The sequence below is a fragment of the Heteronotia binoei genome, chromosome 5 (genome assembly GCF_032191835.1).
Source record: "Heteronotia binoei isolate CCM8104 ecotype False Entrance Well chromosome 5, APGP_CSIRO_Hbin_v1, whole genome shotgun sequence".
NCBI classification, from domain to species: Eukaryota; Metazoa; Chordata; class Lepidosauria; order Squamata; family Gekkonidae; genus Heteronotia; species Heteronotia binoei.
In genome coordinates this window covers 96,542-236,091 of record NC_083227.1, presented here as the reverse complement: position 1 = coordinate 236,091, position 139,550 = coordinate 96,542, and the positions used below count along the sequence as shown (strand labels likewise).

At 54.9% G+C, this 139,550-nt stretch overlaps 2 protein-coding genes across 7 annotated transcripts; both read left to right on the top strand.

The window, feature by feature from the left end:
- The first annotated feature begins 22,139 nt into the window (after positions 1–22,139).
- On the top strand, positions 22,140–120,286 carry SYNGAP1 (synaptic Ras GTPase activating protein 1). 6 transcript variants are annotated; one of them, XR_009555404.1, is made up of 20 exons: positions 22,140–22,167; positions 32,920–33,038; positions 58,966–59,071; positions 69,558–69,655; positions 73,759–73,880; positions 74,921–75,074; positions 75,247–75,345; positions 80,630–81,184; positions 81,277–81,421; positions 81,670–81,814; positions 81,987–82,223; positions 87,471–87,672; positions 87,759–87,940; positions 89,110–89,151; positions 91,273–92,137; positions 107,742–107,915; positions 108,314–108,525; positions 108,893–108,980; positions 111,656–111,738; positions 120,042–120,185. XR_009555404.1 is itself a non-coding variant. In XM_060238872.1 (20 exons), exons 1-20 carry the CDS (start codon positions 22,146–22,148, stop codon positions 120,195–120,197), a joined length of 3,822 nt encoding a protein of 1,273 aa, XP_060094855.1. In that variant the 5' UTR covers positions 22,140–22,145; the 3' UTR covers positions 120,198–120,286. The 6 variants fall into 6 exon arrangements, 5 of the variants coding, with proteins under 5 accessions (XP_060094855.1, XP_060094856.1, XP_060094857.1 ...); XM_060238872.1 differs by having other exon boundaries at positions 73,756–73,880; positions 108,880–108,980; positions 120,042–120,286; XM_060238873.1 differs by lacking the exon at positions 89,110–89,151 and having other exon boundaries at positions 108,880–108,980; positions 120,042–120,286.
- A 7,901-nt stretch (positions 120,287–128,187) lies between these two features.
- Positions 128,188–129,619, top strand: ZBTB9 (zinc finger and BTB domain containing 9). The gene has a single exon (XM_060238871.1). The coding sequence runs from the start codon at positions 128,229–128,231 to the stop codon at positions 129,606–129,608; it is 1,380 nt and encodes a 459-aa protein (XP_060094854.1). The 5' UTR covers positions 128,188–128,228; the 3' UTR covers positions 129,609–129,619.
- The last annotated feature ends 9,931 nt before the right edge of the window (positions 129,620–139,550 follow it).

Below are 139,550 nucleotides of genomic sequence, written 5' to 3'. Positions count from 1 at the left end.
GATGCAAAATGACTGGTCTTATTTGGTTTTCCTGCTGCAATTGCTGCCCGTCCCACTTTCGCATACTTATTCCTCATTTCATGGAAGGTGCCAAAATTACTTACGGACGAATTGGGCTGAGTCCTGTCTTTTTTTTTTCTCCTGAGATATACTGTACCACAATGGGAGTTAAGAACACCAGAAGAGCCCTGCTGGATCAGACCAGGGAAAGTCCATCTAGCCCAGCATCCTGTCTCACACAGTGGCCAGCCAGTTCCTCTGGAGGGACAACAACAGGGCAGAGAGGCCGAGGCCTTCCCCTGAGAAGAACATCAGAAGAGCCCTGCTGGGTCAGACCAAGGAGGGTCCATCTAGCCCAGCCTCCTGTCTCACACAATGGACAGCCAGTTCCTCTGGAGCGCCAACAACAAGGCAGGGAGGCTGAGGCCTTCCTCTCAGAGGAACATCAGAAGAGCCCTGCTGGGTCAGACCAAGGAGGGTCCATCTAGCCCAGCCTCCTGTCTCACACGGGGACCAGCCAGTTCCTCTGGAGGGACAACAACAAGGCAGAGAGGCTGAGGCCTTCCCCTGAGAAGAACATTAGAAGAGCCCTGCTGGGTCAGACCAGTGAAGGTCCATCTAGTCCAGCATCCTGTCTCACACAGTGGCCAGCCAGTTCCTCTGGAGGGCCAACAACAGGGCAGAGAGGCTGGGCCTTCCCCTGAGAAGAACATCAGGAGAGCCCTGCTGGATCAGACCAGTGAAGGTCCATCTAGTCCAGCCTCCTGTCTCACACAGTGGCCAGCCAGTTCCTCTGGAGGGCCAACAACAGGGCAGAGAGCTGAGACTTCTCTGTGAGAAGAGCATCCGAAGAGCCCTGCTGGGTCAGACCAAGGAGGGTCCATCTAGCCCTTCCTCCTGTCTCACACAGTGGCCACCCAGTTCCTCTGGAGGGCCAACAACAAGGCAGAGAGGCTGAGGCCTTCCCCTGAGAAGAACATCAGAAGAGCCCTGCTGGATCAGACCAGGGAGGGTCCATCTAGTCCAGCCTCCTGCCTCACACAGTGGCCAGCCAGTTCCTCTGGAGGGCCAACAACAGGGCAGAGAGACCGAGGCCTTCCCCCGAGAAGAACATCAGAAGAGCCCTGCTGGATCAGACCAGGGAGGTTCCATCTAGTCCAGTCTCCCCTCTCACATAGGGGCCAGCCAGTTCCTCTGGAGGGCCAACAACAAGGCAGAGAGTCTGAGGCTTTCCCCTTAGAAGAACATCAAAAGAGCCCTGCTGGGTCAGACCAGGGAGGGTCCATCTAGTCCAGCCTCCTGTCTCACACAGGGGCCAGCCAGTTCCTCTGGAGGGCCAACAACAGGGCAGAGAGGCTGAGGCCTTCCCCTGAGAAGGACATCAGAAGAGCCCTGCTGGGTCAGACCAGGGAGGGTCCATCTAGTCCAGCCTCCTGTCTCACACAGGGGCCACCCAGTTTCCCTGGAGGGCCAACAACAGGGCAGAGAGGCTGAGGCCTTCCCTGAGAAGAACCTCAGAAGAGCCCTGCTGGGTCAGACCAGGGAGGGTCCATCTAGTCCAGCCTCCAGCCTCACACAGTGGCCAACCAGTTCCTCTGGAGGGCCAACAACAGGGCAGAGAGGCTGAGGCCTTCCCTGAGAAGAACATCAGAAGAGCCCTGCTGGAGCCAAGTTTGCATCTGACAATGAAAATCCACAGGAGTCTTGGTGACACCTTGAAAGACCTTGGAGAGCCAGTTTTGTGTAGTGGTTAAGTGCGCGGACTCTTATCTGGTAGAACCGGGTTTGATTCCCCACTCCTCCACTTGCAGCTGCTGGTATGGCCTTGGGTCAGCCATAACTCTTGCAGAGTTCTCCTTGAAGGGGCAGCTTCTGTCAGAGCTCTCTCCGCCCCACCCACCTCATAGGGTGTTTGTTGTGAGGGATGGGAGGTAATGGAGATTGGGAGCCACTCTGAGATTCAGAGTGGAGGCTGGGAGATAAATCCAATACCCTCCTCTTCCTCCTCCTCCTCCTCTCTGAGTAGAAGCTGTTGTAGACATGAGCCTGTTTGGATCAGGCATGGCTCTGATCCAGGGAAGTTTATGGTGGAACAAAGTCTTGTTTGTCTGTAAGGTGCCCCCAGAGTCCTGTCTGTGTAGGAGGCAGAGCCTCTCCTGCAAATCCACATTCCAGGCAATCACCTCTGGGCCTGCATTCGCCCAGCCAATGGGGGGGGGAGAGCAAAGGAAGAGTCGCCCACTGCTTTCTCCTCTGGAGGCTGCTGCTGGCCACTCCTCCTCCACCCCAGGAAGCCAGCTGGGTGACCTTGGGCCCTTCCCAGTTCTCTCAGCACTCTCTCAGCTCCACTGGCCTCCCTCACAAGGGGCCTTTTGTGGAGAGAGGAAGGGAAAGGCAATTGAAAACCACTTTGAGAGTCCTTAAGGTAGAGGAAAGCAGGGTATTAAAAAAAAAACAGCACCAGCACCACCTCCTCCTCTTCCTAGAATCCTAGAGTTGGAAGGGACCTCCAGGGTCATCTAGTCCAACCCCTGCACAATGCAGGAAACTCACAAACCCCTCCCCCTAAATTCACAGGATGTTCATTGCTGTCAGATGGCCATCTAGCCTCTGTTGAAAAACCTCCAAGGAAGGAGAGCCCACCACCTCCCGAGGAGGAAGCCTGTTCCACTGAGGAACCGCTCTCACGGTCAGGAAGTTCTTCCTAATGTTGAGCCGGAAACTCTTGATTTAATTTCAACCCGTTGGTTCTGGTCCTACCTTCCAGGGCCACAGAAAATAATTTCACACCATCCTCCATATGACAGCCCTTCAAGGACTTGAAGATGGTGATCCTATCACCTCTCAGCCTCCTCCTCTCCAGGCTACACATCCCCAGCTCCTTCAACCTTTCCTCATAAGACTTGGTCTCCAGACCCCTCCCCATCTTCATCGCCCTCCTCTGGACCCCTTCCAGCTTCTCTAGATCCTTCTTAAAATGTGATGCCCAAAACTGAACACAAGACTCCAGGGGAGGTCTTAGCAGAGCAGAGAAAAGTGATACCATCACTTCCTCCTCCTCCTCCTCTTCTTCTTCTTCCTCCTCCTCCTCTGCCTTACCAGTGGGGAATGGTGGCCACAGTGCCTTGAAGGTTGGTGACTGGAAGGCGCCCTCCCCCCCCCCCGCCAGTCCAGTGGTTTCATGTGAGGCTTCTCCCACCCTCCCCAAAGAATAAAAGGGGTTGTGACGGCCGTTCCGTCACAGGGGTAGTCAAAAGATAGCTGGAAGAGAGGAATAAAGTGGGGGGAGGGATCGCTGCAAAAACCCACAATAGCAGAAGCTCGGAGGAGAGCCTGGGCCCCTCCAGGCAGGGAGCAAGAAGACCCCCAAGGCGAGGAGAGCAAAAAGCAGGAATGCATCAGGGGCGAATGGGGCGTGCTCTCTAAAGTGGAAGCCTTGCCTAAGTAAGGTTAGCCGGAAGAGGCAGCCGGGAAGAACAGCTTCAAAACCTCTCCCTGGAAAGCTTGGCTGGAAAGAGGTTTCTCTGGCTCCACCCCCAAGATATGTCTCAGCCCCGCCCCTTGTTGGCAGGGCCAGGGGACCAGACTTGCCTGCACTGGCCGGGGGTGGGGAGGGGATAGAAACCAGCCTTGTGGAGGGGGACCTGGGGCTGCTTCTGGAGGGGGGGGTCCCCCCATGGGCTGTTTCATCCACACAGACCGTCTTGCTGCATGGCTGTGTGGGGCGCCCTTTGCAGACGGTCTAGTCCAAAACGCAGAGGCCTCCCCCTGAGAAGAACATCAGAAGAGCCCTGCTGGGTCAGCCCAGGGCAGGATGCTGTTTCCACGGACTGCCCACTGGTCTCCAAGTGCAATTCAAAGTCCGGTCCTCCCCTTTCAGGTTCCAGGCAGGTTGGGGCCACTTCCTCCCCCCCTTCCCCCCACCTGCAGTGGCCGGAGACTGGACTCTGCCTGGAGATGGCCTTTCTCTCCTTTAGGTCGTTCCTTTCCCCCCCAGAGGGGTCTGATCTTGAGGAAGGCTTGTTGTCCTCTGCTTGTGGCCTGAGGGTGGTTTTGTGAGGAGCCAAGTGAAGAAGAGGTCAGAGCGGAAGTGAGCAGAGGTCACGGTTGCAAGAAGGCCGCCCGCATCCAGCCAGAGGCCAGGGAAGAGCAGCACTCAAGGCAAGGCAGCTGCTGGATGATGGGCAGCCCTTCTGGGGCCAGAGATCTTGACATCTAGCGCCTCAAACAAGCAAGCCAGGTATGATGAAGTTGGTGCGCCCCTGGGGGAAGAGGGCTGCCCAGCGTTTTGCCAGGAGTGCCACCTGTAGGATTGCCTGGGTGGGAATACAAAGACCAAAAAACGTAAAGACCAATAATAAAAATGTCTTCGAATATATTAAAACCAGGAAACCAGCCAGGGAGGCAGTGGGGCCCTTGGATGACCAAGGGGTCAAAGGATTACTGAAGGAGGACAGGGAAATGGCTGAGAAGCTGAATGCATTTTTTGCCTCCGTCTTCACTGTGGAAGACAAGAAGTGTTTGCCTGCTCCAGAACTGCTAATTTTGGAAGGGGTGTTGAAAGACCTGAGCCAGATTGAGGTGACAAGAGAGGAGGTCCTACAACTGATAGACAAATTAAAAACTAATAAGTCACCGGGTCCGGATGGCATACATCCGAGAGTTCTGAAAGAACTCAAAGTTGAACTTGTCATGTCACCCCCATCTTTAAAAAGGGTTCCAGAGGAGATCCGGGTAACTACAGGCCAGTCAGTCTGACTTCAATACCGGGAAAGTTGGTAGAAACCATTATCAAGGAGAGAATGAGTAGGCACATTGATGAACACAGGTTATTGAGGAAGACTCAGCATGGGTTCTGTAAGGGAAGATCTTGCCTCACTAACCTGTTACATTTCTTTGAGGGGGTGAACAAACATGTGGACAAAGGAGACCCGATAGATGTTGTTTACCTTGACTTCCAGAAAGCTTTTGATAAAGTTCCTCATCAAAGGCTCCTTAGTAAGCTCGAGAGTCAAGGATTAAAAGGACAGGTCCTCTTGTGGATCAAAAACTGGCTAATTAATAGGAAGCAGAGTATAAATGGGCAGTCTTTGCAGTGGAAGACGGTAAGCAGTGGGGTGCCGCAGGGCTCAGTACTGGGTCCCATGCTCTTTAACTTGTTCATTATTGATCTGGAGTTGGGGGTAAGCAGTGAAGTGGCCAAGTTTGCGGATGACGCTAAATTGCTCAGGGTGGTGAGAACCAGAGAGGATTGTGAGGAACTCCAAAGGGATCTGTTGAGGCTGGGTGAGTGGGCGTCAATGTGGCAAATGAGGTTCAATGTGGCCAAGTGCAAAGTAATGCCCATTGGGGCCAAGAATCCCAGCTACAAATACAAGCCGATGGGGTGTGAACTGGCAGAGATTGACCAAGAAAGAGATCTTGGGGTCGTGGTAGATAACTCACTGAAAATGTCAAGACAGTGTGCGATTGCAATAAAAAAGGCCAACGCCATGCTAGGAATTATTAGGAAGGGAACTGAAAACAAATCAGCCAGTATCATAATGCCCCTGTATAAATTGATGGTGTGGTCTCATTTGGAGTACTGTGTGCAATTCTGGTCACCGCACCTCAAAAAGGATATTATAGCAATGGGAAAAGTGCAGAAAAGGGCACTTTTCTGCACTTTTAAGGGTTGGAACACTTTCCCTATGAAGAAAGGTTAAAACGCTTAGGGCTCTTTAGCTTGGAGAAATGTCAACTGCGGGGTGACATGATAGAGGTTTACGAGATTATGCATGGGATGGAGAAGGTAGGGAAATAAGTACTTTTCTCCCTTTCTCACAATACAAGAAGTCATGGGCAGTCAATGAAATTGCTGAGCAGTCGGGTTAAAAGAGATAAAAGGAAGTACTTCTTCACCCAAAGGGTGATTAACATGTGGAATTCACTGCCACAGGAGGTGGTGGCAGCTACAAGCATAGCCAGCTTCAAGAGGGGATTGGATAAAAATATGGAGCAGAGGTCCATCAGTGGCTATTAGCCACAGTGTGTGTGTGTGTGTGTGTGTGTGTGTGTATATATATATTGGCCGCTGTGTGACACAGAGTGTTGTACTGGATGGGCCATTGGCCTAATGCAACATGGCTTCTCTTGTGTTCTTAATTGTGGGGGTGTGGTTGGTGCGTAGAACTCTCGGCTCTCAGAGAACAAGTTAGTTCCCTTGTGGTTAGGGCTGGGCTGTTGGCATGGAGAAGAAGAAGAAGACCACAGATTTATACCCTGCCTTTTTCTCTGAATCAGAGTCTCAGAGTGGCTCACAATCTCCTTTCCTTTCCTCCCCCACAACAGACATCCTGTGGGGTGGGTGGGGCTGAGAGAGCTCTGACAGAAGCTGTCTTTTCAAGGACAACCTCTCCCAGAGCTATGGCTGTCCCAAAGCCATCCCAGCAGCTGCAAGTGGAGGAGTGGGGAATCAAACCCGGTTCTCACAGATAAGAGTCCACACACTTAACCGCTATACCAAACTGGCTCTCTGGCCGAGACAGAGAGGTGTGTGGACAGGACACTCAGGGACCCTCTCGCAAGCAGGAGACTGGGAGGGTGTTCTACTGGCTGCCACCACTCTGGTATGGGTCAATCTGGATCGGCCCAGAGCACCCACCCACCCCTGTCTTCCTTCTCAGCAAGTACTTCTGTCTGTGACCAAAGAGCTGTGAGGACCCAGGCAGCATAACAACAATATTTTTATTGTAAGTGCTCAAGAATAAAGAGGTGAGTGTACCACAGTCAAAAGTAGAAACACATAAGAGATCCATTCTGGTGTAGTGGTTAAGTGTGTGGACTCTTATCAGGGAGAACTGGGTCTGATTCCCCCACTCCTCCCCTTGCACCTGCTGGAATGACCTTGGGTCAGCCATAGCTCTCTTAAATGGGAGAACCGGGTTGGATTCCCCACTCCTCCACTTGCAGCTGCTGGAATGGCCTTGGGTCAGCCATAGCTCTCTTAAATGGGAGAACCGGGTTGGATTCCCCACTCCTCCACTTGCAGCTGCTGGAATGGCCTTGGGTCAGCCATAGCTCTCTTATCTGGGAGAACGGGGTCTGATTCCCCCTCTCCTCCCCTTGCACCTGCTGGAATGACCTTGGGTCAGCCATAGCTCTCTTATCTGGGAGAACCGGGTTTGATTCCCCACTCCTCCACTTGCAGCTGCTGGAATGACCTTGTGTCAGCCAGAGCTCTCTTATCTGGGAGAACTGGGTTTGATTCCCCACTCCTCCACTTGCAGCTGCTGGAATGGCCTTGGGTCAGCCATAGCTCTCTTATCTGGGAGAACCGGGTTGGATTCCCCACTCCTCCACTTGCACCTGCTGGAATGGCCTTGGGTCAGCCAGAGCTCTCTTATCTGGGAGAACCGGGTTTGATTCCCCACTCCTCCACTTGCAGCTGCTGGAATGACCTTGTGTCAGCCATAGCTCTCTTATCTGGGAGAACGGGGTTGGATTCCCCACTCCTCCACTTGCAGCTGCTGGAATGGCCTTGGGTCAGCCATAGCTCTCTTATCTGGGAGAACGGGGTCTGATTCCCCCACTCCTCCCCTTGCACCTGCTGGAATGACCTTGGGTCAGCCATAGCTCTCTTATCTGGGAGAACCAGGTTTGATTCCCCACTCCTCCACTTGCAGCTGCTGGAATGGCCTTGGGTCAGCCATAGCTCTCTTATCTGGGAGAACCGGGTTTGATTCCCCACTCCTCCACTTGAAGCTGCTGGAATGGCCTTGGGTCAGCCATAGCTCTCCCAGGAGTTGTCCTTGAAAGGGTAGCTGCTGTGAGCTCTCTCAGCACCACCCACCTCACAGGGTGTCTGTTGTGAGGGGGGAAGATAAAGGAGATTGTGAGCTGCTCTGAAATTGTCATTCAGGGAGAAGGGCTGGGTATAAATCTGCAGTCATTTTCTTCTTCTTCTTAAATGTGATGCAAAGGAAAGAATAGGCCTGGCGTGACTAACAAAACCCGGGGCGTTGAACTCATCTGTTATGAGGGCTGGATCTGACATGAACGGGGCTTTGTGGGGCCAGGCCGTGTGTATCCTAGTATGGAATGTCAGGGCGTGGAGATATAGACTTTATAAAGGATACTGAGAAACGCTATTAGAGATATCATCATCAATTTTAATTATATCCCGCCCTCCCTGCCGAGGCAGGCTCAGGGCAGCTAACAACACAGGTCAATATATACATTGTAGAATGTTTAACAAAAGATATGTATGTTTTAATCTGTAAAATGTGCCTCACTGCCTATGCTGTATTTTATCTTATTGTTTCTGTTTTGATGTTGTTTTATTATTATTTTATTGCTGGATTTTAATTATCATTTATTCATGTCTGCAATCTGCCATGAGCCCTCCTATGGGAAAGGATGGCATATAAATATACTAAAATAAATAAAATAAATTCTTTTTACTTAAAATACAGACATGCTTAAAACTCTTACAATGTTTTGGTCAAAATGGAAAGGTAGGGGAATAGAGGGATCTGGCAATGCAATTTTTAAAATCTCTCGGCTTGACTTCGCGAACGAAGATTTAAGAAGGGTGCAGTAGTCCACGTCTGCTGCAGGCTCGCTGGTGGCTGACAAGACCAATGCGGGACAGGCAGATCCGGCCACAGTGGCTGCAGGGAAAAGTCTGATTTGGGGCTGGTGCTGTAGCAGTGCGATTCTTCCTCAATCTCCTTTTGTCCTCAAGACCAGCTATGCATGCGTTCTCAAAGGAAGAGACAGCCTGGTGGATGGTGTGCCTCCATGCTTTGCGATCTGAGGCTAGGTCAGACCACTGGTGATGGTTGATGCGACAGGTGCCAAGGGAGTTCTTCAAGGAGTCCTTGTACCTCTTCTTTGGTAACCCTCTATTTCGATGGCCGGTGGAAAGTTCGCCATACAGAGCAATCTTGGGAAGGCGGTGGTTTTCCATCCTAGAAATATGCCCTGCCCAGCGCAGCTGCGTCTTCAACAGCAGTGCCTCAATGCTGGTAACCTCTGCCCTCTTGAGGACTTCAGTGTTGGTCACAAAGTCACTCCAGTGGATGTTGAGGATGGTGCGAAGGCAGCACTGATGAAAGCGCTCAAGGAGTCGCAGGTGATGACGGTATAAAACCCACGATTCGGAGCCGTAGATGAGGGTTGCCATCACAACCGCTTTGTAAACATTGATCTTTGTGCCTTTTTTCAGATGCTTGTTGCTCCACACTCTTTTGTGCAGTCGGCCAAAGGCACGGTTTGCCTTTGCCAGCCTGTTGTCAATCTCCTTGTCGATCTTGGCATCTGAGGAGATGATGCACCCCAGGTAGCTGAACTGCTGGACTGTCTTCAGAACTGATTCACCCACAGTGATGCAGGGAGGGTGATAATCTTCCTGGGGTGCAGGCTGGTGGAGAACTTCTGTCTTCTTCAGACTAACTTCTAGGCCGAATAGCTTGGCAGCCTCTGCAAAGCAGGACGTCATATGCTGCAGAGCTGATACCGAGTGGGAGACGAGTGCAGCATCATCAGCAAACAGTAGCTCTCGGATGAGTTTTTCCATTGTCTTGGAGTGTGCCTTTAGTCGCCTCAGGTTGAACAGGCTGCCATCGGTGCGATAGCGGATGTAGACACCATCGTCCTCATCTAGATCTACTGCGGCTCTTTGAAGCATCATGCTAAAGAAGATCGTAAAGAGAGTTGGCGCGAGAACGCAGCCTTGCTTTACACCTGTGCCTATTGGGAAGGGCTCCGAGAGGTCGTTGCAGTGTCTGACTTGGCCTCGCTGGTCTTCGTGTAGCTGGATGATCATGCTGAGGAACCTTGGGGGACATCCTAATTTTTAAAATAAAACATCAAGAAAAAGCACAAGGATCACAGCAGAAACTAAACATCTAAACCAAAGCATGCTCTGGGCTTAGGGAAACATGAACTGGCTGGGCATTGCAAGGTCTACTCAGACTGGCAATGGCTCTCCAGGGTAATATCCCCCTTTGGCTGTGGGTTCCAGGTTAGAGTACTCACAAGGCACCAGTTCTCAGGTCCCTTCAGCAGAGACCCTTCATTTGCAAGGCCACACAACTCCAGAAAGGAACAGCTTCTGCAAGGAACTGGCCATATAAACTCTAAAAAGTGAAACTGAGCCCCACTCCATTAAAATACATTGCAGCACAGACAAAGTTGCAAGAAAAACACAGAATGGAAAATCCATTCTGCATTTTCTTTGCAGCTTTTCAAGCCCAAAATTGCATCCTACTTCAGACAAGAAAGAAAGAGCTTATATTTATGAATAAGGCACGTGGTGGAATGGAGTTCCAGAACCCTTTTTGTGGAAACAAAATTCTCAAAAAATGTTTCAAAGTTCCTGCAGGGCAGTCAAGTGTTTCTCCTCTTGAGAGTTCTGTCCCCTCTTTCTTCCAGAAAAAAAGCCCTGACTATAAGGGGGAGTGAAAAACCTTCTACAAACTAATTATTAAATGTCCTCCACAAACACAAGAGATATCAGATATGTAAGGAAGGTAACAACTGCACAGAATCCCAGTCTAATTAAATGTAAAAGTCCACGAGACCATCAAATGCCAGCATTGGACAAACATGTCAGTCTGGCCATGAGAGAATCAATGAGCACGTATCAGTCATAAGAAATCACAGCAAGCAGTAACCACTTTGGAAACATCTCAGTCTCCCTGGACATGGCATGGCATGGAATTCATTGTCTCTGCAGAAAAACCTCCAAGGGAATATTCAGCGTGAAAGGCTAGAATTTGAACTCATCAAGAAACACTGCATATCATCCTGGCTTAAAGGTTGATCAGGATTCTTTGTCCTGGCTTAAACAGAGATGTGGATTTCCTTATTCAATCTGTAATAGCTCTGAAGGGCCCACCTTTTACAGATTTAATTAACTCTTCTTAATATTTACCAGCTTTTGATCCTGATTTACAATGAGATCCACACCCAGCCTTTCTACCCTTCCGTCTCCCTTTCCCCCTGACCCTGAGAATTTGCACTTGAAAGATTCCTGGGGCAATTCCCTCCAAGCCGCACTGCCCATGACACCCCCCCACCCCCAATCCTCCCTGCAGGAAGGATTCCCAGCGTGGGTTTCCTCCAGGTAGCTCTCTGAAGAAGTCAGCGATGACTCACAAAAATCTCATCGTGAAATGAACGTTGCTAGTCTTGAAGGCACCACTGGGATTTTATTTTACTACTTAAAACGACACTTATCAGGTGTGAAGAGAGATCCGGGTGAGTAGCAACAGAACCAAGACAGAGTCCGGTCAGGCACCTTCAAGACCAACGAAGTCTTATTCAGGGAGTGAGCTTTTGTGCAGTCAGAAGGGAGAGGAGCGGGAAATTTGCACACACACAGCACACACACACACACACAGAGTGACCCCTGCTTTGTATGACAATCAAGCTGTCAGCTGCCACCTGGCATCTTCCTGCCATTGGGCTTGCTGGCACTGCTGGGTGTAGAGCACGGGTGGCCAGACTGTGGCTCAGGAGCCACATGTCGCTTTTTCACACGTATTGTGTGGCTCCCAGAGGTCAAGGAGGAACTTCATGCAGGATTACTCTCAAGTAAGCTTGCTTAGCATCATGACCTCAGTCAGCCTCTGAGTGCTGACCCACAGGCAGGTGACGATTTCCAATGTATGTGAAGTGGGGAAAGAGGGGAAATAGGCAAGCTCTTCTCCTCCACCCCAGAGGTTGCCCAGAGACAAAGTAATGCACATCGGGGCCAAGAATCCCAGCTACAAATACAGGTTGATGGAGTGTGAACTGGCAGAGACTGACCAAGAGAGAGATCTTGGGGTCGTGGTAGATAACTCACTGAAAATGTCAAGACAGTGTGCGTCTGCAATAAAAAAGGCCAACGCCATGCTGGGAATGATTAGGAAGGGAATTGAAAACAAATCAGCCAGTATCATAATGCCCCTGTATAAATCGATGGTGCGGTCTCATTTGGAATACTGTGTGCAATTCTGGTCACCGCACCTCAAAAAAATCTCAGAAGAGCATTGGAGAAAGTCCAGAAAAGGACAACTAGAATGATTAAAGAGCTGGAACACTTTCCCTATGAAGAAAGGTTGAAACGCTTGGGACTCTTTAGCTTGGAGAAACGTCAACTGTAGGGTGACATGATAGAGGTTTACAAGATTATGCATGGGATGGAGAAAGTAGAGAAAGAAGTACTTTTCTCCCTTTCTCACAATACAAGAACTCGTGGGCATTCGATGAAATTGCTGAGCAGACAGGTTAAAACGGATAAAAGGAAGTACTTCTTCACCCAAATGGTGATTAACATGTGGAATTCACTGCCTCAGGAGGTGGTAGCAGCTACAAGCATAGCCAGCTTCAAGAGGAGGTTAGATAAAAATATGGAGCAGAGGTCCATCAGTGGCTATTAGCTACAGTGTGTGTATATATAATTTTTTTGGCCACTGTGTGACACAGAGTGTTGGACTGGATGGGCCATTGGCCTTATCCAACATGGCTTCTCTTATGTTCTTATGTTATGACCTATGGTGGGGAGAGTGCAAGATCTGAGGGAGCCACTGGAAGGAGGGACGGAATTAAAGAGGGCTGTGCACGGTACCGCCGTAGCTTCATAGCTCTTGAAGGATCTGAATATACTAAGCTTGGTGTCAAGGCAAAGAGCGATGCATAATGATGCAAACAGTGGTCAGTGATTTATATGGTATATGTGTGTTTCCTTCTCTCACTGGCACAAAAAAAAAATAATTCCCTAAACTTCCCTATGCTGGTCTTATGGGGACTGTTATTCCCAGCATTTTTTTTAAAGTCTCCTTCTAATATGGTCATGTTGTAAAGTACATACATATGTATTCTACCTTTCTGTGCAAAGAAAGTATAAAGAGCTTTAACAAAGTCGTGTGTAATCTTTATTCATGTTTTGTGGCTCTCAGACTTCTGATGTTTATTCTATGTGGTAATTACAGTAAGTGAGCTTGGCCGCCCCTGGTGCAGGCCAAGTTGTCTTTCTCCTTAGCATCTGAGAGTCCCTTGTTACCTGAGTTCTCTGAGCAGAGCTTCTGCCCCATTGCCCCTGGACATATGGCAGGATGCGGTCCTGAGGGGAAGTCTTGGTGCTTCCTGGCTGCGCCTCCTTAGCCAGAGGCCACTGCATGGAAGACCCTCTTTCCCCTCATCTGTTTAAAGTCACCCCTTCATGAGTCGCCCTTTCCTGGGATCACTCTGATCTTCCTGCCTCAGGAGGAAGAAATTATTACCTAGCCATTTGAGTAGACATTACACACTTAAGAACATCAGGAGAGCCCTGCTGGGTCAGACCAGGGAGGGTCCATCCAGTCCATCCTCCTGTCTCACACAGGGGCCAGCCAGTTCCTCTGGAGGGCCAACAACAGGGCAGAGAGGCCGAGGCCTTCCCCTGAGAAGAACATCAGAAGAGCCCTGCTGGGTCAGACCAGGGAGGGTCCATCCAGTCCATCCTCCTGTCTCACACAGGGGCCAGCCAGTTCCTCTGGAGGGCCAACAACAGGGCAGAGAGGCTGAGGCCTTCCCTGAGAAGAACCTCAGAAGAACCCTGCTGGATCAGACCAGAGAGGGTCCATCTAGTCCAGCCTCCTGCCTCACACAGTGGCCAGCCAGTTCCTCTGGAGGGCCAACAACAGGGCAGAGAGGCTGAGGCCTTCCCTGAGAAGAACCTCAGAAGAACCCTGCTGGGTCAGACCAGAGAGGGTCCATCTAGTCCAGCCTCCTGTGTCACACAGTGGCCAGCCAGTTCCTCTGGAGGGCCAACAACAGGCAGAGAGGCTGAGGCCTTCCCTGAGAAAAACCTCAGAAAAACCCTGCTGGGTCAGACCAGAGAGGGTCCATCTAGTCCAGCCTCCAGCCTCACACAGTGGCCAACCAGTTCCTCTGGAGGGCCAACAACAGGCAGAGAGGCTGAGGCCTTCCCTGAGAAGAACCTCAGAAGAGCCCTGCTGGGTCAGACCAGGGAGGGTCCATCTAGTCCAGCCTCACACAGTGGCCAACCAGTTCCTCTGGAGGGCCAGCAACAGGGCAGAGAGGCTGAGGCCTTCCCTGAGAAGAACCTCAGAAGAACCCTGCTGGATCAGACCAGAGAGGGTCCATGTAGTCCAGCCTCCTGTGTCACACAGTGGCCAGCCAGTTCCTCTGGAGGGCCAACAACAGGGCAGAGAGGCTGAGGCCTTCCCCTGAGAAGAACCTCAGAAGAGCCCTGCTGGGTGAGACCAGGGAGGGTCCATCTAGTCCAGCCTCCTGTCTCACACAGGGGCCAGCCAGTTCCTCTGGAGGGCCAACAACAGGGCAGAGAGGCTGAGACCTTCCCTGAGAAGAACCTCAGAAAAGCCCTGCTGGGTCAGACCAGGGAGGGTCCATCTAGTCCAGCCTCCTGCCTCACACAGGGGCCAGCCAGTTCCTCTGGAGGGCCAACAACAGGGCAGATAGGCTGAGGCCTTCCCCTGAGAATAACCTCAGAAGAACCCTGCTGGATCAGACCAGAGAGGGTCCATCTAGTCCAGCCTCCTGTGTCACACAGTGGCCAGCCAGTTCCTCTGGAGGGCCAACAACAGGCAGAGAGGCTGAGGGCTTCCCCTGAGAAGAACATCAGAAGAGCCCAGCTGGGTCAGACCAGGGAGGGTCCATCTAGTCCAGCCTCCTGTGTCACACAGTGGCCAGCCAGTTCCTCTGGAGGGCCAACAACAGGGCAGATAGGCTGAGGCCTTCCCCTGAGAAGAACCTCAGAAGAACCCTGCTGGATCAGACCAGAGAGGGTCCATCTAGTCCATCCTCCTGTGTCACACAGTGGCCAGCCAGTTCCTCTGGAGGGCCAACAACAGGCAGAGAGGCTGAGGCCTTCCCTGAGAAGAACCTCAGAAGAACCCTGCTGGGTCAGACCAGAGAGGGTCCATCTAGTCCAGCCTCCAGCCTCACACAGTGGCCAACCAGTTCCTCTGGAGGGCCAACAACAGGCAGAGAGGCTGAGGCCTTTCCTGAGAAGAACCTCAGAAGAGCCCTTCTGGGTCAGACCAGGGAGGGTCCATCTAGTCCAGCCTCACACAGTGTCCAACCAGTTCCTCTGGAGGGCCAGCAACAGGGCAGAGAGGCTGAGGCCTTCCCTGAGAAGAACCTCAGAAGAACCCTGCTGGATCAGACCAGAGAGGGTCCATCTAGTCCAGCCTCCTGTGTCACACAGTGGCCAGCCAGTTCCTTTGGAGGGCCAACAACAGGCAGAGAGGCTGAGGCCTTCCCTGAGAAGAACCTCAGAAGAACCCTGCTGGGTCAGACCAGAGAGGGTCCATCTAGTCCAGCCTCCAGCCTCACACAGTGGCCAACCAGTTCCTCTGGAGGGCCAACAACAGGCAGAGAGGCTGAGGCCTTCCCTGAGAAGAACCTCAGAAGAGTCCTGCTGGGTCAGACCAGGGAGGGTCCATCTAATCCAGCCTCACACAGTGTCCAACCAGTTCCTCTGGAGGGCCAACAACAGGGCAGAGAGGCTGAGGCCTTCCTAAGAACATCAGAGGAGCTCTGCTGGATCAGACCAGGGAGGGTCCATCTAGTCCAGCCTCACACAGTGTCCAACCAGTTCCTCTGGAGGGCCAGCAACAGGGCAGAGAGGCTGAGGCCTTCCCTGAGAAGAACCTCAGAAGAACCCTGCTGGATCAGACCAGAGAGGGTCCATGTAGTCCAGCCTCCTGTGTCACACAGTGGCCAGCCAGTTCCTCTGGAGGGCCAACAACAGGGCAGAGAGGCTGAGGCCTTCCCTTGAGAAGAACCTCAGAAGAGCCCTGCTGGGTGAGACCAGGGAGGGTCCATCTAGTCCAGCCTCCTGTCTCACACAGGGGCCAGCCAGTTCCTCTGGAGGGCCAACAACAGGGCAGAGAGGCTGAGGCCTTCCCTGAGAAGAACCTCAGAAAAGCCCTGCTGGGTCAAACCAGGGAGGGTCCATCTAGTCCAGCCTCCTCTCTCACACAGTGGCCCCAACCAGTTCCTCTGGAGGGCCAACCTCAGGGCATTGTGGTGAGGGCTTCCCTCGATGCTGCCTTCTGGCCCTGGGATTCATAGGCCGTCTGCCTCTGAACATGCAGGTTCCTCTCAGTACCAAGGCTAGTAACCATTGATAGTCCCATCTTCCACATATCTATCTAAATCCCTTTCATAGGTGTCTATTTTTGTGACCCTCAGGGGAGGTGGAATTATCTTTTTCAGCTCTTTCCAAACCATGTACAAGTTTATAAGTCTCTATCATGTCTCCCCCTTGTTGTCTCTTTTCTGAACGGAGAAATCCCAGATTCTTCAGCCGTTCCTCATATTGCTCCACGCCCTTCATCATTTTGGTTGTCCTCTGTGCTCTTACTTCTCTGCAAGGCCCTTTTGGTGATATCAGGAGGACCGGAAGTGTCCACAAGATTCCAGATGAGTCCTCACCATCGCTCTACCCTGGGGCATTACAATATCAGCTGTTTTATTCTCAATCCCTTTCCTAATCATCCCTAACACAGAGTTTGCCTTTTTCACTGCTGCAGCACCCTGGGTTGGCCGTTCGTGGAGCTCTCTGTTGTGGCCCCAAGATCTTTCCCCTCTTTCAGTCCCAGCAAGTCCAGACCCTATCAGAGCAGGGGTGTCAAACTCATTTATGAGGGCTGAATCAGACATAAACGAGAAGCCCTTCCACTGTGCCCCCTTCCCAAGCACCAAGAATATAGAGCATCCCTGCCCCAGACGGAGAGTTCCACCAATGCACTGTGGCTAATAGCCACTGATGGACCTCTGCTCCATGTGTTTATCCAACCCCTCTTGAAGCTGGCTATGCTTGCAGCCGCCACCACCTCCTGCGGCAGTGAATGGGCAAAGGAAGCTCTGGCTCGTTCCTTCCTTCCCCTGGGGACCAGGAGGGGGAGTGGCCTCGGCCAATAGAAGGAAGAGAGGCTCTGCTGTGCAATTGGGAGAGTCTGGCAAAACAAGCTATCGCTCCTCCCCTTCCACTCAGCCAATGGAGAAAATAGAGGTTTTGCTCTGTAGTTCCTGTGCGATTGAGCAAGTCTTGCAAAGCAAAGTGTTATGCAGAAGGAAGTAGATGACAGCCAGTTGCTCGGGGGCCTGATAGGAGCACTCTGGGGGCCTGATTTGGCCCCTGAGCTGTGTGTTTGACAGAGTATCTTTACCAACACTGAACGTCCTTTGCCTCATGGTCACCCATTCACCCAGTTTATGGAGGTCCTCTTGGCGTTCTTCTCAGTACTCCTTGGTTTTCACCATCCTGAACAATTTTGTGTCAACTGCAAACTCGGCCAACACACCACTCCACCCCCACCCCATTCTTCCAGATCATTGAAGAATAAACTAAATAGAACCATCCCCAAGACCGACCCTTGTGGGACCCATCCTTGTGAGAACTGCCCACTGAGTCCTTCTCCTCACTTCCTGTCAAAGGCCTTTTGAAAGTCCAGGTATGGAATGTCTGCATGCTTGGGATCCTAGAGTGGGAAGGGACCTCCAGAGTCATCTAGTCCAACCCCCTGCACAATGCAGGGACTTCACAAAGACCTCCCCCTAAATTCACAGGACCCGCATTGCTGTCAGGTGGCTTATTCAGTTTCTCCAAGAACTCCAAAAGTGTAGCGAGGTAGGGAATTCTAGCAAGGTGTGAGACGGGAGCCCTGTGGATCAACAGAAGCTCTACAAGTACCCGGGGCTTGGAGACTGACGGCTCATTCTAGGGCCCCTCCCCCTTTCTGTGAGTGGAGTCCCAAGGACTGGGGGGGTCCTAAGGGGGGGAGGGCATTCCTCCACACTCCAGTGAGGGAGATGGGGCCTCTGGGCATGTGCTGAGTTCCCCTCCTCCACCATTTGCATCACCATCATCAGCCACCTTTCCGGCACCTGCCATTTTGAAGGATGAAAAAGCCCAGGCAGATTAAATGAAACAAAAGCTTCCCAGAAAGGTTTGGTTTCCATCACAAGGAAAACTGGCATCCCTTTAGATGAAGGCAAAGTGTGAACAGGAGGCAGGGACGTGAAGGCACTGGAGATCTGCAGAAGACTCCAGGTTGCCGGCAGGAAACAGTGAAGGCGAGTGAAGGACTCCTGAGGAAGGTTAAAGTGGAAAGTGCCAAAGCACTTAATGGATCCTGCAGCCCATTATTCCCAAGTCCCCAAGCTCAGCCCGTGTGGCTCCGATGAGCCAGGCAGGAACACCCAAAGTCTTCACTTGAGTCCACATATGTAACAGAAGCTAAGACGGGGAGGGGGAGGGGGGCAGCCACGAAGGAGTGTCTGGAGGTGTTGTGAGCGATCAAGAGCAAGTTAATTCAGCATTCCCTGTTATGATGCACAGAGAGAAAGAGCCAACATGAGATGGATTACTGCCTTGTTGGATCAGGGGAATGCTGTGGACGTAACTTAGCTTGATTTCAGTAAGGCTTTTGAGAAGGTCCCACATAGTATTCTCATTAACGTTGGTAAAATGTGGTTTGGATCCTATTACTGTTAGGCGGATCTGTAACTGGCTGACAGATCGCACCCAAAGCATGCTTGTGAGTGGTGACATGGAGTGCCTGAGGGGTTTCCCTGCAACTGGTTCTGTTCAACATCTGTATAAATGACTCTGAGGAAGGAATCGAGGGGATGCTCATTAAATTTGCAGAGGATACTAAACTGGGAGGGGTTGCAGCAAATACGGTAAAAGACAGAATCAAGATTCACAGTGTTCTTGACAGGCTGGGAAACTGGGCCAAAACTAATAAAATGAATTTCAGCAGAGATAAATGTAAAGTTCTGCATTTAGGAAGGAAAAGTCAAATGCATAATTATAGGGGGGGGGGGGGAGTTGCGTTGGCAGCAGTCTGTGCGAAAAGGATCTCGGGGTCTTGGAGGACCAGGAGTAAGCAGCAGGGTACAGTAGTTAAAATGCCATTTTGGGCTGTATCAAGAGAAGTCTAGTGTCCAGATCACGTGATGTGATGGTATCACTTTACTCTGCTCTGGTAAGACCTCCCCTGGAGTCTTGTGTTCACTTTTGGGCACCACATTTTAAGAAGGAGGTAGAGAATCTGGAAGGGGTCCAGAGGAGGGCGACGAAGATGGGGAGTGATCTGGAGACCAAGTCCTCTGAGGGATGTTTAGCCTGGAGAGGAGGCGGCTGAGAGGTGATAGGATCACCATCTTCAAGTCCTTGAAGGGCTGTCATAGAGAGGAGGGTGTGGAATTGTTTTCTGTGGTCCCAGAAGTCTGAACCAGAACCAAGGGGTTGAAATTAAATCTGAAGAGTTTTTGAGTAAAGCTTAGGAAGATCTTCCTGAGAGAGTGGTCTTAGTGGAACGGCTTCTGGGGGCGGGGTGGGGGCTCTCCTTTTCTAAAGCAGAGGCTAGATGGCCATCTGACAACAAGGCCAATTCTGTGAATTTAGGTAGATTGCGAGAGGAGGGGCCGTGCTGAGGAGTCGTGACCCAGAATGGGGCCCATCACCACCACCTGGGGGTCAGGAGGGAATTTCCCTCAAGGCCAGGTGGGCCAGGGATCCTGGAGGTATTTTACCTGCCTCTGGCCAGAGAGCAGGGGTCAGTGGGCAGTGGGGGGGGGGGAGGACGTTGTGCATTCCCCGTGTTGTGCAGGGGGTGAGCCTACATGAACTCTGAGGTTCCTTCCAGCTCTCTGTCACTATGTTTGACTGAAAAGAAGAAGACGGCGACTGCAGATTTATACCCTGCCCCTCTGTCTGAATCAGAGACTCAGAGCAGCTCACAGTCTCCTATATCTTCTCCCCCCACAACAGAAACCCTGTGAGGTGGGTGGGGCTGAGAGAGCTCTCACAGAAGCTGTCATGTGAGAGCTCTGGCTGACCCAAAGTCATTCCAGCAGCTGCAAGTGGAGGAGGGGGGAATCTGAGGCGGTTCTCCCAGATAAGAGTCCGCACTCTTAACCACTACACCAAACCACGACCCTCCGTTTGCAAGACCTGGGAAGGCTGTTGACAAGAGGCCAATGCGCAGGGGGGGGTCATTAATTCCTAGAGTCACCGTAATTTAAAATTGACTGGAAGTTCACACACACATGTTCATGTCCCCCCCACATATCTGATGAAGGGAGTTTTGAAGCCGTCATCCTTCCTCCTCCCCCAAATCTTGCCAGCCTCTAAGTAAACTTGAATCCAGGTGTTCCAGTGCCCTCCTGAAGCATATGAGCTGAATCAGACACCCCACCCCTCACACAGGCCCCTATCCAGAACAGGCCCCTGACAAGTCCAGCTGGTGGGGGGGCACGACTGCTTTTGCTGGTAGGATTCTCTGGGCTCAGTGAGAACTCATCATTATTGGACTGGAGGGGCCAGTGGCCTGATACAACAGGGCTTCTCTTAGGTTCTTATGATGCAGATGTATACATGTCAAATGTATTCATGGATACTAACAGAAGAGAACATAAGAACATAAGAGAAGCCCTGTTGGATCAGGCCAGTGGCCCCTTCCAGTCCAACACACTCTGTCACATAAGAACATAAGAGAAGCCCTGTTGGATCAGGCCAGTGGCCCCTCCAGTCCAACACTCTGTGTCACATAAGAACATAAGAAAAGCCCTGCTGGATCAGGCCAATGGCCCATCCAGTCCAACACTCTGTGTCACATAAGAGAAGCCATGTTGGATAAGGCCAGTGGCCCATCCAGTCCAACACTCTGAGTCACATAAGAATACAAGAGAAGCCCTGTTGGATCAGGCCAGTGGCCCCTCCAGTCCAACACTCTGTGCCACATAAGAATATAAGAAAAGCCCTGCTGGATCAGGCCAATGGCCCCTCCAGTCCAACACTCTGTGTCACATCAGAGAAGCCCTGTTGGATCAGGCCATTGGCCCCTCCAGTCCAACACTGTGTCACATAAGAACAGAAGAGAAGCCCTGTTGGATCAGGCCAGTGGCCCCTCCAGTCGAACACTCTGTGTCACATAAGAGAAGCCCTGTTGGATCAGGCCAGTGGCCCCTCCAGTCGAACACTCTGTATCATATAAGAGAAGCCCTGTTGGATCAGGCCAGTGGCCCCTCCAGTCGAACACTCTGTGTCATATAAGAGAAGCCATGTTGGATCAGGCCAGTGGCCCCTCTAGTCCAACACTCTGCGTCACGTAAGAACATCAGAGAAGCCATGTTGGATCAGGCCAGGGGCCCCTCCAGTCCAACACTCTGCGTCACATAAGAACATAAGAGCAGCCCTGTTGGATCAGGCCAATGGCCCCTCCAGTCCAACACTCTGCGTCACATAAGAACATAAGAGAAGCCATGTTGGATCAGGCCAGTGGCCCCTCCAGTCGAACACTCTGTGTCACATAAGAGAAGCCCCGTTGGATCAGGCCAGTGGCCCCTCCAGTCGAACACTCTGTGTCACATAAGAGAAGCCATGTTGGATCAGGCCAATGGCCCCTCCAGTCCAACACTCTGCGTCATGTAAGAACATCAGAGAAGCCCTGTTGGATCAGGCCAGTGGCCCCTCCAGTCCAACACTCTGTGTCACAGAAGAACATAAGAGAAGCCCTCCTGTCTGGCTGAGCCTCCGGTGTGCAAAAGCAGTCAGACGGGGGGGGCGGGAGGGAGGGCAGGGTCCGGGGGGGGGGGGGGGGACGTGCCGGACAGTCTCCCAGGGCGGACCCAGGAGAAGAGCCCTGCGGTAGCTGAGCCAGAGGAGGCCCGCTAGCCGGAGGGGGGGAGGGGGCCGGGCTGGTGGGGCTGGCTGGGCCTTGTAGGCGGCTGCATGGGGCGCCTTTAAGAGGGGGCGTCGCTCCTGCTCGGCTCCCGCCCCCCCTCGCCTTGCGCGTCGCTGCGCTGCCGCTGGAAGAGGAGGAGGCGGAGGAAGAGCCGGAGGCCGCGGGGACGAGGCCAGCCTCCCGCATCCAGCGCAGCCCGAGCAGGCGGGGCGGCGCTTCAGCACCGCGGACAGCGGCGGCGGCGGCGGCGGCAGGCGCAGCGGGAGGAGCAGCGGGAGGAGCGGCGGGAGGAGCGGCGGGCCGGACCCCCCTCCCCTCCGCTCCCCTCCCTCCCCCGCGCGCCCCGGCCCATGAGCGGCCCGCGCAGCCCCCCCGGCGGCAGCAGCAGCAGCAGCAGCTCCAGCTCCAGCGCCAGCAGCGGGAGGCGGCGGCGGCGGAGGAGGCCCCACCATGTCCTATGCCCCCTTCCGAGGTACCCGCGCGGGGGGAGGGAGGGAGGGAGCGGGGGGGGGCTCCAGCAGCTGGGGGGGGCTCAGCCCGGCCTGCCCCCCCTCCTCTGCACCGGCCATGTTGGAGGGACCCCCCCGCCCCCCAAGGCAGCAGCTCGTCTTCCCCGCAGGCAGGCGGGGCGGGAGGGGGCCCCAGCGCCGGTCTGCCCCCCCTTGTGCCCCCGCTGCAGATGGGGGGCCCGCTCGTCCGCCGCGACGCCCACCCCAGCCACGTCCCCCCGGCAGGGAAACAGGCCCCTTGAGACGCGCTGCCCCCCCCCCCCCCACGCACGCCAGCAATCCGCCGAGGGCGCCCTTCGTAGTTGCCAGCTCCCTCCCGGGACACGCCTGGAGAGGTCGGGGGAGGGCTTGGGAGGCGATGGGAGGCCATAGAGCCGCGGGCCCTGCGGAAGCTGCCGTCTCCTCTGTAGCCCGGAGGGAGGGAGGTCGCCTGCAATTCGGGGCGGCGGGGGGATCTCCAGGTCCCACCGGGAAGTTGGCTGCTCTGACAGGGACGGCGGCGTGGTGCTGCGTGCGGTGGTGTGTGTGTGTGGGGGGGGCTGAAGCACCGCTGCCTGGGGGGGCCGGAGCTGTTGCCAGGCAACTCTTTCTGGAGAGGATGGCCGAGGGAGGGGGCAGCCTGAAGACCCCCGCCCCGGCCCCCCAGGGAGGGGAGGGGAGGGGCTCCGGCCGCCTCTGAGCGGGCGGGGGAGAGTCTTGCCCGGGAAAGGCCCGGTGAGCCCCCCCTCCCGGGAGGCGGCCTTGCCTACTGCCGCCGTCTCTTCCTCCTCCTCCGCTGGGCGCCTTCCTGGCTGCCAGCACCAGCCCTGGTGTGTGGGTGCTGCTGCAGCTGCAGGAGACGCTTCCCTCGCCCTCGTGGGGCTGCGGGGAGGGGGCAGGCAGGCGTCCCTGGGGTGGGCCCAAGGGGAGCTGGGGGCTTTGCAGAGGCAGGCAGGGCACAGTATCCCCCCCCACCAGGCCCACCTCCGGGGCAGCAGGGCCCTTCTGGAGACAGGCCTGGGGCAGGTGAGGCAGGTTGTGGCTCAGGAGGGTGAGGTGGGGGGGCAGGAAGCAGAGATTGACTGGGAGCCATCTTGGCCCTGGGGGGTGAGGGGCAGCAGATTCGGGACAGCTGGGCGGAAGCAGGTCTGCCCACAGGGACCGGGGGAACTCCTTGCCACCAGATGCAGCGATGGCCCCCAACTGGCGGGCAGGAAGGCGCAGTCCACCCAGCGACCCTGGTGGGGTTTTCAAGGCAAGAGAGGAGCAGAGGTGGTTTGCGTTGAGAGCCTGGACTTTCCTGGTGGTCTCCCGTCTCCGAGGCCTAGCCAGGAGGCCCAATCCTGCTTAGCTTTGGGGAGATGATGAGGCTGGGCTACCAGGGTCAAGGGCAGCCCGCCCTCCCTCCCTCCCTCCCGGCTGTGGAGTCCTGTTAGCTGCTGCATGAATTCTTGTGCTCTGGGGCCGTTTCTCCTGAGCTGAGACAGAAATGTGTGAGCCGCAGGCGCTAGCTCACACTCACTCAGCTGAGAGGGAACTCTGGTCAGGGCAGCGGCTAATGGTGGCTTTCAAGGCAAGAGGGAAGCAGAGGCAGTCTGCTCAGCAACCGGCCTCTGCTGAGTCTCCCCTCCAAGGACTCAGCCAAGCTGACCTGCTTCCCTAGCAGAGGAGCCTTTGCATTGGTGGGAAGTCCGCAACAGCCACCACCCCGCTGCCGCCACAGCAGATTGTGAGAAAGGGGGCAGGGAGGGAGGGGGCAGGGCTTGGCTCTTGTGGCCCTTCCGTTTATGCTGAGGGGAAGGCTGCCCATCGCTTTGGGGGCAGAAAGGAACCTGGAGGGTTTGGATGTTTAGTTTTGCCGCCTTCTGGTTGTTGTGTTTAGTTTTGCCTTCTTCTGTGTTGAGTTTTGCCTACTTCTGTGTTTAGTTTTGCCTTCTTCTCTCTATCAGAGAATGAGGGAGCTGCAGCGGGCCACACCGACCATCTAGCCCAAACCCCAGCCCCCATGGAGGGTCCACCTAGAGCATCCCTGACAAGGGATTGTCTGGCCACTGCAGAAAGACTGCCACCTCATTCCACTGTCAAACAACTCTGACTGTAAAAAAGTGTTTCCTACTCTCCAGCTGGTCCCTTCCCACCCTTCATTTAAGCCCATGGTTAAAAGGGGCCCAGGCAAAACAGGCGTGAAAAGCCTCAGCTGGAGACCCTGGAGAAAGAGCCGCTGCCGGTCTAAGTAGACCAGACTGACTTTGATGGACCCAAGAGGGTCGGATTCAGTAGAAGGCAGCTTCAGAGATTCCTATGATTGCAAGTCCTCTCCTCTATTGCCAGCAGGAGCAGTTCCCTGCCCTCTTCCTCTAAGGGACAGCAGCCCTTCAGAGACTTCATGAGAGCAACCCTGCCCCCCCCCTCCACCTCCTCTTCTCCAGAGTGAAGTTTCCCAAGTCCGTCAGCCTTTCCTCCTTGCAGGGCTTCTTGGTCTCCAGGCCCCTGAGCATCCTTGGTCATCCTTCTGCTCTTCATTCTCTTATGTTCTTATGCTGTTGCTCTCCTCTGCATCTGCCCCATTCTGTCCACCTCCTCCTTGAAGGGAGGCCTCCAGAACTGCACACAAGACTCCAGGGGCCGCCTGGCCAATGCAGTGTACGGCAGGACTAGGACATCTTGCATTTGGAATTTGATGCCTCTGTTCATACACCCCAAGACTGCATTTGCCTTTTTTGTCACTGCATCACACAGCTGCTCATATTTAACTTCTGATCCACCCATACCCCACACCCTTTGCTATCCATACAGCAGCAGTCATGGGGAGAGTATTGTGGGGGGGAGATATGAATTTCCTGCCTGAGCAGGGGTTGGATTGGAGGACCCTTAGGGGGCTATATTTCTATGAATTCAGTCAGCACAGGAAGCCCTCCTGCTCTTCCTCCTCCTCTGCTTCTGACCTTCACTGTGGGCCCCAGAAACAGGCAAGATGAGAGAGTCTGCTGGGGAGACCCAGGTTCAAATTCCTGCTCAGCTGGCTGCTGGGTGATCCTGGGCCCGTCACCCAGTATGAGAAAGCCAGTTTGGTGTAGTGGGGGGCCAACCAGTTCCTCTGGAAGGCCAAAAACATAGCAGAGAGGCTGAGGCCTCCTGAGAAGAACAACAGAAGAGCCCTGCTGGATCAGACCAGGGAGGGTCCATCTAGTCCAGCCTCCTGTCTCACACAGTGGCCAGCCAGTTCCTCTGGAGAACCAACAACAGGGCAGAGAGGCCTTTCCCTGAGAAGAACAACATAAGGGCCCTGCTGGATCAGACCAGTGAGGGTCCACCCAGTCTCGTGCCTCATGCAGGGGCCACCCAGTTCCTCTGGAGGGCCAACAACAGGGCAGAGAGGCTGAGGCCTTCCCCTGAGAAGAACCTCAGAAGAGCCCTGGTGGATAAGATCCAGGGGAGATCCCTCTAGTCCAGCCTCCTGCCTCATGCAGGGACCAGCCAGTTCCTCTGGTGGGCCAACAACAGGGCAGAGAGGCCGAGGCCTTCCCCTGAGAAGAACCTCAGAAGAGCCCTGCTGGGTCAGGCCAGGGAGGGTCCATCTAGTCCAGCCTCCTGTCTCACACAGGGGCCAGCCAGTTCCTCTAGGGGGCCGACAACAGGTAAGAGAGGCCAAGGCCTTCCCCTGAGAAAAGCATCAGAAGAGCCCTGCTGGGTCAGACAAGTGAGGGTCCCTCTAGTCCAGCCTCCTGTCTCACACAGGGGTCAGCCAGTTCCTCTGGAGGGCCCACAACAGGACAGAGAAGTCGAGGCCTTCCCCTGAGAAGAGCATCAGAAGAGCCCTGCTGGGTCAGACCAGGAAGGGTCCATCTAGTCCAGCTTCCTGTCTCCCACAAGGGCCAATCAGTCCCTCTGGAGGGCCAACAACTGGCAAAGAAGGAGGCCCCTTGATGGGCTGGAGAGAGAACCTGCAGAAGGAGAGAGCAGCTGGGCCAACGCCGAGGACAGCCTCAGAAGGCCAAGGAAGCAGTGGGGAGTGTTGCCCTCCCCCTTCTAGGCTGGCCAGACCCAGGAGGGGAACTCCTGGGTATTAGGGGGTGGAGCTTGGGAAGATGGGGACTTCAGGGGGCTGCAAGGCCACCAAGCCCACCTTCCACAGCCTCCTCTCTGTCCGGGGGAACTGGTCTCTGTGGTATCCCGGGAGGAGGTCTCAGTCCAGGCAGGGGAGTCTACAGCAGAAATGCCACTGGGATGGGAATGCCAGGGAACGCAATGCACAAATCCATGGCCCTCTTTCGGTAGCAGGAGCTTCTTTGCATATTAAGCCACACCCCCTAGGTAGCCAGTCCTCCAAGAACATAAGAGAAGCCCTGTTGGATCAGGCCAGTGGCCCCTCCAGTCCATCACTCTGTGTCACAGAAGAACATAAGAGAAGCCATGTTGGATCAGGCCAATGGCCCATCCAGCCCAACACTCTGTGTCACATAAGAACATAAGAGAAGCCATGTTGGATCAGGCCAATGGCCCCTCCAGTCCAACACTCTGTGTCACATAAGAACATAAGAGAAGCCCTGTTGGATCAGGCCAATGGCCCCTCCAGTCCAACACTCTGTGTCACATAAGAACATAAGAGAAGCCCTGTTGGATCAGGCCAATGGCCCCTCCAGTCCAACACTCCTGAGTCACATAAGAGAAGCCCTGTTGGATCAGGCCAGTGGCCCCTCCAGTCCAACACTCTGTGTCACACAAGAACATAAGAGGAGCCATGTTGGATCAGGCCAGTGGCCCCTCCAGTCCAACACTCTGTGTCACACAAGAACGTAAGAGAAGCCCTGTCGGATCAGGCCAATGGCCCATCCAGTCCAACACTCTGTGTCACAGAGGAACATAAGAGAAGCCCTGTTGGATCAGGCCAATGGCCCCTCCAGTCCAACACTCTGTGTCATATAACATAAGAGAAGCCATGTTGGATTAGGCCAGTGACCCCTCCAGTCCAACACTCTGTGTCCCATAAGAACATAAGAGAAGCCATGTTGGATCAGGCCAGTGGCCCCTCCAGTCCAACACTCTGTGTCACATAAGAACATAAGAGAAGCCCTGTTGGATCAGGCCAGTGGCCCCTCCAGTCCAACACTCTGTGTCACATAAGGACATAAGAGAAGCCATGTTGGATCAGGCCAGTGGCCCATCCAGTCCAACACTCTGTGTCACATAAGAACATAAGAAAAGCCCTGTTGGATCAGGCCAGTGGCCCCCCCAGTCCAACACTCTGTGTCACAGAAGAACATAAGAGAAGCCATGTTGGATCAGGCCAGTGGCCCCTCCAGTCCAACACTCTGTGTCACATAAGACCATAAGAGAAGCCCTGTTGGATCAGGCCAGTGGCCCTTCCAGTCCAACACTCTGTGTCACATAAGAACATAAGAAAAGCCCTGTTGGATCAGGCCAATGGCCCCTCCAGTCCAACACTCTGGGTCACATAAGAGAAGCCCTGTTGGATCAGGCCAGTGGCCCCTCCAGTCCAACACTCTGTGTCACATAAGAACATAAGAGAAGCCATGTTGGATCAGGCCAATGGCCCCTCCAGTCCAACACTCTGGGTCACATAAGAGAAGCCCTGTTGGATCAGGCCAGTGGCCCCTCCAGTCCAACACTCTGTGTCACATAAGAACATAAGAGAAGCCATGTTGGATCAGGCCAATGGCCCCTCCAGTCCAACACTCTGTGTCACATAAGAACATAAGAGAAGCCATGTTGGATCAGGCCAGTGGCCCCTCCAGTCCAACACTCTGTGTCACATAAGAACATAACAGAAGCCCTGTTGGATCAGGCCAGTGGCCCCTCCAGTCCAACACTCTATGTCACATAAGGACATAAGAGAAGGCCTGTTGGATTAGGCCAACGGCCCCTCCAGTCCAAGACTCTGTGTCCCATAAGAACATAAGAGAAGCCATGTTGGATTAGGCCAATGGCCCCTCCAGTCCAACACTCTATGTCCCATAAGAACATAAGAGAAGCCCTGTTGGATCAGGCCAGTGGCCCATCCAGTCCAACACTCTGTGTCACATAAGAACATAAGAGAAGCCCTGTTGGACCAGGCCAATGGCCCATCCAGTCCAACACTCTGTGTCACAGAGGAACATAAGAGAAGCCCTGTTGGATCAGGCCAATGGCCCCTCCAGTCCAACACTCTGTGTCATATAACATAAGAGAAGCCATGTTGGATTAGGCTAGTGGCCCCTCCAGTCCAACACTCTGTGTCCCATAAGAACATAAGAGAAGCCCTGTTGGATCAGGCCAGTGGCCCCTCCAGTCCAACACTCTGTGTCACATAAGAACATAAGAGAAGCCCTGTTGGATCAGGTCAGTGGCCCCTCCAGTCCAACACTCTGTGTCACATAAGGACACAAGAGAAGCCATGTTGGATCAGGCCAATGGCCCATCCAGTCCAACACTCTGTGTCACATAAGAACATAAGAGAAGCCCTGTTGGATCAGGCCAGTGGCCCCTCCAGTCCAACACTCTGTGTCACATAAGGACATAAGAGAAGCCCTGTTGGATTAGGCCAATGGCCCATCCCGTCAAACACTCTTTGTCCCATAAGAACATAAGAGAAGCCATGTTGGATCAGGCCAATGGCCCATCCAGTCCAACACTCTGTGTCACATAACATAAGAGAAGGCATGTTGGATTAGGCCAGTGGCCCCTCCAGTCCAACACTCTGTGTCACATAACATAAGAGAAGCCATGTTGGATCAGGCCAGTGGTCCCTCCATTCCAACACTCTGTGTCACATAAGGACATAAGAGAAGCCATGTTGGATCAGACCAATGGCCCATCCAGTCCAACACTCTGTGTCACATAAGAACATAAGAGAAGCCCTGTTGGATCACGCCAGTGGCCCCTCCAGTCCAACACTCTGTGTTACCTAAGGACATAAGAGAAGCCCTGTTGGATTAGGCCAATGGCCCCTCCAGTCAAACACTCTGTGTCCCATAAGAACATAAGAGAAGCCCTGTTGGATTAGGCCAGTGGCCCCTCCAGTCCAACACTCTGTGTCACATAAGGACATAAGAGAAGCCCTGTTGGATTAGGCCAATGGCCCATCGTGTCCAACACTCTGTGTCCCATAAGAACATAAGAGAAGCCATGTTGGATCAGGCCAGTGGCCCCTCCAGTCCAACACTCTGTGTCACATAAGGACATAAGAGAAGCCATGTTGGATCAGGCCAGTGGCCCCTCCAGTCCAACACTCTGTGTCACATAAGGACATAAGAGAAGCCATGTTGGATCAGGCCAGTGGCTCATCCAGTCCAACACTCTGTGTCACATAAGAACATAAGAGAAGCCCTGTTGGATCAGGCCAGTGGCCCATCCAGTCCAACACTCTGTGTCACATAAGAACATAAGAGAAGCCCTGTTGGACCAGGCCAATGGCCCATCCAGTCCAACACTCTGTGTCACAGAGGAACATAAGAGAAGCCCTGTCGGATCAGGCCAGTGGCCCCTCCAGTCCAACACTCTGTGTCACATAAGGACATAAAGAGAAGCCCTGTTGGATCAGGCCAGTGGCTCATCCAGTCCAACACTCTGTGTCACATAAGAACATAAGAGAAGCCCTGTTGGATCAGGCCAGTGGCCCATCCAGTCCAACACTCTGTGTCACAGAAGAACATAAGAAAAGCCCTGTTGGATCAGGCCAATGGCCCATCCAGTCCAACACTCTGTGCCACATAAGAACATAAGAGAAGCCATGTTGGATGAGGCCAAGGGCCTATCCAGTCCAACACTCTGTGTCACAGAAGAACATAAGAGAAGCCATGCTGGATTAGGCCAATGGCCATCCTGTCCAACACTCTGTGTCACACAGGGGCCAAAAAACCCATGCGCCATCAGAAGGTCCATCAGTGGGGCTAGAAGCCCTCCCACTGCAGCCCCTCCCCCAGAAGCCTTCCCACTTTGGGGCCCCCCAAGCACCAAGAATACAGAGCATCCCTGCCCCAGACAGAGAGTTCCATCAATACCCTAAGAACATAAGAGAAGCCCTGTTGGATCAGGCCAGGTGCCATCAGGAGGTCCAACAGTGGGGCCAGAACTCCAGAAGTCCTCCCACTGTGCCCCCCTCCAAGCACCAAGAAGACAGAGCACCACTGCCCCAGACACAGCGTTTTGACAATATGCTGTGGCTAAGAGTCACTGATGTAGATTTAGTCCCGCACGAAGAGTCGACTCAGCCCTTGTTTCGTACATCTTCCCAGAGGGACCTTTTCACACTCCCTTGCTCGGCAACACTCGTAGACCGCTCTTCATTAACTGGCGTTTACCAAGTCTGCTCACTTCCAAGGCTCTAAGAACTGGGAGATGTTTAAAGACCTTTCAGCTTGTCCTGGAACTGACCAGAGTTGGTGAATGCTGTCTGTCCGTGGTTCCATGGTTCATAGAAAGGGCAGGGTGCCTGCTCCCCCCTAAAAGGCCTTTTAAGGTCAGGATTGCAGTGGCTGGGCAGGGGGCTGTACCAGAGAAGGCCCTGTCCATCAAGAAAGGTTGCAGGAGCTGGGGATGTTTAGCCTGGAGAGGAGGCGGCTGAGAGGTGATAGGATCACCATCTTCAAGTCCTTGAAGGGCTGTCATATAGAGGAGGGGTGAAATTGTTTTCTGTGGCCCTGGAAGGTAGGACCAGAACCAACGGGTTGAAATGAAAAGAGTTTCCAGCTCAACATTAGGAAGAACTTCCTGACCATTAGAGCAGTTCCTCAGTGGAACAGGCTTCCTCCCTGGGAGGTGGGGGGCTCTCCTTCCTTTGAGGTTTCTAAACAGAGGCTAGATGGCCATCTGACAGCAATGAAGAGGCTCTGAATTTAGGGGGAGGGGGTTGTGAGTTTCCTGCATTGTGCAGGGGGTTGGACTAGATGACCCTGGAGGTCCCTTCCAACTCTAGGATTCCAATGGGACTTTATGCCTGGCTCCATTTAGACACAAATGATTGGGGTGTGTGTATGTGTGAGTGTGTGGGGGGTGATGTGTGAAGTTGCAGGTGGAGATGCCATTTCCGCAGGTGCCTCCCCCGTGAGGTTTCTGGGGGTCGTGAAGGCACAGGAGCCCCTGCACCGGGTGAGGTGGGGGTGATGGTGGCTGCTCAGGGCTGTGGGTGCTCACTCCCCCCCCCGGCCTTTTGTGGGGGTCTCCAGTGCTGGCTTGGGTGGGTGTCCCTCCGGACTCCCCTCCCCTGAGCGCTCCTGGCCAGCAGCATCTCTGCTTCCCCCGAACTGGCTTCTCAATCAGCGTATTTGGGTTGTTGTTTCCCCAACATTCTGGATTAGGAAGGCTGCCATCTAGGCCTGGGGAGGGCTGACGCCGGCATGTTGAACTCTTGTGCTAGATTCCTCGTGGGGGGAGCCAGATGACCGCCGGCCTCTGGAGGGTGTGTTGTGTTGTCCCCGCACTTCCTGGCGGGGGGCGGGGGGACTTGTTGCAAGGAGACTCTGGGGCGGTGGAGCTGTTGCTGTTGAGGGACACTTGTCTGCCTCCCTGAGGGGCGCATCTCCTGGCCAGCAGAGCCGCCTCCCCCCCCCCCCCCCATGCAGGGCAGACGGCCCAGCCCCAAAGAATGCGGCGGTGGGCAAGGCCCCTTTCTGGCCTTGGGGCAGAGGGCCAAGGGGTCAGGCGAGAGCGAGCCCTCCTCCATCCCTGGGCGATGGTGGCATGAGGCGGGGCGGAGGTGCCCTCCCTCTCGGAGGCCTTTCCTTCCCCAGGCGGGGGGCTTCTCTGGCCTGCCTTCCGCGCCCCCAAAGCAGAGCTCGGGTGGGCCCCCGGGGGATTCTTCGGGCTCTCCCGCCGCGGTTGGCACCAGCCTCGTCCTGGAGGCGCGCGGTGGCCGCCAGAGGGCAGCACGCGCCCAGCAGCGGCCTCCTTACACAACGCGGCTCCTTCGCCGCCGCCGCCGCCACCCCCGCAGGCAGGCAGGCAGGCAGGCAGGCAGGCAGGCCGGCGGTTCGGAGGCTGAGCGAGAGATGCCGGGGGGAGGCAGGCCGGCCGGCCGCCTTCCGCCTCTCGCTCCGGCCTGAGCCAGCGGCACGATGCTCTTCCAGCTGCCCAGGAGCAGGGAGCGGCGCCAGAGACTGAAGCCTCCCTCGGGGGCACCTCCGTGGTGGCCCCCGGATGCCAGCCTCACGCCTGCCCAGTGGCGGCACCAGCAGCAGCAGCAGCAGCAGCAGCAGCACCTCCCAGGCTAGTGGCAGGCAGGAGGGAGGCCTCCGCCGGAGAAGGGGGCAGGATTCGGCCCCGGGCCCACGGGCCTGGCTCCTCCTCTGGCACACGGCGGGCGGGCGGGGGGGAGGTTCAGGGCAGGGAAGGGGCAGAGGGGGGAGGGCTAGACGTGCTTCTTTCCCGCCCCCTCCCAGCTGCACTTCAGTTCCCCCAAAGCAGGCGGGAGACCCCCTGCCCACCCCCGCGAGTGTCTGGCTTGGGACTTCTTTGGCTCTTTGGGTGCTTTCATGTGCATGCCTGCGTGAGTGTGTGTGCCCCCGGCAGCCCCTCCTGGGCCTCGGCCTGCCCCTGCCCTCCCGACTGCTGGTCTTCCCAGGAGGTCTCCCTCCCCAGCGCATGCCCCATGGGGGGACCTCAAGAGGCTGCGGGGCTTCCCAGGTCAGGGGGAGGGGGCAGCCAATTCCGTTCCCCCTTTGGGGCGGGGGGGGGGAGGCGGAGAGTGCTGGGAGGGGAGCGCCTGGGCCTCCTTAACCCTCCCCCCTTCCTCCCCCCAGATGTGCGAGGAGCCCCCCTGCACCGCGCCCAGTACATGCACTCCCCCTACGACCGGCCCTGGAACCCCCGCTTCTGCATCATCTCCGGCAACCAGCTGCTGATGCTGGACGAGGAAGAGGTGAGTGGGCTGGGGGGGGGGAGGGGCACGTGGGTCTTGGTGACATTCCTGCCCTGCACAGGGGGCTCGACTAGATGACCCTGGAGGTCCCTTCCCACTCTAGGATTCTGTGGCTGACCAGATGAGCTCTGAGGTCCAGATGGCCACGGCCACAGAGGGGGAGGGGGCTAGCCAGCGGGGGAGGCGGCAGGAGGGGGCCTCTGCCCTTTAAGTGTCCTTCTTCCCTGGACATCTGCTCTCCCTGAGCCGGGGGGGGGGGGGGGCTCCATGGGGCCTTTAGTGGGCCAGCCCCTGCCTTGGGGTTCCCTCCAGCCCTTCATTCACTCACTCACTCACTCACCCACTCATTCATTCATTTGTTCATTCATTCATTCCGTTAGATTTTAGTCCACCCTCCCCCCCGCTGCCAAGGCAGGACTCAAGACAGGGTGCAACACAGTAAATTCATAACATCTATAATTAGAAAACGGTTTGAAAGACAATTAAAAACACACTAAGGAACCTAAAAGATGGTGCTCGAAAATTCCAGTGCCGCATGGGGGGAGGGGGGGTGGGAGCACCAGAAGGAAGGAGGAGGCAGGCGCTGTCCTCAGCGGAATGGGTTCCATCTGGATGTCTGGGAGGCTCTGATGAGCTCAACTCAACGCCGCCCCTTCCCCCCTGGGTTGCCAGCCTCCTGGTGGGGGCTGGAGAGTCCCCTGGATTGACAACAGATGCCCAGCAGGGCCCTTGCTCCATGGCCAGCGGGGGGGGGGGGTCCCAGAAGCCAGGCCTGAAGCGGGCCAGGGAGGGGCAAATGCTGCCACGCTGTGTGGGGCTCTGCCCACCCATGGCCCCAGTCAAGGCAGCCTCTGGCCTTCGGTGCCCTCTCCTCCCTGCCGCAGGGGTGTGTGTCTGTGGCCGCACGTCAGGCCCTCTCTGAGTGAGAAATGTGCTGAGAAGCAGCGGAAGGGCAGAGGCCAGTCACGGCTGTCTGGTCTGAGTGGCACTGGATCTCGGAGGCTTTGCCCTTCGCCTCTGGCCTGGCCCCCTTTGCTGCAGAGGGGGGGGACCCAAGCAGCCACCTTCTGCATGCCAAGCAGCTGCCCTGCCACCACCCCTCCCCTCCCCTCCCTCCCAGCAATGACCTCTTGTCCAGCACGCCCCTCCATGCCCGACATCGAAAAGCTAGAGGCCCCTCTGAGAAATAGCTGCCGAGCCTCTGCTCAAAGGCTCCTGCCTTTCCCTCCTGCCTGGTAGTTCTCCTCTCAGCCTGCTCTCTCCATTCACATAAGAACAGAAGGGAAGCCCTGTTGGATCAGGCCAGTGGCCCCTCCAGTCCAACACTCTGTGTCACATAAGAACAGAAGGGAAGCCCTGTTGGATCAGGCCAGTGGCCCCTCCAGTCCAACACTCTGTGTCACATAAGAACAGAAGGGAAGTCCTGTTGGATCAGGCCAGTGGCCCCTCCAGTCCAACACTCTGTGTCACATAAGAACATAAGAGAAGCCATGTTGGATCAGGCCAGTGGCCCCTCCAGTCCAACACTCTGTGTCACACATGAGAGAAGCCCTGTTGGATCAGGCCAGTGGCCCCTCCAGTCCAACACTCTGTGTCACATAAGAACATAAGAGAAGCCCTGTTGGATCAGGCCAGTGGTCCCTCCAGTCCAGGGGTCCTCAACCTTTTTAAATAGGGGGCCAGTTCACTGTCCCTCAGACTGTTGGAGGGCCGGACTATAGTAAAAACAAAAACTATGAACAAATTCCTATGCATGCTGCGTATATCTTATTTTGAAGTGAAGAAACAAAACGGGAACAAATACAATATTTAAAATGAAGTAAAGTTAAATCAACAAACTTGCCAGTATTTCAATGGGAGTCACTTTGGAGAAGTCACTGTCTGTCAGCCAAGGGCTGGGGGAGGGGGAGGCGAGCTCCAGGCACGCCGCTTACTTTGACAGATGGGCACCGCCGATGCCACCAAAAGTCAGGAACACAGGCCAAGGTTTTTTTTTCCCCCAGGTGTTGTTCTCCTACACCTGTGCGTGCTTCCAGCCAGGCTGGGGGAGCCACAATAGGAGTATCCCTGTCTGCATGCCTGTTTTCTCAACAACTCTTCACCACACACAACTATATCCCCCCCACCCCGCAGAGCTTCCTCAGTGGCCCTTCCATGTGGCGCCACTCGTGCTCCGAAGGGGGCAGTGCCTGAGCACGCCCCCCTCCCACTTCGCCCGGGTGTGCGCCCGAGACGCTTGCCCCTCCCTGCGCACCCCCAGCCCCAGACTCCGCACAACTTCTCCCAAGTGAGGGAAAGAGAGCCGAGGCAGAACCCCTCCCCCTTTCCAGGTCAGTGCGGACGCGCCTGCTCGCGTCTCTCTCTCTGGAGCCTCTGACCTTGGGACTGCTCCGCTGCGCCGACCGCCACCTAACGCTGCGGGTCCGAAACAATACAGGGGCACGTGCGGCAGCTTCCTTCCTCCCTCTCTCCTTCCCTCGGCATCTGCAACTTCACTTCGCCCGTCAGCGCATGCCCTGCCCGCCTCCCTCACCCTCCTCCTCGCCCCAACGGCTCCTGCCTCGTGCGAGCCCTCCGCTCACCTCGCCTGCTGCTGCCGCCGCCTCTCTCCCCGCGCAGTTTCGTGCCCAGCTCTCGCGGCTCCCCAGAGGGGTAAGGAATGAGCATCCGCAAGGTTAAAAATAAAAGTTTGATTCAAGTTCCTGGGACTTGCCAGAGCAGGAGGGAGGCGCTGCCAAATCCAGGGGAGGGACCTGGCGGGCTGCATAACGTCCTCAGCGGGCCGCATCTGTCCCGCGGGCCGTAGGTTGAGGACCCCTGTTCCAGTCCAACACTCTGTGTCACATAAGAACATAAGAGAAGCCCTGTTGGATCAGGCCAATGGCCCCTCCAGTCCAACACTCTGTGTCACATAAGAACACAAGAGAAGCCCTGTTGGATCAGACCAGTGGGCCCCTCCAGTCCAACATTCTGTGTCACATAAGAGAAGCCCCTTTTGATCAGGCCAATGGCCCCTCCAGTCCAACACTCTGTGTCACATAAGAACACAAGAGAAGCCCTGTTGGATCAGGCCAGTGGGCCCCTCCAGTCCAACACTCTGTGTCACATAAGAGAAGCCCTGTTTGGATCAGGCAAGTGGCCCCTCCAGTCCAACACTCTGTGTCACATAAGAACATAAGAGAAGCCCTGTTGGGTCAGGCCAGTGGCCCCTCCAGTCCAACACTCTGTCACATAAGAACATAAGAGAAGCCCTGCTGGATCAGGCCAATGGCCCCTCCAGTCCAACACTCTGTGTCACATAAGAACATAAGAGAAGCCCTGTTGGATCAGGCCAGTGGCCCCTCCAGTCCAACACTCTGTGTCACATAAGAACATTAGAGAAGCCCTGTTGGATCAGGCCAGTGGCCCCTCCAGTCCAACACTCTGTGTCACACATGAGAGAAGCCCGTTGGATCAGGCCAATGACCCATCCAGTCCCAACACTCTGTGTCACATAAGAACATAAGAGAAGCCCTGTTGGATCAGGCCAGTGGCCCCCTCCAGTCCAACACTCTGTGTCACACATGAGAGAAGCCCTGTTGGATCAGGCCAATGGCCATCCACTCCAACACTCGGTGTCACATAAGAGCATAAGAGAAGCCCTTTAGGATCAGGCCAGTGGCCCATCCAGTCCAACACTCTGTGTCACATAGAGAAGCCCTGTTGGATCAGGCAAGTGGCCCCTCCAGTCCAACAACTCTGTGTCACATAAGAACATAAGAGAAGCCATGTTGGATCAGGCCAGTGGCCCATCCAGTCCAACACTCTGTGTCACATAAGAGAAGCCCCTGTTGGATCAGGCAAGTGGCCCCTCCAGTCCAACACTCTGTGTCACATAGAACATAAGAGAAGCCCTGTTTGATCAGGCAGTGGCCCATCCAGTCCAACACTCTGTGTCACATAAGAACATAAGAGAAGCCATGTTGGATCAGGCCAGTGGCCCCTCCAGTCCAACACTCTGTGTCACATAAGAACATAAGAGAAGCCATGTTGGATCAGGCCAATGGCCCATCGGTCCAGCACTCGGTGTCACATAAGAACATAAGAGAAGCCCTGTTGGATCAGGCCAATGGCCCATCCGGTCCAGCACTCGGTGTCACATAAGAACATAACAGAAGCCCTGTTGGATCAGGCCAATGGCCCATCCAGTCCAACACTCGGTGTCACATAAGAACATAAGAGAAGCCCTGTTGGATCAGGCCAATGGCCCTCCAGTCCAACACTCTGTGTCACACATGAGAGAAGCCCTGTTGGATCAGGCCAATGGCCCATCCAGTCCAACACTCGGTGTCACATAAGAACATAAGAGAAGCCCTGTTTGGATCAGGCCAATGGCCCATCCAGTCCAACACTCGGTGTCACATAAGAACATAAGAGAAGCCATGTTGGATCAGGCCAATGGCCCATCCGGTCCAGCACTCTGTGTCACATAAGAACATAAGAGAAGCCATGTTGGATCAGCCAATGGCCCATCCGGTCCAGCACTCGGTGTCACATAGGAACATAAGAGAAGCCCTGTTGGATCAGGCCAATGGCCCATCCGGTCCAACACTCGGTGTCACATAAGAACATAAGAGAAGCCAGTTGGATCAGGCCAATGGCCCATCCGGTCCAGCACTCGGTGTCACATAAGAACATAAGAGAAGCCCTGTTGGATCAGGCCAATGGCCCCTCCAGTCCAACACTCTGTGTCACACATGAGAGAAGCCCTGTTGGATCAGGCCAATGGCCCATCCAGTCCAACACTCGGGTGTCACATAAGAACATAAGAGAAGCCCTGTTGGATCAGGCCAATGGCCCACCAGTCCAACACTCGTGTCACATAAGAACATAAGAGAAGCCATGTTGGATCAGGCCAATGGCCCATCGGTCCAGCACTCGGTGTCACATAAGAACATAAGAGAAGCCATGTTGGATCAGGCCAGTGGCCCATCCGGTCCAACACTCGGTGTCACATAAGAACATAAGAGAAGCCCTGTTGGATCAGGCCAGTGGCCCATCCGGTCCAACACTCTGTGTCACATAAGACCATAAGAGAAGCCATGTTGGATCAGGCCAATGGCCCATCCAGTCCAACACTTGGTGTCATATAAGAACATAAGAGAAGCCCCGTTGGATCAGGCCAGTGCCCCTCCAGTCCAATACTCTGTGTCACATAAGAACATAAGAGAAGCCCTGTTGGATCAGGCCAGTGGCCCCTCCAGTCCAAACACACTGTGTCACATAAGAACATAAGAGAAGCCATGTTGGATCAGGCCAATGGCCCATTCATACTGTGGCTAATAGCCACTGATGGACCTCTGCTCCATATTTTTATCCAATCCCCTCTTGAAGCTGGCTATGCTTGTAGCTGCCACCACCCCTGTGGCAGTGAATTCCACATGTTAATCACCCATTGGGTGAAGAAGGACTTCTTTTATCTTTATCTTTTATCTGGAGAGCCAGTTCGGTGTAGTGGTTAAGTGTGCGAACTCTTATCTGGGAGAACCGGGTTTGATTCCCACTCCTCCACTTGCACCTGCTGGAATGGCGTTGGGTTAGCCATAGCTTTCCAGGAGTTTTCCTTGAAAGGGCAGCTGTTGTGAGAGCCTCTCAGCCCCACTCACCTCACAGGGTGTCTGTTGTGGGGGGAGAAGACATAGGAGATTGTAAGCCACTCTGAGTCTCTGATTCGGGGAGAAGGCGGGGTATAAATCTGCAATTCTTCTTCTTCTGTTTTAATCTGACTGCTCAGCAATTTCATCGAATGCCCACGAGTTCTTGTATTGTGAGAAAGGGAGAAAAGTACTCCTTTCTCTGCTTTCTCCATCCCATGCATTATCTTGTAAACCTCTATCATGTCACCCGCAGTCGATGTTTCTCCAAGCTAAAGAGACCCAAGCGTTTTAACCTTTCTTGATAGGGAAAGTGTTCGAAATCTTTACTCATTCTAGTTGCCCTTTTCTGGACTTTTTCCAATGCTATAATATCCTTTTTGAGGTGTGGTGACCAGAATTGCACACAATACTCCAAATGAGACCGCACCATTGATTTATACAGGGGCATTATGATACTGGCTGATTTGTTTCAATTCCCTTCCTAATAATTCCCAGCATGGCGTTGGCCTTTTTTATTGCAATCGCATACTGTCTTGACATTTTCTGTGAGTTATCTATCACGACCCCAAGATCTCTCTCTTGGTCAGTCTCTGCCAGTTCACACCCTATCAACTTGTATTTGTAGCTGGGATTCTTGGCCCCAATGTGCATTACTTTGCACTTGGCCACATTGAACCACATCTGCCACGTTGACGCCCACTCACCCAGCCTCAACAGATCCCTTTGCTCACAATCCTCTCTGGTTCTCACCACCCTGAACAATTTAGAGTGTCATCCGCAAACTTGGCCACTTCACTGCTCACTCCCAACTCTAAATCATTTATGAACAAGTTAAAGAGCATGGGACCCAGTACCAAGCCCTTCGGCACCCCACTGCTTACCGTCCTCCACTGCGAAGACTGCCCATTTATACTGACTCTCTGCTTCCTATTAATTAGCCAGTTTTTGATCCACAAGAGGACCACCTCCCGAGGGAGCCTGTTCCACTGAGGAATCGCTCTAACGGTCAGGAAGTTCTTCCTAATGTTGAGCCAGAAACTCAAGTCTTGATTTAATTTCAACCCATTGGTTCTGGTCCTACCTTCCGGGGCGATGGAAAACAATTCCACCCTCCTCTATAGGACAGCCTTCAAGGACTTGAAGATGGTGATCCTATCACCTCTCAGCCGCCTCCTCTCCAGGCTCGACATCCCAGCTCCTTCACCTTTGCTCATAGGACTTGGTCTCAGACCCCTCACCATCTTTGTCGCCCTCCTCTGGACCCCTTCCAGCTTGTCTAGATCCTTCTTGAAATGTGGTGCCCCAAAACCTCCTTCCCTGACACGCTGGCCGAGATCAGCTCCCCTCTGCTGGGGAAAAGGGCTTCTTTGCAGGTGGAGGTGGGCCTTGGGTCAGACTCGAGTCTTCCTGCAGCTGGGTTTCCATTGGTTGGGAATTCCATTTTCTGCACGGCTTGAGAGCGCAAGTGGGATGATACTTTGGGCCACTTCCTAGTCTTCTTGCATTCCTCATTAGGTTGCATTCTTTAGACCACGGAATCCATCTTGAATCTCAAGTTAGAAATGCCACCTTTAAGACATACAGAATGTAAACTTGTTATTGGGGCGGGTTGCCAGCCTCCAGGTGGGGCCTGGGGATCTCCCACTTTCACAACTGCTCTCCAGCTGGCAGAGCTCAGCTCCCCTGGAGAAACAGGGTGCTTGGAAAGGTGGGCTCTTGGACCCTGTTGAGGCCCCTCCCTCCCCAAGCCCCGCCCCAAAGTCCCCAACACACACCTGGCAGCCCTGTGATCCTCTCCTAGTGAGGTCTTCTCCAGGTGCCTCCAAACTTTCCTCAGAGGGTTTCCTTTTCTTCCTGTATTTATTTGTGACTTATACTTCCAGGCTGCTCAAGGTGCTGACATCAGGATAAAGCAACAAGGGGGATAAATACATTTACAATCCATTAACATTAAAAATGCAAATTCAAAAAAAACCCAGTTCAGGTGGCAAATAACTCCCAGGCCCTCGACAGTCTCTGCTTGCCCAGTTTGGCTTGGCTGAAGGGGGTGGGGGCGATCCATCCAACCCAGCCCTGGGCTCCGTTGGACTGGAGAGGAGGTCTGCTCTCTGAAGGGAGGGGGAGAGCTCTTCTCGCTTCAGGCACGGATCCCCCCACCCCTCCGCATGGCCAGAAGACAGAATTCCATGTGGTTTTCTTTCAGCCCAGCTCGACAGCCTTGGGCGGGGGGGGGGGGAGGTCTTCTCGCTTCAGGCCACAGATCCCCCCACCTCACCCCTCCCCACCCCAGGGCTGCTCCGCGTGGGGTTCTTTCGGGGCCATCTTCCAGGCATGGAGTGGGGGGTCTTTTACACTCTCTGAGCCTGTGGGTACATTTGGAGTTCTGACACAACGTGGTGGTGCAGCGACAACATGGCTGCTTCAGGAGGCGGAGCCAGGCAGTTGGAAATTCCTGCATTGGGCAGGGGCTGGACTAGATGGCCTGGATGGTCCCTTCCAACTCCCAAGATTCTATTGATGCCCTTTCTGTCTCCTACGACGTGGCCTGTTGCTGCCACTTTAGAATCATGTGCAACTTTGGTAACAGTCCCCTTCGACGCTGCACCCATCGCAGATAAAAGTGTTGGAAGCATCCCCCAACACAGCCCTGAGACCCCCCACCCGGAGATGAAATGCCGCTGAGGATGCGCGCTCGTGGAGGAAGAGGCCTCTCCCGCAGGCGGGGAAGGCCCAGGCAGGACCCTGGAGTCGAGCTGTTTTGTCTGGTTCTTTGCTGAAATCAAGGCCGATTCCACCCACAACCTTCCTGCAGTCCCCTAGACCAGGGGTGGCCAACGGTAGCTCTCCAGATGTTTTTTGCCCTATGACTCCCATCAGCCCCAGCCAGCATGGCCAATGGCTGGGGCTGATGGGAGTTGTAGGCAAAAAAACATCTGGAGAGCTACCGTTGGCCACCCCTGCCCTAGACCAGGAAAGTGATCAGAAAGAGGGACAAGGAGACCAAGACAGGATTTCTTCTTGGCAACAAGGCAGGATCTGTTCTTAGTGGACCAGACGCTGAACATGATTCAACAGTGTGATGCGGTGGCTAAAAAGGCCAATGCAATTTTGGGCTGTATCATCAGAAGTAGAGTGCCCAGATCACATGAAGTGATGGTATCGCTTTACTCTGCTCTGTAAGACCTCCCCTGGAGTCTTGTGTTCAGTTTTGGGCACCACATTTTAAGAGGATCTAGACAAGCTGGAAGGGGTCCAGAGGAGGGCGACGAAGATGGTGAGGGGTCTGGAGACCAAGTCCTCTGAGGAAAGCTTGAAGGCGCTGGGGATATTTAGCCTGGAGAGGAGGCGGCTGAGAGGTGATAGGATCACCATCTTCAAGTCCTTGAAGGGCTGTCATATAGAGCAGGTTTTCCCAAACTTCCACCCCACCCCCGTGGCCTGGTTATTTTTACTCTTCTTCATGGCCCACTAAAATTCAGGGGTGGATTCAGGAGACTTTGGGGGTGGCGCCGGGAGACGGGAATTATGTCATGTCCTGTGGTGTCACTTCCAGGTCAAGGGCCAACACAGAGACGCTGGGGATGGAAAGAAGGAAAATGGAGCTCAGGCTTTGCAGCCTGTGTCAGTCTTCAAGCCTAGCTTTTATCTGCACAACACAGAGATGTTGGGGGATGAAAGGAAGGAAAAGAGAGCTCAGACTTCAAGCCTAGCTTTTCTCTGCACCACAGAGAGACGGGAAAGGAAGGAAACAGAGCAAAGCTCATGCTTTGCTGGGGATGGGGCTAGCTTTGGCTTTTCTTGTGACCCGGTATTGAGGCTTCCGTGGCCCAGTACTGGGGTTGCGACCCTGCAAATGGGAAACGCTGATCTAGAGGATGGGGTGGAATTCTTTTCTGTGGCCCCGGAAGGTAGGACCAGAACCAGTGGGTTGAAATTAAATCAAAAGTGTTTCCGGCTCGATATTAGGAAGAACTTCCTGACCGTTAGAGCACTTCCTCAGTGGAACAGGCTTCCTCGGGAGGTGGTGGGCTCTCCTTCCTTGGAGGTTTTTCAAAAGAGGCTAGATGGCCATCTGACATCAATGAGGATCCAGTGAATTTAGGGGGAGGTGTTTGTGGGTTTCCTGCATTGTGCAGGGGGTTGATCTAGATGACCCTGGAGGTCCCTTCCAACTCTAGGATTCCTGACCATTAGAGTGGTTTCTCAGTGGAAGAGGCTTCCTCCTCGGAGGTGGTGGGCTCTCCTTCCTGGGAGGTTTTGAAACAGAGGCTAGATGGCCATCTGACAGCAATGAGGATCCAGTGAATTTAGGGGGAGGTGTTTGTGGGTTTCCTGCATTGTGCAGGGGGTTGGACTAGATGACCCTGGAGGTCCCTTCCAACTCTAGGATTCCTGACCATTAGAGCGGTTCCTCAGTGGAAGAGGCTTCCTCCTTGGGAGGTGGTGGGCTCTCCTTCCTTTGAGGTTTCCCAACAGAGGCTGGATGGCCATCTGACAGCAATGAAGATCCTGGTGAACTTAGGGGAGGGTGTTGTGGGTTTCCTGCATTGTGCAGGGGGTTGGACTAGATGACCCTGGAGGACCCTTCCAACTCTAGGATTCTATGAACAGCCACGCTGGCTCCTACTTGTCAATGGGCTGCCAACTGCCTGACTTATAATCCGAACTGACCTTGGATTGGAATCCCCTTGAGGGGCCTGCGGCCCCCCGCTCTTTTTTTTGCCCTTATGAAGATTTCAGCCTCATTCTCCCATCTCCAGCCTTGGGTCCCCCTCAGTGGTCCTCCAGGAGTTTCCAGAGACGACAGAGAGAGCTTTTGAGAGCTCTGTAAGAGTCTTCAGTACATCATTTACCCAGCAGAGAAAACCTGGACAAGAGAAGTGTTCCTGGAGCAATTTTTGGGCCTTCAGATCCCAGCCAACCTCTGGCAATCAAGGCAAGAGATGAGTCGGGGAGGTTGGCCATTGCCTGACTCTGCATTGCAACCGTGGACTCCCTTGGAGGTCTCCCGTCCGCCCCATCCAAGCAGAAACCAGGACCGACCCCAGATAAATAGTGCTGGAGTCCCTTCACTGCTTGACACGCTTTGGCGAAGCCGGACACAGACCCCCTTGGGGCAAAGCAGCAGCTGAACATTTCTCTCTTCCTTTTGCCGCCAGTTAACATTTCACTAAGAGATCTTGAGCGTCCGTCTCCTGGGCACCTGACCCCAACGTCCCAGTTCTTCTTCTGCAGATGACCCAAGCAACCCCGCCCCCTTCCCTTTCCTCTACCCGTGCTCCTTCAGCTTCTTATTCGGCAACACTGGTTGGTTTAGACCAGGTTTTCCCAAACTTTTTTCCTCCGTGACCCAGTTATTTTTACACTTCTCCTTCGTGGCCCACTAAAATTTGGGGGTGGAGCCAGGAGACTTTGGGGGGTGGAGCTGGGAGACAGGAAATGATGTACAAACATGCTTATAAGTCTTGCAATATTTTGTTTAGGAAAGGTAGGAGAATAGTGGGATTTTGCAATGCAATTTAAAAAATAAAACATCAAGAAAAAGCACAAGGATCACACAGCAGAAAGCTAAAAATATAAAATGCTCTCAGCCTTGGAAAACATGAAATGGCAGGGCGTTTAAAGCTTCAATCCCCCCCCCCCGCCCCAGGTCTACTCAGATTAGCAATGGCAAGAAAGAAAGAAAGAAAGAAAGAAAGAAAAGAAAGAAAGAAAAGAAAGAAAGAAAGAAAGAAAGAAAGAAAGAAAGAAAGAAAGAAAGAAAGAAAGAGTGGGGGAGTGGAAAATAAAGCAAATAGGGAAAAAGAAGGACTGACAGAAAGAATGAATGAATTAATGAATGAATGAATGAAAGGGAGGGGGGAGAGTTGGAAACAAATAGAGAAAAAAAGAAAGAAAGGAAATAGGAAGGAAGAAAATGGGAGGGAAGGAGTGAAAGAAAAGAAAGTAAAAGAAAAATGGAAAGAAAGTGGATGGGAGCAGCTCACCTGTAAAACTGCGGACTTTCTGTGCTGCGCAGCTTGGCCTACTGAGCCCCACCCAGCAGCAGGAAGCCCGGAGGCCCAAACACAGCAGGCCCTGCTGAGCTCCGGCATTGAGGCTTCCGTGGCCCAGTGCCAAGCTGGAGCTGAGACCCTGCAGAGGGGAAACGCTGGTTGAGACACCTCTTGTGTTCCCTTTATCATTGGCAATGCTTTCAAGGCACATAAGAACAGCCCAGCCAGCCAGTGGTCCATCTTGTCCAGCATCCTCTTTCACCCAGCGGAGGGCAGGGAAGCCAATATCTGCCCTGAATCTCCATCACCCATTGATTTTGTTGCAGGTCGATGGGAGAGGGAGAAAAAGAGCCCCCCACCCACTCTCTCCTCCCTGCCGAAGCCTTCCCCTGAGGGTGGCCCTGGGGTCCAGAGGTTGACTGCTCTTTCTTTCTTTCTTTCTTTCTTTCTTTCTTTCTTTCTTTCTTTCTTTCTTTCTTTCTTTCTTTCTTTCTTTCTTTCTTTCTTTCTTTCTTTCTTTCTTTCTTTCTTTCTTTCTTTCTTTCTTTCTTTCTTCCTCCCTCCCTCTTTCCTTCCTTCCTTCCTTCCTTCCTTCCTTCCTTCCTTCCTTCCTTCCTTCCTTCCTTCCTTCCTTCCCTTTCCATTTCCCCCCTGCCCCACCCCACCCCACCCCACAAGCAGGCTTCGGGCAGCTCACAACATACCAGTAGAATAATTTTAGGAATTAAAACATAATACATTTTAAAACTAAAAAACCTCATCCTTTATGAATCTGCCGAGCCCCTTCTAAAGCCTGTGGCCTTCCCTCCACCCTGTGGCAGCAAATCCCACATTTTAGTCACTTGCTGTCCCTTCTGTCCTCCTGCCCACCAGCTCCCTTTTGGGAGAGGGAGAGACCGTTCTTTCTGCCCACCTTCTCTACCCCGGGCATGACCCCACAAACCCCCCACTCCCCCCCGGCCACCTTAGTTGTCTCTTCTGACTGGCCGGAACTGCTGCAGGGCTCTCGCAGAGGGCTTCCAAGAGCCCTGGTGTCCTTTCCAACCCCTCTCTGAGTAACGGATAAAAGGAAGTACTTCTTCACCCAAAGGGTGATTAACATGTGGAATTCACTGCCACAGGAGGTGGTGGCGGCCACAAGCATGGCCACCTTCAAGAGGGGGTTAGATAAAAATATGGAGCACAGGTCCATCAGTGGCTATTAGCCACAGTGTGTGTGTGTGTGTGTGTGTGTGTGTATATATATATATATATATATATATATATATATATATATATATATATATATATATATTTGGCCACTGTGTGACACAGAATGTTGGACTGGATGGGCCATTGGCCTGATCTAACATGGCTTCTCTTATGTTCTTATGTTCTTAACCCCCCCCCCCCCCCCGCAGCAAGGGCTTTGCCTGCTGCCCCCCTGCCCTGCCCTGCCCTGCGGCGAGGCTTCCTGTGAAGGAGCCGCTGCGGCCCTGAGATCTTCTTCCATCTTTGCTTCAGACTGGAACCAGAGAATCACAGGGCTGGGGGTCCCGTAGAGGCCATCTAGCCGCTCTCTAGGCTCTTCTGATTTCATGTGACATTTTTGTATTTGTGATACTGCTGAATTTGATGTGGTTCATTTTAACGTGTTGTAAGCTGCCCTGAGCCCGCTTGCGGGAGAAGGCATGGTATAAGCAGGAACATCAAATCAAATCTAGTCCGAGCCCCTGCTCAATGCGGGTTCTGCCTAGCCTGGAGCATCTCTGGCCAGCGTGTGTTCAGGCCCTGCTGAAAGACGGCCGGGGAGCTCCCCACCCCCATAGCTGAGCAACTCTTGTCTGTCAAAAAGCTCTTCCTCTTATGCAGCTGGTACCTCCTTCCTGCCCTTAATTCAAGCCCAGGATTATAACTAAATTTGCAGGTGATCTTAATTTGGGAGGGGTTGCAAACACAGACAAAGACAGATACAGGATGACCTTGACAGGCTGGAAAACTGGGCTGAAACCAATAAAATGAATTTTAACAGGGATAAATGTAAAGTTCTGCATTTAGGTAGGAAAAATTCAATGCATGGTTATAGGATGGGGGAGACTTGTCTTAGCAGTAATCTGTGCGAAAAGGATCTAGGGGTCTTAGTGGATCATACGCTGAACATGAGTTAACAGTGTGATGCGGTGGCTAAAAAGGCAAATGCAATTTTGGGCTGTATCAACAGAAGTCTAGTGTCCAGATCTTGTGAAGTGATGGTATCGCTTTACTCTACTCTGGTAAGACCTCACCTGGAGTCTTGTGTTCAGTTTTGGGCACCACATTTTAAGAAGGATCTAGACAAGCTGGAAGGGGTCCAGAGGATGGTGACAAAGATGGTGAGGGGTCTGGAGACCAAGTCCTATGAGGAAAGGTTGAAGGAGCTGGGCATGTTTAGCCTGGAGAGGAGGCTGCTGAGAGGTGATAGGATCACCATCTTCAAGTACTTGAAGGGCTGTCATCGAGAGGATGGTGTGGAATAGTTTTCTGTGGCCCAGAAGGTAGGACCAGAACCAGTGGGTTGAAATTAAATCAGAAGAGTTTCCGGCTCAACATTAGGAAGAATTTCCTGACCGTTAGTGCGGTTCCTCAGTGGAACAAGCTTCCTCCTTGGGAGGTGGTGGGCTTTCCCTCCTTGGAGGTTTTTCAACAGAGGCTAGATGGCCACCTGACAATGATGAATATCCTGTGAATTGAGGGGGAGGGGTTTGTGAGTTTCCTGCATTGTGCAGGAGGTTGGACTAGATGGCCCTGGAGGTCCCTTCCAGCTCTATAATTCCTGACAGTTAGAGTGTTCCTCAGTGGAACAGGCTTCCTTGGGAGGTGGTGGGCTCGCCTTCCTTGAAGATTTTAAAACAGAGGCTAGATGGCCATCTGACAGCAATGAAGATCCTGTGAATTTAGGGGGAGGTGTTTGTGAGTTTCCTGCCAGTTTGGTGTAGTGGTTAAAGTGTGCGGACTCTTATCTGGGAGAACCGGGTTTGATTCCCCACTCCTCCACTTGCACCTGCTAGCATGGCCTTGGGTCAGCCATAGCTCTGGCAGAGGTTGTCCTTGAAAGGGCAGCTGCTGTGAGAGCCCTCTCCAGCCCCACCCACCTCACAGGGTGTTTGTTGTGGGGGAGGAAGGTAAAGGAGATTGTGAGCCGCTCTGAGACTCTTCAGAGTGGAGGGCGGGATATAAATCCAATATCTTATTGTGCAGAGGGTTGGACTAGATGACCCTGGAGGTCCCTTCCAACTCTATGATTCCTGACCATTAGAGTAGTTCCTCAGTGGAACAGGCTTCCTCCTTGGGAGGTGGTGGGCTCTCCTTCCTTGGAGGTTTCTCAACAGAGGCTAGATGGCCACCTGACAGTGATGAATATCCTGTGAATTTAGGGGGAGGGGTTTGTGAGTTTCCTGCCTTGTGCAGGGGGTTGGACTAGATGACCCTGGAGGTCCCTTCCAACTCTATGATTCCTGACCATAAGAGCGGTTCCTCAGTGGAACAGGCTTCCTCCTTGGGAGGTGGTGGGCTTTCCCTCCTTGGAGGTTTCTCAACAGAGGCTAGATGGCCATCTGACAGTGATGAATATCCTGTGAATTTAGGGGGAGGTGTTTGTGAGTTTCCTGCCTTGTGCAGGGGGTTGGACTAGATGACCCTGGAGGTCACTTCCCACTCTATGATTCTATGACCTCCATTCCAGAACTGAGCAGGGCCAAAGTGTTTGGCTTCCGAGAGCTGATGCTATCAGGCTCACCTGAGCCATTTCCTGGAGCTCTTCACAGGCTACAATTTTGTGTCCTCCACAAAACTGTCGCTCCAGTTCCAGATCCTCTGTGGGAAAAGAGTGCTGGCCCCAGAGGGTTGTTTGGGCAGTCTCCCATACAGCCCTTCTCCAGGGGCTCCTTTCCTTGCTCAGAGGCTGCCCAAGGGTGCGGGAGGCAGGGCTTACCTGGGCAGAAGGTGGGGCAGCTGCCCCCTCAGCAGATCTTGTGCCTTCCTGTGCTGAAGAATTCCCTCTCGAACAGCAGTCTGTACACATTGCCCTGGAACAGGCTTGAAGTTTGCTGGCCTGTCATTTCTGGATCTCCTTTGGATCCTTTAAAACAAAAGACCACTATAACATTTCTTGCTTTCTAATCTTCCAGGAGGGAGGGAGGGGGGCTGCTTCTAGCAACCATTACATGCCCCACATTTTCCACAGAGAAAACGGATGCAAAGCATTCTCTGAGTGTCTCAGCCGTCTCCCCATCTTCCTTCAGCAACTCCTTCTTTGGCTGGTTTCCTGCTCTGGATTTATTCCGACGGGGCTTTTTTGTGACAGTACTCAGTGCCACTGGGCAGCAGCACCTTCTTATGGGGATCCCCAGGTCCTGATTTTGATGTCCCTGGCCCCGCACTCAGCTAGAGCAAAAGAGGGGGGACCCAAAGGGACAACCTACCAGGGATCTGCAGGGGGAGGGGAGAATGAGGGTTTGCTAATGGTTGTTGTGCTCCGTAATGGTGCTGAGAGCCCTTGTGAACAGTTCCTCATCCTCTTGGAGAGGAGTGACAAGTGGAGTGCCTCAGGGATCTGCTTGGGGACCTGTTTTCTTTAGAAATGATTTGGATGAAGGAATGGAGAGAAATGCTTTTTAAATTTGCAGGTGATACTAAGCTGGGAGGGGTTGCAAATACAGTAAAAGACAGAAACAGGATAGAGGATGATCTTGACAGGCTGGAAAACTGGGCTAAAACAAACAAAAAGAATGAATTTTAATAGGGAAAAATGTAAAGTTCTGCATTGAAGTAGGAAAAATCCAACGCACTATTATAGGATGGGGGAAACTTGTCTTGGCTGTAGTCTGTGTGAAAAGGATCACGGGCTCTTAGTGGACCATATGCTGAACAGGAGTCAGCAGTGTGATGTGGTGGCTAAAAAGGCAAATATGATTTTGGGCAGTATTAACAGAAGTCCAGTGCAGGGTAGCCAACTTCAGTTCAAGAAACATCTCGGGATTTTGTGGATGGAGCCAGGAGACTTTGGGGGTGGAGCCAGGAGCAAGGTTGTGACAAGCATAACTGAACTCCAAAGGGAGTTCTGGCCATCACATTTAAAGGGACCACACTCCTTTTAAATGCCTTCCTTCCATTGGAAATAATGAAGGATAGGGGCACCTTCTTTTGGGCCTCAGAGAATTGGATCCCCTGGTCCAATCCTTTTGAAACTCGGAAGTCCTTTTGAAGAGAGGCATCAGATGCTATGCTGAAAATCTGGTGCCTCTACCTCACAAAACAGCCCCCCCCCCGAGCCCCAGATACCCACAGATCAATTTTCCATTATGCCCTATGGGAATCAGTCTCCATAGGGAATAATGGAGTGCCCAGTGGACATCCCCCCCTGCTTTCTGATGACCCTGAAGCAGGGGGAGGGCCTCCAAACTGGGGGATCCCCTGGCCCCACCTGGGGATTGGCAGCCCTTGAATCTCCCCAGAGAGCACTGTGTTCAGGAACTCAACATCTGCTGTCCATCCCCAGACCGAGGGAGGCCAGACGAAGCTCTACATGGGCCAGGGCCTTCTCAGTGGCAGCACCAATGCTGTGGAATGCTCTCCCAGAGGCCGTAAGAGCCCTGCGGGACCTTTCCCAATTCCGCAGGGCCTGTAAAACCGAACGTTTCTGACAGGCCTGCAATAACTGAGTGGAGGAGGGCTGCCACCTTTGGGCTGCTCAGAAGGCTCACCAACAGATAAACAGCAGGCCTATAATATCATCTGATCCGCCTATGTTTAAGATTTTGCATAGCACCAAATATCTAGTTTTAAATTGTTAATTGTTCATGTTTTACTGTTTAAATTTGTAACTGAAATTGTTGGTTTTACTGTGACTGTTAGCTGCCCTGAGTCCACTTCTGGAGTGGGCGGGATAGAAACCTAAGATAAATAAATAAATAGTATAGTGCCCAGAGCACGTGAAGTGAAGTGAAGGTATCGCTTTACTCTGCTCTGCTAAGACCTCCCCTGGAGTCTTGTGTTCACTTTTGGGCACCGCATTTTAAGAAGGATGCAGACAAGCTGGAAGGGGTCCAGAGGAGGGCGACAAAGATGGGGAGGGGTCTGGAGACCAAGTCCTCTGAGGAAAGGCTGAAGGAGCTGGGCCTGTTTAGCCTGGAGAGGAGGTGGCTGAGAGGTGACAGCATCACCACCTTCGAGCCCCTGCAGGGCTGTTTGTCATGGTCTGTGCTTAGGGTTGCCAATCCCCAGGTGGGGGCAGGGGATCCCCCAGTTTGGAGGCCCTCCCCCCACTTCAGGGTTGTCAGAAAGTGGGGGAGGGGAGGGAAACGTCTGCTGGGAACTCTGTTCTTCCCTATGGAGATTTATTCCCATAGAAAATCATGGAGAATTGATCTGCAAGTATCTGGGGCTCTGGGGGGGCTATTTTGGGGGGTAGAGGCACCAAATTTTCAGTATAGCATCTAGTGCCTCTCCCCAAAATACCCCCCAAGTTTCAAAAAGATTGGACCAGGGAGTCCAATTCTGTGAGCCCCAAAGGAAGGTGCCCCTATCCTTCATTATTTCCTATGGAAGGAAGGAATTGAAAAGGTGTGCGGTCCCTTTGAATGTGATGGCCAGAACTCCCTGTGGAGTTCAGTTATGCTTGTCACAGCCTTGATCTTGGCTCCGCCCCAATGTCTCCTGTCTCCACCCCCAAAGTCCCCAGATATTTCTTGAATTGGACTTGGCAACCCTATCTGCTGTGCTGTGCGAGTGAGGCCTGTGAGGCCTGTGTCGCAGTAGGGAGAGGCAGCCCACAATCCCCAGAATGCTCTGCGCTGGTTCCAGCCAATCGGCATCCAAGCAGGCTCTGAGGGGAACGGTTTAAAAGCTCTCTCAGGAGAGCAGCGCAGGTCTTTCCCCCTGAGGCAGGACTGGGCTGTGGGGGGGGACCCTTCCTCTGAGGGGCTGCCCGCCCGTCTCCTTGGCCAGAGGAAGGGGCAGCCGGAAGGCTTGGGAGCAGGGCATGCTGGGCCATGAGCAAAGCTCCCTCTAAGCTGAGGAGTCTCGTGAGCAGAAATTCTGCTTTGTGAGCGGCTGCCATTCCAGCTGCGAGCTGCTGCATCAATTATTTGCTCTGGGGCCATTTCTCCTGAGCTGAGACAAAAATGTGTGAGCCAGAGGCTAAAAAACGGTGAGCTGGCTCACACTCACTCAGCTGAGAGGGAATACTGGCCATGACACTGTCCTCTAGGGGATGGTGCAGAATTCTCTTCTGCGGCCCGAGAAGGTTGGACCAGAACCACTGGGTCAAAATTCGAAGACTTTCCGGCTCAACATTAGAGCCAGTTTGGTGCAGTGGTTAAGTGTGAGGACTCTTATCTGGGAGAACCGCCTCAGATTCCCCACTCCTCCACCTGCTGGAATGGCCTTTGGTCAGCCAGAGCTCTCTTATCTGGGAGAACCGGGTTTGATTCCCCCCTCCTCCACTTGCACCTGCTGGAATGGCCTTTGGTCAGCCAGAGCTCTCTTATCTGGGAGAACCGGGTTTGATTCCCCACTCCTCCACTTGCACCTGCTGGAATGGCCTTTGGTCAGGCATAGCTCTCTTATCTGGGAGAACCGGGTTTGATTCCCCACTCCTCCACTTGCACCTGCTGGAATGGCCTTTGGTCAGCCAGAGCTCTCTTATCTGGGAGAACCGGGTTTGATTCCCCCCTCCTCCACTTGCACCTGCTGGAATGGCCTTGGGTCAGCCAGAGCTCTCTTATCTGGGAGAACCGGGTTTGATTCCCCACTCCTCCACTTGCACCTGCTGGAATGGCCTTGGGTCAGCCAGAGCTCTCTTATCTGGGAGAACCGGGTTTGATTCCCCCCTCCTCCACTTGCACCTGCTGGAATGGCCTTTGGTCAGCCAGAGCTCTCTTATCTGGGAGAACCGGGTTTGATTCCCCCCTCCTCCACTTGCACCTGCTGGAATGGCCTTGGGTCAGCCAGAGCTCTCTTATCTGGGAGAACCGGGTTTGATTCCCCCCTCCTCCACTTGCACCTGCTGGAATGGCCTTGGGTCAGCCAGAGCTCTCTTATCTGGGAGAACCGGGTTTGATTCCCCACTCCTCCACTTGCAGCTGCTGGAATGGCCTTGGGTCAGCCAAAGCTCTCTTATCTGGGAGAACCGGGTTTGATTCCCCACTCCTCCACTTGCAGCTGCTGGAATGGCCTTTGGTCAGGCATAGCTCTCTTATCTGGGAGAACTGGGTTTGATTCCCCACTCCTCCACTTGCACCTGCTGGAATGGCCTTGGGTCATCCAGAGCTCTCTTATCTGGGAGAACCGGGTTTGATTCCCCACTCCTCCACTTGCAGCTGCTGGAATGGCCTTCGGTCAGCCAGAGCTCTCTTATCTGGGAGAACCGGGTTTGATTCCCCACTCCTCCACTTGCACCTGCTGGAATGGCCTTGGGTCAGCCAGAGCTCTCTTATCTGGGAGAACCGGGTTTGATTCCCCACTCCTCCACCTGCAGCTGCTGGAATGGCCTTGGGTCAGCCAGAGCTCTCTTATCTGGGAGAACCGGGTTTGATTCCCCACTCCTCCCCTTGCAGCTGCTGGAATGGCCCTGGGTCAGCCAGAGCTCTCTTATCTGGGAGGACCGCCTCAGATTCCCCACTCCTCCACCTGCACCTGCTGGAATGGACTTTGGTCAGCCAGAGCTCTCTTATCTGGGAGAACCGGGTTTGATTCCCCCCTCCTCCACTTGCAGCTGCTGGAATGGCCTTGGGTCAGCCAGAGCTCTCTTATCTGGGAGAACCGGGTTTGATTCCCCCCTCCTCCACTTGCAGCTGCTGGAATGGCCTTGGGTCAGCCAGAGCTCTCTTATCTGGGAGAACCGGGTTTGATTCCCCCCTCCTCCACTTGCAGCTGCTGGAATGGCCTTGGGTCAGCCAGAGCTCTCTTATCTGGGAGAACCGGGTTTGATTCCCCCCTCCTCCACTTGCAGCTGCTGGAATGGCCTTGGGTCAGCCAGAGCTCTCTTATCTGGGAGAACCGGGTTTGATTCCCCCCTCCTCCACTTGCAGCTGCTGGAATGGCCTTGGGTCGGCCAGAGCTCTCTTTTCTGGGAGAACCGGGTTGGATTCCCCACTCCTCCACTTGCACCTGCTGGAATGGCCTTGGATCAGCCAGAGCTCTCTTATCTGGGAGAACCAGGTTTGATCCCCCACTTGCACCTGCTGGGATGGCCTTGGGTCAGCCAGAGCTCTCTTATCTGGGAGAACCGGGTTTGATTCCCCACTCCTCCACTGGCAGTTGCTGGGATGGCCTTGGGTCAGCCAGAGCTCTCTTTTCTGGGAGAACCGGGTTTGATTCCCCCCTCCTTCACTTGCAGCTGCTGGAATGGCCTTGGGTCAGCCAGAGCTCTCTTATCTGGGAGAACCGGGTTTGATTCCCCCCTTCTCCACTTGCAGCTGCTGGAATGGCCTTGGGTCAGCCAGAGCTCTCTTATCTGGGAGAACCGGGTTTGATTCCCCACTCCTCAACTTGCACCTGCTGGAATGGCCTTGGATCAGCCAGAGCTCTCTTATCTGGGAGAACCAGGTTTGATCCCCCACTTGCACCTGCTGGGATGGCCTTGGGTCAGCCAGAGCTCTCTTATCTGGGAGAACCGGGTTTGATTCCCCACTCCTCCACTGGCAGCTGCTGGGATGGCCTTGGGTCAGCCAGAGCTCTTTTTTCTGGGAGAACCGGGTTTGATTCCCCACTCCTCCACTCACAGCTGCTGGAATGGCCTTGGATCAGCCAGAGCTCTCTTTTCTGGGAGAACCGGGTTTGATTCCCCACTCCTCCACTTGCACCTGCTGGAATGGCCTTGGATCAGCCAGAGCTCTCTTATCTGGGAGAACCGGGTTTGATTCCCCACTCCTGCACTTGCACCTGCTGGAATGGCCTTGGGTTAGCCAGAGCTCTCTTATCTGGGAGAACCGGGTTTGATTCCCCACTCCTCCACTTGCACCTGCTGGAATGGCCTTGGGTCAGCCAGAGCTCTCTTATCTGGGAGAACCGGGTTTGATTCCCCACTCCTCCACTCACAGCTGCTGGAATGGCCTTGGGTCAGCCAGAGCTCTCTTTTCTGGGAGAACCGGGTTTGATTCCCCACTCCTCCACTTGCACCTGCTGGAATGGCCTTGGGTCAGCAAGAGCTCTCTTATCTGGGAGAACCGGGTTTGATTCCCCACTCCTCCAATTGAAGCTGCTGGAATGGCCTTGGGTAAGCCAGAGCTCTCTTATCTGGGAGAACCGGGTTGGATTCCCCACTCCTCCACTTGCACCTGCTAGAATGGGCTTGGGTCAGCCATAGCTCTCTTACCTGGGAGAACCGGGTTTGATTCTCCACTCCTGCACTTGCAGCTGCTGGAATGGCCTTGAGTCAGCCATAGCTCTCTTATCTTGGAGAACCAGGTTTGATTCCCCACTCCTCCACCTGCAGCTGCTGGAATGGCCTTGGGTCAGCCATAGCTCTCTTATCTGGGAGAACCGGGTTGGATTCCCCACTCCTCCACTTGCACCTGCTGGAATGGCCTTGGGTCAGCCAGAGCTCTCTTATCTGGGAGAACCGGGTTGGATTCCCTACTCCTCCACTTGCAGTTGCTGGAATGGCCTTGGGTCAGCCAGAGCTCTCTTATCTGGGAGAACCGGGTTGGATTCCCCACTCCTCCACTTGCACCCGCTGGAATGGCCTTGGGTCAGCCAGAGCTCTTGCAGGAGTTGTCCTTGAAAGGGCAGCTGCTGTGAGAGCCCTCTCAGCCCCACCCACCTCACAGGGTGTCTGTTGTGGGGAGAGAAGATATAGGAGATTGTGAGCTGCTCTGAGTCTCTGATTCAGGGAGAAGGGTGGGTTATAAATCTGCAATTCTTTTACTTCTTCATTAGGAAGAACTTCCTGACCGTTAGAGCGGTTCCTCAGTGGAACAGGCTTCCCTGGGAGGTGGTGGGCTCTCCTTCCTGAGAGCCAGTTTGGTGAAGTGGTTAAGTGCACAGACTCTTATCTGGGAGAACCAGGCTTGATTCCCCACTCATAGAATCATAGAGTCCTCCACTTGCAGCTGCTGGAATGATTTAGGGTTAGCCATAGCTCTTGCAGTTGTCCTTGAAAGGGCAGCTGCTGTGAGAGCCCTCTCAGCCCCACCCACCTCATAGGGTGTCTATTGTGGGGGAAGGAGATAAGGTAGATTGTAAGCCGTTCTGAGTCTCTGATTCAGAGAGAAGGGTGGGGTTTGAATCTGCAGTCTTCTTCTTCCTTGGAGGTTTTTAAACAAAGGCTAGATGGCCACCTGATAGCAATGCAGATCCTGTGAATTTTTTGTGGTTCAATCGCACAATCGATTCTGACTCTTTGTGACCCCATGGACAAAGTCACACCAGGCCCTCCTGTCTTCCACCATCCTCCAAAGTCTGTGAATTTAGAGGGAGAGATTTGTGAATTTCCTGCATTGTGCAGGGAGTTGAACTAGATGACCCTGAGGGGTCCCTTCAAACTTTCTGATTCTCTGAATTAGTGCAACCCTTACAGAGGAGTCCTGCCACCCTTTCCCTTTCTTTTTTCCTTTCCTGATGCAAAAAGGCCCTGCGCTTGGAGAAAACCTTCCATCAAGCCTCTTCTCTTCAGGAAGTTCCACCCGTCTTGGACGGTGTTCTCTGCTAAATTACCCTCTTGTCTCTTCCGAATCCTTTGCCAATTAGCTTCACTGGGTGTTCCTGAGTGCTAATATTATAGGAGAATAATTCTCTCTGTCCACGGACAATTCTATAGGTTTCTGTCATGTCCCTTGTAGCCATCTTCTACCTGAGAAGCCCCCCTTAGGAAGGATGTGCCAGCCCCTGCAATCGTCCCGGGGGACCCCCTTCTCCTCCTCCCCCCAGCCTTGCAAGACCCTTTTCGAGATGCAGAAGTGCACACAGGGCAAGGGAGACCGGAAGGGCCCTCCTAGGCCCCAGCCAAGGGGTGTTTTGTTTGCAGTCCCTGTCCTTGTAATCCCAAGCACAGACGCCTCTCCGCTGCTGCATGCTGGGTGGGCGCTCTCGGGATGGAAGGAGCCCTGGGGTTTCTCTGCTGTCCAGCATCATGTTCTGACTGACCAGGCATGTGTGAAGGTTGTGTGTGTCGTGGGGGTGTGTGTGTGTGTGTATCGGGCAGGGGGTTCTGGCCACAGGCATTCTGGGCCTCTTGTGTTCTGAGCAAGTCACCCCCAGAACGAAAGGGACCTGTCTGCCATGAGGCCGAAGCGAAGGAAAGAGCTTTCACCTCCACAAGGGACTCTTTCCAAACTGGAGGGCTTTTTGGGGTCATCCACTCTCAGGTTCTTCCCATTTTGCTCCAATCCTGTCATGACCGTCCTTCGAGGCCTTGTCCACCTCAGGGCCACTATCCTCGGGGCTGCCATCTCCCTTATTGTAGCCCCAGGAGGCTTTAGGGTTGGGGGGTTTTTCTTAAAGGGGGAATTCCTATTGCACAAGGGCTCAGTAACGTTACCACAAGCTGTTGCCACAGTCCACTAGTTCAGGGGTAGCCTTGGGTGGCAGGCAAAGAGATGGGGATGTTAGTGAAAAGAAAGCACTTTAAATGCATTTCCCAAGCCACTTGGCTGGATTGGCTTGGAGGAGTAATTCAAGAGACAAATACCTCCTCCAAGCTGGCTAATGGGGCAGTGGGGACTGAGAGCCACACAAGGTGTGTGAAACAACCCATGTGGCTCCCAAGCTGCAGTGTGGCCTCCCCTCCGCTACTTCCTGTGATTTCTCAGGTTCCAAGTGTTAAAAAGTTCATTTCTAGCACTTTTTCTTGCGGAGATGTAAGGGGAAAGGTGGAGGCAGTTGCTGTCCAAATGGAGTGGAAGTGGTGGAAGGATTCATGGCTCGGCCAACCTTGTGGGTTCCTCATTGCTGCAGCAAAGGCCTGCAGGAGCTGGAGGATCGTCGCCTGGAGGGCACCGTCCAAAGCCATGTTTGTGGCTGTGGGGATATTCAGACTTCTGCCCTCCCAGAGCAGGACGCTTCTCTCAGCCCCTGCGGGAGGCCAGCTGCTCTGTGGACATTATTCTCTGGTGAACTCTGCCTCCTCCTTGCCCTTTCCTTCGCGAGAAGGCTGAAGAGGCTGAGAGTTTCCATTTAGAAAAGAGACGTGATGGAGGTTTACAAAATGATGTGCAACATAGGAAGAGCAGACTCCCACCCCTTCCCAAAACACTACAACTTGAGGGCATTCAGTGGAGCTGACGGGCAGGAAGGCCCTCTAGTCTAGTCCAAGCCCTGCACAAGGCAGGAAGCGCACAAATGCCTCCCCCCTCCCCCCACGCACACTCACTCAGTGACTCCGCCCTGCTCCATGCCCAGAAGAGGGCAAAGAAGCAAACCCCCAAACCTGCCAGGACTCCTGGCCAGACCGGCCTGGAGAAGAACTGCTAACCCCAAAGCGGCCCTCAGCATTTCCCTGGGCGTGAAAGAAGCCCTGATGCAGCCCCCCTTCCTGCCCTCCTTCGCAGGATCCGCACTGCTGTCAGGTGGCCCTCCACAAAAAAAGAGCCCGCCCCCTCCCCAGGAGGAAGCCTCTTCCACTGAGGAGCTGCTCTCACGGCCAGGAAGGCCTTCCTCATGTTGAGCCGGAAACCCTTTGAATTTAATCTCAACCCACTGGTTCTGGTCCGACCTTCAGGGGGAACCGAAAGCAATTCCACTCCCTCCTCTCTGTGACAGCCACTGAAGTACCTGAAGACGGTGATCGTCTCCCAGCTCCTTCAGCCTTTCCTCGTCTCCAGACCCCTCACCGCCTCCATTGCCCTCCTCTGGACCTGTTCCAGAGACTGGCTAAACCGTGGGACCTGCTGCCCAATCTATCCCTGCTCTCTGCCCTGCTGCTAGGCCTCCAGAGCAGCCCCTTGGCCACTGGACTAGGCAGAGGGACGCCGCAGGGCTCTTCTGACGGGCCACACACAAGTACAGCAGAGGCCTCCCTCGTGGCTTCCAGCTCTCCCCCTTCTTTCCTCCCGGAGGTGGAGGCCCAGCACCTCAGCCTGCCTGTGATGAGGTAGCCAGAGGCGCCCTGAGTGGGCAAGGTTTTGAGGGGCAAAAGGGAGAGGAAGTCCGGGCAGGCAGGTGGGGGCACCTTCCAGCAAAGAGGAGGAGATCAGGTCCTACATTTCTGCAGGGGGAATGACTGAAGGGGGGGGGGGGTGGAGGAGGAGAGAAAAGGGGGGCAGAGAGAGAGACTCCTCTTTGGGCTCTGGGTCCGTCTCCTGAAGGCTAACCCTGTCTTGTCTCCCCCCCCCCCGCCAGATTCACCCCCTGCTTCTCCGAGAGCGCCAGAGGGACCCCGCTCGCACCAAGCTGTTACGCCGCACCGTCAGCGTCCCCGTGGAGGGGAGACCCCAGCCGGAGCACGGTAGGGACCCTGCAGCGGGGGGGGGGCGAGGGAGGGCTCTCTGGGGTGGGGGACGGAGGAGGGAAGCCGGAAGGGGGCCTGTGGCAGGAGCCCCCACGTGGGTGGAGCCTCCTGGCTGCTCTGCCGGGAATAATTGGGCAGGGGACAAACCCACAGAAGAGGGTGAGGCATGGGAAGCCGGGGGGGGGGGGGGGCTCAGCTCCTGCTGCCTGGGCCTCCATCCCCCCTGCAGCCTTGGCCTGCTCACTCACCCGTGCCCCCCCCCGCAGAGGGGCACCACCTGGAGCCCGGAAGTGGCTCAGAGAGAGAGAAGCGAAGATCCCCACAATCTGCACCTGCCCCCCCACCACCACGTGGCCTGCTCAGGGGGGGGTCTGTGATGGGAGGCTCTTCTCCCTCCCCCCTCCTCATTGGGGGGGCTCCGTGGCAGCATCTGCCGGCCTCAGCCTGCCCGAAGACTGGTGCCCTCTGCAGCAGGGGGCTTGTGGGGGGCCAGGGGAGGTCTCTCTTCTGCACACCTGGCGGGGAGGGCAGGGCGCAGACCCCCCCCCCTTGTGACTCTCCCCATCCCATAATAGCCGGCTCCATTGAAAGGCTCCTGTCGGTGGCAAAGAGGAGGGGGAGGAGGAGGCCGCCGGGGCGCTTGACAACTGTTGCTATAGGAACCCTCGCTCGCTCTCGGCTCTCCCTGGCAGGTTTCCTGCTGCAGCCGGCCTGGCCGGGCCGGGCGCTCTCCGGGGCGGAGGAAGCCGCCAGGGCCTGCCAGCCCCCTCCCCCCCAGCGCCGCCGCCGGGCTGCGCAACCCCCGCCAAGACCCCACCGCACGGGGGAGGGGTGCCCTCCTGCTTCCAGCAGGGCCTGCCCGGGGGTGGCCCCCTGCAGCTGCTGCCCAGGCCCAGTGGCCTGCCGGGAGCGCCAGCCGCCCCGGCCCCTCCCCCCCGCGTTCTGCTGGGGGGTTAAAAAAAGACATTTTCTCTCCCTGGGAGAAGTTGGCTTAAAAGGTTTCCATGGCAACCCCAAGAGGAGGGCGGCAGCCAGGCCGCATCCGGCGCAGCGACGCCCCCTCCCCCCTTCTGCTGCCGCCGCGGCCCTCTCGCGCCCCCTGCCGGGAGGCCGCGCAACTCCAGCGGCGCAGGCGGCCGGGGGCTCCCCGTGGCCCCGCCTGACCCTGCCACGCGCTGCTGCTGGGGGGAGCCTGGGCCAGCGCCCCCCCCCCCGCATCCCGGGCTACCCCGAGGGAGGGAAGGAAGAGCAGGGCCTCCCCCGCGGCTGCCCCGGCGGACCAGGAGGAGAGGGCGCGTCCAACAGGGGGCTGCCTGGGGAGGGAGGAGCCTGGGCCAGCGCCCCCCCCCCCCCGCATCCCGGGCTACCCCGAGGGAGGGAAGGAGGAGCACGGCCTGTCCCGCGGCTGCCCCGGCCGGCCAGGAGGAGGAGGAGAGCGCGTGGCTTCCTGGGGAGGGGGGAGCCTGGGCCAGCGCCCCCCCCCCGCATCCCGGGCTACCCCGAGGGAGGGAGGGAAGGAGGAGCACGGCCTGTCCCGCGGCTGCCCCGGCCGGCCAGGAGGAGGAGGAGAGTGCGTGGCTTCCTGGGGAGGGGGGAGCCTGGGCCAGCGCCCCCCCCCCCCCCGCATCCCGGGCTACCCCGAGGGAGGGAAGGAGCAGGGCCTCTCCCGCGGCTGCCCCGGCCGGCCAGAAGGAGAGGGCGCGTCCAGTCGGGGGTCTGCCTGAGGAGGGGGCAGCCTGGGCCAGTGACGCCCCCCCCCCTGCATCCCGGTCTACCCCGAGGGAGGGAGGGAGGGAAGGAGGAGCAGGGCCTCCCCCGCGGCTGCCCCGGCGGAGAGGGCGCGTGCACCGGGGGGCTGCCTGGGGGCGCTGCGGCTGCCGGGTGGCGCTGCCGCCTTGGGGGGGGGCGCTCGGGGCGGCGCGTGCGGCGGCGATGACAGGCGAGCCGGTCTCCTAGCAACGGCTGGGCATAGGCTGGGGGGGGCGCGAGGAGCGCGGAGCGGGAGCGCGAGGAGGAGCGGAGCGGAGGAGCCCAGCCGAAGCGAGCAGGCGGCAGCAGCCGCGCCGCGGACCCCGCGCCCGGCCCGGCCCGGCCGCCCCTGCCCGCGAGTCCCCTCTGCGCTGCGCTGCGCCACGGCCCGGGCGGCGGAGGTGGCGGCGGCGGCGGCGGGGGGGCCCTGGCTGCCCGCTGCTCCTCCTCCGCCGGGCCCGTGATGGGGCCCCCCGCCCGCCAGCCCCTGCGCAGCATGCAGCGCCGCCGCCGCCGGCCCTAGCCCCAGCCCCAGCCCGCGCTCCGGAGGCCGCAGGTAAGGCCAGCACCGTCAGTCCGGCCGGCCGGAGGGAGGGAGGGGCCGGGGGGCATCCTCCTCCCCCGCGCGCGCGCGCCCCTGGCCTGCGTAAAAGGGCGCGGGGGGCTGCGACGCCGTTGAGGCGGCCGCGTGTGCCTCGTGCGTGCCGCGGCCGGGAGAGGAAAGAAACGGGGGGGGGGGGGACGTGTGCAGGCGTGCGCGCGTGCACAAGCACACACCCGCGCGTCTCTCTCTTGCGCGCTCCTTGGACGGGGGGGGGCTGGGGGAGGACGCAGCACGTGCCGGCTGGAGCGCGGGGAGGGGGCGCTCCTCTCCAGGGGCCTCTGCCCCCCTCCAGGCACCTGCGCCCCGCTGCAGGGGGTGCTGCTGGCCCACTCGCTGAGTCCCGGGGCTGCATCCTTCTCTCTGCCTTGGGGGCCAAGTGCGGCCTGGGGACGTTTCCTCGCGCCCCCCTCCCCCTCGCTTGGGACCTTGAGCAGGCCGGTCCCCTGCCCCCCCCGCATCGCTTCCCAGGTCTGTAATGGTTAATCCAGCCTCTGATCTCAGTGACAGTCTGTGGGCCGCCACCGCGAATCCGGGACCACGGGGGGGCCGTGGCTGTTCCCTGCCCGCAACCTTGGCTTTAACACTTCACAGCTCCCAAGTGCGGTGTTCCCCCCTCCCCCACACCCAGGAGAAACACCGCTGAAGAAACTACCCCAAGTAGGGTTGGTCTGCCTTGAGTTGTACACCCTCCCCCCACACGTGTTCTGGGGACCGGGCCCTGCAGGGGGGGCGGGGCTGGCATGCCCCATGCCATGTGCTGGTTCTGGCACGAAGCGCTTCTCTCGGGAGACCCCTCCTGGAAGATGCCCAGATCTTTTTTGTGAATTAACCGAGTTCTGTTTCCTTGCCCCCCTCCCCGCCGTAGTGTGTTCTACCCTGGGGGGGGGGGCATGGGAGAGCCACACATCCAGAGGCAAAGCGGAGCTCCAGGCCCATCTTGGGGGGAGCCTCATTGGAACCCATCCTGGCCCAGCTTTTGTGCGGAAAGGAAGAGACTCAAGAATGCATGTGAGCGGAAGGCCCCTCTCTCCCCACGGCCCTCCGGCTAGGGGCCCCCCTGCCCTGCCCTGCCCTGGCTCCTTGCAGCCCAGCCCCCCAGCTCTGCTCTCCTGCTCCCCCCCCCAAATGTTCTTTCTCTGGGCCCATTCACCACGTTCTCCCTCTCCCAGAGCAGCCGCAGCAGCAGCAGCGGCTGGCGTGGGAGGCAGAGATGGGGGGGCATTTTCTGCCAGGGCGTGCTGGGGTGGGCACAAAGGCTCCCCTGCTGCCCGGGAGAGCAGTCAGGCACGGCAAAGGGGCCCCGGAGGAGGGGGGGCTCCCCTCTGCCATAGTGAGGCTGGCTGGCCGGGGGTGGGTGGCAGCTCCAGATGGCAGGCGCAGGCTGGGGGGGGGGGGGAGGGATAGAGAGAGAGATATGGGTCCCTGATCTGTGTGCCTGCAGCAGTGGCGGGGGGGGGGGTTTCTCCTCTCACTGGCTTCTTCTCTGCCCCCTCCCAGGACGGATGACCCCTGGGGGGGCCTTTCGGGCCAGGCTCCAGGACCAGGGGGGGTCTGGTGGGCCCCAGAGGTTGACCAGCAGTCGGGGTGGGAGAGGCCCAGGCCAGCATCAGCTGCTTGCACCCGCTTGAAGAGGGGGACTGCTGCTGGATATGGAGGGGGTTTCTGGGAGGGCCCCCTTGCCTCTGTGGCAGAGTGGAAGATCCGGTCTCTGGCAGAGACAGCACGGCTGGGTAGAGGGGACTGAGGGTGGGGGAGACCGAAAGGGGCTGGCTGCGTGGAAGAAGACAGCTTCACGTGTTGGTGTGTTGGTGGGAGGTCTGAGGCCCCTCCGGGTGAGCAGTCTGGCATGGGAGCCTTCACCCCCATCCTGGGGCACCTCAGCTGAGGGTCAGGGCTGGGGGGGGGCTTGCCCTCTTGTCTGTGCCCACTTCCTGTGTGGCCCAGGAGGTGTCTTCCTGTGTGGTCTTCCTCAGGGAGGGCCAGTCGGGTGTAGTGGTGAAGTGTGCGGACTCTTGTCTGGGAGAACCGGGTTTGATTCCCCCCTCTTCCACTTGCAGCTGCTGGAATGGCCTTGGGTCAGCCAGAGCTCTTGCAGGAGTTGTCCTTGAAAGGGCAGCTGCCATGAGAGCCCTCTCAGCCCCACCCACCTCACAGGGTGTCTGTTGTGGGGCGAGAAGACCTAGGAGATTGTAAGCCGCTCTGATTCAGGGAGAAGGGTGGGGTATAAATCTGCAATTCTTATTTTTTGGGGGAGGGGAATGTGTTCTCAGTCCATGAGGCAACTCCCTCCCCTACTCAGAAGCAATCCCATATGGTTTCCGCGTGCCCTCCTGCACCCTGGCACCTTGGCATGGCTGTGGCTGGCTTCTTGGCCACCCCTGGCCTGGCAGGAGGAGGTGGGGAGAGGGCATCTGGGAAGAAAACCTGTGGGTCAGGGCAGGATCCAGTTCCCACCTCCCTACATGCGCCTGGGGTGTGTGGAGGACCTCAGGGCTTGGGGGGGGGCTTGGATATTTCTGCCTCAAGGGGCTCTTGTTGGAGGTGCTGTCGGGACGCTGCCTGTCCTGTCTGCCAAGTGCCCCCCCCCCCCCCCGGTCACCCTGCCAGCCTGGCTTCCCAGCAGATGTGCCTGAGCCCCAAACCCAGCCCCCTCCCCAGAAGGAAGCCCAGGAGGCCCGTTGAGCAGAAGCGGCTGAGGTCCAGGAGCCTAGGGGTCTGAAGGGCTGCCCAGAGCTTGTTTCCCTTCCGGTTGACCCCCAGCCACCGGCTCTGTGGGGCCAGGCGGGGCCTTCCCCTTGGCACCTGGGAGGCTGGTCTTTCCTGGCTAGGCCACAGAGTCACGGCCCCTTCAAATCAGGCCTGGGCTCAGAGTGGTCCCCAGCCCCAGTGGTCCCAGCTGCATGGCGGGGGAGGCGTCTGGCTGATGTCTCTCGTGGCTGCTGGCAGCCTGGGGCGATGGAGCAAGAGAGGAGAGGCCGGTGGGCTGGTCACTGGAACACGCACAGGGAGCACTGGCAGGGGAGGGCTCTGGCAGTGGCAAAAGGAGCCCCTGTCCCCACTGCGCCACGGACAGCCACAGCTGGCTGGCTGGCAGGCCTCCTCCTGGGGCTGAGAGGGCAGCATAAGAACATAAGAGAAGCCATGTTGGATCAGGCCAATGGTCCACCCAGTCCAACACTCTGTGTCACAGAAGAACATAAGAGAAGCCCTGTTGGATCGGGCCAGTTGCCCCTCCAGTCCAACACTTTGTGTCACATAAGAACATAAGAGAAGCCCAGTTGGATCAGACCAATAGCCCCTCCAGTCCAACACTCTGTATCACAGAAGAACATAAGAGAAGCCATGTTGGATCAGGCCAGTGGCCCCTCCAGTCCAACACTCTGTGTCACATAAGAACATAAGAGAAGCCCTGCTGGATCGGGCCAGTTGCCCCTCCAGTCCAACACTTTGTGTCACATAAGAACATAAGAGAAGCCCAGTTGGATCAGACCAATAGCCCCTCCAGTCCAACACTCTGTATCACAGAAGAACATAAGAGAAGCCATGTTGGATCAGGCCAGTGGCCCCTCCAGTCCAACACTCTTGAGTCACATAAGAGAAGCCCAGTTGGATCAGACCAATAGCCCCTCCAGTCCAACACTCTGTGTCACAGAAGAACATAAGAGAAGCCATGTTGGATCAGGCCAGTGGCCCCTCCAGTCCAACACGCTGTGTCACATAAGAACATAAGAGAAGCCATGTTGGATCAGGCCAATGGTCCACCCAGTCCAACACTCTGTGTCACATAAGAACATAAGAGAAGCCCTGTTGGATCGGGCCAGTGGCCCCTCCAGTCCAACACTCTGTGTCACAGAAGAACATAAGAGAAGCCATGTTGGATCAGGCCAGTGGCCCCTCCAGTCCAACACTCTGTGTCACATAAGAACATAAGAGAAGCCCTGCTGGATCGGGCCAGTTGCCCCTCCAGTCCAACACTCTGTGTCACATAAGAACATAAGAGAAGCCCTGTTGGATCAGGCCAGTGGCCCACCCAGTCCAACACTCTGTGTCACATAAGAACATAAGAGAAGCCCTGTTGGATCAGGCCAGTGGCCCATCCAGTCCAACACTCTGTGTCACAGAAGAACATAAGAGAAGCCATGTTGGATCAGGCCAGTGGCCCCTCCAGTCCAACACTCTGTGTCACATAAGAACATAAGAGAAGCCCTGTTGGATCAGGCCAGTGGCCCCTCCAGTCCAACACTCTGTGTCACATAAGAACATAAGAGAAGCCATGCTGGATCAGGCCAGTGGCCCCTCCAGTCCAACACTCTGAGTCACATAAGAGAAGCCCTGTTGGATCAGACAAATGGCCCCTCCAGTCCAACACTCTGCATCCCATAAGAACATAAGAGAAGCCCTGTTGGACCAGGCCAATGGTCCACCCAGTCCAACACTCTGTATCACACAGTGGCCAAAATAATTTTTATATATATATATATATATATATATATATACACACACACACACACACACTGTGGCTAATAGCCACTGATGGACCTCTGCTCCATATTTTTATCTAACCCCCTCTTGAAGCTGGCTATGCTTGTAGCCGCCACAACCTCCTGTGGCAGTAAATTCCGCATGTTAATCACCCTTTGGGTGAAGAAGTACCTCCTTTTATTGCTGGGCAGTAACCCGACTGCCCAGCAATTTCATCGAATGCCCACGAGTTCTTGTATTGTGAGAAAGGGAGAAAAGTACTTATTTCTCTACCTTCTCCATCCCATGCATAATCTTGTAAACCTCTATCATGTCACCCCGCAGTCGACGTTTCTCCAAGCTAAAGAGCCCCAAGCGTTTTAACCTTTCTTCATAGGGAAAGTGTTCCAAACCTGTAATCATTCTAGTTGCCCCTTTCTGCACTTTTTCCAGTTCTATAATATCTTTTTTGAGGTGCGGTGACCAGAATGGTACACAGTATTCCAAATGTGACCGCACCATCGATTTATACAGGGGCATTATGATACTGGCTGATTTGTTTTCAATTCCCTTCCTAATAATTCCCAGCATGGCGTTGGCCTTTTTTATTGCAATCGCATACTGTCTTGACATTTTCAGTGAATTATCTACCACGACCCCAAGATCTCTCTCTTGGTCAGTCTCTGCCAGTTCACACCCCATCAACTTGTATTTGTAGCTGTGGATTCTTGGCCCCAATGTGCATTATTTTGCACTTGGCCACATTGAACCGCATCTGCCACGTTGACGCCCACTCACCCAGCCTCAACAGATCCCTTTGGAGTTCCTCACAATCCTCTCTGGTTCTCACCACCCTGAACAATTTAGTGTCATCTGCAAACTTGGCCACTTCACTGCTTACTCTCAACTCCAAATCATTTATGAACAAGTTAAAGAGCATGGGACCCAGTATTGAGCCCTGCGGCACTCCACTGCTTACCATCCTCCACTGTGAAGACTGCCCATTTATACTCACTCTCTGCTTCCTATTAATTAGCCAGTTTTTGATCCACAAAAGGACCTGTCCTTTTATTCCATGACTCTCGAGCTTACTAAGGAGCCTTTGATGAGGAACTTTATCAAATGCTTTCTGGAAGTCAAGGTAAACAATATCTATCGGGTCTCCTTTGTCCACATGTTTGTTCACCCCCTCAAAGAAATATAACAGGTTAGTGAGGCAAGATCTTTCCTTACAGAACCCATGCTGAGTCTTCCTCAATAACTCGTGTTCATCAATGTGCCTATTCATTCTCTCCTTGATAATGGTTTCTACCAGCTTTCCCGGTATTGAAGTCAGATTGACTGACCTGTAGTTACCCGGATCTCCTCTGGAACCCTTTTAAAAGATGGGGGTGACATTTGCTACCTTCCAGTCCTCAGGAATGGAGGCAGATTTCAATGAAAGATTACATATTTTTGTCAGGAGATCCACAAGTTCAACTTTGAGTTCTTTCAGAACTCTTGGATGTATGCCATCCGGACCTGGTGACTTCTTAGTTTTTAATTCGTCCATCAGTTGTAGGACCTCCTCTCTTGTCACCTCAATCTGGCTCAGGTGTTTCAACACCCCTTCCAATAGAAGTGGTTCCGGAGCAGGCAAACACTTCTCATCTTCCACAGTGAAGGCGGAGGCAAAAAAGTCATTTAGCTTCTCAGCCATTTCCCTATCCTCCTTCAGTAATCCTTTGACCCATGGTCATCCAAGGGCCCCACTGCCTCCCTGGCTGGTTTCCTGCTTCTAATATATTTGAAGAAATTTTTATTGTTGGTCTTTATGTTTTTTGCAATATGCTCCTCAGTCCCTTTTTGCCTGCCGGATCACAGTCTTGCATTTGATTTGCCACAGCCTGTGTTCCCTTTTATTAATCTCACTTGGACTAGCTTTCCACCTTCTTACCTTTTACAGCTTCCATTACTTTGTTTGTTAAGCATGCAGGCCTTGTCTTATACCTGTTTGTACCTTTCCTAACGTGATATATATTTTATCTGTGCTTCCAGGATTGTAGTTTTAAATAGCCGCCAAGCTTCCCCAAGGGTTTTGACCATATTTGCCTTTCCTTTCAGTTTCCTCTTCACATGCCTCTGCATCTCAGAGAATTTTCCCCTTTTAAAGTTAAACGTGGTTGTGCTGGTCTTTGGGGGCAAGCATCTACCAGGCCAGGGCTAGCAGGAGGGCGCCAGGCCCCTGGGACCCCCACTCGCCTTCTGACCCTCTGGAATGCCTCCTGGGAGGCTGAGGAGAGAGCCTGGGAGGGAGGGAGGGAGGGTGGCTGGAGAGGAGACCGGCCAGGGGCAGCCGGGAGGGGCTCTTTGGAGCCAGCGCAGAGGCCAAGGGAGAAGCGTGGCCCAAGCAGGAGTCTCAGACCCAAGCAGGAGTCTCAGACCCAGCAGGAGCCTCTGGGGCAGGCGAGGCCGAGGGGGGGGGGGGGCAGACACTGGCTCAGCTGGAGACCAAGTCCTATGAAGAAAGGTAGAAGGAGCTGGGCAGGTTTAGCCTGCAGAGGAATCATAGAATCATTGAGTTGGAAGGGATCTTTGGGGCCCCTCCCTCCGGAGAGCAGGCAGCCCCCCCCCCCCGGCAGAGTAGCCAAGCGGGCCTTTCTCCCCCTCCGGGCCCTTCTGAGGCTCCAGACCGGCCCACCTTGCAGGATTGATGTGAGGGAGGAAAAATGAGGACCCCAGGATCCTGGGTGTGTTTGTGAAGGGAGGGAGGGAGGGAAGGAAGGAAGGGCTCCCTGGGCATCAGTACTGCCTCTCGGCTGCAGAGTCTTGTGAGCAAAAATTCTGCTTCATGCACTGCTGCCGTTAGAGCTGTGAGCTCCTGCATCAATTAGCTTGCTCTGGGGTCCTCCTTCCTGAGCGGAGACAAAAAGGGGTGTGCTGGAAGCTGAAAAACTGTGAGCTGCTCACACAAACTCGGCTTCGAGGGATGTCTGTGGGGGGGCTGGGCTAGATGACCCCGGAGGTCCCTCCCGTGATTCTTTTCCTTCACCAGGTGCCGGCCGGGGTGGAGGGAGTTGGGGTGCCCTTCTCTGAACCGGGCCCTTTGCAACTGCTGCTTCCCTGAGGAGAGACAGCATTTGGTGTTTGGGCCGTCAAGGAACGGGGAGTTCATAGATTGGGGGGGGGGGGAGAGAAACTGCTATTTTGGTTCCTGACGCCAATTCCTCCCTGTGCTATTTGAGGTTCCTCTGCTCCCCCCCCCCCCCCCGCCTCTTGGGCTTTCTGAGCTCAGCTCTTCCATTCACAACAATGTTCCATCTCTGTGTGGACGTGGGGGGGGGGGGACAGGACTCCACCGAGGCCTCAGCCTTTCTGCCAGCCCCCCCCCCGTCCGAGAGTGCCCCTTGGGTGGCCTGGCGCTGGAGTGCGCCCCTCTTTCCCCTCCAGCCTCTTGCATGGGGGTGGGGGAGCAGAGGGGCTTTCTGGCTGGCGAGATGTGGGGTTTGGAGCTGTTCCCCAGTTTGTGTTGGACGTGACTGTCTCTCTGAACGCCTGGTGGGTCCCCATCCCTCGTAGGCTTCTGTGCCGAGGGCAGAGTGAAGGCGGGGTGGTGTCTGGTGCCCCCCATTATCCCCCCTCCCCGTGCGTGTCACGCACCTGGAGCCTTTTGCCTCTCTTCTTTTCCAGATTATCACGCGGCCCGTTCCCGGCGGAAGAGTGTTCCTGGAGGGAAACAGTACAGCATCAACATGGACGCCCCGCCAGCGCCTCCCTTCCGCCCCTCGGTGAGAGAACGCCACCCTGTTCCATCCTGCCGGTCTCTGCCTCCCCGGGCCCCATGGCAGAGGCCTGGGTGGGACTCCTGTTCTGTCTGGGGCCGGCAGAAGCCCACCTCAACCCCCCAGTCAAATGCTAGGCCCTTCTCCCCCCCACCCCAACTACAAAGCCCAGGCAGGCAACGCTTCTTACTCAGACAGCATTTACAAAACCCAGCCAGAGGCAGCCAGATACAGTAAACCAGGGAACGTGCTCAAAGAGAAATCTGGTTAGAGTAAAAACCAGTGACAATGTAAAACAGAGGAAAGAAATGGGGGAGACTTGTCTTAGCAGCAGTCTGCAAAAAGGATCTGGGAGTCTCCCGTGGACCATACACTGAGCATGAGTCAACAGTGTGATGTGGTGGCTAAGAGGGCAAATGCCATTTTGGGCTCTAGCCACAGAAGTAGTGTCAAAATCGCGTGAAGTGATGGTATCGCTTTACTCTGCTCTGGTAAGACCTCCCCTGGAGTCTTGTGTTCAGTTTTGGGCACCACATTTTAAGAAGGATCTAGACAAGCTGGAAGAGGTCCAGAGGAGGGTGACAAAGATGGGGAGGGGTCTGGAGACCAAGTCCTATGAAGAAAGGTAGAAGGAGCTGGGCAGGTTTAGCCTGCAGAGGAATCATAGAATCATTGAGTTGGAAGGGATCTACAGGATCCTCAGCACAATGTAGGAAACTCACAAATACCTCCCCCTAAATTCACAGGATCTTCATTGTTGTCAGATGGCTCTCTGGCCTCTGTTTAAAAGGCTGCTGAGAGGTGATATGATCACCATCTTAAAGTACTTGAAGGGCTGTCGTATGGAGGATGGTGTGAAATTATTTTCTGTGGCCCCAGAAGGTAGGACCAGAACCGATGGGTTGAAATTAAATCAAGAGTTTCCGGCTCAACATTAGGAAGAACTTCCTGACCATTAGAGAGGTTCCTCAGTGGAACAGGCTTCCTCCTTGGGAGGTGGTGGGCTCTCCTTCCTTGGAGGTTTTTAAACAGAGGCTAGATGGCCATCTGACAGCAGTGAAGATCCTGTGAATTTAGGGGGAGGTGTTTGTGAGTTTCCTGCATTGTGCAGGGGGTTGGACTAGATGACCCTGGAGGTACCTTCCAACTCTAGGATTCCTGACCGTGAGAGCAGTTCCTCAGTGGAACAGGCTTCCTCCTTGGGAGGTGGTGGGCTCTCCTTCCTTGGAGGTTTTTCAACAGAGGCCAGATGGCCATCTGACAGCAATGAGGATCCTGTGAATTTAGGGGGAGGCGTTTGTGAGTTTAGAGCGGTTCCTCAGTGGAACAGGCTTCCTCCTTGGGAGGTGGTGGGCTCTCCTTCCTTGGAGGTTTTTCAACAGAGGCCAGATGGCCATCTGACAGCAATGAGGATCCTGTGAATTTAGGGGGAGGAGTTTGTGGGTTTCCTGCATTGGGCAGGGGGTTGGACTGGATGACCCTGGAGGTCCCTTCCAACTCTGATTCTAAATGTCTTAAAAGAAAGCAATCACCAAGATTAAAATAAGTCAGCAGATGCATGTCTTTGAGTCCCATGGGGGGGGGGGGGGATGGAGAGGAAAGGTGCGTTAAGATTCTTTCAAGAAATACATGAAGGTACAAATAAAATAAAATACAGTTTGAGCCCAGTGGCACCTTTAAGATCAACCAAGTTTAATCCTGGGGATAAGTTTTCAAATATATCTTTGGATATATTGCGACAGAACTGTTACATGTGGGTAGTGGGTTGCCCGGAAGAGCTAATTAGAGTCAAAATCCCGAAGGAATAGACCCAGATATGTAGCTAAGGCTGGGCGAGGGCAATTATGCATCCAGCATAATATGAAATGTGGGAAGTGAATGCCATCAGCCCACGTGGTGAGATAAGAAACCAGTATCTCTGACAAGCCCCGGGTGTTCTGTGTAATGTAACTCAGAGAGCCAGTTTGGTGTGGTGTTTAAGAGCACATACTCTTATCTGGGAAAACGAGGTTTGATTTCCCACTCCTCCACATGCAACTGCTGATGTGGCCTTGGGTCAGCCGCAACTTCTCACAGAGCTGCTCCTCTCAAGAGCAGTTCTGTCAGAGTTCTCTCAGCTCCACCTAGTGCACAGGGTTTCTGTCGCAGGGAGGGGAAGGGAAGAAGATTGTAAGCCACTCAGACTCCTTTGGGTAGTGAAGGGCAGGTTATAAATCCAATCTCCTCCTCTCATTCTAGTTGTTTCTAAAATGCAGGCCTACTTCCCACAGAAAGAGTTGGGAAGGACCTCTGGGGTCATCTTGTCTCAGGATACGGCAGGATATAAAGCCAATACAATAGAGAAATCAAATCTAGTCCCAAGCCCGCCCCCCCCGGCACAATGCAGGGAAATTGACCTCCCCCCCCCCCCCTGATCCCCTAACCCTCCAGGATCCCCATCCAAACTGGCTTGGAGAAAAATTGCTGCCTGACCCCAATACGGTGATAAAGTGGTCAAGACATCCAGAGAGGAATGGGAAGAGTCACCTAAAACATGGAACCGTTTCACCCGGTCTCAGAAGGAAAACAGAGAAGGGTCTGCCCCCCAAGGCTCAGCCCCTGGACAGACACCTGCTCTTTCTGGGGCCTCCCTTTCCTTTCCCCATCCCTGCCCCTTGGCTGAGCGCCCCAGTGTCCCAGTTGTCCTCCCCTGTCGACATCCTGAGTGCAGCTTCCCCAGAGGAACAGTGGACAGGAAGCGGCGGGGGTGGTGGTGGTGGTGTTTGAGGTGTTTTGGCCCATGTGACACAGAGTTTTGGACCGGATGGGCCATTGGCCTGATCCAACAGGGCTTCTCCTCTGTTCTTATGATGCAGGCCCATGGTTCTTTGGGTGGGGTGATGTCAGTTGTGGGGCAAGGTGGGGGCTGCTGGTCTGGGAAAGAGCAGGCAATAAACATTGCCCCTGGCAGGGCGTGAGACAAGCATGCGCAATCCTCTCAGTCAGCAGGCAGGAACACGATGGAAGCCTGCAAGGACGGTGTGCTGGGGGGGGGGGGGGCAGGCGAGATGAAGGGTCCTCAGAGTGGGTAACAAGCAGGGGACACCAGGGGGCCTCTTGGCAAGGGACCAAGCGAGCAGAGGGCATGGCTGGCCACCCAGCCCCCTCCCCACCCCCCTCCAAGTGGCACCGGAGAGGAGGGTGGCTCAGGGGGGGAGGGAGGGGCTTGTGAGCTTGAACCTGTGGAGAGGGAGCACTGCGGAGGTGGCCCAGAGCCCCCAGCGACATGAGTCTTACCCCCCCAGGGAAATGCAGTTCCCCACTTGGGCAGGCAGCAACAGATCCTGGAGGGAATTGGTTTTTGCTCTCTCCTGGGCACGGAGCCTGCAGGGGTCAATGGGGCGCATGTCAGTAGATATTTTGTGGATTTCCTGCATTGGGCAAGGGGTTGGACTAGATGACCCTGGAGCCCCTTCCACTCTCTCATTCTATGACCCAGGGTGGCTTTTCCCAGGGTAGCTCTACTTCCCCCTCTCCAGTTCCTGCAGGAGCTGCAAGGCGTGTGTGTGTTGGGGGGGGGGAGAGAATGAACCCTCCCCCCATGTAGTTCTGTTGTTTAAAACTGTGCTCCCCCCAGTTGAGTTAAAGCAGCTCTTTCCTTCCTGGATTCATAATGGTTCAGGCTGCTGGTGCTGGTGCTGGGGGGGGAGGCATGCTCTTGCTGGGGGGGACTCAGAGTGGTGTTTAGGCCTCCCCAGCCCCAGCCCTGGGCTGAATCAGGCCCCGAGGGAGCGGCTGCTGGAGCAGCTTGCCCGGAAGTTCTGGTCCTGTGTGCCTGGCAACGCTTCTGCTTTGGCCCTCCGGAGTAGCACATGGGGTGGGGGGGGGGAGAGGTGACCACAGGCGGGGGGAGGTGCCCCTGGCCTTGTTGGGGGGAGGCCTTTGTGGGGGCTGGTCCCCCAGATGTGTGCTTTGGCCCTCCGGAGTAGCACATGGGTGGTGGTAGATGGGGGGGGGAAAGGCCACGGGCACTCTTTCTGTGCCCCTCGTCAGGTGGGGGGAGTGCTGTGTGCCCCTGTGGGGGGGGCTGGTCTCAGCAGCCTCTCTTGTTCCTTCTCCCCCCTCAGCAGCAGGGATTCCTGAGCCGGCGCTTGAAGAGCTCCATCAAGCGGACCAAGAGCCAGCCCAAACTGGACCGCACCAGCAGCTTCCGCCAGATGTTGCCTCGGTTCCGGAGCGCTGACCATGACAGGTGAGAGAGATGAGGGGCTGGACTTTGACCCAGAAGCAGGTGCAGCCCCCCCCCCACGCGGAGCTGAGGGACCCCCCTGAAAGAGCAGCGTTCCCTCCCCTGAGCTGGTCCTCCAGCCTGCTCGGCACCCCTCTTGCCCCTGGACTCTTCTTTCCCTCTCCCCCCTCCCCCTCCTCCTCACATCTGCCCCTCTTTGCCGTTGTGCCCTTCCCTGCGTGGCTGGTGGGGACGGCTGGCTGCCTCCGACCCCCGGCGCATCCCTGGGTACCCTGTGTATTTTTAGCCTCTGCTTGCCTCCTCCCCCCCCCCCAGCTGACGGCAGCCCCGACACGCATGGGCTCTCTCCGCTTACGCCGCACTGCGTGGCTAAAAATATCCTCCTGGGGGCGGCAGCTTGGAGCAGAAATGCCACTGGGGAAGCGGGGAGGGAGGGAGAGCAGGGGATTTCTGTGCCACAGCCTCCGCTCTCCTGGCCTGGGGGGGGGTTCCTGGGGAAGGTGCGCTGGTCACGGGTGGGGTGGGCAGGAGCTGGACTGCCGCCCCTGCCGGGAGAGGCCCCTCGGCCCAGCCCACCCTGGCTGCCTGCCGGGATGCTCCTGCGGATGTGCCCAAAGGAGGAGTGGAGGTGGGGGGGTCATCCTGGGCCCAGGCGCCCCCCTCGCCTCTCCAGGCAGGGCTGACATTGTCTGATGCTCTCTCCGTCTCTCTCTTTCTCTCTCTCTCCTCTGTCTCCATCCCGTTCTCCAGCCGCAGGACTGCCCCTCTGGGGGGCAGACGCCAGGTACCCCGCCTGAGTGTGGGTTTTGCCCAAGCCACCAGCCCCTCCTCTCCCGCACACTCCCCCTCCCCTGCCCCACAGGAGCAGCCTCGCACCGCCCACCCCCCTCCCCTGCCTGTATTGTGACGTGGCTAGCACCAGACGTGACCCTCTGCCCCGCACCCCAGATGTAGCACCCCTGGGCCAACTCCTCCTCCTCTCTCCTCCTCCTCCCCTGGGCCCCTGCTTCCCGCTCTTCACCCTCTCCCTCTGCCCCCCGCAGGGCCCGCCTCATGCAGAGCTTCAAGGAGTCCCACTCCCACGAGTCCCTGCTCAGCCCCAGCAGCGCTGCAGAGGCCCTGGAGCTCAACCTGGACGAGGACTCCATCATCAAGCCTGTCCACAGCAGCATCCTGGGCCAGGAGTTCTGCTTCGAGGTACCCCAGGAGGGAGAGAGGGAGGGAGGGAGGGAAGGGGCCGGCTGGCTCTTTCTCACAGCAGCATCCTGGGCCAGGAGTTCTGGCTGGCTTTCTCTCCTGTGTGGGCACTCTGCACATGGACATGGGCCAGCAGGGGGACCGCTGCCACCTCTCGCCTCCTGCTTTTTAGGTCACCACCTCCTCCGGCACCAAATGCTTTGCCTGTCGGTCGGCCGCTGAGCGGGACAAATGGATCGAGAACTTGCAGCGCGCCGTGAAGCCGAACAAGGTACGGCCCCTGGGGGCCTCCTCTTGCCCCCCCCCCCCCCCGCAGGAGCAGCTCCTGAGGTGGCTGTGTGGGGGGCTCAGCCGGAGCAGGGGGGGGCAGTGTTCTTGCACGGGTGCGGGCAGGCTGAGCCAGGCCTTTGGTCCCTCCGACTGGCAGGGGCTCTGCAGGGCTCCCATCCAAGACGAGGGACGGTGGCTCAGTGGTAGAGCATCTGCTTGGGAAGCAGAAGATCCCAGGTTCAATCCCTGGCATCTCCAAAAAAGGGTCCAGGCAAATAGGTGTGAAAAACCTCAGCTTGAGACCCTGGAGAGCCGCTGCCAGTCTGAGAAGACAATACTGACTTTGATGGACCAAAGGTCTGATTCAGTATAAGGCAGCTTCATATGTTCATATGTTCATATGACCCCAGCCTGAGCTGGACACGCTGCCAGGGATTGAACCCGGGACCTTCAGCATGCACTCGAATGGAGAGTTTGATTGACAGGCTGTTATTTGCATGCACCGCCCTCGCCCTCTCTGAGTGGTCAACACCAGCTGGGGAGAGCTAGGAGAGCAGGGTCAGGAGCCAGGCAGGCGGACGTCCACCTGGGGAAGTCTGAGGGGAAGCTCAGCACAGGAACATTTAGGCTACTTCTTCAGCCCTATCTAGGGAATGGGTGGTATATAAATGTAATAAATAAATAAATGCGTGCCAGCTAAGCTGAAAACAGTGTTGAAACAGCCAGTCTAGCCAAACAGAAGAGGGATGTGACTTCTAGGAAATGGAGGATTTTTCCTTCTCCATTATTCAGTGGGTTCAACTCTGAAAGGACCCCTGGTTTGTGTGAAAGAAAGCGGCCCTGGACATCCCAAAGGGAACGCTATAATCTCACATGGATGGAGCCAAGTACAGGAAGAAAGTACTGGTGAAGTCAGGGGTATCAGACCCATTTGTTATGAGGGCCAGATCTGACATAAATGAGATCTTGTCAGGTCATAATGCCAGGTAGTGGAGACGGAAACTTTATAGGGCACAGAAACATAAGAACATAAGAGAAGCCATGTTGGATCAGGCCAGTGCCCCATCCAGTCCAACACTCTTTGTCACACTGGCCAAAAAACCCAAATGCCATCAGGAGGTCCATCAGTGGGGCCAGGACACTAGAAGCCCTCCCACTGTGCCCAAGCACCAGGAATACATAGCATCACCGCCCCAGATGGAGAGTTCCAGCGATAAGCTGTGGCTAATAGCAACTGATTGACCTCTGCTCCGTATGCTTATCCAATCCCCTCTTGAAGCTGTCTATGCTTGTAGACACCACCTCGTGTGGCAGTGAATTCCACGTGTTAATCCCCCTTTGGGTGAAGAAGTACTTCCTTTTATCTGTTTTAACCTGTCTGCTCAGCAATTTCATCGAATGCCCACGAGTTCTTGTATTGTGAGAAAGGGAGAAAAGTACTTCTTTCTCTACTTTCTCCATCCCATGCATTATCTTGTAAACCTCTATCATGTCACCCCGCAGTTGACATTTCTCCAAGCTAAAGAGTCCCAAGCGTTTCAACCTTTCTTCATAGGGAAAGTGTTCCAAACCTTTAATCATCCTAGTTGCCCTTTTCTGGACTTTTTCCAGTGCTATAATATCCTTTTTGAGGCACAGTGTCCAGAATTGTATGCAGTACGCAGGAGAGCCAGTTTGGTGTAGTGGTTAAGTGTGCAGACTCTTATCTGGGAGAACCGGGTTTGATTTCCCACTCCTCCACTTGCACCTGCTGGCATGGCCTTGGGTCAGCCATAGCTCTGGCAGAGGTTGTCCTTGAAAGGGCAGCTGCTGTGAGAGCCCTCTCCAGCCTCACCCACCTCACAGGGTGTCTGTTGTGGGGGAGGAAGGTAAAGGAGATTGTAAGCCGCTCTGAGACTCTTCGGAGTGGAGGGCGGGATATAAATCCAATATCTTCTTCTTCATCTTCTTCTTCTACTGCAAATGAGACCGCACCATCGATTTATACAGGGGCATTATGATACAGGCTGATTTGTTTTCAATCCCCTTCCTAATAATTCCCAGCATGGTGTTGGCCTTTTTTATTGAAATCACACACTCTTAATGCTTTCAGTGACGTATCACTTAACACAACCAAAGGTTTTTTTAAGAAAGAAACTTTAACTAAAACATGCTTAAAAGATGAGCACTCCTACAGTATTTTATTTAGCTGTCTCTGATAATGGAAGAAGCCAGAGAGAGGGAGAAGGACGCAGCCTTGCTTACGGGCCCAATAGGAGCCCTCTGGAGCCCTGATCCGGCCCCTGGGTGATGCGTTTGACACCCCTGAATTAAGTGAATCTTTATGAAGACACATTTTTGCTGCGAAGAAATTTCTTGCAGTTAAGAACCCAGCCTTTATGAAAATAGACGTCAACAAATGCTCTGTAGTCCGTTAAAAATACTATAATCTGTAAATACAATGAAATTTGCCTCTGCTGTCTCATCCCCTGCCTATCCTTAACCCAGCTGTGCCTGTTAAATACGGTTGAACTTTAGTTCACAACTCCTCAAGTGCCGTCTTAAATAAAGCGGCTTCTCAACAGGGCTCTTCCTTCTTATAATCAGGCCTTGGAGGGACGGTAGCTCAGTGGCAGAGCATCTGCTTGGGAAGCAGAAGGTCCCAGGTTCAGTCCCCGGCATCTCCAACTCAAAAGGGTCCAAGCAAATAGGCATGAAAAACCTCAGCTGGAGACCCTGGAGAAAGAGCTGCTGCCAGTCTGAGTAGACAAGACTGACTTCGATGGACCGAGAGTCTCATTCAGTAGAAGGCAGCTTCAGAGGTTCATATGTTCAGTTCAGCAGCAGCTCCTGAACCGTTCTGAGGGTTCCCCTTCCTGCTTCCCACCTTGCCCACTGAATAGGAGGTGCAGCCGCATAACAATCCCTGGGTGAGCTCCACCACCTGTTTTTCTACAAAACGACCCCTGCTTATAATCAAGTCTCTGGGCTGGGAAAAAGCCAAATGACGTATTGGACAGAAAGGGCAGGAGATGGAGGAATTTAAGAGTCTTTTGTTCACACACGCTGCTGGGGACTGCTCAGTCGGAGTGGAAAACAACTTTTGGGCAGGAAAATCTGCTTCACAGTAAAATAAGCAGCGGGGGTCTGCCATATTTGGTGTCAGAGATGGGATTCAAAAGAAAAACTCGCCACTAGTTGGTCCCACGACAAGAAGACAATATGATAGCATCGTGTTGTATTAATTTGTGAGGAACTGAAATAACTTTCCAGTCAGAAATGGCCCCCCCTCAGAAAACTAAGCAGGCACCGGGAGAGACGGAGGGGGGTGCGGGCAGGCAGCAACCTGTCAGTCAAACTCTGCATTGAAAAAATCTTAACAAAATAATTAAAAAAATAAATGAGGCATTAACTGTTTGCCTCCCAGCTCTCTGCAACGGCCGCTGCACTGGGGGGCCCTGTGTTCTGTTGAGCCCCGTCCGTGGTCTCTGCAGCTCCCAGTTCTGCCTCTCTCTTTCTGCCCCTGGAGGCTTCAGTGTCACTTTCAGGCCTCTTCCTGCCCCTCCACCAGGCCCCTGGCAGGGGCTCTCCATCCCGGCCTCCCTTGCTCTGGCCCTCTCTCCAAGCCCCAGAGTGCACTGAGGGAGATCCTGAGGAGGAGGGCAGGAAGGGCTGCAGCAGGGCGTAGTGCTCACAGCCCTTTCTTTGGCGAGGGAAGGAGGGAGCGAGGCCCAGCCGCCAGGTCTTGGTCCTAGGCCGAGTGAGGCCTGCAGGCTCCAGGGAAGAGAGTAGCTGCAGGGCCTGTGTTTCCCAGGAGCCGTTTTGGAGGGAAAAGGTGCCCAGTGGAGACCAGAGGGGTGGGGCCTGGGAGGGAAGGGGTCTCTGGGGAAAGGCTGGGCTGGAGGGAGGCTGTGGCTGGCAGAGACCCCCCTCTCCCTTGGCATTAGCAGAGGAAGGCGACATTTCTCTAGTCAGGACTGCTTTTTCATTGCACCAACCTTTGCTGTTTCTGCCTTTCACGAGCTCCTGCACTAACAATTAAAACTCACTTGTTCCTTCTTGAGTCCTCACAGTAAATGTTCTGCTGCCTGGGTGTGCACGCCTTCTGCCATGGGTTGAGGCACAACAGGGGTCGGTGTGGGGCTGCTCTGGGCCCTCCCATGCAGACCAGTCCCAGGGGGGTGGCAGCCAGCGGAAGGCCCTTCCTGGTCCCCTGCAGCTGGCAGCCGCGTGGCTAGGCTCCCAGGAGCAGGAGAGGGGTGCTTGCTCTGTGGGTCCTCTCGCTCCTGGCCACAAGCTGGGCGGGAGGGCTCAGGGGTGTCCTGAGGCTGCTGCTGGTGCTGCTGCCAGGTGGCACTGGAGGAAGTGGAGGGGCCAGCTTGACACACCCCGGCCCACTGGTGAGGCCGAAAGTGGGAGGCGGCTGGCAGTGGCCCCCCAGAAGAGGGAGAGAGGGAGGATTGAAAAGGCCTGGCCAGAGAGCAAGAAAAGGGAGCAGGAAGCTCAGGGGGCCTGTCCCCTCCCACACACTTTGCCCCATCCTGCACTTAAAGGATCAGCCAGCAGGCGACCTGCGTCAGGTGGAGAGGCCAGCCAGCCAAGGAGAAACGGAGGAAGGAAAGCAGGGTCACTGGGTGGGCCTGTGCTGAAGGACGCTCTCTCCTCCAGGGGTGAGGGGGTTAGATAAAAATATGGAGCAGAGGTCCATCAGTGGCTATTAGCCACAGTGTGTATATGTATGTGTGTGTGTATATATATATATATGTATAAATTTTTGGCCACTGTGTGATACAGATTGTTGGACTGGATGGGCCATTGGCCTGATCCAACGTGGCTTCTCTTATGTTCTTATGAACCTGGGCGGCACCCCCTTCCTAGCGTGCAGCACGCTTTGCTTCTGGCCCCGTCCTGCCGCCTGGAGCCCAACTGCACCTGTTTGCAGCCGCTGACTTGGAAGGTGCTCCAGGAGGAGAGGAGAGAAAGAGGTCCCCCCCCCCCCAGCGTTCGGGACATGGATTGGAGAGCTGGTGGAATGGGCTGGAGGGCACAGCGGGCAGTTTCTGTGCCCAGATTTTTTGTTTTAACGTTCGATGTTGCGTGTTTCCACATGCGCATACGTAGGTTGCAGCTGTTGCTGTAAACTGCTTTGAACAAGGAGGGAAGGTGGGATAGAAGTGTTCTAAGAAAAGAAGCCAACTCCATATTTCCTAAGCCGCCTCGGGCCCCGCTGCTGGATGCCGCCGCTGCCCCCTCCCCCCCCCCCCGCCCTGCTGACCGGCCTGGCCTCCTGCTTCCTCCCTGCTCAGGACAACAGCCGGCGAGTGGACAACGTGCTGAAGCTGTGGATCATCGAGGCGCGAGACCTGCCCCCCAAGAAGCGCTACTACTGCGAGCTGTGCCTGGACGACATGCTGTATGCCCGCACCACCAGCAAGGTGCGCACGGACAACGTCTTCTGGGGGGAACACTTTGAGTTCAACAACCTGCCTGCCGTGCGCACCATCCGGCTCCACCTCTACAAGGACACCGACAAGAAGCGCAAGAAAGACAAGAGCAACTACGTGGGCATGGTGAGCATCCCCATCGCCAGCGTGACCGGGCGCCACTTTGCCGAGCAGTGGTACCCGCTCAGCCAGCCCAGCGCCAGCAAGAGCAAGTCCGGCTGCCCTGCTGTCCGCGTCAAGAGCCGCTTCCAGACCATGAGCATCCTGCCCATGGAGCTCTACAAGGAGTTTGCCGAGTACGTCACCAACAACTACCGCATGCTGTGCGCCGTGCTGGAGCCCGTCCTCAGCGTCAAGAGCAAGGAGGAGGTGGCCTGCGCCCTGGTCCACATCCTGCAGAGCACCGGCAAGGCGAAGGTAGCGGCCGCGGGGCAGGGGAGGGAGGGAGGGGCGGGCGAGCGAGGTGGGGCCCTCACCCTCACCCACCTCCTCCCCTCCCCCTACAAAAGGACTTCCTGTCAGACATGGCCATGACGGAGGTGGACCGCTTCATGGACCGGGAGCACCTGATCTTCCGGGAGAACACGCTGGCCACAAAAGCCATAGAGGAGTATCTCAAACTGATTGGACAAAAATACCTCAAGGACGCCATTGGTGAGAGCCGAGTTGGGGCGGGGGCCGCGAGGAGGCCAGAGGGGGGCGGGGGGGCTTCCTTCCCAGCTGGGAGGGGGGAGCATCTCTCCAGTGGCGCTCGGAGGCGGCCAGGGGAGGGGGGGCGCACCTGGTCCCAGAACCTGCTGTGGCTTCCTCCTTTCCCAGCCCAGGTAGGCCGAGGACTCTCGGCGGGGGCAGAGGCGGCCCAGCCCCACCATTCCCTCTGCTTCCTCCCTCCCTCCCCCCAGGCGAGTTCATCCGGGCATTATACGAGTCAGAGGAGAACTGCGAGGTAGACCCCATGAAGTGCTCGGCGTCCACCCTGGCCGACCATCAGGCGAACCTGCGCATGTGCTGTGAGCTGGCCCTCTGCAAAGTGGTCAACTCCCACTGGTCAGTGGCTGGGGGGGGCAGGAGGGGTGACCTCCTGGCGGGGGGGAGGGAGGGGCAGAGAGGTGGGAAGCCATGGCAGGAGGCCTGGCGTGGAGGGAGAGTGGGCGGGGCCTTCTGCTGCTGCGGGGGCCGCTCACTGCTCTCTTGCCTGCTCCTCCCCCCCCCCCCGCAGCGTGTTCCCGCGGGAGCTGAAGGAGGTCTTTGCATCCTGGAGGCTGCGCTGTGCCGAACGGGGCAGGGAGGACATTGCCGACCGCCTGATCAGTGCCTCGCTCTTCCTGCGCTTCCTGTGCCCAGCCGTCATGTCCCCCAGCCTCTTCGGCCTCATGCAGGAGTACCCCGATGAGCAGACCTCCCGCACCCTCACCCTCATCGCCAAGGTCATCCAGAACCTGGCCAACTTCTCCAAGTGAGTGGGGGGGGGCTTGGAGGAGCAAGAGAAGGGCCAACAGGCCTGGCTGCACTCCGACACAGAGCGCCCTCTGGCCTGCCTGGCATTCTGGGCGGCAGCTGGCTGTGCGCAAGCATCCTGGGCAAGGAGTGGGGCACACGTGGCCCTGTGGGGCTGAAGGGAGGAGAAGTCCTTTGGACCCTCTGCTTAGAGGCAAACGAGTGCAGTGTAAAGACAGGTCAGGGGCTGAGACGCAGATGGGGCATCAGAAGAGCCCTGCTGGATCAGACCAGGGAGGGGCCATCCAATCCAGCCTCCTGTCTCACACAGGGGCCAGCCAGTTCCTCTGGAGGGCCAACAACAGGGCAGAGAGGCTGAGGCCTTCCCCTGAGAAGAACACAGGAGAGCCCTGCTGGGTCAGACCAGGGAGGGTCCATCTAGTCCAGCCTCCTGTCTCACACAGAGGCCAGCCAGTTCCTCTGGAGGGCCAACAACAGGGCAGAGAGGTTGAGGCCCTCCCCTGAGAAGAACATCAGAAGAGCCCTGCTGGGTCAGACCAGGGAGCGTCCATATAGTCCACCCTCCTGTCTCACACAGGGGCCAGCCAGTTCCTCTGGAGGGCCAACAACAGGGCAGAGAGGCTGAGGCCCTCCCCTGAGAAGAACACAGGAGAGCCCTGCTGGGTCAGACCAGGGAGGGTCCATCTAGTCCAGCTTCTGTCTCACACAGGGGCCAGCCAGTTCCTCTGGAGGGCCAACAACAGGGCAGAGAGGCTGAGGCCTCCCCCTGAGATGAACAGCAGAAGAGCCCTGCTGGGTCAGACCAAGGAGAGTCCATCTAGTCCAGTCTCCTGTCTCACACAGTGGCCAACCCAGTTCCTGCAGGGCCAACAACAGGGCAGAGAGGTTGAGGCCCTCCCCTGAGAAGAACATCAGAAGAGCCCTGCTGGGTCAGACTAGGGAGGGTCCATCTAGTCCTGCCTCACACAGTGGCCAGCCAGTTCCTCTGGAGGGACAAAAACAGGGCAGAGAGGTTGAGGCCCTCCCCTGAGAAGAACATCAGAAGACCCCTGCTGGGTCAGACCAGGGAGCGTCCATATAGTCCAGCCTCCTGCCTCACACAGTGGCCAGCCAGTTCCTTTGGAGGGACAAAAACAGGGCAGAGAGGCCAAGGCCTTCCCCTGAGAAGAACATCAGAAGAGCCCTGTTAGATCAGGCCAGGGAGGGTCCCTCTAGTCCAGCCTCCTGTCTCATTCAGTGGCCAGCCAGTTCCTCTGGAGGGCCAGCAACAGGGCAGAGAGGCCGAGGCCTTCCCCTGAGAAGAACCTCAGAAGAGCCCTGCTGGGTCAGATCCAGGGAGGGTCCCTCTAGTCCAGCCTCCTGTCTCATGCAGGGGCCAGCCAGTGAGCACAGGAACAGAGGCTGAGGCTTGCAATTCAAAATATTTCCTTGAGAGTCCGTCACCCCTTGTGGTCTCACTTCTTCAGATCTCTTCGGAGAAGATTGTACTGGGAATTCTGCCTATGGGAAGGATAATGGGGGTGGGGGGAGGAGTTGAGTCAGAGAGGTTTGGTGTGAATTCTGTCACCCATCTTCAAGTGTAGATACTCTGGGTAAGAGAGGAAAGGAGGTGTGTTAAAAAGGCCGCCCAGCCGAGGGTTCACCTGTGCCGTCTGCTCCCAGCCCTTCGTTCATCCCTCCGGCCAGGACCCAAAAGGTGAACACCTGACCTTCTGCTGAATGACTAGGAAGCCCTCCCTGTGAGGTTGGCTCACAGTAGCGTGGCCTGCCAGTCTAGGCACTGAATTGCAGACTGCGAAGAAAAAGGACTGGAAGTTATTGTTTAAAATATGTTTTTATTAAGCTGCAAAAAGAACAGTCACTGAGGAAGGAAGCAATAAATCTAGGTTTAGCTAGTAACTAGGTTCAGCTAGTAACTAGGTTTAGTTACTAGCTGAACACTTTAGAATGTTGGGTTCGCAAAGTCCGAGCTGCTCCCCTTCCAGTCAATTCCCTCTGAAGTCAGCAAAGCCAGTGCCGTTTGGCTTCAGCAGGCAAGGCCCAAGGTGGCCGAAAGAGCCAAGAGAAGCCAGCCCTCTCCCCCCAGGCTGCAGAACAGATCTGGAGAACATAAGAACATAACAGAAGCCTGTTGGATCAGGCCAATGGCCCATCCAGTCCAACACTCTCTGTCACATAAGAACATAAGAGAAGCCCTGTTGGATCAGGCCAGTGGCCCCTCCAGTCCAGCACTCTGTGTCACATAAGAACATAAGAGAAGCCCTGTTGGATCAGGCCAGTGGCCCCTCCAGTCCAACACTCTGTGTCACATAAGAACATAAGAGAAGCCCTGTTGGATCAGGCCAGTGGCCCCTCCAGTCCAGCACTCTGTGTCACATAAGAACATAAGAGAAGCCCTGTTGGATCAGGCCAGTGGCCCCTCCAGTCCAACACTCTGTGTCACATAAGAACATAAGAGAAGCCCTGTTGGATCAGGCCAGTGGCCCCTCCAGTCCAACACTCTGTGTCACATAAGAACATAAGAGAAGCCCTGTTGGATCAGGCCAGTGGCCCCTCCAGTCCAGCACTCTGTGTCACATAAGAACATAAGAGAAGTCATGTTGGATCAGGCCAGTGGCCCCTCCAGTCCAACACTCTGTGTCATATAAGAACATAAGAGAAGCCCTGTTGGATCAGGCCAGTGGCCCATCCAGTCCAACACTCTGTGTCACATAAGAACATAAGAGAAGCCCTGTTGGATCAGGCCAATGGCCCATCCAGTCCAACACTCTGTGTCACATAAGAACATAAGAGAAGCCCTGTTGGATCAGGCCAGTGGCCCCTCCAGTCCAACACTCTGTGTCACATAAGAACATAAGAGAAGCCCTGTTGGATCAGGCCAGTGGCCCATCCAGTCCAACACTCTGTGTCACATAAGAACATAAGAGAAGCCATGTTGGATTAGGCCAGTGGCCCATCCAGTCCAACACTCTGTGTAACATAAGAGAAGCCATGCTGGATCAGGCCAATGGCCCATCCAGTCCAACACTCTGTGTCACATAAGAACATAAGAGAAGCCCTGTTGGATCAGGCCAGTGGCCCCTCCAGTCCAACACTCTGTGTCACATAAGAACATAAGAGAAGCCCTGTTGGATCAGGCCAATGGCCCATCCAGTCCAACACTCTGTGTCACATAAGAGAAGCCCTGTTGGATCAGGCCAGTGGCCCCTCCAGTCCAACACTCTGTGTCACATAAGAACATAAGAGAAGCCCTGTTGGATCAGGCTAATGGCCCCTCCAGTCCAACACTCTGTGTCACATAAGAACATAAGAGAAGCCATGTTGGATTAGGCCAGTGGCCCATCCAGTCCAACACCCTGTGTAACATAAGAGAAGCCATGCTGGATCAGGGCAATGGCCCCTCCAGTCCAACACTCTTTGTCACATAAGAACATAAGAGAAGCCCTGTTGGATCAGGCCAGTGGCCCATCCAGTCCAACACTCTGTGTCACAGAAGAACATAAGAGAAGCCCTGTTGGATCAGGCCAGTGGCCCATCCAGTCCAACACTCTGTGTCACATAAGAACATAAGAGAAGCCCTGTTGGATCAGGCCAGTGGCCCCTCCAGTCCAACACTCTGTGTCACATAAGAACATAAGAGAAGCCCTGTTGGATCAGGCCAGTGGCCCATCCAGTCCAACACTCTGTGTCACATAAGAACATAAGAGAAGCCCTGTTGGATCAGGCTAATGGCCCCTCCAGTCCAGCACTCTGTGTCACATAAGAACATAAGAGAAGCCATGTTGGATTAGGCCAGTGGCCCATCCAGTCCAACACTCTGTGTAACATAAGAGAAGCCATGCTGGATCAGGCCAATGGCCCCTCCAGTCCAACACTCTTTGTCACATAAGAACATAAGAGAAGCCCTGTTGGATCAGGCCAGTGGCCCATCCAGTCCAACACTCTGTGTCACAGAAGAACATAAGAGAAGCCCTGTTGGATCAGGCCAGTGGCCCCTCCAGTCCAACACTCTGTGTCCCATAAGAACATAAGAGAAGCCCTGTTGGATCAGGCCAGTGGCCCATCCAGTCCAACACTCTGTGTCACATAAGAACATGAGAGAAGCCATGTTGGATTAGGCCAGTGGCCCATCCAGTCCAACACTCTGTGTCACATAATAACATAAGAGAAGCCATGTTGGATCAGGCCAGTGGCCCATCCAGTCCAACATTCTGTGTCACATAAGAACATAAGAGAAGCCATGTTGGATTAGGCCAGTGGCCCATCCAGTGCAACACTCTGTGTCACATAAGAACATAAGAGAAGCCATGTTGGATTAGGCCAGTGGCCCATCCAGTCCAACACTCTGTGTCACATAAGAACATAAGAGAAGCCCTGTTGGATCAGGCCAGTGGCCCCTCCAGTCCAACACTCTGTGTCACATAAGAACATAAGAGAAGCCCTGTTGGATCAGGCCAATGGCCCTTCCAGTCCAACACTCTGTGTCACACAGTGGCCAATTTTTTTTTAATATATATATACACACGCACACACACACTGTGGCTAATAGCCACTTATGGACCTCTGCTCCATATTTTTATCCGATCCCCTCTTGAAGGTGGCTATGCTTGTTGCTGCCACCACCTCCTGTGGCAGTGAATTCCACATGTTAATCACCCTGTGATCCCTGTGTTGCTCAGGATGCCAAGCCTTGCTCGGCCTTTGAACCAATGACCTCTAGCCAAAGGCCTGAGCCAGTCTGGGAGCAGACGACCTCGTGGCCCTCTGGCTGTGGGAGAACGGGGGGGGGGGGGAGTTCTGCTTCCCTACAGGTGCTTCATTGGATGGGAGGTCAATGGGGAGTTGGCACCTTCCAGCAGCTGATTCCGTCTCCTCTCCCCGGTGTGAGGTCAGGCTGTTCTCTTCTCAGCAGGACAGTTTGCGTCTCTGAGCAAAAGACAAAACTCCCAGAGCAGCGTTGAAAAGCCTGAACCAAACTTTAAGTCAGAACTCCATTTTGAAAGAGCCCCAAATCCATGACGAGGTATTGAGGTGGCAGGCTGAGGTGTGACTCCCTTCCTAAAGCAGCAGAGTTAGCAAGAAGGCCTAAGAAGGGATGAGAGAGGTCAGGTGGAGGAGGAGAAACAAGGGGTAGAGAAGTGCGCTTCCTCCACACCCCCCATTCTGCCCCTGCCTTTGGCCGGTGCCCTTTGCCTGGGCCCTCCTCACGAGAGCCTCTCCCCTCCCCTCCCCTCCCCGGGCCCAGGTTCGGCAGCAAGGAGGAGTACATGGCCTTCATGAACGAGTTCTTGGAGCTGGAGTGGGCCAGCATGCAGCAGTTCCTCTACGAGATCTCCAACCTGGACACGCTCACCAACAGCACCAGCTTCGAGGGCTACATCGACCTGGGCCGGGAGCTCTCCGCCCTGCACGCCCTGCTCTGGGAGGTCATGCCCCAGCTCAGCAAGGTGCGGAGGGAGGCGGGGCCTGGTGGGGGTGGGCGGCTCTCCCTCCTCCTGCTCCTCTCAGCCTCCGCCTGCCTCTTCCCTTGCAGGAGGCCCTGATCAAGCTGGGGCCTTTGCCCCGCCTGCTCAACGACATCAGCCTGGCCCTCAGGAACCCCCACATCCAGCGGCAGCCCAGCCACCAGGGAGAGCGCCTGCAACCAAAGCCCGTCATCCTCCGCGGACCCTCCGCTGACATGCAGTCCTCCTACATGATGCGGGACCTCAACAGGTCAGCCCCCAGGGATGGCAGAAGGGGCTGGGCCGTGCAGATTCCTCTTGGGGGGGGGGGCTCTCTCCACCAACTTCTGGTGATAGGATCCCCTTGAAGGGCTGTCAGAGAGAGGATGGTGTGGGGTTGTTTTCTGTGGCCCCGGAAGGAAGGACCAGAACCAGCAGGTTGAAATTAAATCAAAAGAGTTTCTGGCTCAACATTAAGAAGAACCTCTTGAGCATTGAAGATCCTGTGAATTTAGGGGGAGGTGATGGTGAGTTTCCTGCATTGTGCAGGGGGTTGGACTAGATGGCCCTTGAGGTCCCTTCCAACTCGAGGATTCTAGAGCGGTTCCTCAGTGGAACCGGCTTCCTCCTGGGGAGGTGGTGGGATCTCCTTCCTTGGAGGTTTTTCAACAGAGGCTAGATGGCCATCTGACAGCAATGAGGATCCTGTGAATTTAGGGGGAGGTGTTTGTGAGTTTCCTGCATTGTGCAGGGGGTTGGACTAGATGACCCTAGAGTTCCCTTCCAACTCTATGATTCTATTCTAGAGCAGTTCCTCAGTTGAACAGGCTTCCTCCTGGGGACATGGTGGGCTGTCCTTCCTTGGAGGGCTCTAAACAGAGGCTAGATGGCCATCTGACAGCAATGAAGATCTTGTGAATTTAGGGGGAGGTGTTTGTGAATTTCCTGCATTGTGCAGGGGTTGGACTAGATGACCCTGGAGATCCCTTCCAACTCTTGGATTCCTGATGGTTAGAGCGATTCTTCAGTGGAACAGGCTTCCTCCTTGGGAGGTGGTGGGCTCTCCTTTTTTGGAGGTTTTTCAACAGAGGCTAGATGGCCATCTGACAGCAATGAAGATCCTGTGAATATAAGGAGAGGTGTTTGTGAGTTTCCTGCATTGTGCAGGGGGTTGGACTAGATGACCCTTGAGGTCCCTTCCAACTCTATGATTCTAGAGCAGTTCCTCAGTGGAACAGGCTTCCTCCTTGGGAGGTGGTGGGCTGTCCTTCCTTGGAGGTTTTTCAACAGAGGCTAGATGGCCATCTGACAGCAATGCAGATCCTGTGAATTTAGGGGGAGGTGTTTGTGGGTTTCCTGCATTGTGCAGGAGGTTGGACTAGATGACCCTGGAAGTCCCTTCCAACTCTGTGATTCTATGATTCTGCTCTTTCCGGACAGCTCCATGGACATGCAGCCCTACCTGATACGAGGCATGAACAGGTGAGTCCTGCTGGGCCAGGAATCAAGAACCAAAAAGGTAAGTGAGAAGCCAGGCAAAGGGCCAGTCGCTAAAACACAGATATCCAAAATGCAATCAAAAATACATGCATGTATTTATCAAAAACATTACTGGGCCCAACTATGGCCTCATTACAGAATAAAAATGCCATCTACACCTCTCAGCTGAGCCCACAGTGTTTTTGCCTCTGGCTGACACACATTTGTCGCAGCTGAGGAAGGAGAGCCCCAGAGCAAACTCATTTCTGCAGTCACTCACAACTTCAAGCCAGGAGTTCACAAAGTAGAATTGTTGCTCACAGGACTCCACAACTTAGAGCAAGGGTGTCAGATGTCTGGGCCAGAATCACCCCTCCTCGGGCCCTTTCAACCCCTGAAACTCTGAGGCTGCCAAAGTTCCCAGCTCTTTCTTTCTTGTCTTCACAGGCTGAAGCTGGAAGCAATTCTGGGCTTGCAAAGCTGCAAAGAAAATGCAGAATGGACTTTGCATTAAGGTCTCTGCCCAGATAGACTAGCAGGGACCTTAATGGAAAATCCATTCCATGTTTTCCTTGTGACTTTGTCTGTGCTGCAATGTATTTTAATGGAGTAGGGCTCAGTTTCACCTTTTAGAGTTTATATGGCCAGTTCCTTGCTGGAGAGTTCCTTGCAGAAGCTGTTCCTTTCTGGAGTTGTGTGGCCTTGCAAATGAAGGGTCTCTGCTGAAGGGACCTGAGAACTGGTGCCTTGTGAGTACTCTAACCTGGAACCCACAGCCAAAGGGGGATATTACCCTGGAGAGCCATTGCCAGTCTGAGTAGACCTTGCAATGCCCAGCCAGTTCATGTTTCCCTAAGCCCAGAGCATGCTTTGGTTTAGATGTTTAGTTTCTGCTGTGATCCTTGTGCTTTTTCTTGATGTTTTATTTTAAAAATTGCATTGCCAGATCCCTCTATTCCCCTACCTTTCCATTTTGAACAAAACATTGTAAGAGTTTTAAGCATGTTTGTATTTTAAGTAAAAAATAATATCTTCAATTGTGTTTCTCAGTATCCTTTATAAAGTTTATATCTCCACGACCTGGAGATAGACACATGGCCTGGCCCCACAAAGCCCCATTTATGTCAGATCTGGATCTTAATAAATGAATTTGACGCCCCTGGGTTAGAGGGGGGGTTGTGGGGAACAATTGCGACTGGCCGTGTTTCAGCCCCGAGAGGCCTTCTTCAGTGGTCAGCAATCTGTGTACCCACAGGCACACGGCACAGTAATACAACAAGGAACAACTGGATGTAGGACCAGAAAAGGAGTTTTCTAATAAAGATCCATTTAGACAAGGCTTATGAGGTCTCCTAGAATCTGGCCCGGTTTTGTATATTTCCATGCATACACGCTGAATGCTGTTGCTATTGTCTGCCTTCTGGTTTTGGTCAAAAATATACAGGTGTAGACAAACAGTCAGAGCAAGGCACCAAAAACGTTGAGAAGTGGAGGCCTCATCAACACTTTCTCATGACTTGTCTAAATGGATCTTTATTAGGAAACTCCTTTTTGCTCCTACATCCAGTTGTTCTTTCTTTTATTATAGTGCCACGTGCCTCTGTGTATAGGGTATTTTGGTTCTGTAATGAGGCTATTATAATTGGCCCCATAAATGTTTTTAAACATTTCATGTATTTTTAAAATTACATTTAAGATTGATGTGTTTTTACCAACTGGCCCTTTTATTTGGTTTCTAACTTACTTTTTTGGTTCTTGATCCAGTTTTGGCGGTTAAGTCCCCCCCCCCTTTCATTCCTTTCTTTTTCAGTCCTGCTCTGCCCCCCCTGCTCCACATATGCTCAAGAGAGCCCTCCAGAGGGAGAGGAGGAGTGCCCCCGCACCTTCCTCCAGCCCTCACGGGTCTCCCCTCCCGCAGAAACACAGCAAGGCTCTAAAGCAGCGGCCCAATCAGGACCTTTGGCCTGCCTGGCCCCTTCCAGCTCCGTGGTCCAGCAGGGGGCGGGTCTGGCTCGTCTCTCCTTGGCTCCTTGTGGTGTCTCCTGATGCCAAGGCTGTGGGCTGCTGGGCCTGGGAAAGTCCTTCCTTGAGTGACCTGGGGCTTTCTCTCTCTCCCCCCCGCAGCTCCATGGACATGACCCGTTTGCCTTCGCCCACCAAGGAGAAGGGCTCGAAGGACATGTTCTTTGTGGCCCGGCCTCCCCTGGCCCGCTCCTCCCCGGCCTACTGCACCAGCAGCTCGGACATCACGGAGCCGGACCAGAAGGTGCTGAGCGTCAACAAGAGCGTCTCCATGCTGGACCTGCAAGACAGCCGCATGAACAGCATCTCCAACCTGCACAGCGTGGGCGACATGCTCAACAGCAGCCAGGCCTCCATCACAGCCGGCCTGGGCCTGCGCCCCAGCCGCCTCTCCCAGGGCAGCGGCTCCAGCATCGCCGCTGGCCTGCGCCTCAGCCAGATGGGCGTCACCACGGAGGGGACCTCCTCTGCCCAGCAGCTCAGGATCCCCCTCTCCTTCCAGAACCCGCTCTTCCACATGGCCTCCGACGGGCCCGCCCACCCGCACCGCTCCCCGGAGGGCAACCCCGACGCCTTCGCCCCCTTCCACGGCTACAGCAAGAGCGAGGACCTCTCCTCCAGCAAGCACATCATCCACAGCCACAGCTACAGCGACGAGTTCACCCGCCAGGGCTCCGAGTTCACCAAGCGCCAGCTCTCCCTGCAGGAGAACCTCCAGAACATGCTCTCGCCCCCCCAGATCACCATCGGGCCCCAGCAGCGCCAGCCCCAGCCCCAGCCCTCCGTCCCGCGGGGCAAGGCCCAGCAACAGCAGCAGCAGCAGCTCACCGTCTCCGCCGCCCAGAAGCCCCGCCCCTCCAGCGGCAACCTCCTCCAGCCCGAGCCCCCCTACGGCCCCGCCCGCACCCGCCAGCAGTCCGTCGCCAAGGAGGCCCCATCTGCCCTCAAGCCCTCCATCACCAAGCAGGTCAGTGGGGCTGGCTGGGGAGGGGCTCCTGCATTGGGCCCAGAGGGCCCTTCCAGCTCCGGGCTTGTAGGAGGCTTGTCGCCCTGGCTGTTTCCTTCCCTTGGAGAGCCCTGAACTGGCCTTCTACCCAAAAGGGCTGCTGGCTGCAGCTTGGGGAGAAGCGGAGTCAGGGCAGGGCAGGGCAGGCGCAATGCCCCAGGGGAGCTGCTCTCTGCAGTCTGAAGGTGGGTTGTCCCCACTCCTCCTCCTCCTCCTCCACATGCAGCTGCTGGGGCACCTTGGGTCAGCCACAAGTTCTCACAGAGCAGTACTCTCCGACCTCTCTCAGCCGGGTGTCTGCTGTGGGGAGGGGAAGGGAAAGGAAATTGTAAGCCCCTCTGAGACTCCTGCGGGTCGTGAAGGGCGGCGTATAAATCCAGTCTCTTCCTTGTTGTCTTCAAAACAGCCAGGAAATCCCATCGGTGGCTGCCTTGGTTTCCTGGGAGCCCTTCTGTTTCCTCAAAAGCCCCTCACATGCTCTGGGTGGGACCAGAGACCTCAGGAGGTGGGACCAGAGACCTCAGGAGGTGGGACCAGGTGCCCTCAGGAGGTCCATCAGTGGGGCCAGGACACTAGAAGCCCTCCCACTGTTGCCCCCCCCCAAGCACCAAGAGTACAGAGCTCACTGCCCCAGGCAGAGAGTCCCAACGATATGCTGTGGCTAAGAGCCACTGATGGACCTCTGCTCCAGATGTTGATCCAGTCCCCTCTTGAAGTCATCTATGCTTGTAGCTGCCACCACCTCCTGTGGCAGTGAATTCCACATGTGAAGAAGGACTTCCTTTTATCCATTCTAACCAGACTGCTCAGCAATTTCATTGAGTGCCCACAAGTTCCTGTATTGTGAGATAGGGAGAAAAGTACTTCTTTCTCTACCTTCTCCATCCCATGCATAATCTTGTAAACCTCTGTCATGTCATCCTTCAGTTGCTGTTTCTCCAAGCTGAAGAGCCCCAAGCGTTTTAACCTTTCTTCAGAGGGAAAGCTGTTTTATTTTCAGTCCCCTTCCTAATAATCCCTGACACTGAGTTTGCCTTTTTCGCGGCTGTAGCACTTTGGGTGACACTTCCCTTGAGCTATCTACTACATCCCCAAGATCTTTCCTCCTCTCCATCCCAGCAAGTTCAGACCCCCTGAGCCTAGATTTTAGTAGTGTAATGTAGGAAAATGGTATTACTCACTACTATCAAACAGTACTGGCCCCAGTAGTGATCCTTGCCCTTGTGAGAACCGTCCACTGATTCCCGCCCTTCACTTCCTGTCGTGTAACCAGTTTCCAGTCCCCAAGAGAAGCCCTCCTCCTGCCCCAGGGCTGCTCAGTTCACTCAGGAGGCTTTGGGGAGGCAGAAGCCTTTGGGAGGTTCCAGAGAGTGATGCCTGCTGGGTGTTTCCTTCTCAGAGAACTCCAAAGGGCTGGGGAGGCAGGACTTCCCTGGGCAGAAGCCGTGCTGACCTTCCCTCGGCAGGCTTTGTCCCTCTTCCTGGGACAGACGTTAGGCTGACTGGCCTGTAGTTTCCTGGTTCCCCTCTGGGTCCCTTTTCAAAAACTGATGTCGCAGTTGCTACTGTCCAGGCTCCTGCTGCTGTGGCTGAACTTCTGGGTAGGTCACAGAGGCAGGAGAGTAGATCCAGTGTCTCACATTTGGGTTCCTCAAGCCCTCTCAGGTTCCTGCTGGCAGGACCCGGACAGCTGTTTGCTTGCCGTTTCCCCCAAATGTGCAGAACTTCACTTCTCATCCCCTTGATTGGGCTTCGTTCTTCAGATCCCCTTTGTGGAAATGGTGCGTGTGCCCTGGCTTCAGGTCCCACCATTCCCCCGCTGAACACAGAAGTGGAAAAACCCATAGTGCTTCTCTGCCGTCCGTCCCCCGCCCCCCCTTTCACAATCCTTTCATTTCTCGGCCATCCAAAGGCCCAGCTGCGTCTCTCGCTGGCGATGCTGAAAGCAATGCTTATTGCTGATCCTTTCAGCCATCCGCTCCTCACACCCTTGTTGCTTGTGTGATCTTGAGCTTGCCGCTCGTTCCCCAGAGCCCGTGTCCCCTTCGCTCAGCTGGGGCAGGCCCTTTTGCTTTTGGGGTGCTCGGCTGTAGAGCCCCTGTTTCAGACCTGGCCCGCCCTTTCCCAGTGGGGGGGGAAGGCTCCTGTGGGGGGTTTCCCGGGTGATGCCTGGCCCCTTCCCCTCTGCCAGCCTCCTGCAGCTGCCACCGGTGGCCACAGGACTTGCCTGCTGAACCAAGCCTTGGGCTGGGTCTGAGCCGTGCATTTAGGAGGCGGATCCTGAGGAGGAGGGAGGAAGGGCTGCGTCAGTGTTGAGTTGGGCCTGGGATCCTGGAGGGGGTTCTGCCATCTTTGGGCATGGAGCGGGGGGGGGGGAGGTATTTATGAATCGGGGTTATTTCCATCTTATTGTTTATTGTTTGTGCCTTGTCTACATTGTGATTGTTATGCTTTTATTATGGTATTGTATTATAGCTGTGCCTGTAACCCACCCTGAGCATGCCTTGGTGGGATGGGCAGGACAGAAGTCTCATCAAATAAATAAATCAGTAAATTTCCTGCATAGTGCAGAGGGTTGGACTAGATGACCCTGGAGGTCCCATCCAACTCTGTGATTCTGGGATTAATATTCATTCCTCCCCTTTGTGGTGCTGGTCTGTGTGAAGGATTAATTCATAGTCCGGTTGGGTTGACAACTTCTTCTTTGGATGAATTTGAGGATGATGTCGAGTGATGCAAAAAAATTTCTGAGTAAATTTGATTTGGTGTTGCTTCAGGAAACGCAGGAAAGACTCAAGTCTGTGTTTCTTGTTTCCCCACAGATTCTGTGCCTGCAGTTGACAGGGGGGAAGGTGGCAGGCATTTGGGGTGGGGTGGGGGGGCTGACCTTGCTTAATCTCAGTAGACCTCCTAGTGGAGCTTACAGAGCTGTTCCCCTGTATGCAGTGGCACTCCTTTTGGAATTTAAGGAGTTTTCTGTTATTTTGGTCAATATTGACCTTCCGCCGCGTGCTTGCAAGCCTAAGATCTCCTTCAGTGTTGGAACCAGTTAGACACCTGTCTAGAGCATCTGGTGAGTCTTCATCCTGTGTGAGCCCAGCGTTATTGGCTGAGGATTTGAATGCGGGGAAACCAAGGAAGGTCGTCTTCTGAAATGCTTTAGCTGTTTCAATATGAAGGGGAGGACTGGAGGCTCCTGAGGTGGAGATGTGGCTCCACACACTCATTTGGGTCACTCAGATGGTTCTGGTTTGCATTTTTGAAGTTTTAATGCAGTGTGGCTTTTGTTTGTTTTGTGAGTCAGCAGTGTGATGCGGTGGCTAAAAAGGCAAATGCAATTTTGGGCTGTATCAACAGAAGTATAGTGTCCAGATCACGTGAAGTGATGGTATTGGTAAGACCTCACCTGGAGTCTTGTGTTAAGTTTGGGGCACCACATTTTAAGGAGGGCGATGTGGATGGTGAGGGGTCTGGAGACCAAGTCCCATGAAGAAAGGTTGAAGGAGCTGGGCATGTTTAACTGTAATTAAATGGCAATCATCTTTCTTTCAACTTCATTAGTTGGCCGTCAAAGAGAAAAGGTCTTGTACTTTTCCTGATTAGCTGGTGAACTTCTTACAATGGCTGGGAGATGTGCATGAGAACACGTGTGTGTGTGTGTGTGTGAAACATAGTTGTGCTGGGGGGTCTGTGATGGAGCCTCTCCTAGCTCTCCACAGCCCACCTTGCTTTGTGTCCTCCTGCGTGATTGGGGACTGCTGTGCCGCCCACCCACAGCCCCACATCCTTTGGGGACAAGGGAAAGAGCACGGCTCCCAGCGCCAAGCCTTCAGGGACTCAGCCGTTGGCACAGCTTTCCTTGCTCTCTTGTAAGCCTTGAGAGGACCCGTCCTCTTGCCTCACAACAACCAAGCTTGCTCAGGTGTCTTTGGGGAAAGAACTCACAAAACAAACTTTACTTAATAAAAACTGGCCTGCAGGCCCTGTTCCAAAAAACCCTCCAAGGTTTCCCCGACACCTGCAGGGGCCTTTCTCTCTCTCTCTCTCTCTGATCCGCTGTCGCCACCCCCCGGCCTTTGCAGGAATTGCCCAGCCGGGAGGGCGAGGACTCCCAGCTTCCCTTCCAGGTTCTGAGGCCTGCCTCTGTGTCTCCCCCTGCCCAGAGTCTGGCTGTCGCGGGACCAGCTGACTGCTTTGTGCAGCACAGGGGAGGGGGGAGTAGCCACTTGCCCGCTGACTGTCCCTCCTCTTCCTCCTGGGGCTCCTTTTAGAATAGCATGCCCAAGACAGTGAAGGTCTGTGTGGCACAGAGAAGCGCTGCTACCGTAGTCTCGAAAGGTAGAACGTATTAAGAAGAAAAGGCCCCTGCACCGGACTGAGCAAGGGATTCACATGGAAGGGGGTCAAGGGCAATCCTTTTGCCCTTCCCTCTAGGCGGGTCCTTGGCTTGGCAGGTTTCCCGTACCGACACAGAGCTCAGTCTGCACCGAAGGGACCCTTCTCTTGGCTCCCAGAAGGAGTTTCAGTATCTCCTCCCAGGGACCAGGTCAGGCAGGGTCAAAGACGCTCCCCTGGAAGTCCCCAGGAGTTCCCTCCCAAAGTCCTTCTAGCACTCAGTGCCCCTGGGGAGGGGAGGGCTTGAGCATCCCATTGTCTCTTGCTAGACCCATTAGTAAAAAGAGCCCCGTGGCGCAGAGTGTTAAAGCTGCAGTGCTGCAGCTGGAGTCCTCTGCTTACGACCTGAGTTCGATTCTGGTGGAAGCTGGGCTTTCAGGTGGCTGGCTCCAGGCCTTCCATCTTTCCGAGGTCGGTCAAAGGAGTCCCCAACTTGCTGCGGGGGGCGGGGGGGGAAGTGTAGATGACGGGGGAAGGCAATGGCAAACCGCCCCGTCAAAAGTCTGCCATGAAAATGTCATGATGCGACGTCACCCCAGAGTTGAAACCAACTGGTGCTTGCACAGGGGACGACCTTGACCTTTTTTAGACCCATTAGCATTTCTAAAAGGGTGACACTGGAAAGCAGTCCCCCCCCCCCCCCCCGCCTGTTCTCTGCCCAGAGAGAAGAAACTTTTAAGAACTCCTGGTGAAGGTTTTGCTCAGTTCAAGCCTCCCAAGAGAAAAGGCATCCCTTCTGCCTCCTGGATCATCCTAGCCCTGGTGGGATCCAGATGGGTGATGCTGCTGGAGACTGGATCCCATCTCCCCGTCTCCCCCCCCCCCCACCTTGGAGTCTGGCCAGCAGCAGCAGCAGCCGCAGCCATGGTTCCTGGGAGCGGCTCCAGATCTAAGCCTCAAGTCCTCTGTGAGTTTTGCCAGGCCGCCACTTGTATTCCGTTGCTGATTCAAACAAACAAACAAAACCAACAGGGAAACTTGCTGTGTGGATGTCCTGTGGCTAAGTGGAAGCAGCAACGGAGAAACTTTACAAGAAATACTCTTCTTAAAGACTTCTAAATGTTTGGTGAGGCCAGATTGCCTTCTTTGGAGGTTTTAAAGCAGAGGCTAGATTAGGGTGGCCAAACTGCGGCTCAGGAGCCACATGTGGCTGTTTCATGCAAATTGTCTGGTTCTAGAAGCCCCCGCCCCTCCAAGTTGGCCAGCTCAGAGAAGGCAGTTCTCTCTTTAAATCACTTCTCCAAGCCAAGCCCACTGGCAATTTGGAGAATGCATTTAAAGTTAAAGTTGCTTTCTTTCCACCTCTCTCCTTCCTTCCTTCCTTCCTTCCTTCCTTCCTTCCTTCCTTCCTTCCTTCCTTCCTTCCTTCCTTCCTTCCTTCCTTCCTTCCTTCCTTCCTTCCTTCCTTCCTTCCTTCCTTCCTTCCTACATCTTATGTTCATTTTATGTGGCTCTTACATGAAGCAAGTTTGGCCCCCCACGGGCTAGATGGGCATCTGACAGCAATGCTGATTCTGTGAACGGGTCACTGGGGGTTGGCGGGGGGGAGGTATTTGTGCAGGAGGCTAAACTAGAGGACCCTGAAGGTCCCTGCCGACTCTCTCTTTTGCTGAAGCCCTGCTAATTTCTCCTCTGCAGGCCTTCTTCCTTTCCAGGTCTAATAATTCTGTCTTTGAATACGGTTTCTGCTACTTTCCCTGGAACAGATGTTAAGCTAACTGGTTTGTAATCCTCTGGATTCCTTTTTTAAAACTGGAGTGAGAGTGACCACTTTCTTGTTCTCTGGCGCCAAGTCTGGTTTGAGTGACAAGCAATAATTTCACATTTGAGTTTGCCCGCCGGACCTGGAGACTTGTTAGTTTTCAGTTTGCCTCGTAGTCCTAGAACTTCCTCTTTCCCCTCCTATTTGCCTCAGTTTTTCAAGCCCCCTGAAAAAGAGTCCCTCCAGCATGGCTTCGTGTCCCCTACTTTCCCCCCACAATTAAATCAAATGCAAAAGAATTCAATCAATTTCTCTGCTGTCTCCCCACCTCTCTTCAGCGGTCAGTCCTTCCCTTCTTTTGTCATCAAAAGGCTCAGCGGCTCCCCTGTGTAGTTTTCTGCTTGGGATATATTTCAAGTAATGCTTGTTGTTTGGCTAATGTTCTTAGCCATCTGCTCTCCAGGGTCTCTTTTTGCTCTCCTTATTGTCAACTAGCCTGTGCTCCTTTGGGAAGGAAGGCTTCACACCCTCGAATTCACCCTGATAAAGTGGGGGCTGCACGCAGTCCGTGAGCAGAGCTGTGTAGCTGGCAAAAAGAAAAGCACCAAGTGGTCAGTCAAAGCACAGGTGCAGAATGGTCAGTGATGCAGAAAGACCTGGCCGGCATGGAACAAAGGTTTTCCCATCTGACACTTTGCTAGGATCATGTCACACCTAAAGAACAGAGACGGCAAAAGCCAAATGGCTAGATGGTACTTTCCTCCTTCTGGGGGCATGGAGATGGGGACTGACCCCAGAGAGGAATGGACCCCTCCATCTTGCCCATGATGCGTGGAGGGGCAGAGGGAGAAGTCCCAACTCTGAGAACAAAGGTAGTGAAGGACTTCTGAATGCTGCAACATCGAGAATTACTAGCCTCACAATAACTTGTTAGGATACGATCCAGATGGGTCTGTGTTAATTTGTCTGTAGCAGCAGAAAGGAGTAAGAGTCCAGGAGAACCCAGCTAACCACATTTGTGGCCTCGGGGGAGGAGCTTTTGGGAGCCACTGTCCCCTTCTTCAGATCTTCTTATTGTTGGAACTCTCTGTCTGGGGCAGCGATGCTCTGTATTGTGCTTGGGGGGGGGCACAGTGGGAGGGCTTCTAGCCCCACTGGTGGACCTCTTGATGGCACTTGGGGTTTTTGGCCACTGTGTGACACAGGCTGTTGGACTGGAGGGGCCATTGGCCTGATCCGACATGGCTTCTCTTATAGCAGGGGTGGCCAACGGTAGCTCTCCAGATATTTTTTGCCTACAACTCCCATCAGCCCCAGCCAGCATGGCCAATGGCTGGGGCTGATGGGAGATGTAGGCAAAAAACATCTGGAGAGCTACAGTTGGCCACCCCTTTCTTATGTTCTGCCACAAATGTTGTTAAGGTTCTGCTGGACTCTTGGTTTTTCCTGCGGTTAGGAGAAATAGATGGAGTTTAGAGGGTTGTGTGCTTTCACCTTTTCTTTATACCCTTGCTCAGCCATGTGCTTTACAGACCTCATGTATTCTTTTGACTTCTTAAACTTCCTCATACTTTGAAGGCGTGTTCCCTGTAAACACACCGAGCCTCTTCAGTCTTGCTGTCCAAAGAGCGGTCAAGGGTAGTGGGCAGCTGCTGAGGTTGCCATCGTGAAAGGGTGACTGACAGGAGACATGTCAGCTAGGCAAAGCCTGTAAGTGGCAGTGTGGTGTAGAGTGTGGGAAGCCCACCTCCTTCAGAGACGATGGGGAGGTGAGAGGAACACCATGCTCAAGTCCTTGAAGGGCTGCCCTGTAGAGGATGGGGTGGAATTGTTTTCTGTGGCCGCAGAAGGAACCAGCTGGTTGAAATTAAATCAACAGAGTTTCCGGCTCAACATTAGGAAGAACTTCCTGAGCATTAGAGCAGTTCCTCAGTGGAAGAGGCTTCCTCCTTGGGAGGTGGTGGGCTCTCCTTCCTTGGAGGTTTTTAAGCAGAGGCTGGATGGCCATTTGACAGCGATGAGGATACTGTGAATTTAGGGGGAGGTGTTTGTGAGTTTCCTGCACTGTGTAGGGGACTGGACAAGATGACCCTAAAGGTCCCTTCCAACTCTAGGATTCCTGACCGTGAGAGTGGTTCCTCAGTGGAACAGGCTTCCTCCTCGGGAGGTGGGGGGCTCTCCTTCCTTGCGTTTTAAAGCAGAAGCTCGATGGCCACCTGACAGCAATGAGGATCCTGTGAATGAGGCAGATCATGAGGAGGAGGGCAGGAAGGGCTGCACCAGTGCTTAGTTCTTTCTTTCACGCCCAGGGAAATGCTGGTTGCCACTTTTGCCTCGGGTTGTTAACCACAAATGCATCCTTTTAGATTTGGTCGTAACTTGGGGCCTGGAATCTATGAGGGCTTCAGTTAGTGCAGATTTGAATAGTTTCTAGGTATCCCGGAAGGATTTGATTTAAACTTTTTGATTTGATTTAAACTTTTTTAAACTTCCTTCCAAGTTGTAACTTTCCTTCTTCTGTAAAATCCCTCACCAAACGCTCCTGAGTGAATGTGGGGGTGACCAATCAGAGGCTGGGTTGTGCATGGTGTCAAGTCTGAGGTTTCAATAACGAGACTTTCTTGATAAGAAGCTCTAGTTTATTGTAACATGTTGCAGAACTGTAGCTGAAAGATTGCGAGACTGGCGAGCATACACAAAGGGCAAACTTTTAAGGTACAAATCAAAAGCATTCCTGAGGGGAGGGCACACTATGCAGGGTACATTCACACATCGTTGTTACATTTATCATTCTCAGGCCTTGGTTGGCCTTGGGCGCTTCCTGGCGCTCGTTATCTCTGAGAAGGCTACATAATCTTATTCTCATGATCTCGTTACCAAGCAGTACTACATAACAAAGGGGAGGTGATGGGGGAAGGCAAGGGTGAGCTAGCAGCAGATGAATACAGTATGGCTTTTACCCAGGTTCCCTTTCCTGAACCAGCGTTTTGGGCCTAGACTACTCAGCATCATAACAGACTTGACACATGGGTCAGGAGCTGGCTAAACAGCGAGAAGGAAAGGGCAGGATTCCGACCATCTCTTAGCTCCTCAGGCCGTCCCAAGGGGGGAGACAAGTGCAGACAAGTCCTCCGTAGGTTTAGCTGTCTGCTCCTCAGATTCTTGTTTTGCTGTTTGGTGTAGTGGTGAAGTGTGTGGACCCTTATCTGGGAGAGCTGAGTTTGATTCCCCTCTACTCAACTTGCAGCTGCTGGAATGGCCTTGGGTCAGCCCATAGCTCTTGTAGGAGTTGTTCTTGAAAGGTCAACTGCTGTGAGAGCTCTCTCAACCCCACACACCTCACAGGATGTCTGTTGTGGGGGAGGAAGGGAAAGGAGATTGTGAGCTGCTCTGAGATTTGGAGTGGAGGGAGGGTGGGGTATACATCCAGTATCTTCTATCTTCTTTTTCTGTATCTGGTAAGAACCTGTGCACCTCCTTGTATGTTCCAGTTTTCAGTGGCAGTCTTCCTGCCTTTTGGTGTAGTGGTTACGAGTACAGACTCTAATCTGGGAGAACCGAGTTTGAGTCCCCACTCCTCCACATGCAGCCTTCCCCAGTCCTCTACACTTTCCTCACAAGTTCTCTTAGAGCTGTTCTGTTCAAGAGCTCTCTCAGCCCCACCTACCTTACAGGGGGTGTGTTGTGGGCATCGCCAGGGGTAGGGTGCTTAGCGCCCCTCTTGCCCCCAGTCCTCCCCAACACAGGCACCAGCCTTGCCTTGCTGCAGTGGGGCAGAGCTGCCTTCAGTGCTGCTGGTGGTGGCCCTCCCGAGTGCCTGGGCTGGTGGCATGGCAGCAGGACATGGCTGCGGGGGCTGAAATCCAGAAGCCACCTCTGCCCCCCTCCCGTGGGAAGGAGCAGGAGAAAGGGCCCCCGGTCAGCAGGGCTCACGGGCTCCCCTGCCCAATTCAGCGCCCCCCCCCCCCAGGGCTGCAACGTCCGAGGGCTACCCAGTGGACACCCCGGCCCTGGCTGTGGGGAGAGGAAGGGAAAGGAGACAGATTACAAGCTGCTGTGAGGCTTTGCGTGAAGGGCAGGGTATAAGTCCTGTCTCCTCCTCCCTCTCCCCCTTCTTCCTCCTGTTATTCTCACGAAGTATTTGCGTATGGAAAAAGATACGATCAGATCTGCATTACGAGAAAGAACCAAAACATAGATAAGCAAGATATTGATTACTCAGGATTAAGTTATGAATTTCAATTTTCATTATTTCTTTCATTTTAACCATGTTGGGGTGCTGCCCAAATAGACACGCCTCCCCCACTTATTTTCTGCCTCCACCGTGTTTGTGCAGAGCTTGTTAAGCAGCTTAGGTTTTCAGATACTGCTGCATCCCCTCAGAGCTCGTGATGACAGTGTGATGTGGATCGTCCAACTCAGCTCCGCAGTTCCTCTGTCTTTCAAGTCACCCCGTAGCATGAGAAGAAGGCCCAAGGGCACAAGAGAGAGCCTCCCCCCCTCCATGGGAAGTCCTGTCCTCTTCATAGCCCCAGCAAATGTCTCTCACACTTCTAAACATCTCTTGAAATCTTCCTGGTGATTAATTCTCATTGAAGAAGAGCCCCTTGGCGCAGAGTGGGAAAGCTGCAGTACTGCAGTCCTAAGCTCTGCTCACGAGCTGAGTTCGATCCCCGGCAGAAGCTGGGTTTTCAGGTAGCCAGCTCGAGGTTGACTCAGCCGTCCATCCTTCTGAGGTCAGTCAAAGAAGTCCCCAGCTTGCTGGGGGGAAGTGTAGAGGACTGGGGAAGGCAATGGCAAACCACCCCGTCAAAAGTCTGCCATGATGCGACGTCACCCCAGAGTCGGAAGCAACTGGTGCTTGCCCAGGGGACTACCTTGACCTTTTTAATTCTCATTGGAAGCCACATCTACTAGGTTTTAATTTATGGATTTAACTGATTGGGGGTTGTCCAATGCTCTGCTTTTCATTGCTAACTGCCTCGGGGGGCCCGTTTTGAGCCAGGAGTTGAGGTAGAAATTTTTAAAATAAATAAACCATAGGCAGGGAGATCTAGCAGGCCCTTGTGGCTTTGTGCAGCTATCCCAAGTGAGAGTTTATACAGGCACTTTTCTAAAAAAGATTTCCTGGGAAGTGGAAGCCAACTGATGGAAGCAACCCAAATACCGCAAGGATGACAGAGGGCTTGGATGAGAAACTCCTGCAGCAGATGGCAAAGCTCTCCAAGAGAAGGGACACAGTGATCACGGGAGATTTCAATGACCCGGACATCTGTTGGAAGTCCAACTCTGCTAAAAATGAAAAGTCAAATAGATTCCTGTCTTGTCTTCCTGACAACTTCCTTTTCCAGAAAGTGAAGAAGGAAACAAAGGGATCTGCTATCTTGGATTTGATTCTCACCAACAAGGAAGAATTGATGGAAGAAGTGGAAATAGTGGGCACCCCGGGCAGTAGTGACCATGAGATTTTGGAATTTACAGTCCTAGTGAAGGGAAAAGCTATACGTGGTCAGACTTATAGGATGGACTTCAGAAAGGCAAACTTTGATAAACTTAGAGCTATGCTGGGTAAAATCCCATGGTCAGAAATACTTAGGAAGAAGGGGGTTCAAGAGGGGTGGGAGTTGTTTAAAAACAAAAGTAGTTGTACTAGATGTCTGCTGTCCCTAATGTTTTAAATGGTCTAAATGTCTTAAAATTTTAAATGTATTAATTATTTTAACTGTTTTTATGCTTAAATTCTATTTATGTGAAACTTTGTGTTGTGAGCCGCCCTGAGCCACTTGTTGGGAAGGGTGGGATATAAATCATAAAATAAATAAATAAATAAATAAAATAATGAAAGCCAGAGGAAAGCGACAAAGATGGTGAGGGGTCTGGAGACCAAGTCCTCTGAGGAAAGGCTGAAGGAGCTGGGGATGTTTAGCCTGGAGAGGAGGCGGCTGAGAGGTGATAGGATCACCATCTTCAAGTACTTGAAGGGCTGTCCTATAGAGGAGGGGTGGAATTGTTTTCTGTGGCCCCAGAAGGTAGGACCAGAACCAAGGGGTTGAAATTAAATCAAAAGAGTTTCCAGCTCCACATTAGGAAGAACTTCCTGACCGTTAGAGCGATTCCTCAGTGGAACAGGCTTCCTCCTTGGGAGGTGATGGGCTCTCCTTCCTTGGAGGTTTTTAAACAGAGGCTAGATGGCCATATGACAGCGATGAAGATCCTGTGAATTTTTAGGGGGAGGTGTTTGTGAGTTTCCTGCATTGTGCAGGAATTGGACTAGATGACCCTGGAAGTCCCTTCCAACTCTTTGATTCTATGATTCTGAGTTGGTAAAATGTGGTTTGGATCCTGTTACCGTTAGGTGAATCTGTAACTGGTTGACAGATCACACATAAAGAGTGCTTGTGAATGGTTCCTCATCCTCTTGGAGAGGAGTGACAAGTGGAATGCCTCAAGGATCTGTCCTGGGACAGTGTGTGGTTACAATAAAAAAGGCCAACGCCACGCTGGGAATTATTAGGAAGGGAATTGAAAACAAATCAGCCAGTATCATAATGCCCCTGTACAAATCGATGGTGCGGTCTCATTTGGAATACTGTGTACAATTTTGGTCACCACACCTCAAAAAGGATATTATAGCACTGGAAAAAGTGCAGAAAAGGGCAACTAGAATGATTCAAGGGTTGGAACACTTTCCCTATGAAGAAAGGTTAAAACACTTGGGGCTCTTTAGCTTGGAGAAATGTCGACTGCGGGGTGACATAAGTTTACAAGATTATGCATGGGTTGGAGAAAGCAGAGAAAGAAGTACTTTTCTCCCTTTCTCACAATACAAGAACTCATGGGCATTCGATGAAATTGCTGAGCAGTCGGGTTGGAATGGATAAAAGGAAGTCCTTCTTCACCCAAACGGTGATTAACATGTGGAATTCACTGCCACAGGAGGTGGTGGTGGCTACAAGCATAGCCAGCTTCAAGAGGGGATTGGATAAAAATATGGAGCAGAGGTCCATCAGTGGCTATTAGCCACAGCATATTATTGGAACTGTCTGGGGCAGTGATGCTCTGTATTCTTGGTGCTTTGGGGGGGGGCAAAGTGGAAGGGCTTCTAGACCCACTTATGAACCTTCTGATGGCACTTGGGTTTTGGGTTTTTTTGCCATTGTGTGACACAGAGTGTTGGACTGGATGGGCCATTGGCCTGATCCAACATGGCTTCTCTTATGTTCTTATGTGACAGAGTGTTGGACTGGAGGGACCATTGGCCTGATCCGACATGGCTTCTCTTATGTTCTTATGTGACATTGAGTGATGGACTGGATGGACCATTGGCCTGATCTAACATGGCTTCTCTTATGTTCTTATGTGACACAGAGTGTTGGACTGGAGGGGCCACTGGCCTGATCCAACATGACTTCTCTTATGTTCTTATGTGACACAGAGTGATGGACTGGATGGGCCATTGGCCTGATCCAATATAGCTTCTCTTATGTTCTTATGTTTTGCTCAACATCTTTATCAATGATTTGGATGAAGGAATAGAGGGAATGCTTATTAAATTTCCTGATGATACAAAACTGGGAGGGGTTGCAAATACAATAGAGGACAGAAACAGAATACAGGATTACCTTGACAAGCTGGAAAACTGGGCTAAAACCAGTAAAATGAATTTTAACAGTGATAAATGTAAAGTTCTGCATTTAAGTAGGAAAAATCCAATGCATGGTTACAGGATGGGGGAGACTTGTCTTAGCAGTACAATGTGCGAAATGGATCTAGGGGTCTTAGTGGACCATACGCTGAACATGAGTCAACAGTGTGGTGCGGTGGCTAAAAAGGTGAATGCAATTTTGCGCTGTATCAGCAGAAGTATAGTGTCCAGATCCCGTGAAGTGATGGTATCGCTTTACTCTGCTCTGGTAAGACCTCCCCTGGAGTCTTGTGTTCAGGTTTCGGCACCACATTTTAAGAAGGATATAGACAAGCTGGAATGGGTCCAGAGGAGGGCGACGAAGATGGTGAGGGGTCTGGAGACCAAGTCTTATGAGGAAAGGTTGAAGGAGCTGGGGATGTGTAGCCTGGAGAGGAGGTGGCTGAGAGGTGATAGGATCACCATCTTCAAGTATTGGAAGGGTTGTCATCTAGAGGATGGTGTGGAATTGTTTCCTGTGGCCCCGGAAGGTAAGACCAGAACTAGTGGGTTGAAATTAAATCAAAAGAGTTTCCGGCTCAACATTAGGAAGAATTTCCTGACTGTTAGAGCAGTTCCTCAGTGGAACAGGCTTCCTCCTTGGGAGGTGGTGGGCTCTCCTTCCTTGGAGGTTTTTCAACAGAGACTAGAGGGCCATCTGACAGCAATGAAGATCCTGTGAATTTAGGGGGAGGTGTTTGTGAGTTTCCTGCATTGTGCAGGTGGTTGGACTAGATGACCCTGGAGGTTCCTTCCAACTCTGATTCTGTGATGAAACAGGGTACTGCTAACAGCCTCAGCCACCTTTAAAGGTGACTGTAAAATGTTTGCATCCATTGGGTGTGCGTGTGTGTGTGCATGCACCACTAAAAGCGTATAGCACATGAGCACTCAACTCAAACTGTTGGGAGTCTGTCGGGGCAGTGTGGTCCATTCCGACTGGCAGCAGCGGCAGCTGCTCTCCAGGGTGTGGGGCTTTCCCCTCCCCTGCCCACTGGTCCTTTGAGCTGGAGGGGCTGGGGATCAGACCAGGGGCCTTCTGCTGCTGACCTTCTCGCCTTCTGTGGCCTCGAAGTGTTGAGGGGGCCTTTTCTAATTGTTGGTGTGCAGTCTGTCTCCCTGGGAGTCGTGATCAGGCAGAGGCAGCCCGGGCAGTGGCTGTGAGTGACAGGCGGACGCTGCACTGTCCGCTTCTGGCCGGTGGTGCTTGGCCTGCTCTCATTTCCCTCCCGGCAAGGGGGCTGCCCTAGAGTTTTGGCTTAGGGCTTGAGAGCTAGCAGCACCGCAGAGTCGGGAATGTTACAGAGGCTGGAAGGCTCCAGAGATATTGTGAATTTGATGCATAGTTTTGAGAGCCTCATTGTAAAGGCTTAAGTTGCTTACATGTGCATCTCTTGATAAAGATATTTATCAAAATGGTAAGTAGAACAATTGAAATTCTGTTGAGAATCTACGTTGTGCACATCGGGAGAATATACATTCACACTACTCTTGAGTATTGAACAGTCTTTATATATTCCTTGGAAGCCTGGAATTGTGTTGGAACTTAGGGGTTTGGTGTTTGTTATTCTGCCTATTGTATTTATTGGCAACAGTGTGTGTAACATTTTGACTTTTCTTCATAAGTATTACTGGTGTTTTGTGTATTTTTCATGTGTTTGTGTCATTAAGTACATTGTTTTCATTGAACAAGGGAGAGCTCTGGTGTTCTTTGGTTGCTAGCATTGTGGGGGGGGGGGCGTCTGGGGCAGGCCTTGACCCCTAACTCCCTTCTTCCCTGGCAGCCCTCGCACACACCCTCCACGCTGAACCCCGTCATGCCAGCTTCCGAGCGGACAGTGGCCTGGGTCTCCAACATGCCTCACCTCTCGGCCGACATCGAGAGCTCCCACATAGAGCGGGAGGAGTACAAGCTGAAGGAGTACTCCAAGTCCATGGACGAGAGTCGGCTGGACCGGGTGAGGCCGGGGGCTCAGGACCAGCCTGCACCCCCCCACCCCGCTGGTCCTCTGAGCTCAGGAAGAGAGAGTTTGCTTGGGGGTGGGGGTGAAGGAGGTCTTTTGCTGGCACCAGGCAGTTCTCCTGATGCCCTTCACAGTTGGGCTGGATGGGGGTGGGGGGGGGGAGGGCCAGCCAGCCATGTCCCTTCAGCTGCATAGGATGGTGAACTTACTTCCGCTCCATGCGGCCTTCAAGGTGCCTTGCAGAAGCGGCCCCACCACAGCAGCAGCCAAGCAGTGGTTGGGCTCAGCTGGATTTGCCATGGACCTTCCCCCCCCCTTGGGTTGAGAGCCTCTTTCTCTGGCTGGAGGCTGGGCCTTCTCCCTCGTCATCCATTGTGTGCCCCGCCCTCCAGGTGAAGGAGTACGAAGAGGAGATCCACTCCCTGAAGGAGCGCCTCCACATGTCCAACCGGAAGCTGGAGGAATACGAGCGCCGGCTGCTCACGCAAGAGGAGCAGACGAGCAAGATCCTGCAGCAATACCAGCAGCGGCTGGAGCAAAGCGAGAAGCGGCTCCGGCAGCAGCAGGTGGAGAAGGACTCCCAGATCAAGAGCATCATCGGCAGGTGAGCTGCAGGTCGGAGCGGGGGGGGGGCGGGGGGGGCAAGTAGAGCCAGGCAAGCTAGCCGAGGAGAGGGCCCCCCGGAGGCCATCTGGACACGCAGCCCCCGGGTGGAGCCTGGCCCCTGGCAGGGAGAGCAACAGGGCCCAGGAGCCATGCAGGCGGGCTGGGGAGAGGTGGGGCTGGCAGAGATCAGCATAGGCTGGGGGGGCTTCTCACAGGCGGGGCCTGGGGCTGGAGGGGCACGCCCCTCTTGTATGGCCCCGCCCTCGGGAGCCCCCCTTCCCGCAGCTGCTGGCGGCCCCGGCTCCCGCCGCCTGCCTGCTGGGTGGGGGGGCCCGGATTGACTCCAGTGAAGCCTGTCCCTGCAGGTTGATGCTGGTGGAGGAGGAGCTGCGCAGGGATCACTCGGCCGCCCTCGACGCCTCCGAAACGCGGAAACGGCTGCTCGACGCTCAGGTGGAAATTACAATGTCATTGTTCTAGCCCATGTCTCCATGGCCATCCCAGCCCCCTCCCCCGCATCTCCCCCTCCGTCCGCCTGTGCGCATGCCTTGCTTGGTGTGCTTCTGTCTGTCTGTCTGTCTGTCCTTGGGGGGGCCCCCTCATCAGCCAGTGACTCCCAGAGCACTCTGGGGCAAAGGGAGGGAGGTCAAGGTGAGGCCCTGGGCTTCTCTCGCCCAAGGGCTCTGTGGGAGGCAGGCCAGAGCGGCCTGGCCCTGGAAGGGTGAACATGCTCTCTGCAGCAGCTTGCCCAGTGTAGAGGCATCACTGGCTAGAATGCTCATTTGCATTACAAATGCCTCTCTGCCCCAGCTGTCTTTTCTTCCTGACTGAGCCTTTAATGTCACCAGCTGGGGGAATCTGACCCTCATGCCACAAGGGCCAGAGAACTGCAGGGGACCAGCCTTGCTGCTGGGGAAATGGCTCCGAGATGTTATGGCCGGAGAGCCCACCCAGCCAGGTGTTCTTAGAATCCTAGAGTTGGACGGGACCTCCAGGGTCATCTACTCCAACCCCCTGCACAATGCAAGAAGCTCACAAATACCATTCCCTAAATTCACAGTTCACGTGGGGACAGCTGAACACCTGACTGGGTGCTGATTCCCCAGCTTTTGTTGGTTCCCCAGTGCTGATACACTGCAGCTTCCGTGTGAGCCCTCTCAGCCCCACCCACCTCACAGGGTGTCTGTTGTGGGGGAGGAAGATAAAGGCGATTGTGAGCCGCTCTGAGACTGTCCTTGAAAGGGCAGCTTCCGTGAGAGCCCTCTCAGCCCCGCCCACCTCACAGGGTGTCTGTTGTGGGGGAGGAAGATAAAGGCGATTGTGAGCTGCTCTGAGACTGTCCTTGAAAGGGCAGCTTCCGTGGAAGCCCTCTCAGCCCCACCCGCCTCACAGGGTGTTTGCTGTGGGGGAGGAAGATAAAGGCGATTGTGAGCCGCTCTGAGTCTCTGTCCTTGAAAGGGCAGCTTCCGTGAGAGCCCTCTCAGCCCCACCCACCTCACAAGGTGTCTGTTGTGGGGGAGGAAGATAAAGGCGATTGTGAGCCGCTCTGAGACTCTTGTGTGGAGGGCGGGACATAAATCCAATGTCGTCATCATCTTCTGCAGTGTCAGAGCAGCTTCCACATCGCAGGGGTCCCCACATCTTCCCTTTCCCAGCCCCACCCCCACGGGCTCCCCACACCACATGGGCAGTTGACATCTCACTATAGCAGGGGTGGCCAACGGTAGCTCTCCAGATGTTGTTTTTTGCCTGCAACTCCCATCAGCCCCAGCCAGCATGGCTGATGGCTGGGGCTGATGGGAGTTGTAGGCAAAAAACATCTGGAGAGCTACCGTTGGCCACCCCTGCACTGTAGCGTTATAACAATGCTTTAGGTTCTCTGAATTCCCAGCTTTTTAGAAGGTAAGTCTCTAGCCCTCTCTTCCTATGCAAATAAAAAAGGAAAAAAGGCAGCCAAAGACAGCTTTATTGTAGAATGCACTTTTCGTTTTTGATATTGGCAGTCCTATCTGGAGTTTTTTAAACATGTGACATTTATAGGTTTTATGATTGCTTTTATAATGTTTTATTTATATTGTAAGCAAGCTTCAGTTCAGCAAGGGAGAACGCGGCTAGAGATTTACTAGTTAAAAATATTATTTATTTGTTCAGAAAAAAACTACCTCTCCAGAGATAAAGCTACTCAAAAAGTAAAGCTACTCGGAAATGAAAGCTGGGAATTTACAGGTGGTTAATGTTGTCAGTCAACTGCCTATTAAGAAAAAGCCCCTGTGGGGGGAGGGGGGAGGGGAAGGCCCCCCCAGGGCACTCAGGATGACAAGAAGGGGGCTGAGCAGATCTCCTGGGCTTCTGCAGCCACATCCCATCCCCAGCCCTCCTGCAGCCTTTCCAAAAATATGGCATCCAAGCAGGTTTGGAGAAGACTGCCAGAAAGATCGGGGGGGGGACACCTGGAGGGGCCCCAGAAGCAGCCCGATGCTGTGAGGAAGCAGGAAACAAACCTGCTCCCCAGCAGCCTCTGAGGCAGGCCGAACCACAGCCTGGAAGGCCGTTTCATCCCACAGTGCAGCAGCCCCGGGAGAGAGAGAGAGCGTGTGCAAAGCCATGGGAGCTTCAGGAGGGCGCCCGTCTGTCACTCTCCCAGGACTGGCCCAGCCTCGTGGATGTCTCAGCAACTCTGTCAGGGTGCAGCTCCGATCCCCTCTCCCTTCTGCAACTGCCCTGCCCCCCCCAGGCCCCATCTCAGCCCCCAAAGAGGAGGGCAGGAGGGGAGCAGAGCTGCCAACCTTCAGGCCTGGCGATCTCCCGGAATTGCAGCTGAGAGCAGTTCCCCTGGAGAAAACAGCTGCTTTGAGGGGAATGGCCTTAGACCTTGCTGAGGCCTCTCCCTCCCTCCCTCCCTCCCGTCCCAGGCCCCACCTTCCCTGAGTGCCACCCCCAAATCTCCAGGGATTTCGATAGCAGGAATGGGCCACCCTCCTCAGCTCCAGAGGCTCCCTGGTCCTGGCTGGGTTCGAGGAGGCTCCCTGGAGGGAGAAGAGGGGTCCTGTCCCCCCCCCCCGGCCTGCAGCCGCTGACGCCCCCGGGTGGGGGGCCTTGACCCATGTGTTTTCTCCGTTTCATCCTAGCTGTTCATCAGGTAACTCTGTATGAGTCTGCTTTTGTCACATGGAGGGATCGGGGGCACCCTCGCCGTTCGGTAGCAGACCAGGTGGGTCCTGCACATCCCCTCCCCCCCTCCCCATAGAGTAGCCCCTCCCTCCTCCCTCCCCTTCAGCACTGCCGGCAGGGGGGTCGGCCCTCCTGAGCCCAGGACTTGGCCACGCCCACGAGGGGTGGGGGGGGTGGCTGCCCCAGGGAGGGCCTCAGCTGGGTAGGTGAAGGAAGGCACTGCCTCTTGTGGAGACGGAGCCCCTCCTGCTGCTGCTGCTGCTGCTTCCCAGGCGGGGCAGCCCCTCAGGCCACGTTTCTGCCCCACACTTCTTCCAAGGAGCTCCTGCTTCCCCCTCCCTCACTGCCCCTCCACCCGCCCACGGTGGTGGGAGGCACCAGGAGGTCCTTTCCAGCCCTCCCCCCCCCGCCTGCCCTCCAGTGTGATCCCTCCCAGGCCCCCCCCCCCGCGGCTCCTGCATCACTGCCTCCCCCCCCTTGTCTTGTGCCTGTCTGCACCACATTCCACCCAGCACCACTGTCTGTTCCTTGTGCAGCCCTTGCTTGAGGCTGCGGGAAGAGAGAGAGAGAGAGAGAAAGCAAGCCAGCTCAGGTGTGTGTGTGTCTGTGAGATGGGGCAGACTTGGGAACGGGCTGGTTCTTTCCAAAGCTGGATAGAAACGCTGACCGAGCAGGAGGGGAGGGGAGGGGGGCCAGGAGGACCCTGCTGTCTGGAAGGGAGGGGTTTCTGAGTTCCCCCAGGCATGGGGTCGGGGCGATTGGGCTGAACAGCTGGCACTGAGAGGTTAGTGCTAGAGGGTGTGGAGGGACTGGGGAGCTGGGCCATCCCCTGCCGAAGCGGGTTCTGGAAAGACCCCTGCTAGGCTCTCCCCCCAGGGGCTCTGGTGTCCTGGGGGGGGACACTTGCTCTCTCCTCCTCCAGTCCGGCTCAGTCCCCAGGTGTGGCCTGAGCAGTGAGTGAGCGAAGGGACCCTCCCTCCCTGAGGAGCACGGAGCAGCCAGGCAGAAGAACTAACACTGGGCTTCAGGCTGTCAGCACACAACTCTGAGAACGTTCAAGACGTGCCTTATTTCGTTTGGACAACAACACAGTCGCTTTCCTTTTTAAATATTCAATTACAGGCAATTGATAATCTAAATTCCCAGACTCCATCTCCATCTCAAAACAGTAAACACAGAACTGTCATTCACATGAAACAAGAGAAAATCTATACAAGATTCTGCTCCAGCCAAAACATTCATTCTCCAAAGATTTCCGTAGCACACTGTCGTGTGTTGCAAACGCTCCTCTGCGTAAGCAGAAAGGCTGCAGGCGGCCACAGACAGCCCCGCTGGCTGCCTGGTTGTCATGTTTCATTCCAGCTCTTTTCTCTCCGAACCTCTGCTGGCGGCACGGAGCTTCCCAGCCCTCTCCAGTCTTTCGCCACACCAGCAGCTGGGAAGTTTTGGCTGGAGCCGAACCTGGTGTAGATTTTCTCTTCTTGATTCACGTGAAGGGCAATTTTGTATTTACAGTATGATCTTTATCGTGGTCTCTGTGCAGTCTCACACATGGGTCTTGCCGCTGGCAACGGATCCGTACCTTGGAGTCTCCAGTAGCTCGCCTAGAGCGTTTTTGGCGCACTCTCCTGCTTGCCCTGGGGAGCAGGCATCGACCGCATGCCTGGAGCAAGTGGGAGGCACCCCTCCCACTCAGTTTCTTCCGAACCGCCACTCAGACAACACCTACCTTGCTGCGTTCCCTTCCCCTCAGCTTGTCTTTTTCCACCTGTGGCATCATATTCCTTCTCTTATTTTCTTTCTTCTTCCAAAAAAAAGAAAGCCCTTATCTCTGCACTTCCGTTTCCCTTTTTCCCCTCCCTTGTCTGGAGCGTATGGAAGGGAAAACTACTTTTAAAAAATGCCGGAGGTGTGGGACTAAAATCCCTACTTCTGACAGACATTCTTATTGCCTTTTTTGCTTGGGTGAAGCTCATCAGGTTGATACCTGCCCGCACTGCACCAATTTCGGAAAACAGGCACGAAAAAATCGAGCAGCAAGGCTCTAAAGTTTTCTGCTTGAAAAATTTATCTGGGCCATGCCTCGTTCCGATTTACCACCTCCCCCACATCGAGCGGGAGATTCGGCTGCATCGGCTGCTGTGCAATCCGTAAAATAGCATAAGTCCGACAAGGGAACGTCTAAGCACTTCGATTCGGGACATAAGTTCTCGAAGAAGTACCGGCACCACTCTGACTCATCAACTACGGCTCTGAAAAAACCTCGTGACCCGATAGCCAAGTCGACTCGACGGCCTTATCGACCCTGACAGCTACCATCTCGACTCCTATGGCTTCCGTTTCTAACCAACCTGGACTTTCTTCAGCTTCGACTCAACCACTAATTCCTCCAGAACTCTCGGCACCATCTGACGTGATTTCGGACATGCCTCAACTCACTTCTAATGTTCCCGTAGAGGTTATTCCGATTCGGTCTCGATCACCTTCGGTCCACAGTGCTGTCCCCTTGGACATTCTCGAACCCGACCCTCTTACTGAACCTCTCACAGGAGCGTGCATGGTCTCTACTCCAACTCGGGTCTTTTCGAGACATTGGGGTTTCTCCAATGGGGTTTCTTCCACTCAAGTGTCCACTCAGCGTCTCCCCTCTCGTTCTCCGGTTCGTCGCCACGATTTCCACTCCCGCTCTCCATCTCATCATGACTACCATGACTACTATCGCACTGGACAGTACAAATACTCCTCGGTCTCTAGATGTCCATCTCCTCGACACCGTAGAGTCTATCGTCACTACTCGTGCTCACCTTCGGATGAGGGATTCAGGCGTTCTCGGTACCGTGAACTTGATGTAACTTCTCATAGAGACTTTGAAGCTGCACTTCCTCGACTCCGTGATCTCAAACCCTCACCATCTCGAACCTGAGACACTGCCTACCTTTCGTCTCGATACTGTGAACCTTCTCGAACCCGAGACATCGAATATCTTTCGTCTCTATACTGCGAACCTTCTCGGTGCTGTGAGTCTCACATGCCACCTCGAATCCATGATGCTCCAATTTGCTCTATTATGCCTGCGGTACCTGCCATGACTTCGAGCACTCTGCCATCACGACCTAAGCCTCTTCAAACCTCTAATACTATTCCTCCCCCAGAGGACTCTGAGTCTGTACCAACTAAACCCAACACACCTCCTCAGGAACCAAGACGACTTTGAGTCCGAGAAGGACAGTTCATGCACTTCCAATTCTGAACATCCACTGGGCTCCCCCGGCTCCGACACTACTCGACCAAACCGCCTTTCCCCATCTGATGGATCTAAAGCCTACCTCAACTTCATCACCACTATGGCTGAGGCCCTGAATGTGACTCTCCCATCGGACTCACCCAAGATTTCAGATGTAGTGCATGATCTAGTTCAGGCTGATTTTCCTACTGGATCACTCCTACCTATGCTACCAGTGCATTTGGAAAGGCTTCGTGAGGCTTGGGACAAACCTGCCTCTGTACCACCTACTTCGAAGTGTTTTGATTCCTTGTATAGAATCTATGCTCCAGAATCAAAATTTTTGGCCTCACATCCAGCTCCAAATTCCATCATTGTCCATTCCGCATCTAAAGTGAAACCTTCAAGACAGCCTAGAGTTTTCGCATCCTCGGCTCTGATCTGCAACCAGATATCAAGCAGAAAATCAAGGACCTTCCCTTTGATGGTCTTGGACTGTTTCACGCCTCCGCTGATGAGATTCTCACATCTGTTGATGACGGCCGTAAGAGAGCTAAGTGGCTTGGAGTCACTCAACCCATTCCATAGCAGTCAAACCGGCCGAGACCTTGGAAACCAGCATATCAAAGGCGTCAGTGTTGTCCAAAACAGTCTGAATACTGGAAGCGGAAAGCCCCTCAACCCAAGCAGGTTTTCCACCAGAAATCACGCTCTCAACAAGCCAAAAAGTCCACCCCGCCATCCAAGCAATCTCTTTGACTTCACTCCCTGCCCCTTTCAACAGCTGGATCCTCTCTATCAGACCAGACTTTTCCCTTTCTACCAGACTTTGCATCCGATCACCATGGACTCTTCGGTGCTCATCATAATTCGTCTAGGTTACGCCACTGAGTTCCTTTTGCCCCCACACCATCACCACTTCGTTGTCACTCCACCGTCTCTTCATCTCCAGCAAGAGATCTTGGACTTGCTCCAAAAAGATGTGATAGAGCCTGTTACCCATCACCACCGTGGAACAGGTTTCTATTCACGATACTTTCTGGTTCCCAAGAGGGACGGGGGCAAGAGACCCATTCTGGATCTCAGGTGACTAAACAAATGGATAGTCTACAAAAAATTCAGAATGATCTCTGTTCAATTGATCCTGCCCTTAATATATCAGGATTCATGGATGGTTTCCCTGGATCTCCAGGATGCCTATTTCCACGTGACCATCAGACCTCAACACCGCAAATATCTCCGCTTCGCATGGGACAACATCACTTCCAGTATGAGTGTTCATGAAATGCATGGCAGTGGCGGCAGCTGCCATCCGTCTTCGCCGCGTCTCTGTTTTCCCGTACATAGACAACTGGTTGATAATCGCCCCTACAGCACACCAACTTGTGAAGGATCTCAAAACAACCCTCTCTCTTCTGGCCTCCTTGCGTCTATGTGTGAACATTACCAAGTCTCATCTCACCCCAACATAGGATCTTCAATTCATAGCTGCTCGTCTTTGCATGTGTCCTCACCTTGTCTTTCTTCCCTTGGATCGGGCCCAAACTATTCTATCGTTGGCCCAGGATGTCATTCTTTCTTCGACACAACCTGCAGTCATCATTCAACATCTTTTGGGCCTCATGGCTGCAACTACTTCGGTACTCCGTTTTGCCAGACTGCGCATGCGGCCGCTCCAGCTCTGGTTCGTTTGTGCCTACCATCCTTATTGTACCTCAGAGAGTTCTACTCTACATTTCCTGGTGGAGCGTTCCGAACAACCTGCTCTGTGGAATGCCTTTCGTTCTTCCCCCTCTTTCTCCTGTTGTAACTAAGTAGGGAGCCCACTTAGAGGACAAGACTGTCAGAGGTCTGTGGACCGTCTCGGAGGGCGCCATGCACAGAAACTGTCTGGAGCTTATTGCTGTTCACGGGGCTCTTCAGTCCTTTTTCCCATCTTTAACCGACCGACATGTTCAGATTACAACGGACAACATGGCTACAGTTTTCTATGTGAACAGGCAGGGTGGGACCAAGTCCGTCCGTCTATGTCGACTAACCATGCCATCCATTTGCCAGGGATAGAGAACGTGTTGGCCGACTCCCTCAGCAGGATTCGCCTGGACAACCACGAATGGTCCCTCAATCCACGCTATCTGCATTGCATCTTCACATGCTTCGGGGTCCCACGAATAGATGTCTTTGCAACAAGGGCCAACTCAAAATGCCATCGCTTTTACTCCAGGAGAAGCAACGATGCCTTTCTTCAAGTTTAGAAAGGACCACTACATTACCTTTTCCCCCCAACTCCTCTAATTACTCAATCTCTTCTCAAGATCGTTCGGGACAGTACAGATTGCACCCTAATAACTCCATGGTGGCCACAACAACCGTGGTTCACGAGACTCCTTCAGCTGTCTCATCACACCTACTGTCACCTTCCTTTGGCAGATGACCTCACCCAGAATCAGGGCCAGATATGGAACCACAACCCCCAGATCCTGGGGCTCACAGCATGGAAAATATGGCCGTAGACCTGCCATTAGAAGTTGCACAGGTTATCCTAAACACCAGGAAACCCTCTACTAGACGTTCATACCAGTGTAAATGGAAGCGCTTCTGTTCTTTTGTGCTTTCTCAACAATTTGATCCAGAGACTGTATCTCTGCCTTCGATCTTAAAATACCTTTTGTCATTGCAAGTTTATGGACTTAGTTATTCCTCTTTGAAGGTTCATCTTTCAGCCATCTCTGCTTTCCATAAGCCTGTCGATGGTCAGACTGTTTTCTCCCATAGACTGTCCAAATCATTCCTCAGGGGCATGTTACACCTTCACCCCCCTGTTAAACCTATTGTGCCCATTTTGAGCCTATCACTAGTTCTTCCACAATTTATGAAACCTCCGTTTGAGCCCTTAGCTACCGTTGATCTCAACCTTCTTTTTTGGAAGACTGCCCTGTTGGTTGCACTCACCTCCGGCAAGCGAGCTAGTGACGTGTGTGCATTCCGCTCTGACCCTCCTTATACAGGTTTTCACAGAAACAAGGTGGTCCTAAGAGTGGATCCGGCCTTCCTCCCAAAAGTTGTTTCGAAATTTCATCTTTCGATCTCTACTTCGTTACCCACGTTTTTCCCTGAACCTAAAGATTCTTGACAAAAAAAAAAAAAAGCTTTACACACTCTCGCCGTCAGACGGGCTTTGTCCTTTTCCTCTCTCGTACACAACCCTTCCTTAAGGACCCTAACTTGTTTGTGGCCTACAGCAATCCCCACAGAGGGTGTAAAATTTCTACCCAGAGACTCTCTAAGTGGTTATCCAGTGCAATTCGGTTGTGCTACGAAGTTGCTAAGGGTCTCAAGGCTCATTCGACTAGAGCAGTCTCGACCTCCTCGGCCTTCCTGGAGGGCGTCTCCTTAGAGGACATTTGCTCTGCTGCAGCATGGTCCTCTCCGTCCACATTCGTCTCCCACTATGCTTTGGCTGTTCGTGCCAGATGTGACGCCACCTTCGGCCAAGCAGTTCTCAGGGCCATCTTCCACTGAAGTCAACCCAAGTGAGTCCCTGCGTACATTGTAAGTATTTAATTTTTCTTGCCAGCACCCACCTCCTTCTTTGGTCTTCAGCTTGCTAATCACCCATGTGTGGGACTGCACAGAGACCACGATGAAGATAAACAGGTTGCTTACCTGTAACTTATGATCTTCGAGTGGTCATCTGTGCAGTCACACATGCCCACCCAGCCTTCCCCTCTGCTGGCTTTTCTGCTCTGGCTTTGCCTACGTAGACTGTCAGTAGCAGCTGGAAGAAACTGAGTGGGAGGGATGCCTCCTGCTTGCTCTAGGCATGCACAGTCGTTGCCTGCTTCCCAGGGCGAGCAGGAGAGCATGCCAAAAAACACTCTAGGCGAGCTACTGGAGACTCCGAGGTACGGATCCGTTGCCAGCGGCAAGATCCATGTGTGTGACTGCACAGATGACCACTCGAAGATCATAAGTTACAGGTGAGCAACCTGTTTTTATCGTTGCATCCATTGCCTGTAATATTTAAAAAAGAAAGCAACTGTGTTGTAGTATAAACAAAATAAGACTAGTGTTGAACATTTTTAGAGTTGTTTGATGACATTATGAAGCCCAGTTTTTGTGCTTCTGCCTTGCTCCCTGCTGGCAGAGAGGGGGGAGGGAGGGAGAGGGGAGGGAGAGAGAGGGAGAGGAAGAGAAGGGGAGAGAGAGATGGGGAGAGGGGGAGGGAGAGAGATGGGGAGACGGAGAGAGGGGGAGGGAGAGAGAAGGGGAGAGAGAGATGGGGAGATGGAGGGAGAGAGGGGGAGAGAGAGGGAGGGAGAGATGGGGAGAAGGAGAGAGAAAGGGAGAGGAGGAGGGAGAGAGGTGGGGAGACGGAGGTAGAGGAAGAGAACTGGGAGGGAGAGAGAAGGGGATAGATAGATGGGGAAAGGGGGAGGGAGAGAGAAGGGGAGAGAGAGATGGGGAGGAGGGAGAGAGAAAGGGAGAGGGGGGAGGACCTCTATCCAGCTCTGCAGAAGAACTACTTCCTTGTGTCCAGGTGGGGCTGATGTGTCCGTCCACAGGACACCAGGGAGAACCTCCTTTCCCCAGGCCGGATGGCACGTACAGAAAAACCCAGCCTCTGGCCCAGAGGTGTCTAGGGAGGTCCCTGGTGCTGGGGCCCTTGGTGAGGAGAAGCAGCTCAGCCCCCCGGGAATGACTGCAGCCAGGGGGCACATCTGTCCCTGCAAAAGGGGGCCAGGATGGGACTCCGAGGAGGAGGGTTGTGCCTTTAGCCCTGGTTTGTGGGTCTTTCCTTGCAGCCCCTTCCCGGGAGATGGCTTGGGGGGCACCCAGAAGAGGGGGGACCTCAGCGCCTCCTGGAACCGTGCCTGGCAGTGGGTGGCCCTCCAGGAAGTGGCGGGAGCACAGTGGGTGACGGGGGCTCCCGGGGGGAGTGTGGCCCCCTTCCCTGCCACGCAGGGCCCCACTGCAGGAGCCAGGCAGGGAGAAGCCTCTCTGTCTGCCCCCCCCGGCCTGCTTGGGGGGAGGGGTCAGGGTGCCTCACTGCGAGAGCCACCCCCCCCCAACGTTAATAAATAAGTGGCGCTCTCCCCCCCCCTCTGGCTCTGTTGCAGGAGAGGCAGCTTTCCGCCGTGGGTGCAGCAAACCCGCGTCTGAGCGTCGCTATGGGTCAGCCCTGGAACGGGATCCTCCCCGGGCAACCGCCTCCGCCCCCGCGACTCCAGATCACGGAAAATGGAGAGTTTCGCAACACCGCGTCTGAGCACTAGCAACCGCCCCCCGCCTCACCCCGCCCCCCCAGCCAGAGGGCGCCATGGGGTGCGGTGGGGTGGGGGGCCGGCCGGGCAGGAGCCGCACGCAGCAGCCGGGGCCAGAGAAGGGCCCACAGGCATTCTTTCAGGGTGTTTTATAGCAGGACACAGACGACAATCTAAACCCCCCTCAGCCCCCCCCACGCCTGACCCAGTGCCGGAGGAGCACCTTCTGCCCCCCCTCCGAAACAGAGTCACGGGGAGGGGTCTCCTTCTGTCCCCCCCAATATTTCTCAGGAGTGGCATCCCCTGCCCCCTCCCCCCCAGGCAGCCATGACACTTCCTAAGGCCGCGGGAGGGCCCGCCCCACCCCCCTCTGTGCTGCTGCTGCTGCTGCTGAGAAGAAGAAGGACGCTTGGCCTCCAGGGGCAGGCTGGTCCCGACTCCCTTGGGATGCGCTCGCTTCCGCCAGCGGCCACGGAGGGTTCGGGGTGCCTCCCCCATCCCCCCCCAACGGGGAGGGGAGATGGGCTCAGATGGGAGGGAGGTGTCCCCCCCCACACACAGCAACGCTGTGCCCCCTCCCCTCCCCCATTCTGCACTCTCCATCCTGTGATAAAGGGCTTTGCCTGCTCTGTACAGTGCCCCCCCCTTCTTTCTGGGAATTGCTCTGGATTCTTCTTCTTCTTCTTCTCTCTCTCTCTGCAGAGTTCTGTTTTCCTCCGTGGGGGCAGGGCAGGGCAGGGGGAAGCCCCTTTTGCTCTTTCGCTTTCCTTCCTGTTCTCCAGCTGCCGCCTCGGCCTGGGTTCTCTGGGGAGGGGCCGTCAAACTATCTCAAAGAAGCCATTTTAGAACTGCCCAGCCGCAGGGCACTCAGGGGGTGGGGTGGGGGGTGGGTCCTGCCCCACGCCTGCCTGCAGGGGAGAAGCAAAGGGAAAGGGGGCTCCGGCTCCCCCACGCGTGTGGTGCTCGCTCGCCGTCTGTCCGTCCGTCCGTCGTGCTTTGGTTCCTGAGCTGCAGCTGGGTGAAAAGTGTTCTTGGGCGCCGTGGTGAACTCTCTCTCTCTCGTGGCTGTTCTTTCTTGCGACCCTGGTGCATCTTCTTCTCTCTCCCCCCCCCCCTCTCTCTGCTTCCCACTGACCCTTCCTCCCCCCCTCTCTCTCTGCCCCTCCCCTCCCCGGACAAGGACGGTGACTCAGGCGGGCACCGTAGATATTTATACGTATTATTATGATGCTGAATTATGATTATTATTATGATTATTACTATTATATAAAAGTTTGTACATATGTGAAGTCCCTTGACCACCTGCTCCCCCCCCCCCCGCTGCCCGCTCCTCGTGGACCTCGCCAGGTGTAAGTACCGCGGGATTTGTACTGTACATAACAAGAAGCAGCAGAACTCTCTGGACCTCCGTAGTCCTCTGTACATATTTCCTACCTTCCAAAGGGAGTTCAGGTCAATGGGGCTCATGGGCCGTGACATCATTTTGGACCCCCCAGGCGAAACTCTCTCTCTCGCTCTCGCTCTCAAGCTCTCCAGTTTATTTTATGTCAAATTTATTTTTCTCTCATTTTTTTCTGGAGTGTGTGGTGAAAACAGAAGAAAAATGTTTAATAAAAAGCAATTGGTCTTTTACAACCTGTGAATTGCAAAGGAGGGGGTCGGGAGGCGGGGCTGCTTTGGGGGCCTCCCTGTGGAGCGCAGGCCAGACCCAGAGGGCCAGCGGGGGGGGGGGGGGGCAGCTTTGCCTCCTCGGCAGAGGAGCTGGGGAATACTCACCTGGCATGGCTGGATTGTCATGAAGGGGCTTGGGACTCCTGAACCCCCTTGCAGATCAGAGACTCGTAGGGTTGGAAGCCCCTGCACAAGGCCGGAAATCCACAAATGCTCCCCCCACCCCACCCCAGTGATTGCTGCAGGCTCCACTCCCAGAAGAGGATGGCGAATGAGAACCCCCCCCCAGGCCCCCTGGCCCAACCGGGCCCTGATGCATGCAGCCCCTCCTGAGCAGCACAGCTGTCCAAGGAAAGCCAGCCCCCCTCCGCCTCTGCCACGGAGGGACTGCCAGGGATTCTAACTATGCTTAGGCGGAAACTCACAAAGGTCAATTTCAAGAACTCCCAATTAGGGGCCAAGAGAGGCACAAGAGGGGGGCGGGGAAGAAGTGCAGAAAAGGGCAACTAGAAGGACTAAAGGGCTGGAACACTTTCCCTATGAAGAAAGGTTGAAACTTTAGCTTGGAGAAACGTCGACTGTGGGGTGACATGATAGAGCTCTACAAGATTATGCATGGGATGGAGAAGGTAGAGAAAGAAGTACTTTTCTCCCTTTCTCACAATACAAGAACTCGTGAGCATTTGATGAAATTGCTGAGCAGTCGGGTTAGAACGGATAAAAGGAGGTACTTCTTCACCCAAAGGGTGATTAACATGTGGAATTCACTGCCACAGGAGGTGGAGGCGGCTACAAGCATAGCAGCTTCAAGAGGGGGTTAGATAAAAATATGGAGCAGAGGTCCAGCAGTGGCTATTAGCCACAGTGTGTGTGTGTGTATAAATTTTTGGCCACTGTGATACAGAGTGTTGGACTGGATGGGCCATTGGCCTGATCCAACGTGGCTTATGTTCTTAAGCTCCGGCTGTCTTCACAGCCAGCCAGGCCCTGTGAGGTGGGGGGGGGCTTCCTTCTGAAGGGAAGGGCTTCCTGAGGGTGCGCTTTCCCACTGCAGCCGCTTCCGCAGGTGATAATGGCCACAGGGCTTTCTGAGAGCCAGGTTGGCATAGTTAAGAGCATGTACGAAGTTTGATTCCCTGCTCGTCCACATGCAGCTGCTGGAGTGACCTTGAGTCAATCACAAGTTCTCTCAAGAGCAGTTTCTTGAAAGAACTCTCGGCCCCACCTGCCTCCTGGGGTCTCTGTTGTGGGGAGGCGAAGGGAAGGGGATTGAAAGCGGCTGTAGCCTCCAGAAGGTCCCCAGTTCAGTCCCCAGCAGCAGCCCAGCTAAAAGGCTCAGAGGAGGGGCTGCCCCAAAGACTCCCTCTTGAGTCCCTAGAGAGCAGCTGCCAGCCCAAGTGAAGCGCCACAAGGACCTAAGAGGGATGAGGCCACTGACTCATCTAGGGCAACCCCTGCCTCTCCCGGGGGCCGGAATCCAGCGTGCCCCTCCGCTCCATGCGGATCGTGGCCCTGAGGCTGTGGCTGTCGATACTCCAGGAATGCTGCCCCTGTGTTCGGGGCTGCTCTGGCTTGGAGACTGTCACAGCAGGCTGCTACAGCAGCATCTTCCCCCACAAGGGGCCAAGGAGGGGAGGGGCCCATTAAACACAGCGGCAAAGTAAAAAACAGTAAATGGATAATAATCAGCTGTAGTCCTGCAATCCGAGCTCTGCTTGCAACCAGTTTGATCCCGGTGGAAGCTGGGTTCGGCAGCAGGCTCCAGGTTGATTCAGCCTTCCATCCTTACCACATCGGTAAAGTGAGTCCCCAGCTTGCTGGGGGGGGGGGGGGAGTAGATGACTGGCCCAATGAGAAAACATTGGGCCAAGAAAACATGTGATGTCACCCCATGGGTCGAAAACAACTGGTGCATGCACAGGGGACTACCTTTACCTTTAATAATAATTAAGGGGATAAAACAATATACGGTACAACACACAGCACGCGATAGGCCATGGCAGACAATTACTTTGCTTCTCCAGGGAGTAGGTCTAGGGTGGCCAATCCGAGTTGGGGGGTGGGATCCCCTGGTTTGGAGGCCCTCCCCTTGTTTCAGGGTTATCAGAAAGTGGGGCGGGGTGAGGGGAGGAAATGTCCCCAAGGTACTCCATTTTACCCCATGGAGAGCAATACTCCCTCCAAGCTGTGGGGTCCCCCCATAGGATATGATAGAGAACTGATCCATGGGTATCTGGGAAGACTGTTTTTGAGGTGGAGGCACCAAATTTTCAGCACAGCATATGGACCTCTCCCCACCAAGTTTCAAAAGGATTGGACCAATGGGTCCAATTCTATGAGCCCCCAAAGATGCCCCATCTCCATGATTGCCAATGGAGGGGAGGCATTTGAAAGGAATGAAGGCCAGAACTCCCAGCTCCACCTCCAAAGTCCCCAGATGTTGCCTGCGTGGGACCGGGGGCTGCCGGGGGGGGGCACATCACAACAAAGCCACCGGGCAGCAGAAAGATGGGCCACGTTGGTCTGTGGCAGCAGAATAAAGCAGGAGTCCAGCAATACCTTTAAGACCAACAAAAGAGCAAAAATGTTTGAAGTAGATTAAAGGAATAACAAGGTCAGGTCTGTGTCCAGCTGGGGGGAGGGGCAGCAAAGGCTGTTGTAATGTCCCATTGGTCACAACCACAGCCTCTACATTTATTACTCTTCACGCTAAAGAAGCCTCAGGAGCCAGGCACCAATCTCCAATCCTGACTTGTTTATTGCCTGTGCTCCGCCCCCCACTAAAGCAGGGCACAGAATGACCATTGCCAGACCTGACCTCGTTCTTCCTTTAATATCACGAGCATTTTCATTCTTTTGCATGCTAATTCCCTGCCCCTCTCGCTCTGTGTAGGCCGGCTGCTTCCACCCCCTCCTGCACAGGGAGCCTCACCGCCTGAATGAACCACGGTGGGCCTTAAAGGCGCCTGCCCCGGACTCCTCCTTTAGAAGCTTCCCGGGAGCTGCAGCTTGTTGGTCCAGGAAGGGAAACTGGACCGGGCCGCCTTGGGGGGGGAGGGTATTAGGGTTGCCAGCCTCCAGGCGGGGCCTGGGGATCTCCCGCTTTGACAACTGGCAGAGACCAGCTCCCCCCTGGAGAAAGCGGCCCCGCCCTCTCCTGGCTCCACCCCCCCAGTCTCCAGGGGTTCCCCATGGCAGGGAGACCCCGGGAGGAGAGGAGCTTTGGAGGCATCAGAGGAAGCCCCTCCAGCCCTCCCGAGAGTCAAGGCATGCGCATGCGCTGCTGGCGCACCACGGCCTTGTGTCCTGGAGTCCCGCAGGCCCCCATCACCATCACCACCACGCATGCGCTCTCAGCAGCAGCCCCGCACGCGCGCGCACACACGAGCGACTCTTCCCCCCCCCGTCCTAGTCGGCCAATCAACGTCCCGCGCTGCCCCTGACGTCACCATTGCGGCCAGCCAGAGAAGCAGCGCCCCGCCCACCCAGCGGACGGCCAATGGGAGCGCGGGATAGCCTCTTTCGGCGCTGCCTGACAGGGCCCCTCCCCGAAAGGGCGCAGCCAATCGGGTAGCAGCTTCTCATCCGGGTCCTGCTAGGCCGGCTCCTCTTCCACACTCCTCCCCCACTGGTCTCCCATGGCGTAGAGGGCGGGGCCCCAAGGTCCGTGACGGGCGTTGGTTGGTCAGGAGGTTCGTAGGAGGCGGGCTTTCTGGATCTCGGCCCGTCACTGGCTGGCTGTGGCAGGAAGCGCCAGCCGGTTGGCTCCGGGGGTGGGCGGGGCGGTTGGGCCGTCCAACCACCAGGGGGCGCCCCGCTTCTCCCATTGGGCGAGGAAGTCCCGCTCGGTCAGGGGGGCAGGCGGGGGGAGGCGGCGCTGCGGCCTCCGGAAGGGCCCAGGAGGAGGGCAGGTGAGGAGGAGGGGAGGGGAGGGCCGCCCGGCCAGGGTGCCTCTGAGCACGTGCAGAGCGCCAAGAGGCCCCCCCCAGCCTGGGAAACCCCCGGGAGGGAGGGAGGGGGCACTTGTGGGGTCTGTGGGGGGAGTCCACAGGGGGGTCTGTGGGAGGCCTGCAGGGGGGAGGGGGCACTTGTGGGGTCTGTGGGGGGAGTCCACAGGGGGGTCTGTGGGAGGCCTGCAGGGGGGAGGGGGCACTTGTGGGGTCTGTGGGGGGAGTCCACAGGGGGGTCTGTGGGAGGCCTGCAGGGGGGAGGGGGCACTTGTGGGGTCTGTGGGGGGAGTCCACAGGGGGGTCTGTGGGAGGCCTGCAGGGGGGAGGGGGCACTTGTGGGGTCTGTGGGGGGAGTCCACAGGGGGGTCTGTGGGAGGCCTGCAGGGGGGAGGGGGCACTTGTGGGGTCTGTGGGGGGAGTCCACAGGGGGGTCTGTGGGAGGCCTGCAGGGGGGCCTTCCGGGGGGAGGGGGCACTTGTGGGGTCTGTGGGGGGAGTCCACAGGGGGGGGGGTCTGTGGGAGGCCTGCAGGGGGGAGGGGGCACTTGTGGGGTGCAGGGGGGGGTCTGTGGGAGGCCTGCAGGGGGGCCTTCCGGGGGGCACTTGTGGGGTGCAGGGGGGTCTGTGGGGGGAGCCCAGGCCCTGTGCCTTCAGGGGGGCCTTCCGGGGGGAGGGGGCACTTGTGGGGTGCAGGGGGGGAGTCTTGGCCCTGCGCCTTCGGGGGGGGCTGTAACTCCCACACCATAAATCCCCCCCTCCCCAGAGCTGGAGGGCAGGTTGCGGAGAGGCGCCCAGAGGGCCCCTGCAAGCGTGGTGCCTCTAGCATGCCATGTGCCTGTGTGTTCTACTGCAACTGAGGTGAAGCAGCTCATTTGGAATCCTAGAGTTGGAGGGGACCTGCAGGGTCCTCTAGTCCAGCCCCCTGCACCATGCAGGAAACTCAAAGGCACCTCCCCCTCGATTCACAGGACCTGCATTTGGTGGCTAAAAGTCACTCCACAGACGGAACTGTGCCTTCCCAGTTCATGCCCATCTCTGCTTGTAAAATCAAGGAGAGAAAGGAGGCCCGAGGTGGCACCTTCTGACGGCTTTTCCCTACCAGTCTAGATGAAGACCCACAAGGTGTGTCAGCTTATAGGAACATAACAGAAGCATAAGAAACGTAACAGAAGAAGAAGGGAGGGACGGTGGCTCAGCTTCAGAGCATCTGTTCAGTAAGCAGAAGGTCCCAGGTTCAGTCCCCAGCATCGCCAACTAAAAAAGGGTCCAGGCAAGTGGACATGAAAAACCTCAGCTGGAGAGCCACTGCCAGTCTGAGTAGACAAGACTGACTTTGATGGACCAAAGAGGGTCTGGTTAAGTAGAAGGCAGCTTCAGAGGTTCATATTGCTGGGTCGGACCACTGGCCCCCCCAGTCCAACACACAGTGGCCAGGACACTGGAAACCCTCCCACTGTTGCCCCCCCTACCCCAAGTACCAGGAATACAGAGCATCACTTGCCCCAGACTATACCTTGTGCCTAAGAGCCACTGATGGAGCTGCACAACTGTGTGGGCAGCCGTAATACTTATGGGCCACATTTCTCGTAGGGTGACCTCTCCATTTAGAAAAAAGGTAGCCAAGAGGGAGGGTGATAAGAGGTGTGTAAGATGAGGCTCCAGGTGGAGGAAGGGTATAGGAGTTCTTTTCCTCTCTCTTGTCAAATTTGAACTGAGTACTCTTGGAATTTATGGACAGCAGGTTCAAGGCAGACAAAAGGAAATGTGTCTTTACTCAGGATGGTGGAATTCAGTGCCAGCGGCTGCAAGCACAACCAGCTTCAAGAAGGGATCGGATAAGCATCTGGAGCAGAGGTCCATCAGTGGCAATGAGCCACAGCCTATTGTTGGAACTCTCCGTCTGGGGCAGTGATGCTCTGTATTCTTGGTGCTTGTGGGGGGAAACCGTGGGAGGGCTTCTGGTGTCCTGGCCCCACTGGTGGACCTCCTGATGGCACCTGGGGTTTTTTTGGGCCACTGCGTGGCACGGACTGGATGGGCCATTGGCCTGATCCAGCATGGCTTCTCTTATGTTTTTATGTTCTAAGTAGGATGGCAACAAATGTAGATCGTCGTAAAAGGGGGTGGGATTAATGGAGGAGGGGTCCATCAGGGGCTGGTTTTAGCCATGGTAACTAAAAGGAGCCTCCGCCTTCAGAGGCAGTCAGCTGCTGCATACCAGTGCCAGACGGCCACATTGGGGAGGGTTTGTTTAGTCCTCCAGGGGAACTGCTTGACCGCTCTGTGTGGTCTGATTCAGCAGGCCTCTTGTGCTGTTCTCATTGGCGTCTTCTCTCTTCTTCCCCTCCTCCTGCTCCTCACCGCTTCCTGTGGCTGCAGCCACTGTCCGTGGCAGCCGCGTGGCCGAGGCCAGTCAGGGCGTGATGGAGCCGGAGACGCGCAGTGTGCAGATCCAGTTCCCGCATTATGCGGCCGTCCTGCTGGAGTCGCTCAACAAGCACCGGCTGGAGGGGAAGTTCTGTGACATCTCCATCCACGTCCAGGGCCGGGTCTTCCAGGCCCACAAGAGCGTTCTGGCCGCCTCCTCCCCCTACTTCCACGACAAGCTGCTGCTCAATGACACCAACTGCATCGTCCTGCCCAGCGTCATCGAGCCCGATGCCTTCGAGAACCTGCTGCAGCTGATCTACTCGGGGCGCCTCAAGCTGCTCCTGGAGGCCCTGCCCAGCCACCTCCTGGTGGCCAGTGGCCTGCAGATGTGGCAGGTGGTGGACCAGTGCTCGGGCATCCTCAAGGAGCTGGAGGGGGGGCCCTGTCGGCCGTGGCCGGGCCGGGCCAGCGAGAGCCAGTCGCCCAGCAGCAGCAGCTACTTTGGAGCCCGCGAGGAGGCTGCGAGCGGAGGGGAAGGGCCTGGGCGTCGCTTGCAGGACGGCTGCCCGGATGATGAGGTGCTGAAGATCCAGGTGCCCCACGACGACGACGAAGAGGAGGAGGAGGAAGAGGAAGAGGATGACGAGCGGCAGGCCCCAATGTGCAGCGGCTCCACAGACAGCCCCGTGAAAGTCATCCTGGACGAAGGTGAGGAGGGGGAGCGCGACGGCTGCTCCAAAGGGCCGGGGAACACAGGCTCTGCCCTCCACGAGGCCCCCAAGGTCTTCTACATCAAGCAGGAGCGCTTTGACGCAGAGGAGGCGTCCACTTCGGTGCTGGGCAGTGGCGCTGGCTCCTCTCTGCCCGAGTCGGGCTTTCTCAAGGCCTTGGGCCGGCCTCTCAGCATGGCTGATGTGCCTGGACTGTGCCAGGCGGAGATCCAGGAGACCGGCGAGGTCAGCTACATCCTGCCCAGCGGGGCCTTCTCGTCCACGGCCACTCCCAGCTTCTCCGGGAAGGCCTCGGACTCCTCGGTGCCTTTTCCGGAGAGCTCCTGGAAGCCGGTCGACCTCCACGGGAACGAGATCGTTGCCCACGCCATCCACGGGCAGGTGGTGCACGCCCCCGTGAAGCTGATGTCGGCCCCCGACGGCAAGAGGTTCGGCTGCCTGTGCGGGAAGCGCTTCGCGGTGAAGCCCAAGCGGGACCGGCACATCATGCTGACCTTCAGCCTGCGCCCCTTCGGCTGCTCCGTCTGCAGCAAGAAGTTCAAGCTCAAGCACCACCTCACCGAGCACATGAAGACGCACGACGGGAACCTCTACGCCTGCGAGGACTGCGGCCGCAAGTTCCGCGTCCAGAGCTGCTTCCTGAAGCACAAGGAGCTGTGCAAGGGACAGGGCTGGGCCACCGCCTGCTGGACCTACAAGTAGGGGGGTGGGAGCCGCGGCCTTCTTGCCCGCATGGCCGGGGGGCCTCCTGCCTCGCTGCTTTTGCTGAGTCCCTTGGCCTCGTGCTGCTGCAGATGCCCCTTCTGCGTCAGGAGGGGCCCTCGGCCTCACACCTGGTGCACGGAAGGCAAGTTGGAAGAGCAAAGGACGTGGGCGGGGCAGCTGTGAAGCGGAGGGTGGCGGGGGGAGTTGGGCGCCACCAGGCCTGACCGCAGAGCAATGGTTGCTCTTGGATCTGAGCTGCTTCTTCCTTCCAGTCAGCTCCCTGGTTGTGGGGGGGGGGGGTGGCCTTGCCCAACCCCCTGCTCTCTGCTTCAGAGGGACCCCTCCCTCCCTCCGGGTCTCTCTGGCAGGAGCAGAGAGCGGCTCAGTTGTGTGAGGGACAGCAGCCGGCAGGAGCACCCCAGCCCATCCTGCCTTCCCCCTCCTCCCCACTCTTCAGCCCAGCCGTTCTCTGCTTTGTGGGGTTGAGGAGCACCACTGGCGTGGCCATCCCTTGGCCCCCACAGCAGGAGTCAGACTGATGGGCTCTTTGCTTAGCATGGTAAGGCTGGCTCCTTTGATGGGACAAGGCCCAAGAAGCCTTCAGGGGAGAGAGCCAGGGGACAGGGGCTTCCCAGTGGGAAACAGGTTGATGGGCCTGCCCTGGCTTGATCCAGCAGGGGGGCTCTGGCCACTTTGTGTCTCAACCCTGGTAGCAAAAGTATATGTTGTGGTTTCAGCAGCAGCACAACAGCTGTCACAATAGATCATAGATTATATAATCACAATGGACTTGGACAAAAGTTCGAGGTTTTACTCAACATGAAGGAGCTGGGGATGTTTAGCCTGGAGAGGAGGCGGCTGAGAGGGGATAGGATCACCATCTTCAAGGACTTGGAAGGGATGTCCTATAGAGGATGGGATGGAATTAGAATCATAGAGTTGGAAGGGACCTCTAGGGTCATCTAGTCCAACCCCCTGCACAATGCAGGAAACTCACAAACACCTCCCCCTAAATTCACAGGATTCTCATTGCTGTCAGATGGCAATCTAGACTCTGTTGAAAAACCTCCAAGGAAGGAGAGCCCACCACCTCCCGAGGAGGAAGCCTGTTCCACTGAGGAACCACTCTCACAGTCAGGAATCATAGAGTTGGAAGGGACCTCCAGGGTCACAAACACCTCCCCCTAAATTCACAGGATCTTCATTGCTGTCAGATGGCCATCTAGGCTCTGCTTAAAAACCTCCAAGGAAGGAGAGCCCACCACCTCCTGAGGAGGAAGCCTGTTCCACTGAGGAACTGCTCTAACGGTCAGGAAGTTCTTCCTAATGTTGAGCCGGAAACCCTTTTGATTTAATTTCAACCCATTGATTCTGGTCCTACCTTCCGGGGCCACAGAAAACAATTTCACGCCATCCTCTATATGACAGCCCCTCAAGGACTTGAAGATGGTGATCATATCATCTCTCAGCCGCCTCCTCTCCAGGCTAAACATCCCCAGCTCCTTCAGTCTTTCCTCAGAGGACTTGGTCTCCAGACCCCTCACCAGAATTGTTTTCTGTGGCCCCAGAAGGTAGGACGAGAACCAACGGGTTGAAATTAAATCAAAAGAGTTTCCGGCTCAACATGACGAAGAACTTCCTGATTGTGAGAGCAGTTCCTCAGTGGAACAGGCTTCCTCGGGAGGTGGTGGGCTCTCCTTCCTGGGAAGTTTTTAAACAGAGGCTGGATGGCCATCTGACAGTGATGAAGATCCTGTGAATTTAGGGGGAGGTGTTTGTGAGTTTCCCCGCATTGTGCAGGGGGTTAGACTAGATGACCCTGGATGTCCCTTCCAACTCTAGGATTCTATGATTCTGATAGAGCAGTTCCTCAGGCTTCCTCCTTTGGAGGTGGTGGGCTCTCCTTCCTTGGAGGTTTTTCAACAGAGGCTAGATGGCCATCTGACAGCAATGAGGATCCTGTGAATTTCGGGGGAGGCGTTTGTGGGTTTCCTGCATTGGGCAGGGGGTTGGACTAGATGACCCTGGAGGTCCCTTCCAGCTCTAGGATTCTAAGTCCATCAGTTGCACTTGGGAATCTTTCCTTATTGGATACTCTAGAAAGTCCATTCATATCAGATAGGAATCTTCCTTTTTAATGATGACGTTTCCTAGATAATTTCCATGCTTTGAAGAGAAACCTTCTTCTAAGCAGATTCCACATTTTAAATCTGTAGAGAATCTGCCACAAATAATTTCCCTGCAGGGGTGGCCAGTCTGACCCTCCCGGTTGGTTGGGGCTTGGCCGGACTGCCTGGCATCGGCCTTTGGCCCGTCAGACTATCAGCCAAGAGTACTCGTGTGCTCAATGCTCAGCCTGCTCCTCTCTCCTGCCCAAGTGGCTTGCAAAACCTCCATCTTCTCTCTAATTGCTGAGCTTTGATCCCTGTGGCTGGCCGCGTGTCTAAGGCCTGACCATCCCCAAGCCAGCCTTTGGGGGCAATCCGTGGCCGAGGGCTGCAGAGGCCTAGCAGCGGTGGAGCTGGTGGGGCAGCAGAGGCCGGGCTGCTCTGCCATCCCTGCTGGCCTTGGAAGAGGCGGCTGGATGTTCGGGCCTGGCAGCTCCAGAGACCCACGAGGTTTCCAGGGCCGGAGCTCCTTTGGTTATGGGTCTGGGCCGCTGTCCTTCACACCAAGTGGGCTCCTTTCTGAGGCCAGAAGAAGAGGGGCCGCCTGACAGCCCCCAGGAGGCCTTGGGGGGTAGGGAAGGCGGGGGCATGCGTCAGGCGGAGGGGGAGCAGAAAAGGTCCATGATGGTGTTTTCAGAAAACAATCCAGGAACTGCAGCTTTGAAGTAAACGACACGAGAACTCTCGGGATGAGAGTAATAAGCTCACGGAGCATCATCAGAGTCATTCCCCATTCAACACTTCTGGTCCTTTCTTGTCATTAAACAACACTGCTTTCCATCAGGACTCACGGCCCTTCCTGGCTGCTGGAGGAGACTCGGCTGGGTGGGCCCAGGGGAGGTCTGCAGCCCCCTTGGTCAAAAGTCACAGCAGCCGCAGCCCCTTTCCCGATGACCGGAAGGCCCCGGGGCTCGGGCTGGTGCTGGGCAGAGCAGCTACTGTCTGTGGTGAGACTGCTGTTCAGAGGGAGGGAGGCAGGATTGGGGACTAAATGTAAAAACGGTGTCCTAATTGGTGGTTTCAACTATCCGCGCATTGATTGGGTCAATATGTGTTCAAGCCGAGAGAGGTTGTGAGGAGGAAACCGAAAGGAAAGGTGAATACAGCCAGAACCCTTGGGGAAGCATGGAGACTTTAAAACTACAGTCCTAGAAGCTCAGATAAAATATATACCACAGGTTTGGAAAGGCACAGATAAGTATAGAAAAAGGCCAGCATGGCTGACAAACAAAGTAATGGAAGCTGCAGGGGGGGGGGGCGGCTTCTGTCAAGTGCTCAGCCTGCAGCCCTCCTGGCCAGAGGCCCTGGTGCATCCAGCTGCCTCGTGGGTGAGCAGCGTGCAGCGCAGGGAGGGTGGTTGTGCTCCGGTTAGGTGCCAGCCAGGCCTTTTGTGCCACGGGGGCATTTCTTCTGGCTGCACAGGCAGGTTTGGGCAAGAGGGCAAGCGATGCCTAGGCAGACCTCAGCACCCAGAGAGGAGACAGCAGAAATCCTGGGGGGAGACTCTCCCCACCTCCGCCCTGCCACTTTTGCTCCTGTTGACTGGCAGAAGCAAGCATGTCTGAGTCTTTCGCAGTAATAAGATGAGCAAGTGAAACGGGAACAGCTCTAGTGCAAGTAGAAGCCATTTTTCAAAGACAATATCAAACCAAGCCCCACCAGCTGGGCCTCCTGATGGCCCCTGGGTTTCTTGGCCACTGTGCGACACTTTAGTGTGTCGGACTGGTTGGGCCGCTGGCCTGACCAACAGGGCTGCTCTTCTTTCGGCCACAGTGTGACAGAGTATTGGCAGGAGGGGCTGCCGGCCTTCTTTTATGTTCTTTTGCTCTGTCTCCTTGGTGCTGGGTGGGGGCACAGGGGGAGGGCTTCTGGAGTCCTGACCTCACTGTTGGCACCTGGATTTTGGCTACTGTGTGACACTTTAGAGTGTTGGACTGGAGGGGCCCTTGGCCTGACCCAAGATGGCTTCTCTTATTTTGTGCTGGGGGGGGGGGGGAGTGGGAAGACTTCTGGAGTCCTGGCCCTGCTGGTGGAGCTTCTGATGGCCCCGGGGGGTGGGGGGGGGGTTGGCCACAGTGTGACAGAGTGCTAGGCGGGAGGGGCCACTGGCCTGGTCCAACAGGACTTCTCTTCTGTTCTGACAGCACCCTGGTTGCAGTTGCTGCCATCTGCCTGGCCTCTTCATTCAAGAGAAGTTCTGTTTGGGGGCCCAGGGAGGAGGAGGAGGCCTGGCTGCTGGAACAAGGGGTGTGGGGGAGCCCCTCTACTCGAAAAATGGCCTCGGAGCAGCCAAGCGAGTTCGGCTTTGGAAGCATCTCCTGCAGGTGGTCTCCTGATGCTGCCCCCCGAAGGCCCCTCCAGCGGAGGGAGAGTGGCCGGTGGGTCTATGCTGGGGCTTCCTCCTGCCCATCTTGGGGCTGTTCTGAAACAAGTGGTCCCCTTGATATGCGTTCTCTCTCAAGCAGAGGCACTGGGAGGCCGCTCACGGACAATTAAAAATCAGTAACTGCATATTAAGCTTGCGTTGAGGAAGAATGAGCCGCTGGCATCCCTTTGAAACACAGCAGTCCTGAACTCAGCCTGGGGGTGGAGCCAAAGACAGCCACGCCTTCCCAGTGGGAAACCCGAGTGGCACCGGGCTGACCAGTGGGGCGGGCAGAGCGTGGAAATAAAGCAGCCACCTCCTCTAGAACTGGTCGCTTTTGTCTTCAGTTCAGTTAGCTTCTTTTTAGTAACAATTCTCCTGTCGTGGTGGCAAATCTGACCCTCCTCATTGGTTGGGGCTTGGTGGGACTGTGGGGCATCAGGCTTTGGCCGGTCAAACTATCAATCAAGAGCCCTTGCGTGCCATTGGTCGAGTCCGCTCCCTTCTCTCACCCAAGTGGCGGTTGCTAGCCAGCAAAGCTGATTCTGCCAGTAAAGGCAACCAATCTTAGTTCTGACAGTTATGGTGGAAACACACTATTGGCCCACCACACGTCAGTCACCATCTCTGGCCTCCCATTGGCTGACTCCGCTGCCTCTGCAGGCCCAGGAATGTTGAAGAAACCTCCCCAAGCAGTCTTCCCTCAGAGGCAGCCGCGTCTCCCCCTCTTCTCTGTGGCCTCTCTGTCAACCGGCCTCAAAAAGGGCCGGAGAGGCCTCTCAGCACATGCAGCCTCCAATGGCCACAGATACAGCCGGAGGCCAGGTTCTGCGGGGGGTGTTTCTTAAAGCCCATGGCTGCCCCCTGGGAAGAGCCTGTTGCTAGGCAACCCAGGCTGCTTTGGTCAGTAAAGCCAGAGGCCTCAGGTGAGTAGAATGCCAGAGTCCACCCTCCAAATCAGTTATTTTCTCCAGGATGGGGAGAGAGACCTGTTGTCTGGAGTTCAGACAGCGATCACCTCCCCTTGAGGGGCGGGGGTGTGGAGAGTGAATGGCATCTCCATATGATGGCTGGAGATCACTCAGAATTACAACAGCTCTCCAGATGGCAGAGATCAACTCCCCTTGAGGTGGGGAGGAGTGCCTGCCTTCACTTGGGTGGGTGGGAAGACACCAAGCACTTGGCCAGAGCCGCCTCCTACAACCCATTGTAATTTTCTTCACAATGCACCTCACTCCTAATATTGCATAGAATCCTAGAGTTCGAAGGGATCTGCAGGGTCATCTAGTCCAACCTGTTGCACAATGCAGGGAATTCACAAGTACCTCCCCCTAGGTTCACAGGATCAGCATTGCTCAGGTGGCCATCTAGCCTCTGCTTAAAAAACAGGAAGGAGAGGAGATCCTTCTAGTTGGCAGCCTCACTGAGGACTGGCAGCTCTGCCTTCCCAGGAGATAGTCAAGCCACAAGGACACACACACAGGCACTCTGCCTCTTGCTTGCTACCCCTCTGGCCAGCTGCCTTTACAGTTGGTGTAGTGGCTAAGAGTGCAGACTCTCATCTGGGAGAACCGCCTCAGATTCCCCACTCCTCCACTTGCAGCTGCTGGGATGGCCTTGGGTCAGCCAGAGCTCTCATAGGAGTTGTCCTTGAAAGGGCAACTGCTGGGAGAGCCCTCTCAGCCCCACCCACCTCACAGGGTGTTTGTTGTGGGGAGGAAGGGAAAGGAGATTGTGAACCACTCTGAGATTCAGTGTATAGATGGGATATAAATACAATTTCTTCTTCTCTGTTGCCTTACTGCTTCTAATTCTGGGATTTCTCCGAGAGGCTGAGAATTCCCTTTGGGCCGCCCCCTGCAGCCCTCTTTGCAGCTCTCTTGAAAAATCCGCCCCACCAAAGAACAGGCTGCTGCGTCAGATGCAAAACCCTCCACCCCTTAGTTTTAGGTCGAGTGGGCTGAACAGGACGGGATCCCCGCCCCGCAGAGCGGCCCCATGGAGTTGCAGGAGGCGTGGAGAGGGCAGCCCGCCTGGAGCTCCTGGCGCCTTCCTCTGCAGCACCGAAGGGGTTAAGCCCATAGAGAGAGAGGGAGGCCTTGGCTAGAGAGGCCGAGGAGTAGGGTCTTTCTGGGGGGGGAGGAGAGAAGGGCTTGGTCCCTGCAGGAGCCTCACCCCGGGAGGAAGGTCTCCTTGGAAGTAAGGAGTGGGGCTAAGCTTTGGCCCTGGATCTTGGAGGGGAGCGGGGTTTGCACAAGGTCGCCAACTCCCGGGTGGGGAATCCCCCAAGTGTGGGGCAGGGAGGGGGCAGGCTCACAACAGCTTCGGCCTTGAGCAAAACTTCCTTCAAGGATCAGGCGACCAGGTGCCCCCCTCCGACTGGAGGAAGACAGAAAGGGCACGGGCATCCAGCACGGGAAGCATTGCGGAGGCAGCGGCGTAAAGCCCCCCATATGTGGGTTCAAGGACCCACCTCCGGCAGGGTTTTGCAGAGTGGGCACCCAGGGAGAGGACATGGCTGTCTCTGCCCCCTCCCTCCACCGCTCACTTGGCAGATTGGGGGGGGGGGGAAGGGCAGCCTTTTGCCAGGCAAGAGAGGTACAAACAGCAGGGAGAAAGAGAAGGGCGCAGTCCCAGGAGGCCTTGGGGGTTCAGGTCCCGCTAAGGCGGCTGCCGGCAAGAACACAAAACTCCCTTGTGGGGGCTGGGAGGCCCAAAAAGGACAAATCCCTCATGCTGATTGGCTGGCCTGAATGCCTGGCAGTTTGACTGATTCCACAGGTCGGGGCCAGGGCGAAAAAAGCCACGCTCTGGTCGAGGGAAGTCGGAGGTCCCTTGGACCAGGGGTGGACAGGAGATGTTGATTGGCAGATTGCAGCAGCCTATGGGGAGAGGCATGTGAGGAAAAGACCCCGCTTTCCCCAATATCATAGTCACCAGTATGGTTGCCAGGGCTCCTGGAGAAGTGAGCTCGCACACATCTGGCCAGAGAGTGTGAGCAAAGCCATCCAGGGACTTAAAGGGACTTATGTGTACAAGTAGCCCCAGGTTTGCAGGCATTCTAAACTGGTACAGAGTGCTTGCTAACGTGCACGGACGTTTCCTCGTCACTGTGTGTGTCCGCCATGGTAGGGAAGAAGCTGCGCCGCCACGGAGCTATCCAGGCGACCGATGATGAAGCGCTGTACATGGAATCCACTGTGTATCGCTAACACCACTCGTAGCCATCTTCCTGCCAGGCTGGACTTCACTCCTTCATAGTGGGAAGCTCACATACACACCCTGAGTCACCCTTAGCCCGCAAGCAACCCATTCGCCCCATGAATGGATTAACAGCTCAACTGTTGGTCCTGATTGTCTGGCAACACCCTAGACAATGGTTCCTGCCCAGAAGACGATGGGATAAGAGGAAGAACATCTCCTGTCACAACCAAGTCTTTTGTCTACACCGGGGATACCTAGGTCAATATTTGATTCCCTATTGTCAGCTCCCCAGATAATCCCATGTAATCTTAAGTATCCAGCCATTCCCATTCTTACCCCAGTCTAACACCTTGGAGCCGCCTCAGGCCATGTTGCAACCTGGAAGTTTCCAGGTTCACAGGACTAAGGTGAAGTTCATTGGTCAAAGCAGACACCCAATTAGGTGTCACCAAGGGACTCGCCATTGGCTCTGTGAATGTCCAGCCTTCATGGTCATCACAGAGCCTCCCCTTTCTCCTCCCCGTTACCTCCCATCCCCTGAGGGCTCAGGTGAGTCCTTATAACCTGTGGACTAGCTACCCACAGGTGTGCTTCTATCAGCAACCCACCTTCCACTGCATAGATCCATCCCCGATTCCTGATCAGTTTCGGGTCTTCCCCCATTCCCTCAACCGTCGCCACCGGAGCCTTCCTTGAAGACTACGAGAGGTAATATCGCCCTGTCTGTCTACCCTTATATGTTCCCCTATCAATCTATCTGTGTTTCTTAGGCCTATGTGAATGTGTGATTGTATTGTATTTTCATCTTGTGTGGAAGAACTATATTATTCTGAATAAATCACAATTGCTTTTATTAAATTAGAGTCCTTTTATTGAGCATCACTCTCTGGCTGGTTGAGCCTGGTATACATTTGGTAAAAAGAGCCAGGTGCCCACCTAACTAATTCCCCAACCTCGTTTTGAGAACATTTCGGCTTACAGGCAGTCCTGCAGGTGTGTCAGAACCAGAACCTTGAAGCAGATCCGCTGCTCAGTTAGTAACCAGTGCAGTTTGCACAGCATGGACTGACTGCTTGCCCATAAAGACAATCCGGTTAACAGCCGCGCTGCGGCATTTTGCACCAGCTGGAGTTTCCGGATCAGCTCCAAGGGCAGGCCTGCGTGAAACAAGTTACAGTAGTCCAACCTGGAGTAACCATTCCTTGGATCCCTGTAGCTAAGTCCTGGGGAGTCCCATCGGGCACCAGCTGTTTCACCTGCCGAAGGTGATCAAAGGCTGTGACTTGGGCCTTCGTAGAAAGGGGGCATCCATGTCACGCCTAAACTCCGCACCTTCTGAGGTGGCACAAGAGGAGCTCCATCCAGGCTGGGGAGTCGGATGCCCCATCTTAATTCCCCCCCCCCACCTCCGCCTTTAATTGCAGCCATCCAGCCACAGCTTCTAGTGCTGATTCTCCTGCCCCAGGAAATGCAGGGCTGGATCAGAGGATGTGGGCAGGAGACCAGTTCCCAGCCGGTGACCCTGGCCGAAGGTTTCCTCCTGAGCCAGGCAGAGGAGAAGAAGCAGGCAGAACATGTGAGGGGATTCCCTACAGGTGTGTCCAATTCAAGCAATGATATCTGGCCTTATCCTAAAATGTCCCTGAGAGACATTTGTCCAAGTGGGAGACTTCATGGCCTCCTTCAGCAACCCCTGCTATGAGCGAATTTCTGCTCCCTCCAGATAACTCTCCAGGGCTGCTGATGGAAGGCTGCAGAGTCTGGGAGTGGGGCAAGATCAATTTGTTGGTTGTCTTTCCATTCTGTTGGTGCTTCGGAGGGCTTCTGGTGTCCTGGCCCCACTGATGGATCTCCTGATGGCACCTGGTTTTTTTGGCCACTGTGAGACACAGAGTGTTGGACTGAAGGGGTCACTGGCCTGATCCAACAGGGCTTCTCTTATGTTCTTATGTGACTCAGAGTGTTGGACTGGATGGGCCATTGGCCTGATCCAACAGGGCTTCTCTTATGTTCTTATGAGACACAGAGTGTTGGACTGGAGGGGCCATTGGCCTGATCCAACAGGGCTTCTCTTATGTTCTTATGTGACACAGAGTGTTGGACTGGAGGGGCCACTGGCCTGATCCAACATGGCTTCTCTTATATTCTTAAGTTACATCTCTTACCCCTCTCCCTTGCTGCCGTTTCAGTTGTGGGCCCCAT

Coding starts and splice junctions, on each gene's coding strand:
- SYNGAP1 (XM_060238872.1), top strand. CDS start 22,146: ATGTCCTATGCCCCCTTCCGAG. Junction 82,224..87,470: donor AACCTGGCCAACTTCTCCAA/GTGAGTGGGGGG, acceptor CCCCGGGCCCAG/GTTCGGCAGCAAGGAGGAGT. Junction 89,152..91,272: donor CTGATACGAGGCATGAACAG/GTGAGTCCTGCT, acceptor TCCCCCCCGCAG/CTCCATGGACATGACCCGTT.
- ZBTB9 (XM_060238871.1), top strand. CDS start 128,229: ATGGAGCCGGAGACGCGCAGTGTGCAGATCCAGTTCCCGCATTATGCG.